This window comes from Idiotropiscis lumnitzeri, chromosome 9 (genome assembly GCF_059441095.1).
Source record: "Idiotropiscis lumnitzeri isolate Australia: NSW breed Sydney's pygmy pipehorse chromosome 9, RoL_Ilum_1.0, whole genome shotgun sequence".
NCBI classification, from domain to species: domain Eukaryota; kingdom Metazoa; phylum Chordata; class Actinopteri; order Syngnathiformes; family Syngnathidae; genus Idiotropiscis; species Idiotropiscis lumnitzeri.
In genome coordinates this window covers 1811569-1933464 of record NC_142399.1, presented here as the reverse complement: position 1 = coordinate 1933464, position 121896 = coordinate 1811569, and the positions used below count along the sequence as shown (strand labels likewise).

The following is a 121896-nucleotide window of genomic DNA, read 5'->3' as shown; positions in this document are numbered from 1 at the left end:
GTACGATGGGCCCACTCTGGCAGCTTAATCTTATCCGTGACAGGTCAGTGTCTCGGAGAAAGCCGGCAATCAATGCTCTTTCACCACCAGACTAAATATCATAAGCGCCGACATCACTCATCTTCACATCTTGGCAAATCCCGATTGATTGCAGCACTTTCACACCACTGCGCGGACGAGGGAGTGCTGCGAGTTGAGCGCTTTGAAATCCGATGCTACACTTTTGCAAAAAGAAAAACCCAGTGGGAAGATCTGTCAGCAGAAGCCCTCACTTAATGAGCTGCCTCAAAACAGGTGACTGGGGCAAATGTGAGACGGCTTATCACGTTGTTAAAATGAACTTTCCACTCCGGGAAGAACGGTGTTGCGAGGGACTCGGATTGTTATTCCTCCGGGCAGGACAGCACAGGATGCTGATGCCGGCACATGAAGGACATCGCGGAACAGTCAAAACAAAACAGAGCCCGGGAAGCAAAAAATGTGGCGGCCCGGCATTGATTGAGAAACAGCATGCATGTCAGCTTAACAGCTCAACTTCACAGGAGGTCCATCAAAAAAAAAAAAGGGAACTCTTTCCTAAAACGTGGCAGGACTCAGCGATCGTCGTGTATGGACGATGCGCCTCAGGACAACGAATTGTGCTGAGTGAGTCCGACTCCAGATGGGTGAGTCCTTTTCTAAACGTAATAAAATGTTGGAGAGCCTCATTTGGAATTCTTGGTGTTGCGGAGATTTCAAAGTATCTGCAATGCAATTACATTGTGCAGAGTCCGGCAAATGGTGAGCTCGATGAACGACACAGACGCGGCGGAAGCTCACACGGAAGGAAAAATAACGAGTTTGAAGTCTTCCTCAGCGCATGCCAACGCGTCGCAACTCGGACGCAGCAGAAACCTGCGCGCGAAATCAAAAGTCCTTCCAGACTGAGTTACTGCCGCCGCCGAATAAAAGTTGACCCAAGATGATGCCAATTCATCGCATTGACGATCATTAAACGGAGACTGCGATCCTGAATGAACTCCGAATAATCGTTTGTCTCACACCTCTTACATTATCATTTTCCAGTCCTTTTGGGAAAAAAATACTCACCCGTCTCATCAAACATTTTGATTTGAATTTAAGAGCAATCGGACAAACAAAAGTAATGTGACATCCAACATTTGACATGGTCACGCTGTCCGCACCCCTCCAGGGACCCCTCCGGCGATCAGGAAGCAGACTTGCATCGCAATTACAATCGTTCCCGCATGCAACATGATTTCAAACTTTGTCGCCCCAACACAGTCGCAGCAGAATTGAAACGACTTGCTTGCGTGAGATCAACGTTAGCGTCTGAAGAGCAACAAAGCTCAGATTTTACCCAACCGGTGTGGATATTCGGTGTGCGCAGACATCCCTCACCGTTTTGTCCTCGTCCGGTGCATTTAGCTACGCAGAGATGCCAAGTCGGCCTCACCGTCCGTCTCGGACGTTCACGCAAGCATCCAAACATTGAAAAGCACGCTCACACCCGTCGCCCAACTCGCAAGCCGCCGTCGCCAGTCCGACTGGCTCGAAAATTGATGGCTTGATGTTGAAGAGCAAAGAAAGTTTCCGACTTTAAGAGTTGAAAATGGTTGAAGCCGCGTGAACAGGAAACAGATTTGAGAGATGCAAGATTGAAAACAGACAACCAAAACAAAAAAATAATCAGATGCAGTGTGCAGGGAAGTTGAACGGCATCCTCAACTAAATTATTTCTGACACCTGCTGATTTTCCAAAGTCGCCGCTACAACCAAAACGGGTCACGGGTAACATCGGATAAAAATGTCAACATTCTGAAATCGATGCGTCAACTTTTAATGTCTATTGCCTCAAATTATTCAACGATGATTTGCGTCCGGTGGTGAACGTGTTAACGCTCCAAACAATGTCCAAGGACTCTTGAATTCCTCATCTGATAAGCTATCAAGAGTTATTGCGGCGTGCAAGACGAGGCAGCAGGCACACTCAATGTTAAAACGGTTCAAAAGTCCTCCAAAAAAAAAAAATGGAAATAAAAATAAAAAAACACCCCCTGGATTGAAAATACAGTAATAAGTATATTGTTGTCGTGTCGTGATTATTCACACGCTTCGTAAAAAGTCATCGTCTGTGTGTGGTTAGCATGTGGTGCATCCATGTCACTATCTCTGCGTCAACCCCAGAAAAAAAAGAAATAAAATAAAAATCTCTGCGCCAACCGAAAAAAATAAACAAATAAAAATATCTGCGTCAACAAAAAAAAATAAAAAATGTAATAAAAATATCTGTGCCAACCCAAAAAATAAAATAAAATAAAAATCTCTGCGCCAACCCCCCCAAAAAAAAGAAAAAAAACCCCACCTTGGCTCGATTTCAGTTTCCTTGGCTTGATCGACACTTCCTAGCTCAATGAAAGGAATCTCCTTGAGTTGAGTCAAGCTCCAGTTCCAGCTTGGAAGTCAAATGACGATTTTTTTTTTGTATGAATGTTACGGCCAAAACAAAGCCCGTTAATTTTGACTCCTTCCCTGCTCCTTTTTAGACTTACAGAATGCGAGTGTTTTGTTTTTTGGGGGAATATTTCTACTGTGGACTTTTGTTCTGTTTTGTGTGTATTTTTTATTTATTTTTTTTGATAATTTCAACAACTACAATCACAAGCGAGTCAAAGGATTTCACAAGCCCAGCTTGCAAACATGAACGACAACCTTAGCTCATTTTTAATTCCAAGATTACAACTTGGACCCTGCACACAAAACAAAGGCGCATAAATTGGTGTGAGATTTTGTCCGCTGTCACTTTTATGCGTCATGCTAGCACGAGAGCAACATTAAATGTTCTAAGAATACTTGTCGCTCCTTTACGCAACAGAAGGACGGCCACTTCACTCGACCGCCTCAACTAGTGTTGTTTTTTGTTTTTTGTTTTTACATACACTGCCACAGCTCAAGTGAGAGTTTTCAAGTCCCTGAATGGGTTCATTCGGATTGTGATTTGAAGCCGAGGTCCAATTCACTGAGCAATAAAAGACGAAAACGTAAAGAACACGCACAGCGGCCCCGTTGCCAGTTACTGCAAATGCCTTCGCGATGCTCGTTTTGCTCGCAAACTCGCCGCCGTCTAAAAACTCGCCTTTCAGCGGAAATCGGAAGAAAACAGGACGTGACAGCAAATCGCTTCTTCCGCCGCTTTCAATAATGGCTCAATTGTAGCACTTTTGTTTGTGTTGCTTTACGTTTGCTTGTTTTTCGCCAAGGTTACGTTGGATCGCGACAGGTACATTGTTGGTGTTGCTCCTCTACCTTTGTTGCACCAAGAAAAAGTGGTCAGATCTTGTCAGGTCAGCAAGTTGTCGCCAGGTCAATAGTCCGCACTCAGCGATGAGAGAAAAACCTGTAAAAAAATGAAATGAAATAAATAAATAAATATAAATAAGAGAAGCTCCTACAGCATCCAGCAAGAAAATGGTGAGGGTGAGACGCGATCACGCCTACTGGCTATTATTTGAGACAAAAACAATTTGCCGTCATGTCTGTGACGTGACAGGAGATCACAGGGTTTCTTGACAGGACTCCAGTGGTCACCGTTATAATGGCGGAAAGAGCAAAACATGTTGACGCAGAGAATTGTTGTCATTTTGCAAGAAAGAAAAGTTGTGTTTTTCTTTCCCAGAATAAAACGATCGGACAAAAAAAGTCTGAATGCTGTTTTGCGTGCAAACGGCGAGTGCACCACCTCTGGGAGTGGTTCGGTGCCTTGCTCAAGGGCACCACAACAGTCGTCACCAAGCGGACTAGAATTGCTTAAACAACAATTTTTAAAACTCTCATCACTTTTATCCCCTCGTTTTAAATTAGAATTTCTTTTTCAAGATTACATTTTTATCATTGTCATGATAAGAAATCCTCATCTTTTAATGTTCTACGTTTATTCCTATCACGTGATACGTGTCATTTGTCGATTATTTTTTCTTTTTTTCAATGCGCACAATTGTCAAAGTAGTTAAAGGTGACAGAGGCCCGCTTGAATTTATGTTACGTCTCACTCCATTTTCGCCCCCAGGTCAGCTTGCCATCCTCGTAAGAGGTTTACAAGTGGAAGACGCAACGAAAGCACCCTGCGGGGGTGTCATCTTTTCACCCCTGCCGACGAGGTCGTGCAAAAAAGTCATCTTGAACTTAACATTCTCAATGGGAGATCAAAAAAAAAAAAAAAAGCGGTTCAATCACAAAAATCAATGAGCGTTTGTGTTTTTAATACTTTTTTTTTTATAATTCAGAGACTTGAGTTTGTCTGATGACAATGTGTAGTTGTTGTTATTACCTTTTGAAATGATTTCTATTTGTTAGAGCAGGCCTACCTAAAAAAATCTTTCAACTCCATTTGCCTGCCTTTTCCTCAAACGTAATGAAGAGACGATGAAAGTGAAAGCGCTATCATGATCTCCACCCACTCAGCATCACGTCAAGTACTTCACATTTGAGGCAACTCCTCCAAGCAGGCAGGCAAGTCAACATTTACGTGAGTGCATGGAGGCAAGACCACTGCGGACACTTGAAGGAGGAAACAACTGCTTTTTTTTTTTTTTTTTTTTTGCTACAGCTTGGAAAATTACATTAAAAAAAAAATGCTTTTTAAATTTTTTTTAGATTTGTAAACATCTGTTTTAATCTTTGATTTTACAAATGACCCCCCAGGTGCTCTGGGTTGCGTTTGCGTTGTCCGGCATCCTCTGTGTGACCTCCTATGAGGCGTTCAAGTGTCCGCAAATCTGCCACTGCACGGCCTCCAGCTTTCAATGCAGCAATGCCACTCAGATGGCTTCGGAGAATGACGCCACATCCATGTGAGTATCTCTATTTGTGTCTACGTTCTCCGCTTCTTAATCTTGTATTAATGTCACGTTTGGCACAATGTGCAAAACAAGGACGTAACTGCGGAGTTAACGCTCTCCTTTCTTACATATTTAACAGAGTTCTCAAACATCTGGATCTTGAAGAACTTCCGACACATGCATTCAAAGAACTGATCAACATAAAAGCAATGTAAGTTCTTGCATACAAAATATTCAAGTCGATATCTTCTTACGGTGAATTAATTTGTGCTAAAGTCAATGATTGTAGCAAGAATAAAAGTTGGTCCCGACACCTCAGATCATGTGAAAAATGAACAACAGACTAGGCACAAGTGGCAGGAATACGTTGGCTTTTTTTCCCTAAAAATATTAACATGAAATTGTGATTGCCATTGCACAAAACATTTACTCTTTTGCTTTGATCATTTTTGCGCGTGAATGCAGTTGTGGTATTTTTTGGCTTCTTCTACATTTTAATGTTTTTGTTTTATTATGCTAAAAAAAAAAAAAAGAAGAAAAAAAGTATTAGGGCTGAGCGATTAATCAAAATTCAATTATGAATGCATTCTAAGATTACAAAATTGGCTAATCATAAAACAATTATTTTATAAATATTATATATTTCAAACATACTCATTTTACAATTTATATGTGCCAGTAATTGTTTCAATGTATGACTAGAATTGTGTTACAGATTTAGTGTCGCTTTTCAAACTGTTATTAATAAACGAAACGAAATTAACAACATTAGAAATCCCCAAAACGCCCATTATTGCAAAATATCAATATTTATTGTAATTGTAATTATGTCATTATATATCATAGCCATATTTAATTTTCTTATAATTCACAAAATGTCAAATGTTTTGACTGGAAGAAAATTCTATTCTATTCAGTCAACGTGAAACGCGAAGGATTCATTTTGAACACCCGTTTAAGTTGTTTGCCTGATGAAGGGTGACGGATGCATACGTCAAAAATGACCTCGCCATGTTCACAAAACTCAAATGAGAATATACAACATGGTGCAAAATCGCAGTTGGTAACTGCATGCGGCTGTGAAATCACATCCTAGAGAAAAAAAAAGGTTCATTAATCATTTTTGAGTATTTTTTTGTACAAAATCAGGAAGTGAGCTGCCGAGAAGGGGAGGCGATCAAGCGTGACAATTTCGTCTCTTTAAAGCCACTTTCACATCAATGATGACGACATTTTATTTGAAAGTTTTTTTATGCTGCAAATAAAGATTGCTAAATATTTCTGCGATCCCCCAAGAAGAAACAAGAAGGGTTCTACTGCGGCCGCAAAGTTTTCTTTGACAGCAGCAACATTTCAAATGGCATTCGGTGCAATCTCGGAAGGAAGGACAGTTTGGAAATAAATTTCACGGTCACTTGACGGTGGAAGCACAGCAACCCAAGAAACCAAATCAAAAGAGAGAAAAGAGGACAGTCACGCTTCTATCACCAAACAAAAAACTCAGGGACACTTCCAGAAGTTTGTTTGCCTTTCGGTGTCTTTGTTTAGACGACACTCTTAAACATTCTTGGCCTAGATCGGACGTCTTGCAAACGACTTCCCGGGCGATGATTAACGTGAACGGCAACACTTTCACAATGATCAGATTTGTTCTTATTACATGTATGCACTCATTCAATCTTTTTCCGCTTATCCGCCGGGGGCACGAGAGCATCCCAAGAACAAACACAACGTTCTATCGCTGGTGAGCTTGTTTTACAACAAGTGGTCCTTGAGGGCGACATTTTGGTGACCTTTGGCCTAGATGTTTCCAAACGCTACGTTAAAATGAGCGTAAGACAAAATGAAACGTGTTTGTGGAACAGAACAAAACTTTGTGGCATGAAATTTATTATTCCAAGATTTCTTTGTGGCAAATCTTTTTCCAGATACGTTTTGTAAACTTTGTGGACTCAAGACACTTAAACATGAGATGCTTCATTTGTTTCTTCTCTTACAATCTTTGACTCGACTTGGGGTGAACGTGTGTGTGTGTGTGTGTGTGTGTGTGTGTGTGCGCGCCACAGTCTGATTTACTACAGCACCGCGACCCGGATACAAACGCACGCCTTCCTGTCCATCCATGGCTTGAGAGAAATGTATGTAGAAACAAAATGTTTATGTTGATGAAAGTTGTTTATTTCAGCTACACAGAATGAGTTCATCAATCACACTTTTCTCCAAAAGTTCTGGAATAGCGAGGCCCATTTCAGTCCTTTTGCAAAAGACAGAAAATATTTGGGGTTTGATATCAAATAATACGAGACAAATGATCAACATTTCAGCTTTGATTATCCAGATATTTATCGATGAATTTGGTACGAAACTTAGACGATAGCAACTGGCCCAAATCTGTCGCGACACGTTTTTCCCTTCAGTAAAATGTTTTTATTTTATTCCAAATAACAAATACTGACGTGTGCCCAATCTAAATGTAAATTATCTGAAAAAAAAAAAGCAAAAATGTGGATTTTTTTTTTTTTTTTTTTATTCAAGTCAAAACGTCCCAGAAAAAGGAAATTGGCCTCACCGTTGCAATTATTTTGGAGGGGAGAGAACATAACGGCTCACGCTTCAGCTGAAGTACCATGCAAAAGTCCTCTTCAAAGAATGTTAGTGGTTTGTTTCTTTTATTCATTTTTCAAAGTAGTCATTTGACATCCGTCAAAAGTTTGGACACACATTCGAGTGCTACTGAATGAGAAAGTGCGGCCAAACTGAAAATGAACAATTTGCAAGATTGTGCAAGAAGCGCCTTTCATGACTGTGACGCGTCGCTGCGTCAATTTGTTGCTGGCTTGTGAACCACAACAGCTTTAACCAGAATGTTTTGTCTTCCTGCAGCACTCTTAAAAACATGAAAAATCTGAGGACAATTGAAAGGGGGGCCTTCACTGACCTGCCTAATCTGAATTATTTGTAAGTCGTTTCCTCTTTTGGATAATTGCATTTTATTTTCTTCATCGTCCAGCGACAGGATTTTGTTTTTCAGTATTGATGTGAGCCTCTCGACTGTGAAGTGGAAATTTCAATTTCAGGACCTCCGAGATCCTCCGTACGAACATCAAAACATTAAGTTCAGCGTAGTCATCGACATTTAAAGATATTTAGTTGAAGTAGAAACATGGAAATTAGAATAAAGCATTAAAGTGGTTTCTTGCCAGAGAAAATGTGTGACGATGACGGCGATGGCAAGAGCGACAAAAATAAACGAAAATGTTCACGTACTGCGCTGCACCAGCAACGAACGTCATCGAAAGGGTAACGCAAAAAAGTCACAACATTTTTCGCAGGTGCATCTTTGGCACCGGCGTGATGCACTTCCCAGACTTATCCACAATATCCTCCTTGGCCTTTCCATTCAGCCTGTAAGTAATCCAAAATGAAAATTAAGAATGAGAGTTTTTTTTTTTTTTCTTGTATCGCACCGAATGTCTCAATGCCACTAACATCCGCGCAACTCCGACTCAGTTCTCAAACTGCGTTAACGTATCGGACTAATTAGGAAAAAAAACTTGCGGTTTGATCTCATTTTTCAGAAAAATGCAAGCAAACATGGCCATCGAAAATATTCCCGCCAATTCCTTCAATGGCATGACCAAGACGGCCAGTGATATGTGAGTTCAACTTTGTCTTAGCATTTTATCAAAAGAGAATCCGATTATTATTTTATTTTTTTTGTGATGTTTATTTGGCTTCTCAAATGCGCTTCTGCAACCGAACGTTGACCACTGGATTTGTTGACCTTGACAGAAGCCTGATCGGAAGCGGTTTCAAGGAAATCAACCCGCATGCGTTCAATGGAACCTTCATCAGAACTCTGTAAGTCTTTCGTCGGGGATTTTTTCATTTTTTTATTAGAAATTTGCATTTAAAACTAATTATAAATGAGAGCAGTATGTTTCTGATTTTAATCGCGCTCTCTTTCTAATCCTGAAATAGAGCAAACAAATGTGATGCAAGACTAAACAAAGACTGCATGTTTTTTTTTTCCCGCCCTTGCACACACTGATAGATGTTGATGTCTCGATGGCGTTAAGGCTGCAGCCAACAAGGAATTCTTGTTGCACACACAAAGAAATGAAGCGGAAAAGTCGAATCGCCAAAAACTTGGACAATTCGCACTTCAGCCTAAATGTGCTGCAAAATATGCCTCGGAACCCAAAATAAATGAAGAAATGTTTTTGAACATGTTAATTATAATATATCCTACTATGAAAAAAATTTTTAAAAAGCTTCATTTATCTGATTTATTTTTATTTTTTTGGGGGGCAAAATGGCCGCCCCTGAGGTTGATAAAAACGGGTGCACTTTTCGGCTTAATTCATGTTGCACGAACGCAATATTGATCAGAACATTGTGTTTAGACTCGTGGGGCTGCATAGAACACATTTTGGAAAGACATTTTTTTACTTGACTTCCCCTAAAGAAGAGAATTACTTTAACAATAAAAAATATATATATAATAATAAAAAAACAAAAATGAAAACGGAGCTCAGAGTGTTTTCTTGTACTGCCTGCCAACAAGTGTTGCAGACTGGATGTTAATCAACTTTGGACATTGCACTGTAAATCAAAACTATTCGATTAACTTTCAAATGCCAACCTTAAATGTTGCTGGTTTTCTTCATTTGCAGCGATTTAAGACACAACAGACATCTGTGCAACATTCCAGAAGACGCCTTCGAGGGAGCCTTGGGGCCGCTTTATCTGTGAGTTTTAACAACACATTCATTTCAGAAGATTTTTAACAAAACCAACAAAGTCATTTTTTCAGCGGCGGAATCACCAATTTTCATCTTTTGAATTTAGCATTGAACACCGACTTTTCAAATCTGATCAAGATGGCAATCATAAAGCCCCAGAGAGCATATGAGTCAGTCTCAGGGGCCAAATGCGTTCGCTCATCCAAAGCCATGATTAAGCGATAACATATTCCTCTAATAGGGACCGGGAGTGTATTGCAAGCCAAGTGACTTGAGTTTGTGCCGGCTGAGGTGTAATCAAGGCGATAGTTGGCGTAACTTGTTCTTCATGCGTACGCGTCTGTGTGTGATTCAGGGATGTGTCCTCCACAGCTCTAACCTCCCTCCCCCGAAAAGGCTTGGAGCAGGTAAAGCGCCTGAAAGCCAAATCTGCTTTTGCTCTGAAGCGCCTTCCTCCATTAGACAGTCTGGTTGAGCTGGGAGTCGCCGAGCTGACGTACGCCAGCCAGTGCTGTGCTTTCCACTTGTGGTACAGCAAACACAGGTAAATAATGGCCTCTGACGGATGCAAGATGAAATCAAAAGTTGGATATGAAGAAAAAGGAACACCGGCTTTTATATTTACAGACAAGAGGCCCTCAAGAAACCGTCACCGTTTTGTGAATCCATCCGCGCGTAAGTTATGAAATGCTGAGTTGCCTTCACTTACTCCACTAATAATATGAAAAGAAATAATAATAGAATCATTTGTTTGGGAAATATTTTGTCTTAAAAACATTCGACAAATTCATACCATTGGAAAGGCTTTCCCAATTAAATGTCGCCCCGTTTCTAAAGAATGTGAATTTGTGGACGTCAAATGTGACAAATCATCAGAACTCGTGCAAAACTGATTTTTATAATACTTCTACTTTTTGACACTAGTTTCTGTACCACCACTTAAGGAACGAGTAAACGTCCAAATGTCACCTGATAGGAACGAGACAAATGTGGCAAATTTCACAATTTAGAATTTTATTCTCATCAGTCAATTGCTTGGGTTGTGTTGGGGAACATTTCTGTTGGCACCTCCTCCTCATCTCATAAGACGTCTCGTCAGACGGCGCTACAGGAAGTTTTTCTCCTCAATGTTCGTTCTGCCGGTAATGGTCACTCTAGCGCAAACGGCACAAGCAAGCTGACCCCGACGCTGTTCAGTTGGGTCAAAGGTCAAGACGGTTGCCAGGTCACTCCATTCTTTCGGCCACCAAATTCCGCCGGTTGCATTTGACTCGTTCCGAGACGTGGGGGTAGCGCATCCGCCTCGCGGTTCGGAGATGCTCAATCATCCAGGTCAAGGTGATCAACACTCTTTTGTTGAAGTTTCTCCAAAAGGCTTCTTCCGTTCTGAACTTTTGGTGTTTGACTTCTTTAGGAAAAATGTGCTCGTTGCACGCTGATGTCCATGAGGCAAGTCATTCAACTTTTTGTCGTTTCTTTTTGGGTTCTCCAGAACTTTTGGGCGAGGCACTGACCTCTACAACAACCATCCACAACTGGAACATTTTTGTCCGAGCCACGCCGGCATCCAGTGCACGCCTGAGCAAGATCCTTTTAACCCCTGCGAGGACCTCCTCGGTCCCATCCTGGGCAACGTCACCTGGATCATCGCCTTTTTCACCATCGTTGCCAACCTCACCGTGCTGCTCATCCTACTTTTTACCAGTCGCAAGTTAACCATCTCCCGCTTTCTCATCTGTAACCTGGCCCTGGCAGACCTGTGCATGGGCTTTTACTTGATGCTCATCGCCCGCACGGACTGCCAGTCTCGCCACGAGTACTACAACCACGCCACGGAATGGCAGACGGGCCCGGGATGCGACATGTCGGGCTTCCTGACCATGTTCTCCAGCGAGCTCTCGGTTTATACGCTCACGGTGATCAGCTTTGAGCGCTGGTACACCATCATCAACGCCATGGACCTAAACAAGAGGTTGGCCATGCGCCACGTGGTGGCCATCATGGTGGCGGGTTGGGTCTTCTCCCTGCTCGTGGCTCTGCTGCCCCTAGTGGGCGTGAGTAGCTACAGCAAAGTGAGCGTCTGTCTCCCGATGGATATCGAGACGCTGGCTTCGCAGGCGTACGTGATGATCGTGCTGTCGCTGAACGTTGTGGCATTTGTGGGGGTGTGTTTCTGCTACGTGTGCATCTACCAGAGCGTCCGCAAGCCGGCGCCCGCCAATCACTACAATGACGCAAAGCTCGCCAAGCGCATGGCCGTGCTCATTTTCACCGACTTCCTTTGCATGGCGCCCATCTCCTTCTTCGCAATCTCCGCCACCTTGCACATGCCCCTCATCACCATGTCTCACTCCAAAATCCTCCTCATCATTTTTTATCCCATCAACTCTCTCTGCAACCCTTTCCTGTACACCATCTTCACTCGGGGCTTCAGGAAAGAAGTGCGTCTGCTGCTCCGACGATGGGGGAGTACTCTTGTCGCATTTAAAGCCAAAGGTCCACAGCTCCCAACTTATTTGCATCCGAATAATGCCCAGCAAGAAACTACGCTTTAGCTTCTCCGCTAATCACTCCAATGAGGTTGTCGCCAAGAGAAAGGCAAGATCAGTCGTGAACTAGAAGGGCCTTTCTTCAAACGCTTGGCTCAGGATGGAGAAAGGTCCTGCATGTGCTATTTTTTTTTTTTTTTTTACAAATACATTGAAAATGTCCTGCAATTGGCTGTGCTAGTCGAGCGTACTGTTCCCCAAGTCAACTGAGAGACTCCAGTTCACCCACGAGCCTCAAGAGGATAAGCCCGCCGTGTAATTCGATTTGGCCCGCGAGGCGATACCAAATGATTACTATGCCATTTTACATTATATATGATAATAGTCATTTTAAAAACTAAACATTGTATTGCAGTAATAAAACCACTTGTAAAAAATTTCAATTAAAAAAAAAAATATCAGCATTTATATTGTTTTTAGAAAATTGCAGCTTTGTTCAAGTTTGACTTTTCGGCTCACTGTGCATTTGAGTTTGACACCCCTGCTGGTTGAGTGGACATGTTTCCGTGTGTATAGTATTTGTGGATGTGTACCATACTGTAGTAATACATGTACAACGTAGCGTTAACTAAAGAGGAAAACTCTGAAAACCAAACGCAATCCTGATGCTGGTTGACGTCCGAGTTGTTCTAATTGTGCATTTGTGTGAGCAGCTGCAACTTAAGAACGCATCTCATGTGTGGTGACCTCAACATGAACAACCTTCCTGGTTCGATGGTTATCGTCACGAGATGTCCTAATAGTTGACTAAAGTTTAACTGAAATATTGAGGGGCATCGCAAACTGAGCCCCAAAACCGTTTTGTGTGTGTTCGACTCAATCGGGGGAATTTGAGGAGAATGCAAATTTCACGATTATTTTTCTGGTAACATTTTTTGTTTGGTTTCACTTTCAGCTTAATGTGATATTTTTAGAGAACCGTCCAAGCTTCTCATAACTATTCACAGTTTATTCTACATGCCTTCAAGGAGTCGTGAATGGTTTGAATGTATTCAATTTAAGAAAACAATGAAAAAAAAAAAAAAGTTTCTCTTGCATGTTTTTTTTCTTCATGTCGCCACTGTATTTTTCTGGTATATAATTCTACTGCAATTAAGTGTTCAAATGCAGTCCCAGCTAGAGAGCCATCATGACATAACCATGACAACCGAGTCCCATTTTCAAGGTTTATTCTTCTTGTTCATTATAATCACTGTAAATGCATTTGAGGAGAAACAAAAAAAATAAAAATAAATAAACATTGAAACAAGAAATGCACATCAGTAACACACCACAGGCTAAACACAAAGTAGGTTTTGTTTGAACACTTTTTCTTCAGACAAAATACCAAACGTAAATTCACACATTGTGAAATAAAATTGCGTTGACAAGCAAACTAAAGTCACTTTCTGTGTTGATCCTTCTTTATGATGCGATGACGCTAAAATAGAAATGTCTATTTTTGCATCGTGTCCTCTGTCGTAATTGTTTTTTGGTCACCATAAGAAGCAGACCCTACCATTGATTGGTGACCAATTCGGTACGCGTCACGTCTCGGCAAAAGTCAATTGGGACAAGACGCCACAAACCGGTACAGAAGACGGGAGGATTATGAAGTAGCAGCGCATTACCATTCGGCTTCGCCCACAGCTTGAGAAAAGACGTAATCGCGGCCAGCATAACACATGACTCCATCTTTCAAATGGAACTTCCAGCGGTTCTTACTCCGGTGAATCTGCAAGCGGGTGAACAACACCAAAACATTGCAATGTTAAGAATCAAAGCTGAGAATTGTCATTGGCTGAAAGACACACGTCGGACGTACTTTGTCATATTGACAAACGATGACGTTTTCCGAGTCAAAGAGATCTGGGATGTCTTGTTCAAACACATCGTCACCAGAATTCAATGGATCCTGTTCGACACAAAGACAGACTTTCACTCCAACAATTTCATGAACCATCTTCTTAAATGTTGACTTTTTACATGAATTCACTGGCCACAAGATTAGGAACACAAGCAAACTAAAATCCACAAAAAAAAAAACTGACATAAATTGGCTTGTACTGTGGTCTGTTTTGATGAAGATCTGAGAAATAGAACAGCCAGTTTGAAATCTGGATAGTTACATTGCACGGTACATTTTTCTTTTTACGCTGCACATTTACCATGATGCTCAATAAAATAAATGTGGGCAATATACAGTATTTGTTTCATTCGACGTGCTAGTTGGCAGGCCGCTTTTCAAGCTACAGTGCATCGGTAGCATCCGACGGCAGGCTGGAAGATGATGCGTATAAAACGGAACCCGTACCTCATCTTCGACTTGTTCAGGCTCCTCAACTCCTTCACCGCCACTACTGGAGGAGCTGCCGTTCCCATCGAGGCTCCCTCCTCCTTCTTGCAGAGCCTTGAGGGCCTCGGCATTGATCATCCCCAGGAAATCGTCCCCCTCCAGTGGCACGGCTTCCTCTTCCAAATCAGAATTGTCGGCCATCCCATCCAGCTGGACGATGTCCGATAGTTCATTGTAGTTGTAGTCCAGATCCAGCTTGAATGCAAAAGTAAGGATGGTCAAAAAGAAGAGAAGCTTTAAATGTACAAAATAGACGTAGAACATGAACAACAAAGTTGGAAATCTAGAAGCCGTGAAAAAGTTAATTGCCAGGTGAAAAGTCTTAATTCGCATCTTTTGATCTTTTTTTTAAATTGTGCCAGAAGATAAATTATCCAATTTCTCTTTACTGGTTTAAAAATGAAACTCATTCACTACCAGGCAAGTATATAAAAAAAAAAAAAAGGATTTCTGATGTCTTTAGCCGTCAAAGCCACTAAATGAGTTAATGCATCTTTTTTTTTTTATCCATCCAGCAACATTTTGTGACAGGCAGAACAATGAAATGCTCTTCCACTAGGTGGCAACCTGTGTTTCAATTATTCCGATACTTTCTGTGACATTTTATTTGGCGCCATCGCGTGACTTGGCTCTATAAAAGGTGGGAAATATTGTCATATAACGCAAAGTGTGCATTGCAAACTAATGAACACAGTAGATGATTCTGCTACAAAAAAATTAAAATAGTGCGCCTGCTTGATGTGCAATGAAATGTGTTAAAGACTTTTCTTCTCCAACTTTGTTCTGGATTAAAATTACCCCAAGAATGGAGTCAGGCTGGTCGTAAGATTTGGTGCGAGCCAAGTTTCTCGCCCTGGCTGCTTTTTCTCGCTCCTCTTCAATGACCACTTTGAGGATGTCGTCAATGTCGCTGCTCTTAAACTGAGCGGCGTCCGTCAAAACTTCTTCACTGCCGATCTGGAAGTCAAACAAGTGACTGACGTCGGAGCCTTTTCCGCTAAGGTCCACAGGACGGGCCTTCAACTCTCCCTCTTGACCGGTCGGCGCACATTCCGGCTCTGGAGACGAAGATAGCTCAATTTGTGGATACTCGGGCAGTGGCTTTTGCTGGGGAAGGTTGCTCTCCTGACCGGAGGGAGGGGAGGACTCAAGCGGTGGCGACGAGCTGACCGGGGGCGGCGACGGTTGGCGAGGAATCGTTTCACTGGGTTGTAATGAAGCCGGCGGAGGAACAGGAGGTTCTATTCGCTCAGTGACAGTCGGCGGAGGTTGCGATAAGGTTTGATGACCTGCTGGGGCCTGAGTGACTACAACTGGAACGTTAACTTTGTAAAGTTGACCTTGGAATAAAAAAAAAAAAAAGGAGAGAAAAGTCAGACCAAACGGCATTTGTTTGGATTTCTTCTTTGTTTTAATTCAATGAATCACTGAAGTTATATCGAATCAATTATTCACTAAAATAAGAATTATAAATCGCTGGAGTTGGGTGGCACCCTCATACCTCCAAATTAATACATTTTCAGAAAATGTCATGCGTGTTCAACCATTAACATTGCATCATCAAAGACGGCAAGCCTTTTTCCAACACTTCAGAATAAATTGGCCAAAATATAGATTTGTGAAAAAACAATGAAATTCCCAAAATCGCAACCGCGGCATCATAACGGTTCTATTTGAGTGTGACTTGTAAGGGATACTCGCCATCGTGTGACCTTTAGGAGTGTTTCCATTTAAAGGTCGAGATATGACAAGTCATCTCCTACCAGAAGCTGTTTGTAGAGTGACTCCAGCCGGTATCTGCACCGGGTAAGATAGGCCAGCGGGAAGTGAGAAGGTAGCAAGCGTCTCCGAGTTGTTCTGCAATTGAACATTTTGTCGAGGTGGCTGGAAAGAGACACAGACGGAGATTATAGCACATTGGCTGCCCGGGGGTCGCCGCCCCACTATTTGAGAAGCATATAGTTTTGCGTTCAAAACATACTTGCCTGCACCGGAAAATTGCGAACATTCTGACTCGCGGGCATCATAACTGACGCTGTAAGACACAAGAAAACCGCTGACACAACGCAATCCACGTCACCATGGAAACGATTTTGACTTCATCTTTGTGCTACTTGCGAGTGGCGCATCATTGCGGCTGTAGTTTGGCGGAAGCTGCAGCACAAAGTTTGAAGCGTCGACGCTGTTCTTCCTGAAATCCTCCATCGCTTTCGACTCCATCATTTTTGTCTCCCAAAGCTGGGTAGCGCAAGAAGCAGAAAGTCAAGCATTTGTCAACGACGGCGTAAATCCAACCGGGCATTGACTTGCGTGTCGTAAATCATCCAAGACGCCGTCGTCAAGGCCCTCATCCAAGAAGAGCTCCCTCAAACTCTCGACCACATCGTCCATTATTGACAAATAGAGCTTGACCTGCAATCAATTACCAGAAAACATCATCAAGATGAGCCACATCACAAGCGACAATCAAGAGAATGCGCAATTCATCATTTTAAATCATTCGGGCTGTGTCATGACGCATATGAACTCTTTAGGCCTTAAAGCGCTTGTTGGGGAAAACACTTTTTCCCTCAATGCAATGAATCTATATTCTCGAAAGCCATTCATCATAGGCTAGATTTGTGCAGAAGGCCAAACATGACAAACTGCCCAAGAAAAAAAAAAGAAGGCTTTAAAGCACAATTTAGGTAGCAAATTTGCTTGAAAATTAAGTTTTGACAACCGCTCCTTTTCATACTTCACAGTAAAAAAAACAAAAACCAAAAACCAGCAGCTCTTACCACCACAGAGCCCGAGTTGGTCATCATGACGGAAGGCTGAAGAAGAAAAGCAGCTGCAACACACTTTCATCAGAATTAAAATGCTGCACAGTCACTTGCAGGTGTTTGTAATCAACCCCCAATGAGGAGCTCTGATTGGACTTGAGTTGGGATGGAGATTCTTTACTTTTGGATTTCCTTGTTTGCTTTTACTTCAAATACCGCCTTAGAAGTCATTTCTGCCCATAAAATCCCTCAGAATCCATGAGAGTTAGTAGCTGATAAATTCAGGCAATAATAAAAATAAACAAGACAGATGGACAGAGTACATTTGATTGAATCAAAATTGAACGACTGTTACTTGTATTGTCAAAAATGGCTTCCTTTTGGGATGTGAAAAGCGATGAAATGACTTTTTCAGCAACGTGTTACAGCAGACTTTGTTCAGTTCAAAGCTTTTTTTTTTTTTTTTGCGTTCCACCTTTTGTTTTGTGTCAACTGGAACTTTGTGAGGGCTTATCTTATCTCGAGGAGCCATTCAAGGCTTCGCCAGTACGTCACTGACGGCGCTGTGGTGCCGCCTGTCACAAACACCAAAGCAGGAAACACTTTGACCTTAAGATACGATTCTCGTGCGCGAGATGGATCACTTGCAGAATGCACAACCAAGTTCTTTGTGCACCAAAGGTTGGGCAAAAGTGACACAGAAGTGTTCAGTTTTGCTGAAGAAGTCCAAAGAGCAGAAGGCCACATTTTGTTCACATGAAATAATCGGAACATGCATCATTAATCACAAACAAAAAGAACAGCTATGAGGTTTATTTTTTTATTTGACTTTGGTAGGACATGATTTGGGTAGCACAAAGGTGTTATCAGTCAGAATTGAAGGCCTTTGAGTTCACGGCGACCGGGCCGAACAGTCAAATAATAAGCATAAGTTTGGATTCAATGAAATGAAAACATTCCACCAGAAATGAACCTTGATAAACATTTAAAGGCCAACGGAAGGTAAGCAGCACAAGGGATGAGATGGTGTTGGATGGGGTTTTTTTTTAATGTCTTGGCAGCAAGTTAAATAGTTTATGCACAATTTAAGACCGTGAGTGTAAGTCTACGTTTTTGCAGCAGCAGTACAACACAAAGACATTACGATGCATCAAAAAAAAAAAAAACAGTTTGCCAATTGCTTGCGTCAACACACTTGTGACACTTTCACTGTGTTTGTTCGTTTGGCAGCATTTAAGACCAATATAAAAAAAAAATATCCAACAAGTTATTTGTCATTGGCACTAAAACGCATTTGAGTTCAATCAAACTACAGACAAAAAGAAACAGCTGTTTGCGTTATTGTGATTATGTCACTCTTGAACATTTTCATTCTTCTGGATGATGATGTCAATTATTTGCCGTATTCTCGTGCAAGTTCATTGACCGACTTGTGATCCGAACAACGTGGAATGACTGAGATGCAAGGAACACGATTATTAACATCTAACCATCTTGAATTCAAGTGTGCAAAACGAGGCGGAATTGCAAACCCGACGGAAATCTACTTATCCCAAACGGCAAACGCTGCTCATTCATCGTAATCTCAGCCTGTTCATTTTTTTTTTTTAGGCTGCAAATGAATCTGGAGGGAAGTGCAGAAGAGACAAATGCAAGCCTTCGGACAGTTCTCAAACATTTGTTAGTTGACGTTTAACAATCGCATGTAAAGTGCAAGTGTTAGGATACGAATGCATACAGTCTTAAAAGACGTCATCTTCATGAGCGATACTGGCAAGACCAAGAAATGGCAAGTTTAGATGAGTATGACAAAATAAGTCCCTTGTCACCCGTTTCAGTTCATATTTATTTTTATTTTTTTTAAGGAGTTTCTCTGAGCGTCACTGTGTCATACAGCCCGATTCCTTCTTTGTCTCAATTTCAATCCATTTCTTCTCCACTTCCACCTGCAAAAAAAAAAAAGAACACAAATTGGTTTGATGCTATTGAAGCCTCTGAGCAAATGTTTCTAACGGGTCAATTTATAGTTTTGCAACTTTTGTCTTGCCTGACAATGATAGCGTGTCCAGCTGGTCACGTGTTTCTGTGGCTGGATGTCATTGACCGTGCCCAGCGACTTGACGGTCGTCTGCGACACGACGGCGCCCGTAATCTCACATTCCATCGTGATAAAAGGATACCAGTCCCGCGGGATTTCCTGATCAGACCCCAACTCCAGTTTGCAGGAGAATGAATGAGGGTGGTCGATGGCTGCGAGGGAATAAACTAAAGATTAGTCATTGGCATTATTTATAATTTGCTAATTATATTCTTTGAGGACATCCGGAAAAATTGTAGCCAACCACTCACATCCTTTGGAACAAACCTCCAGTGTAATAGTTTCAATAATTATTTCCATTGCATTTATATGAGCCAAGCAGATTAATGTTTACCATCAACATTTTAATTGGAGTGCGTTGAGATTAATTCTATCACTTGATGGCAGCTTCGCACGCATGTGCGTTACCTGCGTTCTTTGCCGGGAGCCTGTCAATCTTCCAGACGACCGCAGAATAGACGTTCTCGTACTTGACGCTGCCGACCGACACCTGCATGACGGGCTGAGACTGTGCGGTGCTGAAAGAGCCCAAACAGGCATTTCTGTTCATACGGGCCTTCAGCGACCTCTGGCGCAGCAGCGCCGCCGTTTGCGTCACTTTGACCCAGTCGCCCGGCACCGGCACGCGCACTTCCACATTCTCACACAGCGGATACGTGTCCGATACGCCCATGGTGGAGAGGAATGTTCCAGACATATTAAGAAAGGCCTGCAGCTCCACGTAGGCACCTTGAACCGTGACCACAGATTTGATGGAGAAAGGAATTTCCGTGCACCCCAAAAACATCGTCTTGTACCGCATGAGCTCCACCCTACAAGCATCAGGCGGGCAGAACTTTATCAGTCGGGACTTCTGAAACTCGGTCTCATTGACACACTTGTGGAAGTGGCAGTCGGTGATCTCCGTCCACAGCTCACCGCCGTCTTCGGAGCCGTAGCTCGCATTTGAACGCAACAGGCCGAGGTCATTCAGGGCAAGAAAGCAATCGCCGACTCCGTTGAGGAAAGCGAGGCAGTGAATCTGGGTGAAGGCAGTCCGCTCCACGACTGCTCCAAACTTGTCTTGTTGTACCCAAATGTGGTCAGTGATCTGCAGTGACAGCTCCTGCTCTTCATAATTGCGCCTGGGCTGGTGGAGCAAAGGCAGCTTAAAGATTTCCTCCTCCATGGAGACCACTAGGTCCTCCATGTCTTTGTGGACAGTGGAGCCGAACTTGAGAAGTTGCTCGACTTCTGCTTCATGATTCACCTCCAGCTTGGGGTGGAAGCGTTTCTTTTCAGTGTAGGCGAAATGTTCGACTTTCACAGTCAGGACTTTGCGGGGCTCGCTGCAACTTTCCAGCTTGAGTTCCGAAAGCCGACACTGAGGCAGTAGCTGGAACTCTTTGAACGGCTTCTCGAGTCCTTTCTCGTAGTACATCTGCAGCACGCCTCCCGGTAACAATCGGAGGTAGATCGGTCCCCATTGTCTGGAGGACATGCGATTCTTTTTCTCTGGAATCCTGAGCATCACAGGCCAACCATCTCTCCCGTGGCTACGAAACAACCCCCGGGGGGCAAACTGAGAGGGACCCTCACTTATCACCTCACCTTTCAAACAGAGTGGCCGCTCATCTCGCTTGTGTCCTTCTGTCTCTCCGTCGTTGTCCGGGTCTGCTCGGAGGCCTTCGATTTGGTTGCAAACGAAAGACAAAGTGTTCTGGAGGTGATCACGTGGAGGCTCACTGCCATCTTTGGTCCGTATGAAGAAACGTGGTAGACTGTTGTCCGGTTCCGAGTCTGAGGACGAGCTGCCCGCATCGATGTTGTGTCCAGAGGTGTCCCAGAACGGGTTCAAGTGTCCGGCGTTCCCCCGGAAAGCCGGGAAGGGGTTTGGTCCATCTGAGCTAAGACGCAGAGTTTCTGGTGCAGGAGAAGGAAAAGAAACGGGAGACGTGCTGGTGAAGTTCTGGAAGAAGTTGCTTTCCTCCCTGGAGTTGGAGCGAAATGGAGACGTGACGCTCGAAACGCCACTCACGGAGGTGCGAAGGGGCGTGTTCCTCGAAACACATGAACCTCCGCTGACACTCGATTGGCTTTGAGGAGATTCCAGGGAGCTGTTGAAGCTCCACGAAGTGTCTCGGATAGGAGGAAGCACTAATTTGAGACCATTGGGGCGTGGTAGTGCCGCTTTGATACACCCTGGAGACTGGCGGGGCTTCTGTGGGGAGGAAAGCGTTGCGTTGTCATCTTCAAATGTAACCCAGTTCGAGTGATTGGTGGAACACATGGCTGACGGCACGTCAAAAAAAAAAAAAAAAATGTTGCTTTGCTTTGACAACAGTCCGGCGCAGAGAATTTCTTATCTGCAAGAAAGGAAATGACACCAAAGAATTAGAAAATCACAAGAGAAGGATGGAGCAGATTTACAAGCGAGCACAAGTCAACGGCATGGATTGAGATTAAATACGGGACACAAACGCAAAAGTATTTGCACATGTGGTTCTCTCGGTATCGTACTGCGATATTTGGCAGTGAGGTGGCAAGTGATGCATGTCCATTCTCAGGTTGCTTTAGTGCACTGTAACCGTAACGGTTAAAAAAAAAAACAAGTCAAAGTAAAAACTTTGCGTAAGGATGAGTCCGCTCTTGTCATTTGACTTGAATGGGCAAAATTACGGATGGGCGTTCCACTTTAATTGTCAGCTCGGTACAATCAATACACAATTTAGTTGTGGATGGATGGAAGGAAGGACAAAATGCAAATGAATTTAGCTTATATCTTATATTAAATTCAGGCTTTTCCATAAATGTATGCCCTCATCTACATCTCAATGTTTTTCAAGGCAGAACTTCTGCTCACTAAGCAGAACAGAAATGAGAAGCTGCTAAATTTAAAGAGAAAAAAAAAATCATAAATTCCATACATTCCTTTGGGACAAACAGCCATGCACACAGGAAATGGCAATGTGTGCTCTCAGTTGTCTGAACAGTACAACAAATATTGCCTAAAAGCAAGATCTGTTTGGAAAACCCACACCCACAATGTGAGGAACCCATTGTAAATACAGCTACATATTAAATCCAAACTATTTCTGAGTCATATCACAAAAACAAGCTGGAACACAACGCAGACCGCCGGCCAGACAGACCTGACTGAGTCAAATGGGTTGTAAAAAGGCGCCAATCTGTTTTTTAAATAAGCCCACCCCGTTTTTGACATTACAGTCAAAGGTGGGTTCTAAAAAGTAACTAAGAGCATCATGAGCTGATGACGGATGAGCAATTCCAACATGCTCAATCATGCGGCGGGTTAAAGCAAGCCTTTGAAAATACGGTAGGTTCAAATAAGTCGGACATTAATTCTATTCTATGATAGAAACAACAAGAAAAAAATTCTTCTGAAACAACAACCCAATTGGACTTGCATTTGATGGATGTGGACGCGACCACGGTCACTATTATCACGTGCAAAGCTGAGAATGCGATGACCCATTTCCAGAGGCAAAGTGTCGACTCATCAGTCAGCGAGCAGAAGAGAAACTGCTGCTCAGCACACACTGGAAACACAACATGCAACAAGCATCACCAGTTTGCCGTATTTAACGTTCATTCCGTGCACCGCAGCTCTTTCCCACACTCTAATAACCCAAACAGTGGGGAAGAAAATACCTCAAGAATGAGAGTCATTTAGAGCAGTCGTCTTTTTACTTAAACATGACAAGTTTTACCGTTTCACAATAGGAGGAAAAACTGCACTCTAGTCAGATCCAAAAACAAGAGCCGAATATAAGCAATTTGGCCTTCACAACGGCACACACTACAGCATAGCCTATATTTAGGGGTGCTGAAGTACCCCATAATAAATCAAAGCACTCCCAACATTTGAGAGACCTTGACATTTCATTTCCTGTAAATCCAAGCTAGACAAGGTTTACGATCATGTAGTACCTGGTACAAAAAGAATATGTTCACAACAAAAACACAGTAGCCCCTCTTTTGCCTAGAAAGTGTTTTGATCCACCCCATCCCTCCCACATCTTCTCCACTGAGCCGTAGGCAAGTACACAGACTCTTCCAATCACATGAAGGAGTTTGAGTAGGTAGGATTACGTGGCTTAAAAAAGGATATGTGACAAATTTCAAAACATCTACCACTAATAATCAAAACATTATTGTCATTACCTAGTCTCATTTTTGCTGAATGAACCGCAATTGTTTGCTAGGAGTGAGCTGCAATGTTTTCGAGCTATCATCATTGTCCTTTTTTGAATTCCAATTTTTGAAGCACATGTTTGGCATACTAATTTATTAATATTGCAGCTGTCAAAATGGAAGCATTAATTCGAGATTAATTTTAAAAATTGTTTAACACAGTTAAATATTTTAACTCAGTAAATTCAGTTGTGTTTACTTCAAAAATAATTTGCATACTTTGCAAATTCAGCCCCTGCGCTACACTAATGACGTTTTTGGGTTACCACAGTCAGAAGTATGAGATATAGAGCATATGCCAACCACGATATCAAACGTTACATGTTGTGTAGTTTACAACATCATTTTTGTGATTTGGTTGGACTTGAAATTTGGCATCGTAAGGTGAAGAATGTCCCCAGTTATTAGACTGTGCAGGTGTACCTATTGTTGTGACCGCATAGTGTGTTGACGTTGTGAATAAAGTTGGGCAAACGGGATGAAACCTGGCGATGGACAGACGTGAAAATACAGGACAATCTGCACACTTCCCCTCTTCGGAACAAATCCAAGCGGAGCTCCACGACACCGACGCCCGGGTGACGCGAACACGCAGGCCGTTGTCCGGGTTCGCTGCTGAACGCCATTGTTTTGATTCTTCGTGAACTTTACAGTGTGTTCACTCACACACTTTACACACGTTTTCGTAGCAGACAACATTTGACTCCAACCACTGCGTAGCCACGACTGACAACAATCCTTGCAGAAACATTAGCCCAACTTTTACCAAAAACTGAATTTTCTGTGAATTGGGACGTCGCACAAACTAGCATAACTCCACTGAAAAACAGACACGAACGGGGTTGAAGGCAAGACAAACTTACTAATTCACACAGGCAGTTGATTCGTTGGGGTCATCACTTTGAGTTTGATGGACGCCGATGACGGCAGGTCGGTTGATTCTCTTCAAAATGGCAGAGTGAATCTCGGGAGTGTAAACTCTGCCTGACTGTCCTTCGGACAGGACAGGACAGGACACTGCATGAAGGAACAGAGCCGCGGTGCGTTCATGAATGTGGGAAAGGACACACTTCAACTTCTCGGCGTAGTTCGGCCGTCACGACTGAAACGGAACTGAACTGAACTGAACGGAAAATGATTGTAGAATTGGCACAACGTCATATTATTACATAAACGCAACACATTGATGAATAATAGCGCCTTTTCAAATAGTTAAGTAAAATAGTTTGTGTAACTGTGACCAAAAATGCTTCCAAAATCTCAATATTTTTAAATGCACTACAAACAACAGATTGACGAAGCGTATTTTTATTTTTTTTCAAAAAAAAGTTGACGCCATTAAATAATAATCTTGAAACATTTCCCATGTCAAATTAAATGGTACTGCCCAATTTCCCAGTGGTAAACTGGATGGGTTGCGGTCTTTAAAAAACACCTAAAAATGCAGAAAACAATGTGAAGGATCATACAAAGCCAGCGCAAAACTTTTTATTCTGATTTGCACACAAATTGTGAGCTTTTGAGAAGGTTACACTGTGAGGATACTAGTACAGTACTTTCCATCGTGTGGACACAGTTGGCAAATCCTGTGACCCGAGTGAAGGCGAGCAAGCAACCACAGAGAGGCTACCGTGCCTTACTTGATCATGTCACAACAAGCCAGAACTGAAATTGCAGCTTCACACTCCACGCTGCGTGAACCAGCTTGTCTAAGAAACAGTTCAAATGTCCGGGCAACGACGACACATCCCATTAAACAAACTTTGAGACACACCCAAAAAAAGTACAGACTTCACATTTTGCACATCCAGGAATGGATACATTTCATATTGTTTATGTGCAACGATTTAAACATACAATTAATATTTCAATGCATATAATAAATTTATGCATAAAATAATTCCAACCTACAATACATTTTGAGGCTGCAACATCCCAACAGGTGGTCATATCCACATTGACTTTGACGCTTTAGAAAAAAAAAAGTAACTACTGTCGCAAAGTCCGTTTATACCCTCATAACTGGTCCATTGTAGACTTTTCCTTCCATGTAAACAGGTAATCAGTCAGAGGTTGCTTGGCAGACTTATTTGAGGACTCTCCGGAAAAAGGGATGGATTCAAGTGTTAAATTGTTGATCGGTGGAAGCCCTTCTTTGTGTATACAAGTGTTAGAAGGAGAAAACATTAAAGGCGTCAAACTGTGGCGTGGAAAAACCGCCGCACTCACATTTTATGTTCAATAAGCAGCAAAAACTGTCATATTCCCTCACATACACACAAAAACAGAACGGCTGCTTTATCAACAGAGTTTGGTCTTCAAGTCAGCCAACTTATCCATTTCCTTGTTTTCCATTTGGAAGGAAAGCAGTTCATCTTCTATTCTGCTCCGGTCCAAAGGTCAAACAGCTTCCGGCACAATTGATGTGATAACTGTGTTTGGAGGAAAGAAAAGACCTCTTCAGTCAGTCTTGAGTCTTTGTATTGCCACAATGGAAAATGTGGACGTTTCTGAGGCGTTGCTTGTGATCCGGTTTTGGGGGGTGTCAGTGGTGGTTGGGGGTGCCACAGTGTCTCCAAGGTGCCCTCATGATCCCAAATGGAGCCATTATTTTTTGGGAAGGGAATTGCTAGCGACCTTTGTTCTTCTTGGCGTTTGCCTGTGGACAATAAATATATATATTTGCATGTATTTAAAAAAAAAAAACAATTCACTTTAGGTTACTTTCCCACACATCATAAATTCCAGGCTTGTTTATATCACATTTTTACAAAAGCGATGGACATAACAATTGATAGTTTGTACTTATGTATGTGGAATTGATTGTTGAGGAGGTATAGAGTTCAAGTTGCTGCAACCAGCGGAGGCGCTGTTGAGTCTAAATTTGTGGTCAAAAAAGCACATATTAGTCCGGACTGGCTAAATCGTCAATTAAGTTAAATGTATCGCTCCGAATTAGCCACGTTTTAGTGGCTTCCGCAGTTCAAAGTGCGTCCTTGCTGACGTGCGGTGCGGTGCATGCATCAACATGTCTGCAAACAAAGAGGAGCTCGTTTTCAAATGCAGCGGCCAGGTTACTTTTCGGAGCGCTCTGGTAACGATTTTTCAAAAAGCAACGCTAAGAAACAGACATGAATAACATTTTCTTCACATTGATTTCCATATGAAGTGGTGATGATGCAGAACTCTGCCAAAGACACAAGCAGAGATTTTGAAATCTTGGAAATATTTGACCCGCAATATGTGCTTTCACGGAATAAATAATTTGCCTGGGTTGTCTTGCATCCACTGTACAATTCTTGAGACTGACAATACTGCATAGACGATAGTTCAAGTCATGACTATCAAATAGTTCCTTAACACTTTAAGGAAGTAAAAGGAAAACAAAAGTCCCGATTTGTGTCCGATTTATGTCGCCAAACTAAAGGCTCTCGGTTACTTTGCATTCCTTTGAGAATCTCGAAACATGTTGGGTCTGGTTTCTGTCCTTCAAGAGAATACCAACCACCTTCAGATCACACACACATGTTCTGTCCTGCCGTTTGGCAAACGGCTCTTAAGCAGGCCCACGCACACGCACACACACCCCCACACACGCACACACCTCAACTGCAGACCTTGTCAAACCAGACCTAATGCCTTTTTCAGATGTTGCCAGCAGGTGCGTTTCCCATCAGACCGTGCAGTCAGCACACTGCTACCACTGACCTCCTTGTCCATCTTGTAACTGGCGCAATCTTTACGACGTCACGCCTCAAAGGCTCAAAACATAACTTAACGTCGCCATAGACACTTGTTTTCTCACTCGCTCACCGGAACTTACAATTAAAAAAAAAAAAAAGAGGCAGATTTACAGGTTGCAAAAGTGCTAGGATGACACATTGAATCAATAATTGAACATATTTCAGATGTGTTTTAATTGGAGAGATGTCTGATAAAGTAAAGATAATTGTAAAATAAATGTTTTTTGATTTCTTGTGAAGTTGCCAATGGAGAAGGGCGGGAGACAAAAATTGACCTCAGTCGCCACATTGGATGGGGGCTGCGCTGACTGGCACCAATTTTCTAAGAGTTTCAATTGTTTAGGAAAACTAAATAAAAGAATGGACCTCCTTGTACCTTGCTGCCCAGTTTGAGTGTATCGATCTCCTCTCTCTGCTTGCTCAGCGTCTCGTTCATACTACACAAATGGTCACTCATCATGCTCAGCTGGTCTTCATAGCTCCTCTTGGTCGTGCTCAATTCATCCTGTGTGGCGCACGACACAATTTGACAAAATGAGGAAACTAAAGAGTGTCGTTTGGTGCTTTTGTTGGAAGAGCAACATACCTGCAGGTGAGTGATGTTCTGACTGGCCCGTTTCATCTCCTCGAGAACCGCCTCACGTGATTTCTCTGCAATGGCTAACCTCTTGGCCAAAGCACGACACTGGAAAGATAAAGTGATTATTACAGCGTTTTAAATGCAAATTTATAAATCATGCCTTCATTTGAAGGCACCGTGAAAATGTAAAAGCATGGTTTGAAGAAGGGGCAGGTTTTCATCTCGCACACGCAATAGGGATTGCAGGGAGGATGCAAATTGCAGATGTGAGATGTAATTACAATTCTATCTAATTTTCGGAGGATAATAACAAATGTTTCCATCCCCCAGTTTTAGATCACGTATACATGAGAAGACACACATTTATAATAATAAATTGTACAAATTTGAGCCTCTTTTAGGCACATTATGTCACACTGCGTCTGAAACAAATGTTGGGAAAAAATTGTTTTAAAAATTTCGAGGCATTAGACAAAGCTGTACACGCCAGGAAGAGATGGGGTGTTTTTTTTGAAAGACAAGATGAGGGGCACAACGTGTCTACTGGTCGTCCTCTGCTCTCTGTCCTTCAAATATTTGGAAGGAACGCGTACGTTATAAGAAGAGTTGTTATGGCTGATGTTTTATGTTTGCTCTGTAAGAATCACAGCTAAGATGACTTCCAATGCTAAATGGCTCAGAGTTTTTTTCCGATAGACTTCCAAGTGAAGGCTTCACCTCGGAGTGGAAGTGCACTGCTTTGCTGTCCGACACTTGGAGCTGAGTGGTGAGTTCTCCCACTCTGGTCATGTAGTGCGTCTTTATCAGCTGCTCCCTGGACTCCTCGTCTCCCACCTGCAAAACACACGCAACAGCCTCCATGGAGAAGACGGCGCTTTGAACTTTCTCCTTATAAATGCATGACCACTCACGTGCTCGGCTAAAGGTACGGTACACAACATGCCAACCTGGAGAGGGAGACATAAACACAGCTGTAGTAATCTGCAACAATGAAAACGATACACAATTTGTCCGATCAGTGACGCCTGACTAGTTCTGGAGTGTAAGGGCACAGTGGACCTCTACAAAAGATATTTTTCTACAGTGCTCCCTCAACGTTGAGTTATATCCATCAAAAAGAGCGTGGGAACAATAAGAACAATAATTGTTACAGAAATTCCGGCCATGAATAAAACTTTCCTCTGCGAGATCAAATTAAAAAGTGAGTGTACCAGACTGGTGCACAGAGTTTCTGTGGGAGCAGTTTTTAGAGGCGTCTCCACTTCCTCATGGTTCTGTGTCACCGAGCTGACCGCAGACGTCTGCGACTTCTGACCTTCCCCGAGAGCCATGGCGAGCTGCGCTTCCAGGTCGGAAATACGCTGGTTCTCCTTTTCCAGCCGTACTTTACCAAGTTGAGCTTCCAGGAGCCAGTGTTCTTTTTCCTGTTCCAGACGCGCAATCTTCTCCTGACTCTGTTGCACCTGCAGGAGGTCAGCAGAGCAAAAATAACAACGGCCAAGCACAACACTTAAGAAAGTGTGACAAGACCCCTGCGGCCGCCCGCGGAACCAATTTATTAGTGACCATTAGAGGAAGCAGCATCATACCTGTTGAGTGAGACCTTCTCTACTCTCAGTGGAGCTAGTGAGTATCCGACGATTGGACAGCGCCTCCGTGTATGGAACGGACTGTGGCTTGGGCTAAACTCAAAACAGTTTCAACAAATAAATGATGACAAAATAATAGCTTACAGTACAGCTGCCTAAAAGTCTTACTATACAAAACTACAAACTACTAAAATACATTGTTGAATATTCATATTTGTAAAAATAGTTCCGGACTGGATTACCATAAAAGTACGTTGAAAGTTCTTTAACTTAAAAAGAAGCTGGGAACGCTTACCTTTTTGAGCGCATGAATGTAAGCAGCGGCTTTCTTTTTGTTGGAAAGCATAATCTCGGCTTGTAAAGGGTTAAGAGCTGCTGTGTTTCCTCTGGGACCGTAGCCCGATGACGTGAAGAAATCCAAGTTGTTGCTGAAGAATGTGGCAAGCTGCAAGAAACCACCGATATTAAGCCTTGTAAAATTCAACCCTTAACAGCCACTTGAGATAGAAGGCAACACAGATGGGTAAAATAAACGTCTTTGCGGTTTGGATTTCTCCTGCAGATGCTCAATCTCAAAAGGCTGCCTTCACACGTTCTGTGCCAGCATGTGTGCAAGCCACCGCACAGGGCCTCCCATCACACACGTCTTTATTCAAAAAGAGAAATTGTTTATCAGTGACTCTAGCTAGGGAGCAGCTGCAAAAACTGTGATTTTGACAGTAGCTTGGAAAATGTAACTGCAGGCCTTTTGTGGCAATTTAGCATCATGATACCAACTGCTGACAAATCTCCATTGTGCATCAGAAGGCATGATGTGTTGCATGCTTCAGAGACGAATCCTGAACCCGGCTGCTGATTGCCCCCTAATGGACGTACCTTGCCTGTGCTGTTGGTCAGCGAGCCGAGGGAGCCCAGCAGACACTCTGTGGTGGTGAAGAGTTTCTGTGTGGCGGTGGGGAGCTCCTGCTCTAAACTGGCTTTCTGGTTGTAGTGCTTGGACATTTCTATACATGCAGAAGAGGACGAAGAGCAAGAGAGGTATCGGTATTGTGAGCATTTCCGATCGGGTTTTGAAATGAATGCAGTGCAAGAATGGACACGAATAAGGAAGTGTTGATAAAAATTGTTAAGCCATTTAGAGTCATTGCCTGAATCCAACCACATAAGGACAGTTTTCAGATGGCACCGCAGCGAGCAGATTTCTTGAACAACCATGTTAATTTAAAAAGGGCTGTGATTATGTACAGTGGACATGAAAAATAAAACATGCCTCTACAATGCCAGTTGTCACACTAACTATATCTCGCCACTAGATGGCAGTGTCTCTCAAATTGTGGCAATGGACATACAGCATGGGATCAGAGCTGATTTGCATAGCCTTGTTTGCACATTTCTCATATTGCAAATAGTTAAATCTTCAATACTTGTATTCTAGGCTTTCGTACAAATAATTTGTAACAAAATATTTGTTATCCTTAAAATGTGTGAAAGGAAAGCTATAATTCAGTCGTTATTAGTTGGCAGGCTTTTGTTTTGTCTTAATGTTAGCAAAATGTTTAGTCGGTGGCGACTTTGACAACCAGATTACTGCTACTTTTGCACTTTTTTTATATAAAGAAACCCTCCATCCTCAAAACGGTGGTGGGCGTGCTAGAGCCGATCCCAGCTGTCCATGGGCAAGAGGCAGGATACACCCGGAACTGGTTATATAAAGAAACATGGGCAGATAATTTACAATGAAGACAAAGAGCCTGGCTCTGCCAGATGTCATGATGAGGGCAGTAAGGGAAGTGAAATTAAATAACAACCACCACCATCCGGAGCACTGCCAACTGCCAATATAGATTACAGAACACTGGCAAGACATTGCTCAAAAATAAATCCAAATCCAATCTCCTCTGTTTTACATGCCATCTCCTGCCACCAGAATTTCCATTCCAAGTAGAAATGAAACAATCGTGTGTCCAAAATGAGGCAGCTTGACTCCACAAAATGGCCATCTTCCCCATTCAATTATTTTCTTTTGTGATTTTACCGGCATATTTCAAGACGACAAAATCAGGGTTCGTGAGGCTCAAAGAGTGAGTGGTTAAGGCAATTATTTGACTCAAACTGTTTTTATTAGATCGTCGTGAAGGTGAAACGACGGCTTACCTTTAACAACATCATGAAGATTATGCAAGCAAGCCGCCAATTGGGTGAAGACGGCAGACGAGCTACTTTGCGGCATCCCATCCTGACGAACACCTAGGACAGAAAGTGCATATTTACCTGTATTAATAAAAAAGCATAGGACAAAATCATAAAACAGGTTTGAATAATTCAGGTTGACCTACTGGGAAATGTCAACAGGTTAATGTAGTTCTGCAGTTTGTCAAACACTAAAGTCACTCTCTTCACATCATTCTGCAGTTCTCGGTTCTTTGTTGTCAGGGCAGCAGTGCAAATTGGTGTCTGGCACTCCTCCTCTAGGCTGGGAGGAGAAGACAGTTAAAAAAAAAAAAAAACATCCTCCTCCACTCTCTGCCTTTATCACACACATGCAAGAACACTGCTGACCTTTTTAGTTGATAAGGGAGAAGCTTTTGTAAGAAATGGGTGTATGTGGAAAAAATGTCACTGAAGTTTTTCAGTTTGTCCACCGTCTCCTGCATTTTCAACAACAAGATAAAATTCATTTGGGTTGGATACAAAGAGAGAGGACGCATCATGTGTTTGTCAAAGAACCTCTCACCAACACTGTGACCGTGTCCTCCGTGATGCTTTGGTGCAACTGCATAAAACTGTCCTCCAGGGGGCGGACATAAACCGCATTCTCATGCAGATACTGAGAGAACTGGCAGGAAACAAAAGTTTGTAACCATCAATAAATGGACAAGAGATGCAATGTATGTTATGCATGCTTGATATTCTACAAACCTTCTGATTCAAGGGAGAAATGGACTCAATAGAAGAGTCGAGTGGGTAGATGTGGACTCGCTGCTCAGTGTAAGAATGGAAATTCAGCAGAGCAGCCACCAGGTCCTGAATGAAGCTCAAGGCTTGACCTGCCACATCACGGGCTTTAAGCTGAATTTATAAAAAATAAAATTAAAATTAATGCAGTTTGCAAATGTTTAAAACAACATTGTTGATGTTTGGAATGCAAATCAAAATAGAATAAATAATACATTACATACGAGTCCGTAACACTTGAACACCTACCTGGTGTCTTCGATTGTGTGCCGGCACATTTAGACTGTTGTAGTCACTAAATTCTGGACGATAGAAAGGACAAGGAAGATACTTCAATGAGAAAAATATTCCTCATCAGATGTCCTAAATTCGGAGGGGATTAGGATCAACTACAGGAGGTACTCGGCTTACGACGTCACCGACATATGACGATTCAAGCTTATGTGTCCAAAATATTTTTTACTTGTAGACCAGCGTTTATTGTAATTATGACTTGAGCATGCTCCGACTTACTTATTGAGAAGCCCTTTTACATGCAAAGTACTTCATGGCAGATACTCTTTCTGTTACATTAATGTGGTATACTTTCATTTTTGAGTGGAAAAACACTCACTGGTGTCATTAAAGGGCACTTTCTCCTGAATGACGCTGCTGCTTTGTTTCAGTTGTCTGTTCAGTTCTGATTGGCATCGTCTTAACTGCTGCTGACTGCACACACAAAAAAAGTTCAACAGAACAATTTGTCACTCAGCCAGGACTAAGCCATAAATCCTTGGGGGGGGAAAAAAAAACATACCACTCCTCTGTTCTCAATCGGCAATCTTTTCCCTCCCTTTCCAGAGTCTGTGTTTTAACCTAAAAAAGAAGGCACACACAAAAATACGTTCAAATCATTTTAAAATCACATGAGGATTTATCTTGCTCATCCTCACCTCCAATCGCGCCTTGTCACTCTGCAGCCTCTCGATGGTTTCTGTGTACTTGGTAGTGAGTCCATCCACGACAGTCTGGTGATGTTGAGAGTCTCGTTCCAACTCCTCTAGGCGAGCCCTCATCTCAGCCTCCTGCTTCTTGTGCTGCTCATCTGCCTCGTAAAACTAAAGAACATACAGGAGGAACAAAATAGGCGCAGGCTTCTTAACTTCTAAGACCTTCGACAAAAAAAAAATAAAAAAATCCAATATCAATTATGCTTTACTTGAATGTGCAGCCTCTCGTTTTCTTCAATCTTTTTTTGCAGGTCCTCATCAAAGACACTTTGTGTCTGCACACCATGGTGTGAAGGAGAATCTCCTTTATTCTGAAGGTGGAACAACAAGCGCATCGACTCATGACCATCCAAGCACAATTTGTTGAGTCTTTTCTGAGATAACAAACTTTCAAACTCAAGCCACAGCACATGATAACGGCACGTCTGGCGAACAGTTCTGAGATTGAGGGACCAAATATTGGCTCAGACCATCCTGTGCGTTGTATGAAAGTATTTTTTTTTTTATTTTCAATATTTGATAACAAGCAACAGGATTGTGGCTAAGGTTATTAGAGAACCTGAACAATATATAAAGTCAATTTGCATCTCCATGATCACCTTCCCCCTTTTGCCCTTAGCTTCACTAGCAGCCAGCTCCTCTTGTAGAAGCTCCACCCTCTTCGCCAGCTGCTGGTTCCGAAAGCTGAGGCTGTCCATCTCCTGCTCCTGCTTCCTCAGACTCTGATCCCTCTGTTTCAGTTGCTCCTGAGGATAAAGAACCAAGCAAAAAAACAAATTGTATTAGTGCTGCAAACATTGTCATGCACAGCAGGGCTCCCTGAGTTGTCGTCTATACTTTGAGGGAAGCCGAGTTGGACTGCTCATCGACAACTGCCTTCTTCAGCACCTGGTTCTGGGCACGCAGCTGTGAAAATATACACAAGATAAAATGAACTTTGTTACTTTTTTAGTGCACATCATTTCAACAGAGGGCATACTTGTGTAAAACCCTGAAGTATCCTCGCAGAACCACGTGCACGTGTGCGAGGAAAACGACATAGTCAGCACTTCCTGAGTGAGCTATAGCGGTTCACTAAGAGGGAAATCAGTCAAACAGGAAACAGCACACACTGACCAATTGCCATGCCTTCAGCTGACATGGAAACAAAGGGCACGTAGAGAAAAAAAAGTCATAAGTGCCCTTTAGAACTAATTCACCCTTGTAAAATTTTTAAAGAGAATAATCACATAACATTGGTCAAGACTTTGGTCAAGAATTTAAATAAATTATGCCGTTTAAATAAGAGTTTTAACACTTTTTTGTAATGTGATGTAAAAACAAACTCAGCAGGTGCTTCCGACCAATCATTTAAAGTTTTTCATTTCAGTTTTAGAGGACTGCATTATGAGCGGTGAGACAAGAGAAATGTCTTTTCAAAGACAATCTTATGTGCTGTAGTAAAATTAAGTAACCAAAATATCAATTCTATATAATCAGTTATCACACGTGAAAATCTTAGCACGAATAACCAAAACATTTAAATCACATTGCTCCACTTGTTGAGAAGAGATAGTGGGTTCGTCATAAAACCTGCACGTGGTGCACTTGATTCCGACTGGACTATAATCAGATTCATTTGCATGTTGAAGTTTATTGCTCAATACGCTTTATGATGTGGACGAAATGTCATGTCTTCACAGTGGGGATGTCTTATTGATATGTTCAATTTAATCATTTCGCACTGACTTGACATGTGAAAAGCTAACATTCGTAGGTAATTGCTGTGTGTTTAACTAAAACATATCAATGTCCGTTTAGTGACAGTCTACGTATATGTGGTAACGGAAGGTAATTGACATGAAAGGTTACTTTACCTTTGAGTACTCCTGTGCCAAACGGCTGTATTTGGTCTGCAGATCCGTGACATTCGCCATAGTTACTCGAAACTTTGTCGCGTCCTGAGACCGCGAGCGATGTCACCGTCTTCTGTGTACGAAGTGATTTCCCAATGAACTTGAGCAAAACTCTCCACTCAGTTTGACAGACGCTACGAGTGATAAAATACCCCGGCTAGCTTAAGTTAGCAAGCCCAAAAATGTCACGTTCTTGCGAGCTGCTTGGTGCACTACAGACATTCATGGGCAGTGCGCACATCGCTACAGAGTGTGAGGCACAGTTTTAGGACAACGTAAACGTTGGTGGTCATCAGATTTACGCAATGACGCAAAAGCGGATGTTAGTCGGACTTGAAAGCAAAGTGTTGAAGTTAGCATTATCAGCGACGACAGCGCACGGAAGGCTAACTTGTTAGCAAAGTAGCAAAACACAACCCGGTGGTGCCAAAGAGCACACCAATAAAGCCGTTGCGGAGATATCCAACACAATACTCTCCACGAATACTGTCAAATACGAAGAATACCTGTTGTTACATTGGCAAACAAAACCTTGACAAGCCAGTCAGCCTCTACATTTTATTGTTATTATTCCTCGGCGATCATACCAGGCACACGCTCAGAGGTCAGAGTTCAAGAAAAAAATGGAACTGATGAGCAGCGCTTTTTAGTGTGCCCTCTAGCGGTTGGATGTATATGGCGAGAAAGCAAAGACCAAAAACAAAAAGTCATAAATCGCAAAAAAAGGAAAGGAAGTGCAAAAGTGCAAATAGACCAATTTAAGTGTGTCTACTACATTTTTATTGCTAAATAGTTTTGTTTTCATTATTTTGGAAGGACGTCTTTACAAATTTTCCTAAATTTTGTGAAATTGGCAGTGGTTCCTTATTGTAGAGTCATATATAAGAGTCTGAGGAAGAGCAAAATACAATGTTTCAAAACAGCACTAAAGTATTGGTAGCAGACCATACAAACCTTGCTCCTGGCTTGGTTTGTTCAGTGACGATTGTAATTTGTGCCAGTTAAATACTCCCAGGGAGAATTTTATGATACAAACACAAAGTCCTACATTGCCTCAGGGAACATAAAGCAATGTAACATGATTTGACTACGTACATTGATCAACTATTCAAATGAAGAATTCTAGTATGGAAGGTGTTGTTGAAGATTGAAAGATGATTACATGACCTCATTTTGACTAGAAAATGGCATGTTGCTAATGCAGCCAACGCTCCTCAAATCCTTGACGATTCATTTCCTCTAATCCTTAATACAGTAATCCCTTCATGAAGTGCACATGAACACTTCTATAATTTAAATCTCGTTGGCTACTTCATAGGTATTTACATAAAGAAGTGAATATTCTTCACCAACATAAGAAGCATCCTTTGCCGCTTTTGCACGTGGAAAACTCACTCCGCAGCCAGTGGCTCCAGCATTGTCTGGTTGCCTAGCAACTGTCGGCGTGGCGTGGTTGCTAAGGCCATGTGGGAGGGGGGGAGGCGATGCTGCTCTGATTTCCAGCTGAATTGAGGCAGTCAGTAGGGAGAAGCCCCCACCTCCCGACTTCCAGTCCACACACAGGACTCTATTGAACAATAGTGCAGTGCCAACGGGCCCGAGGCTCTTGTTCAGGGTCACCACGGTGCTCATCCACCAGTCCTCTATGACAAATTCACTTAGAGCAATCAGTGTGTTCAGGACATATGATGATGTAGCCATCTCTGGCACGGTCCACGTTAATGTGAGGTGCAATTCTGGCAGCCTGCCATGTAGGAAGAGTGAAAAAGACAAGTAGGATGAAGGAGGCAGTGTGTGGCGGAGGAGTCACACACGTGGTGCTGATCACAGATTGTGCAGTCAAAACACGACTAAAACAGCCAGACTTGGTGGGAAATATTTGCCAGCTGTGATATGCTAATGTGAAAACTGAGAAGGCTGCCACATGAATGGGTAGTTGGAGTTGAATAATGGGCTATGATTAGCTTATACGAGTGCTTTTGCATTCACAGCAGGTGGCAACATTGATCAGCAATGTAGACTATTAAAACACTGGTGCTGCACCAGAATTAAAAAAAAATGCTCACTCTGCTAAGAAGAACAGGTTTTTATTAATAGTTTTGTAATACCATATATAATGCAATTGCATATCTTTGGCGAAAATAAATCTTATAAACATTTTATCAACAGATGTTAGCATACAAAAACCAAAAATGTGTGTCGGTCCGAAAGCAATGGCAGACACAAACTGATACTGGGCTGGCATTTTTTTTGCGTTGTTTCTTTTCTTTTTTTTTAAACCAATGCAACTTAATCATACTCATACATGAGCTGCAACATAACCCGGCGAACCACATGACCGATATTCAATAAAAGCTGACAAGCAACAGAGCAACCAGTGTTATGCGTGGCATTAATCATGTGGCAGCCTTACATGTTGTGTTGTTTCACCGACAACAGCAGAACCTTCCTTTGACAAGTGCTACACAAAGAATGAGTGAGAATCGGGGTGGGGAACCTTTTGGTGTTCAGGAGCCAATTCGGTGTCCTCTGAGGGCCACATCAAATGCATGAATAAAATTTAGCTTAAAATTGAACAAATGTTTATCAACATATATCACAAAATATATTATCTATAATGAGAACGTGTGGGTTCCTCTGAGGCCATAATTGCTCGACGGACCGGATCCCCACTCCTGCTCAAAATGGACTGAGGCTCTCCAACAACACAAGCAGCTTGGTGGACTGCATGGGTCAGTCTGCTCCAATTTCCAGTGACAATCACAATAATTCACAATTCTTGGAAGCATGACTGATGAGTGGCAGTAGTTTTCTTTAGTTAGCTGAAGTTTAAAAAAAAAAAAAAATGTACACATGGAGACAAAATGTAAAAATGATGAGCGCAAGAGGGAAACGAGACATTTTGCACCATCGAAGTTGTACATCAATTTTGGCAGCAAAAGAAAAGTCCTTTATGAAAGTTGATCAACATTTGCTATCCAGGCTAACACAAAAGCAAAAAGAAAATCTGGCAGTCATAGGTACATTTCCAAAAGAAACAAAAATAAAACACCCGCTCTATGGACAATTGGCAAAAATACTTAATCAATAGAACACAATAAAAGAGGGGAAATAGGCTGTATTGCTGCAAAATCAAAGCAGAACAAGACAAAATACTTCTCATTTGAAAAAAAAAAAGAAATTAATGTGCCTCGTCATTCCTTTCAGATGACCAGTGTTTGATGGCGTTTCCACCTGATAAATTAATGTTATAAATAAGGTAACGATTCATGAACAACTCATTTGTTCTTCTTTCACAGCAAAATAAGACCAGTGTATGCAAGAATTACTGTACGTCTGCAGCTTATTCGGCTGAGAACGGATCCAACCAAAAAGTGGCCAAAATAAACCAAAGGATTGGTTGCGTCATTGCGCCGTGCAGAGTCCGCTCACATTTCCTGTTAACGGGCTTCAGAAAACTGGGACATCGAGTCATGACTACAACTACATTGTGGCAACAGGGAAACATTGCGACGATGGCCCCTTGCAGTTTTACATCAGTGGCACAGTAAAATGTTTGGCACGCTCTACCGTACTCGCAGCCGCTAATAACACATTGTGGCACTTTCTTTTTTAAATTATGTGGGATGAGATTGTGCACATCTACGTTTACCTCATATTGTGAAATTTCTTTGATTTTAAAACCCAAATGTGAATCGCGGCTTACAACCTCCCACAGTTAAGTGAATGTAATCGGCTGACAGTAAACACCACATTTTACAGCTCGAGGGGGTTTTCTACTTCATTATTTTGTTTTAAGGAGGAAGAGCAGCGAGAGGAACACAAGAGGCCGACCGGAAGTGAGGGCCAATCACGAGAGCAGCGCACATCTTCATGAGGATTTCCAGTACTCTTATGAATGTCATGCTTTAAACAAGCTCGACAGCAACTCTCTCCCAAATCAGAAAGGCCTTTGACGATGAACAAAATGCAAAAATGCTGCAAGAACCAGTGGTTGTTTACCATCCCGTCCACAACGGTCAATAACACAATGAGTTGAGCAGCACGGCTACTTTTTTTTCCCACATAAGAATATCTGATCCTCTTGTCTCACTTTCGGTTTGGAATGAAGCAAACGCACACTAAAAAATAAAAACAAAAAAAAACAAGTATAAGCTATAGAGTAAATCCTATGCATACACATTGAACATTTAATGTATGTCTGTGCCGCATATGTCAAACACACGGGTGGAGGAAAGTGAGTGACAGCCCAAAACAGCAAAGCGGAGTGGCAAGGTTTGCACGTAAAATTTGGCAGTGGCAGAGTAAATACTAATCCCACATTTTACTAATCCTCGTGTTTATGGCATAGCAAGACAATAACGCAATCTCCCTCATTTGCTTGAATGCATCTTAACGAGCATCTCTGGGATGGAAAAGTCACAATATCGAATGACGTGAAAAAAGTTAAGGTTGTGGATTCATTATTGCATCTCTCACACAAGAGGTGTAAAGCACACGTTTTAAAAACGCGCCATATTTTTCTTTTTTTTTTGTAGCACAAAAGAGGGAAACTTGTAACACCAGGAGGTTAGATTTTGTCTGTTACAAACATGCACTCGTTCGCTTCATACACAGATTCACTTGGAAGAGGATACAAGTTTGAGGAGGAAGCATGCAACGCTTTGAGTTAGAAAAACCTTTCCCATTTTTCACAGGAAAAAAGAAAACATTTTGAGTCACCATCGTCTATTTCGACAGAAGCAGGTAGGTCATTTTGGATCCAGTTCTCCATAGCCCAGACACCCCCCATATGCTGTGACCGCCCCCGAGTTGCAAAAGTCTCTTTATGGCTTTGTTCTCCTGTGTGAACAACACTATTGCCATTTGATTCATTGGACAGAGATACTCCCCCCCCAAAAAAAACAAAACAAAAGAAAGGCTCAAAATGGCCTACATATGAGATGAGATAAGGAGGAGGAGGCACACCGGGACACACGACTGGGGAGGGGGGCGTCAGAGGTGAGGGTTCACAGGGTCCGGAGTCTTTTTATTTCCTGTTAAGTTTTGTGCTCTTGACATTGCGTTTGGAGCCCTCCGTGCAGCTGCGTATACCGGCAAGGTGCAGCAAGGAACCGGCGGCCTCTTTTAGCTCCTCATCCAGCTCGGGCTTGACCTCACGTCGCGGCCTTTTGCCAGCGGGCCACTTGATGGCGGGCGGGCGGCGCTGCGTTGGGTTGGCTCCTCTCTCATCCCAGAGATCGGAGTCCTCGTCGCTGTGGAAGCCCTCGCTGCCGGCGCGCCGCGACTGCCTGCGCTCGCAGCCTCCTTCGTCCAAGGAGGACAGGGAGGACGAGGAAGACCGGGAGCAGCAGCGCTGCAGGGCGACACTGCTGTAGTTGTGGTCCTGCTTTGGATCGCTGCTCACCAGGACTGAGTCGGGTCTGGAGAGGTCCAGTGGGCTGTCCGAATTGCCTGCCGAGAGCAGATGTAGCAAAAAAAGTGCGAGTGAAAAACAAGGTCGTATGAGCCGGAGCTGACGGAAATGAAATACATTCTATACTTTGTACATCCTAATTAGGAATGTGCATTTAAGTTGAGTTCCTTGATCCATTTTGGAAAAAGATGCCGATCCATTCACTATTATTAAAAAATGAAGGATTATTGTCAGAGTGGAGGTCTTCATGGTTGTCGCGCAACTTCCCATTGCTGACGTCATGTCCGCCTTCTTTTGACCGCAAATTAATTGAGACCAAATCCAAAACGTCTACGTGGTTGGGAAGTAGTCACTCCATTTCGCCGTGCTTTCTTCAAGACTTCATTCATCAGCAAACTATAAAAGTCTCATTAATCAATTAATCAAACTATAATGCACAATTGCCATATGCCAAATTCTAATAGTATTAATTTGTATTGATAACAACGAAGACATTGTTTCCAAAAATCTTCTATTAGCCTTGTACCAAATGTCCTGTGGTTGAATAAATCAAACACATTTAAGATTTTATTGTGAACACGGATGAGGAAAGTATCCAAATGAATGAGCAGAAAAACAAAACACACTTAAGCAATGGGGTGGATGGTATGTGAGGAGGGTGAACATATGGTTGCTCGTTGGATTCTCTTACATGGGTCAACGTGGTGCCCTGGGGCAGAGTTTAAGAGCATCATGGCAGTGGCAGCATCAATATCAGACTCTGGAAGAGGAGAGAACATGCATGATGGTCAGTGCTAAGGTGTGAGAGCATGGCAGCAGGGCACGTCCGTCCCTTTAACATTGCTCAAGCACCAAGTCCACCAAGCAGTCAACTTTGATATGGGTCGCATTAGTGCCGCAAAAGTTCTTGATGGATAAGTAACTGACCCGTACGGCACCACTATTTAGCACCTTTCGATTAGGTCTTTCTAGCAACAAAACTGGGCTTGCTCGTTTATTTTCTTGGCTCACTACACCGTGAGGTATAAATTTAATTTTCTTGACTAATGAAGCTCGCCACCCCTTGGTGGAACTGCAAGCCTTCAACGGTTCCTACTGTTGCAAGATAAGTCAAAGTGTACCACTTGACTGCTAAGGGACCCAAAAATGTCTATGGACAAAAAAGAAAAAAAAGATGAATCAAAAACAAAGCAGAGGATAAATTCATGCCACCGATAGGCAGAATGCATCCGATCTTCTCAGACCTGACAAAGTGTCTAAAAGCTTCATGGCTCACTTCTGGTGCTCTAAATTATTAATGATTACAGCAAGATTGAGTGCTCCACACTCAGCACCAGCGGAACCTCTGCCTGTTGTCAAGGTTACAAATCTAAGAGGCAGAGAGAGTGGGGAGCTATAGCTGAGGCATCGAATGGACCACATGAGGCATCAATGACTTGAAAGTAATAAATCAAACTAAGAATTGCGGCGGGGGGGGGGATGCTGGATGTTTTGGGACTGAAATGCACAAAAAGCGCAATTGCAAGCAATTGCGATACATTCACAAGCACACGACAACGGAAGCGCCAAGCTGTAAAGCATGTGAGCATACAAAGACCAAAAGCTCAGCCTCACCTTTAAATGAGCAACCTTGCAGAAAGAGATGGCGAGGGGGTGAGGAGGCACTGCAGGAGAGATTAAAGAAAAAGAGAAAAAAAATATCACGTATCAGACTTGAATTTCAAAAGTGTGCTTAAAGAACTGCATAGTACGGGAACCCATCAAAATGAGACCGTAAAAAGCATCTTCAATTTCAGAGAACTAAGGGCTTTTAACTCGGAATGATGGTCCGACTTGATGGCCTGAGAACAATTTCCTGCATCGTCACATCCTGTCACAATTTAGTGTGAGGAATGAAGAAGGGTCACCTGGGCGGGGAGGCGGGTGGTGTACAGAAGGCATGTGCGGCAGGAAAGTGCTGCTTCTTAAGGGCTTGGATCAGGTTGGGGCGGTATTCTGGGTCGACGCACCACAGAGAACCTTTTCCATTGGCCTGCAAAGATAGAAAAACATGATGAGACGGTCAAGAAATCAAAATGTTTTTGCCGTGTTTTGTTTTACTCTGCTGTCTGCAGCCAAACGAGAGCCTGTTCTGAATTGCCTTACCGGGCTAAATAAAGGTCAAACAATCTTGATAAGAACCAAACGGATTCCTAAGAAAACTACCGGCGATGCCATGGTGAACAAAACACATGACAGATTTTTTTTTTTTTTCCACTTTTCAGCTATTATCATTTCAAGTAACAACAGCACACCCAACTCAACACTGATTTCCTTGCTACACATGGTTTGTTTATCTGGCTTCTAGCGGTCCATGTCAGAAGATGAGTCACGTTGGATAGAAAGAATTATTTGAAGGCACCCTATAGAAACTGAAGCATTATTATTCAATCTGCATTTACTGCACAACCTCATTTAAAAAAACACACACACACACACAAACTGAGATTGCCTCATTTTCACAGTATTTCTCCCGGTGAAGACCATCAATAGAACAAAGTTCCTCCACACGCCGCCTGCACTGCTCCAACGTAAGCGATGAATCTGTCTGCGCGCGAGTGTGTTAACTGTCACATTATCTGACGGCGGTGTATTGTTGCCCAGTCTGAGGGAGCAAGCGAGGGAGGGCGGAGAATAACCTTGACTCACATTACCAGCCCGTCCCTGATGCAGGAAGAAGGAAATGTCTCCATGGCAACGGAAACCACCAGCCAGTGTCATGTGAAACTGGCGCTGGTCTGTCAGCAGACGAAGTGCTCACACTGTGCACCTGCATGCTGAGTGACTTGCGCTACTCCAAGAGTGCTAACCTGCCCCCTATCTCCTCCGGTGGTGGAAAACTATCACGTTGTGGCCAGGCACAGTCCTGGCACCACGGGCCCTGCCGGTTCTACCGATCACAAGCCCAAATTCATAATGAAGCTCAATATGGCAAACATTGTGTCCCTATCGAGAGCGGCAGAAAAGAGTTTCTGTCACAAATTGGGCCAACACGGGGTTTGAGCAAATATTCTATTTGTGAGCGTGAGGGTTGCGTTCCAGCGAATGTTTCCACGACTATGCTCAACTGTAATGTTAACATGATTACTCAGAACAACAACAGTCTTTTTAGCTAAATGTGTTAGTATGGAAACCAGTTTAGATTTTACGCTGTAGACAAATGAAGAAATACTTTCAGAACTCACGCATCAACATAAAACTGCTAAGACAAATTAAACAGTCTGAATTATTGAGTCACAGTTTGAAAATCCTAATTTAACACAATCGACCTCAAGCGGACTTTCTTATCCAGCGCAGGAGACCAGAGCGCTATTTTATGATATCACCCATCATTTTTTATTGCTCTTACACTACCAATCACTGAAATGTTTAAGCATGCTAAGACCCGATAACTAGTTTCTTTGGACACTGATTTTGTTTCCTGGAGAGCGAAGCTCCAACACTCACTCCAATTTGTAGTCTAGGTCCTACTCGGTCCTGTGATTTAAAATAACAACCACGTAGATAGAGCAGTATTCTAATTTAAATTTTTATAGTTCAAGAGGATCATTATGCAAATTGTTTATGGAAATAAATCACTTTACTTTTGCGCTTTTGACAACATATCGACTAAATAATCAGACTGTGTTGAGAAACAACGTTTAAATAAAATTAGATAATTAAGAAATGGAAAATCTTGATTTACACTCTTTGAGAGAGCTCCTTGATTAACGATGATGACAACGATTAGAGGATGTTTCCAACATTCATCAAGTCAATTTCTGTTCTAGAGTTGCATACCTCGCACATACAAAATAGCGTGCTGTTTGCATTTCCTTTGGAGCTAACTCGGATGAAATTCCAGTTTTTTCGCAGCCGAGGCGCTTATGTGGCAGACCTGCGCATTGTCACGTGAGCCACACTATTTAGAGAATTGCTCAATGAATTATTTTGGCAACTACAAAATGTAAATACAAACACGATGTGACAAAAGCAAAGTATAATGAGGAGATACAAAGTGGATTGTACTTTTGATCTGTAAGTGTGTCGAATGCAGAAGCAGTTTACTGACATACCTTTCCTAAACTCCGTTCGACCTTGCGGAAGCATTTATTCAGGGAGAGATTGTGACGCACTGAGTTCTTCCATCCGGTGGGAGCGTTGGAGAAGTACGGGAAGTGCTCGAGAATCCAGCCGTAGATTTCTTTGACGGGTAAAGATTTGCTAGGAGACTGCTCAATGGCCATGTAGATGAGGAGCGAAAATGAAAACGGAGGCTTCGACTTCAAAGAGTCCCGCTCTCTCCCCCGACTGTGACTTGACGTTGCGGACGAGGATGAAGTTCCCTGGTTGGATCCGTAGTCTCCTTCGATGTCAAAGAGGGGGCTGCCGCTGGGTTGAGCTTCAGGACCTCCCAACGTGAAGTTCTGAAGTAGGTTCTCGTGGAGCCAGTTGAGGTTGGTGAGTTCTTCATCTTCGGCGCCTCCAGTCCGATCCACGCTGGTCGCCAGGGGACTGGACGCGCACTCCGCCTCGGGCAGCGTTCCGACTCCGCAAACACCTCGAAGCCATGTCCGCTCCTCTTGCATACCCGGAATTTCCGTTTTCTTGTCTGGTGACATCCCAATAATTGGACCCATTAAATCAAAGAGGTCTGTGGAAAAAGAAGAGACTGAAAGTCAGGAAAATCGTTTATACAGTTGGTCATTATGGCAGCATTGTTTGCAACAACTCGGAATACTGATACAAATTTTTCTGGGGCTTTCCTTTGTGCAGATCATACTGTGGTCTTTCTTCCGCGTCTCAACTGTACTGCCCCTCTCCTCCATGCCTGGCAAGGACGGAGAGCCCTCTCAGCTCTCCACCCCTTGACTTTAGCCAAGGACCTTCAATGAGATCCTCTCAAGCAACTGAGCGGACTTAAGGCTCCACTCGTTGACGCCCACCTCATTTCAGGCAAGACCCGGCTGCTCGTTATGTGTAAATGAGCATGAAAGCCGCCGATGACTGCTGGAATCAAATGACTGCCTCCACCTTACAGTGGAAGGCTCTTTCCAGGCTGATCCACATTATGCAAGAATCAAGTCCCAATTTGTCACTTTCCGGATTATGAACGTGTGCGGTCCTTCAAGTCCACTGTTCTCTTACAACTACAGAAAAAGGGAAAAAAGAAAAAAGCCTAATTGAATTAATACAGGTTTTACCAAAGTACCTTCCATTTTTTTTCGACTGCGCTCAAAAACACAATATCAACAAAATGCCTTGGCAAATCTGAACATACCCGTAGACATATTTTCCGTTAAAGGGCTTGACCCGTGCGCTGCACGTGTAGCGGTCAAAACAGCTCAAAGGGATGCAATAACGCAGCAAAAAATGTGTTTCGCTCGCTTTTTTATTTTTAAATTGCCCATTCATACAGGGAAGCCTTTCTTTCTTTTTGCGCTCTACATTAATATTAACATCTACTGTATGCTTGCTTGCATTCCCCCAACCAATACAAATAAGCGCATTGTACACTGTTGAGACCGAGTGTACAAAGAGATTACTCTTTGGCTCAGCTCACAACAAGCTTTAAGTCTTGGGTGTCACCATGACAACCACGCCGTCCTTTCAATTAAGAGCAGAAATCTCACAAACGAGAGTAGGAAAATGAGTAATCCATGTTGGCCGTCTCCGACATCATACGTGCGCGACGGTACAGGAAATGCAGCGGCACCTGAGTGTGGACACCAGATGCCTCAGAGTTGATGCACCGAATGTGGACCAACGTAGCTGTGGAAGGGGACATATAATCTGTCGGATACGCGTATCTTTTCATTTATGTGACAAGACAGGAATTGGGTCAGACTAAAGAGTGCTTGCCCAGAGAACGAGACGGAAAAGGGAGCGTACGCACGCACATGCAGGAACATACACACTGACACACAAATCAGTTTGCCAAAGTCAGCCTGTGTCAACGCGAGGGGAAGGAGAGGGACATTAGCACATTTACTAAATTACTATTTAACCCTCATTCGGGGGGCGGGGGGACAGGAACAATCCCAATTTATTTTATCTTGAGTCATGGGTCATTCGGGCTTTCAGAGGGCTTGCAGTGGATTTGCGAGCTCCGCCGAGGAGGTTATTGTTTCACCAACGCAGGATTGATCGATTGAAATTGCTGTTTACGGGTTGTGATGCATCAACCTGTATTATTTATAAAGATGGGGAGGTACACTTCCAACAATGCTCAAAGTTTTGATGAGAATATATCACTTGATGACCTCATCATTTGTTTATTTTTTGGGGGAGGGGGGAGACGGATGAAATACAAAGAATAATGAATGAAAAAATGTATATTTTACAGAAGAACTTTGGTTTATGAATTGAATTTGTTCAGCGACTGTGTTAGCAACCAGAAATGTTTACAAATCAAGGTAATGTTTCCCATTGAAATGAAGGTAAATGCAATTAATCTGTTCCAGTTTTGTCCTCTAATTATGGATGTGTGGTTAGAATAAATACCGGAGAATACAAAAAGAAGAAAAAGTGACATTTTTTTAAAAATAAAATAACACAAATCGCCCTGCAATGTCTTAGCCTTTATGCATTACTATACCGCACTTTTTACGTTCACCATGGTTACCGTAAGCCCAACCTTAGCTAGCCGAAAAATTTGTGTTGCACTTGATCCACTCAAAGGCGCATCGCATAAGTGCACACAAAGTACACCACAACACGGAAGCCTCGCAGTGAGGCAGTCGCAAACCAGAACTTCAAAGTTAAAGTAAATAGGGATATGGACAATCACGTGGTTAGATTCTCATCGATGAAATCTCATCTAATCAGGATGAAATTTATCACTAGGATCTCGTTAGTATATACTTTGTTCCCTTATATTGGGATGGAATTTTGGATCTAGATGAAACTTAACCTCCTCTTAGCTAGTAAGATTCCATGATACCTGGTCCTCAAATAACGGTTTCGCAGGTGAAATATTCCAATCTTGGCAGAGGTCTGCACACTTTGAGCACTTGTGTTAACTATGCATAATCCTGCACACAAAATTTGAATTCCTTTACTGTCAGCGCATCCCGTAACGCCGATACCTTTTGCATCTTTTTCTTTTTCTCCAGCACAGAGTGAATTACAACTCAATACAATATAGAATCCAACAAGGCATGTCAGAAGGCCGTGAGAACTGTCCATGTGGGCTTTAAGAAAATCTCTCCAGTCTGGAGACCAAAACAAGAGGAGCAAAGTTATCTTGACATGACAAGTTTGTGCTTTGAATGAGCACTGGTATCAGGCAAAATGGCCAAAAGGAAAATAACATTCACTCTTCCAAACAACATTTCGGAGGGAAAGTTTCTAGGCTGCTTATGCATCTCGTTATGAACTAAACTAATGAGGCTGCGGCCTGAGGATATGTGTAGAGATCCCAGAATAGACTCTAAAATTAAAGGAACTGGACCTACAAAGTTGATCATTCTGTCGGCTGAACAACGGTGATGCCCTGATTGAGACGGCTCCTTCCAGTCTAATCATGTCATGATTGTGCTACCCAAAACATTCCACTGACAGTCATTAAGGTGACAGTCAACCACATAGCACAGGTGTGGCGCAAAAATTGCGACTGCATTCTGTCAATGTTTGTTTCAAGGATGCCCAAAGTCATTTCGTCTTCATCTTATTAAAAATACACCACAGGCAACGAGGCTCGTACACACGTTCCAGTTTTGTTGCTCGGAAGTCATGGCGTGGCTAAAAAGTCAGAACACTGATTAAACCTGAAGCACAAGAGTACTCCAACATTTTTCATCTTAGTCGTGACCTCCCAGCTGACTGAGAAATACTGGCCGCTCCGAGAGGACTGCCATTCGAATGTGAAGAGAAGCAAGGTAAATGGATTGGACGGGGCAGCAAAACAAAGGAAATATTTGACCACCGTTGCATCAGGTCAATTCCACCTGCATTTGTCATAATTGCACCTCATTTCACTCTTATCAACACACTTCAGAGGGCGGTAAGAATCCAATGATTATGCGTATAAGAGTAGCGCCAATGAGATGGACCTGCCTGTTGACTGCAACCCATCGTTGAAAATACACCAAAGCTGGAATGGTGCTGACCTGATGGCTCATCTGCAAGTTAAAATAGCCCCTGCGCGCCATGAGCCGCATCATATTCATGTGCAAACAGGCAGGGACAAACAGCAGGTGCCAAGGCAATACCCCCCCCCCTTTCCGAACTGCTCTTTTATCCTGTTAAGCACTTAGCCTATTCAAAAATGACACAAAGACACACAGCTCGCTTTAAGTGGCAGATCAAGCCATCCATGTGTCACATAGGTACATCAGAATGTAAACGGTAGACCGCGGCCGCGTCAACGACAATCTCAGGCAGCGGATCTGACTTTCAGGAATCAGTTGCCACGGCAGCCTGTGTGGCGAGGGAAGCGGTTGCGCTCATGTCGGTGCATGAACAGAGAGCTGATGTGGGGAGATCAATACAGGCGGAAACTGCTGAGGCCAGCAATCTCGTGCTGCTCTCCACAAAACCTGTCTGACAAAGAGAGGCGGGAAAGGCAGCAGCCAACCTGGATGACACCGGGCTATGACTAAGTTGCAAAGACTGCATAGTGAACTTAAAGTTGCTCACCATATACAACATCGGATTGTAATGAGATGCATAATTTTACAACAGAGGCTTGAGTTTATACAGAGTTGAGTCGCACCCTGCTCACAGCCACCAACTAAACCAGTCGGCACAAACCAGTTACACTTCTTGGTACACAAAGGTGTGCCGCAAAAGCCCAATGGCTGTTATTTGAAACCCTCTGTGATGTTTTTGACTAACCTGCGACTCAAAAGCTGAATTACACGAAGGCAAATAGGTGACTTACATACACGAGTAATGCATCTCTATGTGCAGTAAAACAATCAAAGGGAGTCCTCATCTAACAATACGATTTTATTTTAAGAAAATACGACGTGGATTCTAACAATCTAAGGAGTGCTTGTGGTGAGAGTGAGTTAAAAAAAAAAATAAACACACGCTCATATTGTACAAAGAAGCAGTTGTTTTGTCTTTTTCTTTTTTTCCTCCCGTCATGTTGCTAATCTCTCAGTATTCACCTCACAGTTACTGATGACCAGGAGGGAAGGAAACACCTCCTGCCTGTGGAGGAAGTCCATTTTCAGCGAGCACTCACACTTGGGCCAGCTCGACACCAAAAGAGAGAACTAGCTCAACGAGAGGCCAAACGTTTACACAATGCTAGCAAACATTCAAGCCCGTAAATGACACACAGGCAAATAAACGTAACACAGGAAAGATGTAGTTGGGCACAGGCATTGACTTTATAGTTTCAAACTGCACTTTGACTCTAATCAGAGCTTACGTTTTCCAAAGTACAGAGCTGCCTCCCAGCAAACACTGAAACCTTATCTGGGGGGGGGGGGTCATGCACCCGTCTCGTCTAGAAAGCCTCCTCCCACCACAACCTCATACACTTCCAAATAGCACAAACAGCAAGCATGCGATTTTCTTTTGGGCCGTTCTCAGCTTGGGGTTGCATATCCTTCTAAAAATTCAAGGCTTTAACACAAGTGTTTGCTATCTATGTTTACAACATGTTTGCATGTTTTGCTTTCAAGAATGAGACTGAAGGTTACTCAAAGCACCGGTAAATCATTGCAATAAAAGAAAACTTGAAGACAATCGGCATTGCCTTGCTTGTATAATGAAAATAAAAACTGTTGATGCAGCAGTCAAGCACAACATCTTGTTTTGGACGCCATTGACTTGTGGTAAGACAAATTGCAACGAAATCAGAACAATGCTTTGGAAATATTGACAGATTTTGTTTGAAACCATTGACGAATCTACCCATCTTATTCCATTGCTTTGCATTTTCCTAACACCGAGTTCATATTCAAAAGTGCTCGAAGAAGCACACAACCGTACTTGCACAAAAGCTCACAAGTTGTGCTTGTGTCTAGTCGTAGCGCTGTCAATTAAATAAACCCTGTTAATTATATCAAGGGTGATGAGACAAAGAGCCTTTGTGTTTCCCCTCTTCCCTACTATTCAATCAAGGAAACGGTCACATCGCTGTCGTCGGTGAGGCGTGTCCTAATCAGCAGCGTCTTGCTTCCACCAGTCAGGAAGAAGCGAGAGTGGAGGAGGAGGTTCGACTCACAATCAAGTTACATGAGCATAACCAATGCACGCAATCTGTTAAACGGTGGCTTGGAAAGATTTGGCAACACACTTTTCTGGATGCTGCCTCTCGTCTTCTAACACCAAAGTCAGCTGGTGTGATGTTGAATGATCGCAGAAAGACGTGACCGGTCAATTTAACATTACAGCACGACCATTCAAATCTTGAACTTTAATCCTTTCGTCAATTAGGACACATCATAATTAACTAGAATATTGCTGCTTCAAAGGAATCTTGAATGTCATTATTTTTATTTTTCATTGTGAAATAATTTGGGTAATCAATGACGTAATTGACTTGATTTTTTAATTTTGAATTGAGCAGTTAATTGCAGGTTAAACCCAGAGACGTGAAAAAATGAATGTGAGACAATATAACAGGGGAGTTGTAGGGCTGCAACTATTGAATGTTCCACTGAAAATTCTATTGAAAATCAAATATTTGCATAAAATTGGGGTTGACACTATTGAATATTTTTAGACAACGCAAAGAAAAAGCTAAACATGGCCTGAGTTAATCAAATGATGCTCGCTGAACTGAGCTCTCGTGAGGAACGCTGGCATCCTGCATGATGGCAGTTTCATCTCTGAAGATTAAGAAGGCGACTTTAGAGGGATATTTTCCCAATAATTTGATTTCAATTCACAGTCGACCAACCGGCAGTCTGTCGCACACACAAATACTTTGAAGTTGAGCTCGATTCCTCTCATGACTGTTTTCGGCCGATGCCGACAATGATAAAAATTTACTGCCAAAAAAACTTTGTGTGTTGTGTCAACAGCAAAGACGATAGCCAAGAAGAGAACTGAAACTTGAAACTTAAAATAAAATAAAAAAGGGACACAGAAAACGAGCATACCTTTAAATTATTTCACTTACGCTTTTTAAACCAAGAATGGCTTCATCTATTTATTCAATTTCAAGCAGTCAAATTGTTGCAAATTACGGTGCATTCACAAAAACAAATTTTAAGAACTAGAATAGTTATTTCCCTCTTGAGGCAATTTATTAAAGGTCTCAACTATAAACTCCATTTGTGTACTCCACAATATAGACATGGGTAAGCCACCAGAATTTGAAGTACCTGTTTTTGTAACAAATCCAAAACTCTAGTCAGCCCCACGCCTACAAAGCACATGGTGGATTTTAGACGCAACCTTCCTTACTTGGGGTCAGAGTACACAATACTGTGATAAGACTGATTACATGGCCACGCCACCATTTTGAACTGCAGTTCCTGTGTCACGTTAGCCGCAATGGGAACAACAAATCCAGTTTTGGGTTAGTGTTTATTTCCCCAATTGCTATTTTGGAAATACTGAAATTCAGCTCACTCATAAATAACATGTGCATTTTGAAAATAAGAGTTGGTCACATTTCTTCACTGTTAGCACTCATCCCGAAGGCGCATTTGCATCACTGATAGATAGAAATGGAATTGGACCGAAACCAATAAGTATTCAAAGTCGTAAAAATTAAGTGTGGTTTTCATAAAGGTTCCAGAGGAGATATGTTTGTTACCGCTGAATTGAGTAGTGTTCTGTTAGAGTAAAAAAAAAAAAAAATCCCAACAACGAGTGCTCTGTTACAGCACAGTCGAAACACAAATACAAGTAGAAAATGTGACTCTCCATAATCCAATCCAATTCAGCTCGAAATCAGTACACTCTGGACTTTGCCCTAATCGAATGAACTGCGTTCAGAAAGTGGACCCATACCCCAATTTGGGACAATAAGACACACCAGCAAAATGATGCAGTTGGGTATTTCAGAATCTCAACAACTTCTTGCTTGAATGACTGGTCACAACCATGATCGCCAACTTGCCTTTTTCCAGTTTGTGACATTTTATTTCTGAGATACTTCATAACCTTACTAACAACATCGCCCTGATGTGTACACAGACTAAAATGTACTGCCAGACAGCATCATTCAATAAATTGGAGCACTCAGGGCAGCTACAATAAAAATACCGGTTGTGCACTGACACTTGATCTGCGTAAGAAAATCATAAAATCATTTCACGTGATTTCATTGAAAGTAAACTGCCAAGAAAGCACATAACTGAATGCTCAATAGCAGCACAAACAGACCATTATTATTATTATTATGTATACCTTTGACCTAGGTCATGAAGAGGCCAATCATCAATCGATAATAATGACACACACGCAGTCAGCGTATTAATTACAAAAGGAGATTATTTTTTAACTGCTACTAATATCCCAGAGTGTAAACTGTACTATGACAATAAGACAACTTCAAAACCCCCACTCTTTTATGTCAGTCATCACTTTGAAGAAACCAAAGTCTTTCCATAGCCCAGGGTAACCCCTTATTTGTATTCATTTGAGGAGATGCTTCAGTTTTGTCATTGCAGTGCTAGCACATGAAATGAGTGGTTTTTTCATTAACTCATTAAAATGTGTGATATAAAAAGTAAAAAAAAACTAACTAACTTTTTTTTCTGTTTCTAAGAAAGTACCGTACATTGTAAAATGCATTAATTCGTCCATCTTGTTTTTAATTTTTAAAAAGCTGATTGCAATTACGGTACCTGATCGAATCTCTTTTTACATTTACCTTATCCATCGGCAAAGCACAAGCTCAACAAATAAACACAATTACGTTCAATATACATGTTTCTAGCTAACCAAATGTGAGCAGGCTTACATTTCAATACATTTTAACAGTTGACAAGTATCATGAGCAAATGTTTGGAAAACATCAATGGGCTATTAACATCTAACACAGCCTATTTTTTTTGGGGCAAACTTTTAGTTTCCTTTCAATGTTAAGTATTTCTAACTCTCAGAAACCATTCCAACTACAGCAGCCTCGACTTAAAGAATGAATAAAATGGTGCTCATGTTACAAGTAACAGGGCTTCACCAATATTACAGCCATTGAGCATCAGCAAAAAAAACATTGCGGAGTCCTATTTATAGTAACGAATGTCAGTAAAGTTAGCAGGCTCTCGGCTATTCTGGGGGGCAAGAGTACTAACCCTGCAAAGGCCTCTGTACATAAAGACGTGGAATACATGCAAGGACTACAAACAACAATGAAGACAACAGATGGTTGTGACCATAGAAACACTGGCTATAAAGTAATGGCAGATTGATAACATCTGCTTTTTTCATTTACCTCTCTCTCTTTGTTTTACATTCTATTTATCACAAGGTCTTTAACAAATGCCAAACTAGGCTTAAGTAAATCAATCCGAAAACCACATCACAACATTTTTTTTCTTCCAAACATGGAAAAACTAATACACCACAGGAAGGAAATTAATGAGGGTTCCAGCTAGTATGGTGAATAAAATACATAATATTAATGCAAAGTGATTATGTTGTAACGGTATTTGTTTAATGGCATTCTCAATAACAGCAGTCTCTTCGGAGCGGCATAAAAACATAATTTCTGCATTTAGACACTGGTTATAGAAAACTCAGTAAATGGGACAACCTTGTGACAACACATTACATCATGTGCTCAATGTAACCTCACATTCTTTGGTCCTCTCGAAATTTACCGCTGCATCTATTTTTCTTGTACAGATTTGACACACACAAAAATATAGACCAATGTAGCACTTCTGTCCATTTGAATCGCTGCGAATTTAAAGTTGGTTGCGAAAATGAACAGCTAGCAAAGAAAACAAAATACGCTTGGTGGCCAATATGATAAAAGGGGGATGAATCACCGCGACAGTCACACACAACGTGGAACATGAAGTTACGCGCAGTGACGTGTACTATTGCACAATACTTCCCGACAAACCGGACTCGTTACCGAGTAACTTACCACCGCTCAACAACCATTCGGTCAGATTTACGAGCACTCAATGCGTTACGTCCCATGCGTTAGCTCACCCAGTTCAGCAGCCACGAAGCGAAGTAGCCTTAGCAGCCGCTCGGTAGGTCAGTGAGGGTAAATCTAGCGTTAGCATTGTACAACTTTAAGCACTCTATCGATTTTATGTCGATAAACGAGACACCGCCAAGAATAAACTATGTTATGTGCTTGGTCATGTGATTATTCGAGTTTGGAAAACAGAGGGGGAAGTAACGTTAGCTAGCTGCCACATGCTGTCGCTTATTGTGCCATGCTGGCCGCTGTGAGCAAAGTCACTTGACCACGTTTACTTTTAGCTCGTTCCGAAACACACGCCTCGCAAACATGATCCAAAACGCACACGGACTTAAAACAACAGGGGGGAAGGGGGAGGATGGTGGCATACTCACAATCATGTACGTCGTGTCTCGGTGCGGTGTGTTTAAAGACGCGACAGTGCGCAGTTTATTCGGATGTCTGCCTCGCACAATGTCAGAGATCAGATCAGCAGCTGCTTCCTCCATGCACGCAGCGCGCGGATCGCACAGCGCACAGCAACGCTACCAAACCCCTAGCCGTCGTCATGGCAACACCGCCACTCCAGCCAATCACAGCCCCTCCCCTCCTATCTCCCCTGGCAACTGCCGCAGCGAAGGGGCTCCACGAGAGCGCACGCTATCCTATTTTGCATCGCCAAATGGGCTTTCACTTTTTTTTGTAATCTCCCTCTAGCGTAGCAAAATAGATTTAAACATAGAGATCTATTTATTCTTTTAATAATGCACGAAATATGGTGACGTAGACGCCGGAAGGACTGTTAGAGGGCGTTTCAACTGAATGTTGTTTCGGCTAAACACAAACACCTCGGGGCGGGGAGAGGATGTGTCACCACACCCACCACCGAGGACCCTCAACAGGGCCCCACCTAAAGTAAACCGTGGTACTCAGAAGCTAACCAGACCAGCAAACACACTCACTGATCACATGCTGTGTGCTACAAAAAATCTTTTACAGTCAACCTCCTATTTATTGTATGATTTTAAGTGTGCATGGTAAATGAGTTGTAATTTATACTTGATGGACATTGGGTTGTATAATCTAATGAGTCTCAGTTGGTGGGGTAGATTTGTACCCCAAAAGTTGGTTGTGTTCTTGTGGATACACAATACCATGCATGTACATTCCTTGATGGTGTATTTTGTTATCTAACAATTATTTGGACAGGTATGCGTCTCACGTCATAATAATACTTTGCAGTTTATGGCCCTCCCCAACTCGTGCTCAGCACTAGAGGTGAAGTATTTCATTTATAGATTTATTTTGTGCATCAATGTTTAATTTGACTTTTTTCAGTTTTATACAATATGTAAACATGGCCCTCCTCAGTTTCTTAAAGGTGCTTGGAAATGTGACATGACTTAGACTTTACTCTTCTCACACAAATCTTATTGTGTTCTACAGAGGGACAATCCTAATTTGCCCAAGTGTGGCCCTATCATAAAGCCCCAAATTCACACAATTTAAACATTCCCCTTGATGCCTGTCTGAATGACTTGATGTTCCTCACTCAAGTCCATATTTATGTCCCCTACCAAAAGTCAGTTCTTGAGCCCCCAAATAACCACATTTGACGCACCTCTCAGACAGTTAACCAGATATGCCAATTATATTTTTCTTATTGCTCACGACATGCATCTACTGCAAGTATAAAAGTATAAATATGCAAACACCTTTACACCACAATATTGAAATGTTAGACTAAACAAGAGGCAGAAAAGAGCAGTTTTTTTTTAATCTCTACTTGGCTATCTGTGGAGTGCAGCTTTACTGGCTGAAAGCGACATCACACCAAACTGTAACTTTCACATACTGGTGATACAGTACTCAACCTATTTCATAAGCGCACATAAGTACCTCTCTGTGGTCTGATCTAATAGGTTCCCTGTGTGCCTTTATTGTGCATGAGCCCACATACCTGTCACGCAGTCACGGAGTACGCACTGTCTGTCGTTGATGCACACATTTGCTTTGGCCTGGTTTTAACTTGACAAACGGGTTTTGTGGTGCTTGTTGTATGCCACGGCAAATACTTGGCTTGTAATCTTTATCTTTCATCAGACCTGTCATTCAAATAATTTTTGATGGCTTGTGTGTGCGAAACAGGTACAAAATACGAAGAAATAATGTGAGAAAGGAAGAGATGGTTGCGGTGAGCATTTTCATTGTCATGTTATATTCATTCATGTTTTTAAGGCCTATGCTGACATCATTTTCTTGCGCAACAAAGCTATTCTTAGGGACAGCAAGCTGCGTAGACCGTGTCCCATTTTCCCTCCCGGCGTCACTGTCAGGGATGAAGTTGCAAAGCTAGCGAGGGAGAGAGAGGAGAAGCATTAATCACCAGGGAAACTGTTGATAGAGGATGCCTTGAAAAGACAGGACCATTAGCCAATGTGCCTAAAATGGTGCTAATCTGATTATTAAACGGTGAGGCTAAAACAACATGCCCCACTGACTACCATCAGAAATGTTGAACATGGTGGAGCATATATCCACGCTTGTATAACACACACACGGCACTCAGGGTGCTATTGGGGAAAAAAAAACACTTTTATGTGAAACATCTTAAAGTTATGTGTTAACCTGACAACAGTGGAACACAAGTAAGAGTAAACATGTCGTTGGGATAAAAAGGAGTAAGGCGAAGTAGGGCAGGATTACAGACTTTGAGTGTGAGGCAGTAAAAGTGAGGGGATGAACAATGAGGAATCTATGCCATCCTGTGGAGTAGTGACTGAGCATGAATGAGGGCGCGGTGTGCACTTTGCAAGCCGGCCTATGGTGGCAGAGTGGTCAGGAGCCCCGCTGCTTTAATGGTCCATAAATCTGTGTGGGCTGGCTGCTCTGATGCTGCCCCAGTGAGACCCTCTCAGGCGGAAAATGAATCAGACCATTTTTACGGAGCGCCAAGTGTTGAGCCTCTTGCCCTCCCTTACTGCCAGCGAGGCGATAAGAGGCGCTGCACACACGCGCTACTCAATTTCAGCCAGTCTGGAGCTCATAAAACTGTCTTGCAGTGACAAACCTTGTTTGTATACTACACTATATTCCCTCTGTCCTCTTCCCTTTGTTGCACGCTCTCTATTTTCTTCCCCCCCCTCTCCTTTTAGCAAGCTTTGGACTGGGGAACACAGGTGTTGACACTTTGCTGACCAGCCAGCCCAATTTAATTTATTATAGACCCCTTGCCCGACATCAAGGTGCAACGGAGGGCAGCTGGCAAATACAGGTTATTACAAAAAACAATAATTCAAGGCATAGCACTCGCAGCATTTAAACATGTTGAGTATGAGTGGGAGAACAGGATACTCAAGAACACCTGGCTTTTTTTTACCAAAGGGGGCGTCCTTACAGTGCACACCCACAAAATATGATGGCTCGGTTTAGCATTGGCGCCAATTCCCTTTGATTCTTTGATGCTTTTACGTAGGTATTGAGCCTAGATGGATTTTTGTTTTGCAATAATAGAATGTATAACTATAGTGTTTCAGTGGAGCGCAGATAACCGCAACAGTCCAAAATAGTTGGTTCTGGTTGATAGCGGAGCTATTATTGAAGGTGGACAGTGATGACGCCACAGTGACTGAATTATAGTGAGCTTTTTCTTCTACTTCAATGTTGTACATTATGGATTCTTCCATGAGCCATGCAGTAGAAATATATTGTTCCAACTTCCTACAATGTCAAAATAAAAGGTGTTCATCCATCCATTTTCTTCTGCTTACGTGAGGTTGTGTTGCAGAGGGCAGCAGCATAAGCAGGTAAGCCCGGACTTTCCTCTCCCCAGCCACTTCGTCCAGCTATTTTGGGGGGATCCCGTGGCATTCCCCGTCATGCCTGGTGGGTCTCTCCTGCATGTCCAGGGTGCCCCCCGTGTCCCCATGCCATGACACGCCCGAAACACTTCACCAGGGGAGGTGTTGTGTTAGGAGGCATCCTAACCAGATACCCGAGCCCCCTCTTCTTGATGTGGTGGCAGAACGGCTTGACTCCAAGCCCCTTCCAGGTGACCGGTCTTCTTACCCAATCTTTAAGAGAGAATTCGGACACCCTATGGAGGTAACTATTTCGGCGCTTACATCCGGAATCGTTTTCTTTCAGTCAGGGCCCACAGCTTGTGACCAAGGAAGGTAAATCGACCAGTAAATTGAGAGCTTCACCTTTCAGCTCAGCTCCTTCTTCATCTCAACAGACGATTACAGAGTCTGCATCACTGCAGATGCTGCGCCGATCCGCCTGTCGATCTCCCGCTCCAGTCTCCCCTCATTTGGGAGCAGGATAGCCCAAGAAACTTGAACTGCTCCACTTGTGGCAGGAGATCTTCCTCGACCCGGAGAGTGCACGCCACCCTTTTCCAACAGAGTAGCAGGCCTTAGATTTGGAACTGAACGGCCCATATCAAGGGGTCGGGTACCCCATACGACCTGAGCACCCTCCTGAGAGCCCCCCTAGGCACACCTCGTACAAGTCCACAAAGCACACGTAGACTGGCTGGGCGAACTCCCATTCACCCTCAAGGACCCTCCTGAGGGTGAAGAGCTGGTTTACTGTTTCACAACCAGAACAAAAACCTCACTGCTCCTCTTGAATCTGAGATACAATTTCTTGATAAAACCTCCGCTCCAGAATTCCTTATCTAAATTGTTTTAAACCAATAAAGCTAGTTCTGACCAACAATTTTTAAAAAGAAGGCCGGAGGGTCGAGGCCGGAAGGCTACACAGATCGCGGCCAGAGGGCGGGGGACTGACCGACAAAAAAAGGGTCAAGTGCCCAGCTCTGGTAATGACGTTGCCAGATAAGTATTGTGTCTGTACACGTAATAGTACTTGCATTCAACTCAGGATGAGACGCCCCCCCGCCTCCCAATAATTGTAAAGCTGCCAGATCCTGCTTGCTGTAGTCCAGATGTTGTTAAAATAGCGTCAAAGCTCTTTTTATTTCCGAAAAAAATCGATACTCATTCTATACTTGCAGGCTAAGCTTGATCTTTGCTGTGAATGTAGTGTAAATGTTACCCTACCCGCCCACTAACTGTGAGCAGAGAGAGCCGGGCGTGGTCTACTTGTTTCAAATGCAACACTTGCTTTGTTCTTCAGGTTTCTTTCCCCGGAGGTTCTCCCGGCTTTTGCCTGCAGTCGTCCTCGGTTGAAGAGGATGTTTGCCTACAGAAGCCTTTGTTTGACAATCCTTTCTGTTAACTCACTTTTATGAATTGTGTCAGCACTTGCTGATTGTCTGTTATCTGTCAGCAGATAAGTGCCTCCTTTCAGGCGCCGGCAATAAAATGCTCAATGTGGAGAGCGGAGGAATGGTCTTTTCAATAGTCAAACAAATATCCTGTAATTCTGTATCGATTCTATTTATTCAGGTTGCAGCGGGAACATGCTGTATGATCAGGCCCGAGTGTCAGTTTGTTCCTTTGGAGGATAAAGCACGTCATCATTGGGGAGAGTAAATTAAATTTAACAAGGGCTTAATTAAAAACAAACTGAACAGTTAAATGACCTTTAACTAGATTTTGATTATATGCGCCATTTTACTGTTTACCTGATAATTGGTTAACTGGAAAGCTCTTCAAATAGAGACATCAATCATGCAACAATCTTATAAAAGAAGCCGACAACAGGACCAATAACGCATTTTTTTCTGAAAGGCGAAAGATGGTGTGTCTAGACTGATGTGCATAACAGTTCATAAAATTATTCAGCACATTTTATGAGACTATTTTTCTTGAGTATTCTTCTCGCTAACCGTAGAGGACATTAAACGAGCCAAATATGTAACGTGGCCATTATTATTAGAGAAAAACAAAAAGGTTGAAATTCGAGTCCGACACTAACTACATTTTTCGATTAACGTTTACATTATTGATTATAGGCTCGGGTTACAATCAATACACTCGATGTGATTGTATTCTTTCCAAAGACAGTGATTTCTACAACTTGATTACAACAAGCAAAGGCTTCTTTATTGATTCAATCACTTTGTTCCCACAAAAGAAACACACTAAACTGTCATCTTTATATTGCATCACCTTGAGTGTGTCTTTATTGACCATTGCTATCTCGTTGCACTTTTAAGCACACGAGGCTTTCGAATAGCCAAGTTGGACAATACACCACATGCAAGGGTAATTGAATCAACCCATTGATCCCTGGCCACGCTATTGCTAAACCAAATTTGATTATTCACCCTTAATGACTGCTCCTTACAAGCAAATGAACACTTGTAGTCAATTAACAGCGGCGAAACAGCAATACGAAGGAAAGACAACCCACATTTCACGTAGATTACCCTCAGTTTAAAATGCTCCATCAGCGATGCGAAGTTGTGATGTCTACGAGACATCTGGCTGATAGTTTCACTGTTACGACAACGCAACACCAAAAGCTTTGTTCTTTGACACCCGCATAGATTTGCAGAGCTTCTGGTCCGCCCCGCCATTCCTCGGTCACAAACACACTGTATCTTCTCGGACAATTGTGGTCTTATGCGAAGCGGCGTGAGCTGGCACTACCAGTGTTATGCATTGCTAATGCTCCTACATCATTGTCAGTATTCATGCATGTAGGGTAAAAGTTACAACTGCGAGTGGAAATAAATTGTCCAGGGGAAAAAAATCCATCCATCCATTCCTAACTTTTACGTGGAGCCTCAATTGATAAAAACCAAGTGAAGTTTAAACACGCACAGTGTTACAGGCGCAGCTGTGAAGGCCACAGATGCAACCACAATCATTTGTCACTAACATACTGTTAACCCTTTATAGGACACGTTTTGAAATACTTTCAGGTTCAACTCGAGACATTTATTGCATGGTAGACAAAAAAATAATGTTAGCTGATTTTTCCATAAAGGCTGACTTTGATTGAGAGATGATATTAGTAAGTATTCTAAACCAGAGTTGTGCGATATCACAATACATACCGTAATGCAATATATATTTCTTGAAAGCTGGTTTTAGAACTAAATATTTTGAATAGTATTTATGAGCCACTAGAGATTTGATATATATATCATTTTGATTATTCTTGAAATAATTGTCAGAGCTGTCACCGTTTCCTGGTGTGACCTGTCTAAAAACAGCTGATCGGTTCCCTGACCCGACCGAGTCCGCTCTCCACCCCTGTCGCTGCCGTTGAATGATGATGTTCCAGGTGCGTGTTATGGGAGCATGTAGACGGTCTTATCTCCACACCTTCTTATCTCTATGGCCTGCATCCATCTTCGGAATTTATTGATTTTTGATGAGACATCACATTAGGAAGTGGTGACAGCTCTTCCGAAGGCTGAAGTCACAGCCGATACTGTCAGCAAAGTAAGAGACTTTAGTTAAAAAAAAAAATGCTTGTCCGAACAAAAGGAATCTAAAACCTTTTACTTCCAAAAGAAAAAGCAGAAGTCACGGTTGTCCATTTTGCCTCAAGTTTAAGTCACCAAAAATGCTTCGTTGCTCTATCGTTATTAATATAGTGCCTTGCCTGAAAAATGTCTCCAAATACCACTTTACCAGTTTTGTCTCTGCTCAGTACATAAAAAGCAAGAGTGACCCAATGCTTGAGGGCAAAGTGTCAATCGTGACTGAGACTATCGAGAGCCTGACTGCATGGCTGCGAGAGGGCACGCGGCTGTGGACTGGAGAAAGTGGCGCAGTGCCTCCGTGCCTGGCTGAGCACGGGGTAATGAAGCATGGCAGAAAAGAGAGGAAAGGAGTGTGTCTGCAGGGTAGGCATGGCTCTCGTGTTCCTATGCAACCAAGGCGGAGGGCTAGGTAATGCAGGACCACCTCTACGCCGTCTCCGTGCTCTCCACTTTCCCATTCTGCGCGAGTCCCCAAATATAAATGTGATCCTGTCATGCAACCTATCACATCTAATTAGTTTTCATGGGAAATGACATATTATTATTTGACGTTGCTGTGTCGTTTCTAACCATATTAAATTAACAGCTCAATAATCACCCCTACTGAAGTATTAATGGGCAACGTTTATCTTTAGGAGACTCTGCTCTTCCTTTTTTTTTTTCCGTGAGACATTTGGCCGCAATCAAAGGTCCACTGAGGACAGACGTGCGACTGAGTCTGACATGCTGACTTGACTGACAGACTCAACATGGGAGGATGTAATTCCTCACCTCACCTCAGTGTATGTCCCATATTTTGGCGAGCTGTTCATTTGCATACGGATGAATACATTTACCAAGCTTTGCAGCCTTTTAAAACAAGGTCAGTGACTCAAGTGCAGGATTAAAAATAACCGCACTGGCTGGCGAAAAAACAACAACTCTCCCGACATCAGCGTCAGTGTGTGGGTAAGTCTATCATGTTAAGTTCGGGCTTCCTACAGAGTGTATTAAACTAGCTCAAAAGACAACCTATTGTGATGCCATACGTTTTCTGTGGGCAACAAGTGTGGATCTATTCTTAGATGCTGGCCTGGGCTTCAGCACACGCTACGCCCATTCCTTCTCAGTTGGACAGGATGAGGTGAGATTCACTCCTGCCAGGTCCCACTGAGCTGTTGTCGCTCGCGTCCAGCTGTAGAGACGGTGGGGCCCAACGGCCATCTGTCCCCAGCCAGCAAACTCAGGACTCCTGGTAAAAAGGGGATGGGCACGGGATGAGTTTAGATGGCGGGGGGGGAATCAGCTTTGTGCTACCATAAAGCTGTCTCTCCTCTCTCCTAGCAACGGCCTCCCATTTCCTCAGTTTTAGGCGGTATGGTCCTCTTGGTCGGTGTGCATGGCCCCCTCACTCACTCTCTCCTTGTCCTATTTATGCTAATGAGCCATCTGCCCTCTCTGTAACAGCCGCCCAAATAGAGGAGGGGATGGAGGGAGGGGTCTCTGACGGACAAGCGTCTGAGACAAAGGCGCTTATCCTGTTGTGTCTGCCTCTGCACCCGTGGATGCCTTCAGATATTGACCGGGTTAAATGATGATCCATCAGAAATATGTGTCGTGGACAAATCATAATGGAGGAGTATTTGAATTGAAGGACTGAATCAAATGATTGCAGCGATCACGCCACCACATCAGTAAACATGCAGTTGCGCATCACAAAGCATATTTGTAATGTCAGCCCAACAATGACCCCTTCCCGATTGTGTGTACACACAGTTTAGACTACTGAGCCGAATAATGCACAACCCACTCATTATCCTCTGCTGCTGTATGGATGCGTCCCCGTGACTTGGTGACATGATAGCGCTGGTCACATCAGCCAATACAGAGCGTTCAATAGACCTCTGTTGCCACTGGATACTAGATTGGTTACCAAGCCAACACATGTGCTGCACTGTCATAACTCAAATGGATTAGTCAAGAAGACGACATGTGCTTCTGCAAGAAGACGGGGTGATCCAGTGTGCTGTTTACACGGCAAAATGAAGATTATGCGCCTGGTCCTCTTGGTCATCGTAACCAGTCCTAGCATTTTATTTTCCGGGGATGGTTTGTGTCGCAAACAAAACCACATTGTCATTCATGCTTCATTAGTTCTCAGCTGACTTCTATCTATTACACAAGAAATACAGTCAGTGGAGGGCGATTTGGAAGAGAGAGGTTTTGTACAGTACAAGCATTAAAGATAATATCCTCAGCTAACTCTGGTTTTGTGCCTCTGCAAGGTCAATCACGATTAACCTTCCCACAAAGACAAACATGTCATTGACCCAAAACTAGTTCTGTTGGTGGAGGCAATTAGCAAACAAATGCAGAAAGGTAGGAAATCCCTAAGGTGACAATGAAGAAAAGAAAAGAATGAAGAATTAATTTTAGACCAGTCTAGAATATTTTTTTAGTGGTCACACAGTGAAACAGTGTAATGTGGCAAATTAAAATCATTTTTTCATCGAGAATCTTCCCTCATTGTGTGCAATATATTATATAACATTACCAAATCCGCATCTGGATTAAGAGTTTTAACCGACCACCAACATGAAATTCTAAGGGAAGGCAAAAAGTGAATGATGTGAAGCATCTTCCAGACAATAGACTCTGTCTCTATTGGACGACAAATACATTGTTGGTATGGACCACAGATACCATGTGACACTCATTTCACTCTCAACATCTGGTGAGAAGACAGAGGAGACATCTAGTGGGCAACCAGTGCACCTTAAATGACTTTGTGTGTTTGTTAGGATTAAAACCGTTTCCATGCTTATATTGTAACAATTCAAGAACAGGCACCAGAGTGCCTTAAAGATTTTTTTTTAATAAAAATAAATTACATTACAATGCACAAGTCGATGTGGTCAAGTTCATTTCAACGGATTAATTAATTCATGGTTTTTCAGAGGAGGCGCTAGAGAAGGTGATCAACTACTGTGCCATCGAATAGAACTGGATCTAGTTTCTAACGATATCTGGCATTAAAATAAAAAAATCTAATAATGTCCCATGAGCAAGCATAATGGAGACTCTTGTTGAATGGACATAATTAAGTTTCCCTCCCGAAAATACACAAAAGTGAAAACTTGAAAATAACACAATTTAGATAACAAGTAATCAAATTGAAATTGAATAACAAAGTTGTATAACAAAGTGAATAAGAAACGTACACTGTCTAGCGAAAGTAGTTCCTCTCTCTTGGTTACAGTTTATGCCAGGCTCAAGAGCACCACCATTAGGACAACTCACCTTCTGGTTCAATACACACAGACACACATTTTTCACCACCAATTCACCAGTCGGCACTTTTCACAAAACAGCAGTTTTCAACTTGACATGATGATCAAATCGATTAGAAAAACGTCACATACCATACTGTACTGATCTGCATGTCTATACGGACATACTATATAGACAGGAATTCATACTTAGTATTGCCTATAGGTAATTTAGAGTCTTTAATTAAATTAACGTGTTTTGGGGATGAAAAAACTGGAGTACCCGGAGAACATGTTAACTCCACACAAGAAGGCTTGAGCTGGATTTCAAATCCAGAACCTCAGAGAATGAGGCAGACCTGACACCCACTTCACCGTGCGGCCCAGAAATGAAACAAAAGCAAAACTAACTGCTCGCAAATGTATAATCATGAAGCTTTGTGTCTAAAATTAATACAAACAACCATGCGCGCTCACCCTTATACGTAGAGACAATTCAGAGTGTCCAATCAACCTGTCATGCATGTTTTTGGAATGTGGGAGGAAACCGGAGTACCCGGAGAAAAGGGAGAACATGCAAACGCCACACAGGAAGGCCGGAGCCAGAATCCAACACCGCACATCTGCACTGTGAGTCCATCGCGCTAACCAGTCGTCCACCGTGCCGCCCCACATATAATATATTATTGTGAATAACATTTTTTTAGCTCACTTTCCCTTTAATGATTATTAAATATTCAAGAAAAACAAGAGTGTAATAATTTCATCGTATGTATTTATGAAATTTGTATTGACCTGGTTGGGATAGAGTTAGTGAACAAGGGGTGGCCCCACACAGTAGTAGCTCCGGGCCACAATTTAGAAGCCTGTGTCTATTAGTTTTGTGACATTATTCTTATTACACTTTAAAAATGTGGTGAATAGTGTAGCGGTACACTCACCTAACTTGTGTGTACGACTGGCTGGCGACCAGGTCAGGGTGTAGTCGGCCTTTTGCCCGAAAACAACTAGGATTGTCTCCAGTGACCCTGTGCAGGATAAGTGGTGTTAAAGATGACAGACTCTACAAATCTAGAGGTGCAAAACCACCCAGAACATTTGGTACACTTTAATAATCTCACAAGCGGCATACAAAATATATGCTTTTAGAATGATAATTATCCGACTCTGATGCACAGTACAGTCCTACAATAGGCTACATTAGTTTATATCTTTGTAAAGGCTTTTGTATTGATTTATCTTTAAATTGTGAAGGTTAACTTTACAATCACAATATCTCCAAACGGGAGCCTCACTTGAGCTTTGGCTTCAACTTGGATGTAGTTGGTGCAATCGTAATTGATTGTTTGGGCTGGATGTAAGAGGACCATGTGACGGGGAGAGGTCGTCCCATGTGATGCGACTGATTCCTGGCGGACGGTGCTCGTCTGTTATGGCTCCTCCTGCCACAGTGTTTAGGCCGATACGTAACGCCAGCGCAGGGGACCGGGAATAACCCGACCACCGTGCGATTTTCCGGAGCCCGCCGCGGAAGATGACAGATCTCGCAATGCTCCTGGAAGAGGCCTAGACGATGCGCTCGACGTCGCCTCTTCTGCTGTGAAGGCTTCGACATTTCTTCCGATTATCAACACCCCAAATGAACTCCGTCAGAGCAAGTAACGTTAGCAGAAGACCAAGGCGAGTGTCGAGGCCGCGCCCGGTGCAGCCGGAGAGGAACCACCAGGAAAGAGGTAACCTCGATATTAGTCTGGGAAGCGTGAACGGTTGCTCTGTAACTCGGTGATACTTATTTGTTGGGATATTTATTTAATTGAAGGGGTATGATCGTCAGTATTGTTTCGGATCTGCACAATGCGGCATGTTGTTGAAACCATTGGTGCCATATAGAGGGCGACTACGTCGGCTTGAGTTGTCAGGAAACGCCGAGGCTTTTGTGTTCCGACCTAGCATTCAGGCCGCGCTTTGTTTTGCTGTATTTTATTTTTTTGCTGTGCGTGGGCATTCATTTGACTATACTTGTACTTGTATCGCCGATGTTGTAAACTGTGCTTTCCCACTAACCGACGTTTGTTGTGACGGTAAAATGACGAGCTTGATCCGGGGGTTGCTTGTTTCACGACTGGCAAACGTAGGAAATGGGACACAAAGTGGTTGTCGTAGCATACTCAATGAACCCAGCCGTCCCAGATGCTATTATTAGCATGTTTGGCTAACTAGTTGAACCCAGGTGTTTCGTATCAGACCCTTTCTTGTCAATGAAGGAATACAACATTGGGATATGTTTTAGCGACTGTGGTTTGATTTAAATTTACATTAACGTACATTTTACTGGAATGTACTGAAGTACGTGCAGCGATTGCTAAACGTAAACATTAGCTGGTTATGCTCTCAAGTGTTGTTCGAGCTGAAATACGTTTGATAGAGAGAGAACAAGTGGCCACTTTCGATAGTGATATAATAATTAGGTGCCAGTGGATATCAGCTAACATAATCTCTCATGTCGGCTGGTGCCATTATGTGATCTCTTAAAATATATAGAAGGATATTTATTGCCCATTAAACATAGCCACAAGGTTTTTGCAGGTTGGCCTTTGCAATACCTATCTGCTTTAACTGACCCTGATTGTTGCTGTATTTTGGTGGTTACTGGCTCACTAGCCTGGGAGTGTCATCTTTGCAACCAGAGCAACAAGCAGACAAGGCTTTGCATCTCCCTTCAGGGGTAGCTAACAGCCCATCATTGCTTACCATATAGAACTGGGTGAATACTCTTTTAAGGCTTGATTGAATCCCCTTCTTGATGGGATCTGTATTTGTTTCTGGAGCCTACAAAGCAGGTAATTACATCTTTTTGTACCTGTGTTCTAATGTGTTTTTGTGCTGTTGCTGCCAAATGTTAGAGCATTTATTTGGCTGAGTCTTTGAGACAGCATTGACCTAATGTTTTACATCACATGTAATATGTTTATAAATGTTGTGCCACTTGTACTTTCTAAATGTCGTTATATGAGAAGCCAAATCCAACACCAATTATCCATGAGCAATTATTAGCTTCACACTGTCAAACAACATAAAAAGCCCCACATGAGAGCATGTTTGTTTAGTTTTCCATGTGCCGGTGCAACGTTAAGGAAAGAGGGAGGGGACGCTAGATTGCACACTGGCTTGCCTCTAGTTGGCTGTTGGCTGCAAAGTACAATCTGCAGGCAATCTTTTTTTTTTGTGATTAGCAATGAAAGGCACTGATTTACATACACCATGTACTTTTCCACAGAAATTGGCCGATTGCTGTCCCATTGATCAGAGCGCCGCCAGTCAATATATGATATGCCTGCATTGTTCAATAGTTTGATTAAGATCTATCTCCACCATTCCCAGATGAGGACGTTCCTGCAGATATGGTTGCAGAAGAATCTGGTCCAGGAGCTCAGAACAGTCCATACCAACTTAGAAGAAAGTCTCTGCCCAAGAGAACAGTGTGTCCGACAAAGACAAACATGGAGGTACAAGCAACAAAATGTCTGTTCATGCCTCATAAACACAGGTTCGTCTGCTAATGTTTCCTTTGATTTGTTCTTCTCATAGGGTGCTTCCACTTCAACCACAGAAAACTTTGGTCACCGACCAAAGCGACCTCGGGTTTCAGGAAAATGTCAAGATATACCATGTAACTATGTACACTACTTGACTGTACTGTTGTTTATGTTGTACATTTGAATCTAAAAATACACTTCAAGCAATCATTCCCAAATAAGGAAACAGTCATCAAAATATTTCCCATTGTAGTACGGATTATTCAATAACACAGCTGTGTAACGTTCTTTTAGTTTTCGTTGAAAAGTGATATATGAAAATTTAGGGATATGATCTATGGAGTCATTTTGTTTTCTAGCAAAATGACATTTTCTTCAAACATTTTCTATCTACTTTACTCGCGCTCAACATTGGTTCAAATTTCCAAGCGTGATGAACTGAACATTCTAAAAACACCTGTAATTCAAATGCCATTAAACAAGGTTGAATTAATTTAGCTTTCAAGTGGGATTGACCTGTTTTAAATCAAAGACCATTGTTCTATTTACTGAAATGTGACAACCTGGCACACAATGTGTCTTCCTGTCATCAAGTACGTATGCCGACTGTTCAGCCTTCACTTCAAACAGCTTTTTACTACTACTTTTGTTTTGTTTTCCCCCTTTCAGCAACTCCAGCTGAGCAGTATTTGCAGGAGAAGCTTCCGGACGAGGTGGTCCTGAAGATCTTCTCGTACCTTTTGGAGCAGGATTTGTGCCGCTCGGCATGCGTGTGCAAACGCTTCAGTGAACTGGCAAACGACCCCATCCTTTGGTGAGTCTCTGGTGGCGTCTTACATCATTTAAAGATTTTATTTTAACATTGCATGACTTAAGGAAATCTGCTTACAAGGATGTCTTTATATTTTATTAAAATTCCCACAATTGTTTCTGTCATGAATTTTTTTGTTTGTCGCACTAGTGCTGTCACAATACCAAAATTATAAGATGTACATAACCCACAGTTCAGCTCCTATTTTCAAAGGTTTTTTTCTTTCCAATATTTTTTAATCTATTAAAAAATATATATACATTTTTGAGGGGTGAGCTTATATTTTTTTCCCCCCAATGCCATTGAATGGGCAACAGTCATTCACAGTTTTTCACTAATTGCGGCACTAACTCTTGCTGTTGGCAAAGTGCGCTCAGCACGTTCAGTGAGGGCCAAATACATGATTTTTGGCGGCGAGGTTTTGCTGTACTATTTTAGCAACTGTTTACTGTGCAACCCTATGCCACGCCGATAACAAATATGCATCTTGTTTCAGGAAAAGACTGTACATGGAGGTTTTTGAGTACACACGGCCCATGATGCACCCAGAGGCGGGGAAGTTCTACCAAATAAACCCAGAAGAATATGAGCAGCCAAATCCCTGGAAGGAAAGTTTCCAGCAGCTGGTATGCCATTAGTTCATGAGCTTTCCGATCTTGTTCTCGTCTTTTCTATTTGTAATTTCAATATTGTAGAACAATTTCATTTTGCAGATGTCAACCGTTTCTTTTTTTTTTTTATTAGCATCTATGGCCACATTAAGTCAAACCACACAATGTGAACATTTCCAATTCTAGTTTTGACTGAAACTGTGAAGGAGTTTTACCCCATTCATGTACTTAAAGTGAGAAAGCCTTTCACTGTGAACTAGTTCACTGCTCCTGGCACATTACAGAACATATTGTTAAAGAAATCACAGATGTCCTTTTTTGCATCATCATATATCTTGAAACAGTTTGTCTTGTGGGCTGTGTTTGGAAGGCTAATGTCATGTGAAAGGACAACACCACAGGCCATAACTGACCTTCCATTTGCAGGGTGTGAGAAGCACACACTTTAATTTGTCTTCCTTTGGGCTGCATTAACCTTCAAGGCTCTTTTGAACAAAAACATTTCTGAAATATTTTCACGATCGCTTCAGCCCCGTTCATCTTAAACTTGCAGCCATACCTCGGCATTGTTTTTGTCAGAGTTTGTGATGCCGCAAATGGCTAATTGTGCGATCATTTGTTTGCAGTATAAAGGCGCTCACGTTAAGCCGGGTTTTGCCGAACACTTCTACAGCAATCCGGCGAGGTACAAAGGGAGAGATAACATGTTTGTAAGTGACTTCACGGAAACATTTCTATTTCCTTTTCCGTATCTCGAAATGTATCTGACTCCATTTGTTTTTCCCAAACCCAAGTATTATGACACCATAGAGGATGCTCTCGGAGGCGGCCAGGAGCCCCACTTTGACGGCCTCATATTTGTTCACACTGGTATTTACACAGATGAATGGATCTACATTGAGTCACCTATCACAATGATTGGTGCTGGTACGTGCGTCTTGCTTTTCACGTTTTGTTTCTTTATTGTGAGTCTGCACTCTAGTTTGACCCTGCCCTCTTTGTAGCTCCTGGAAAAGTGGCAGAGAAAGTCATCATTGAGAATACCAGAGACTCCACCTTTGTGTTCATGGAAGGTTCAGAAGACGCCTACGTCGGATACATGACCATAAGGGTGAGTTTACATGTTATGTTGCCTCATCTCCAAAGCAAGATGATAATCTGGACTCTTGTGTCCACTGCAGTTTAATCCAGACGATAAATCCGCCCAGCACCATAACGCACACCATTGCTTGGAGATTACGGTCAACTGCAGCCCAATTATTGACCACTGCATAATACGCAGCACTTGCACAGGTAATTAAGCCTTCTGCTACTTTGCTCCACTTCAAATACTTTGCGGTCAAGTCATGTTTATTCTGTTTTTTGCAGTGGGGTCGGCGGTGTGTGTTAGCGGCCAGGGTGCTTGTCCCACCATCAAGCACTGCAACATCAGTGACTGTGAAAATGTTGGACTTTACATCACCGACCATGCACAGGTAATATGCCCCTTCAGTCACACGAGTCTGAGAATGGACTTCTCAGAAAACAATGTTTTTTTTTTTCTAGGGGATATATGAGGACAACGAGATCTCAAACAATGCCCTGGCTGGTATCTGGGTGAAAAACCACGGCAACCCAATCATCAGAAGGAATCACATTCACCATGGCAGAGATGTCGGTGTTTTTACATTCGACCACGGCATGGTAAATGGCACATTTTCCAATAAGTGGTGCTGTCACGCCATTACAGCACTGTGGTTGGTTGTCAAATTCAAATTTTTGCTCTGTCGCCAGGGTTACTTTGAGAGCTGCAACATCCATAGGAACCGCATCGCCGGGTTTGAGGTGAAGGCGTATGCCAACCCGACAGTGGTGCGCTGCGAGATCCATCATGGCCAGACGGGGGGCATCTACGTTCATGAAAAGGGCCGCGGACAGTTCATTGAAAATAAGATCTATGCAAATAACTTTGCCGGCGTGTGGATCACCTCTAACAGCGACCCTACAATACGGTCAGTATGGCCCACCTCCCTGTCAAAAACTTTGCATACATTATCTGTCTACTCGTGTATGACGTGATGAAATGTGCTGTGTTTTAATCCAGGGGAAATGCTATATTTAATGGCAACCAAGGTGGAGTGTATATTTTTGGGGATGGCCGAGGTCTCATTGAAGGAAACGACATCTACGGAAATGCCTTGGCTGGGATACAGATCAGGACAAATAGTTGCCCTATTGTCAGACACAACAAAATCCACGACGGTCAGCATGGCGGCATTTATGTGGTAAGATTTAGATGAAATGCTTTAAGTTTGAACATTTGAATGTATGCGCATGTTTTTATTGAGGCACATGCATTGTTTTTTTTCCGTCGCACAGCATGAGAAAGGACAAGGTGTCATCGAGGAGAATGAAGTGTACAGCAACACGCTGGCTGGAGTGTGGGTCACAACAGGCAGCACGCCGGTACTGCGGAGGAACAGGATACACAGCGGCAAGCAGGTATGATTACGATGGTTACTGTTCAGTCTAAAAGTCTTTGATTGGAAAATAATAATAGCTATGGATGTCTCAAATTCACCAAATGTTTTTAATCGGTCTAAAATTGTCTTGCATTCATATAGCATATCTCAAATAAGTCTCATCGTTTTCCAATTAAGCAAGCTCAATAAGCAAACGATCCAACAAAGCCATCAATCAGATTGTTAGTGAGTGCCTTTCTCCACCTCACAAGAAAAATAACGTTCATTGTCCTCTCTCGGGATCACATTTCTTTTTTTTTTTTTTATTCTTTTCACATTTTGGATTAAAAGCATAAATATGCGCTTCGACTCCACTATTTGCACCACTGATCATCCCACTTTAGAATAGAGATGGTGTCTTAAACATAATTCTTTTGAATCTGAATCGACATGAAATGGTTTTATCCGAATACTGATATTCAGCACCGTCTTTCATTGTGACAGGTCGGGGTCTACTTTTATGACAACGGTCATGGCGTTTTGGAAGACAATGACATTTACAATCACATGTATTCTGGAGTTCAAATAAGGTAGGTTGTATGAGGAAAATTGCTTCACGTTACTTTCACCCACCGACACCTGAAACCTGCAAGTGATCTTGTGTCCCAATTGTGGCCTCCCTCCCATCTCTAGAACTGGCAGCAATCCCAAAATCCGGCGGAATAAAATATGGGGCGGTCAGAATGGTGGCATTTTGGTTTACAACTCAGGTGAGAAGTGGACTTCATCTTTTTAGTTATTTGTGTTTTAAATGGTATGACGACCCACGTTTCCTTGAAAATGAAACGCTTTGTTTCGCAGGCCTGGGCTTTATCGAGGACAATGAGATCTTTGACAATGCCATGGCCGGAGTGTGGATTAAGACAGACAGCAACCCCACGCTGCGAAGGAATAAGATCCATGATGGGCGTGATGGTGGAATCTGCATATTTAATGGTGGAAGAGGTAACTGTGTTGATATTAATCACTGTTAGTTGGACTGTTGAATACATTAAATATTTTTTTTCCCAACCTATCCTCACTATTTATTGAAATGCTCATTGGAATTGGTGTCATAGAAGTACTGTTGAAGTGATACGTTCTTACATTGAAGTGAAACATTCCAAAGGAGGCATATCAAAAGTAAGAGAAGTAGAAAGTATACAAGGAGACGAACAACACACTGGTGAAATTTGAATGAAGTCATCACGTTCGCTGCTTTCATTTATTTCACAGAAAACAATTGGGAGACTGAAGTTATGAGAGTAATGTTTTGTTGCAGATAACTTGCGCATTTTAGCTTGCTGCCGATCGTTCTACTTACTTTTGGCGGGCTGTGGTTTGGTAAATTTTTTTTTTCTGTACCATAGTTATTGGAATTTATTCTCTACTTGGTACGATTGTGGAATAACAATCGCTTTCGTTGGCATTTTTAAAAGAATTCAAATAGACATTTGTGTCTTTCTTCCTTGAGGTTTGCTTGAGGAAAATGACATCTTCAGAAATGCCCAAGCAGGCGTCCTCATCAGCACCAACAGTCACCCCGTCTTGAGGAAAAATCGAATATTTGACGGCTTTGCCGCGGGTCAGTTCATCTGAGGTCCAACATTGAGAGTAATTACGGTGTGTTAAATAAGGCATCGTATATATCTGAGTCCCGTTTGTTTTGACCAGGTATCGAGATCACCAATCATGCCACAGCGACTTTAGAGGGCAATCAGATCTTCAATAATCGCTTCGGAGGACTTTTTCTTGCATCTGGTGTCAACGTTACGATGAAAGGTATGAGCTTGGACTGACACACTTTCAGACCAACTGTTACCAAATGACAATTGTAATCTTTCTTACCCTGCAGATAACAAAATAATGAACAATCAAGATGCCATTGAAAAAGCTGTGAGCAGAGGTCAGTGCCTGTACAAGATTTCAAGTTACACCAGCTATCCAATGCACGATTTTTACAGGTAATTTCATGTTAGAGAACCAGATAACAATGTCACCCGCTGTTTTTCTGTTTTGTTGACTTTTCACGGCTCCCATTTGGCTCGCCACAGGTGCCACACCTGTAACACAACAGACCGCAACGCCATCTGTGTGAACTGCATCAAGAAGTGCCACCAGGGACACGATGTGGAGTTCATCAGACACGATCGGTAAGTGTGCCAACACATTTTTCACCCTGAATTAGAGATGCACCTTGTAAAATCTATTAAATCAGCCAAATCATAAAGTGGCACATTGGTTTGGCTCAGTGATAGAGTGGTCATTTCCCAACCTAGAGGTTGTGGGTTCGATCCCCGGCCATGTGACCAGGTCTCAGTATCCTTAAGCAAGATACTGAACTCCCAGTTGCTCCTGATGGTACGTCATCAGTCGGTAGATGAGGCAATAGTGCAAAGCGCTTTGAGTACTGAAGGTAGAAAAGCGTTTAAGACAAGTGACAGCCTATTTACCAATAAATTCAGTTACAAGTTTGGCCTCAAGTCAAGGTGCCACTATATTTTTTAATGTGGTCATCCAACACAAGTGTTTTATTTTCTATAGTTGAATAGCTAAACAATGCTTCTCTCTATTCCTTGCTTCCATCTCATCACTCGTAGGTTCTTCTGCGACTGTGGTGCAGGGACACTGTCAAACCCTTGCACATTAGCCGGAGAGCCGACACACGACACAGACACCCTCTACGACTCCGCGCCTCCCATAGAGTCCAATACGCTGCAGCACAACTGAGCCCAAGACCACGAGTCCAGTCGCGCTTCAGCAGTAATGGATGCTCGGGACCGCAGTGGAGGAAGAGGAAACCCAAATTCAAATACAGACTCTCAGAGAGCATTTACAATGGGGAAAAAAAGACTTGGACATAAAGTATGCCTAGCTTTTCTGTTTCTTTATTTTATAGTAAAATAAAAAAAAAAGTGACATCAATTGAAAAAGATGCAGAGGGGGTTTGTGGGCATGTCAGGTTGCCCAAATGAGTGAGTATGACAACTAGGGGAGTGGATCATAACATTGGAGGGGAAAAAAAATGCAGAAACCTGGCGAAGAGACACTGCGTTTTGGTGGAGTGAAAGGCCACAATGCTTCCAACGCTGGGTGACCGAACTGCTCATACGATGCATATGAGAATATATGAACTAGCACTTCCACCCCCTCAACATCCAACTCAACTGTTTGATTTTAAGGCTTTTTGTGTAGTTTTGTATTTTCATGCAAAAATCTTACTGTACTTGAATGTCTTTATTTTATTAAATGTGTTTGTTTTGTTATTATACCCCAGAATTGCTGTAATTATACTCATGTCGCAGTATCTAACTTCTTTCTGTGAAAGAGATCTGAGAAATGAGAGGGAAACACTAAGCAGTTTCTCCTGCAACGCTGGCACATTTGCAACACGGACTGAAATGTACTTTCACCAGATTTCTATTTCTTAATCGATGTATGCAAAATGCATCAAAAAAGACAAGTCGCATCTCTCCTTTTGACCCACTCATAGCTGTTTGACAGCTATTACCGTGACTATAGTGACACATGACCAAAAAAGCCCAACAATTCCACTTAATTAGGCCTCGGGTCTTGTGAAATCCTTTTCAGTTTTTTTCCACATTTGTCAGTGTTGCAGGAAAAACCCCAATAGGCTTTTTACTCCATTGAAGCTGAGACCAGTATCTTCATACAGCACTCTATAATTTCATTATCCCTCCCCCAATTCATGTGTACTGGTGATTGTGGGTTCTAATTCAGACTGAAATGTATGCATGTATCATAACATCTAGACTTAATATATTGTGAAGTATTCAATAACCGTTATGTAGTCACTAGCTTGAATTAAAAGGGTTTAATTTCCTAGGTGAACATTGTCTTTTTTTGTTTTTTTTAATAAACTTTATTAGATCACGGCAATAGTGTTTTACTCCAGCAGAACAAAAACACGGTGCACTACAACTAGGCACTTTACTTTGAGCGTTGGGTCAAGTGGTTTGGTTGACAAGTCTGCGTATTATGTCTGGCAATACGTGCTGTACAATGTCAGAAAAGTGACATAACTGCTTATGCAAATGTGGTCAAAGCAAAGAGGGAGGGCGGGGTTGTTGCACCCAACAGAACTGGCCCCAAAACAGGTTTCCAAATTACATGGTTTGGATCATCTGAACAAGTGCAGCAAAGCGGGTCTTGTCCTGCGCGGTGTCCTCAGCAAACTGGCAAAGCTTCCTGTTAAGATTAGTGAAGACGTCACAGTGAGATGGGGAAGAACAGCAACAACTATATTTTTCCTTTAATCACCCCAAGAACATACTTGAAGAGTCTAAGGCCGATGGTACTCTTTTCAAACTCTCTGGCCTTTCTGTGACCGGATTGGATGACCGATTCTGGTAGGCTGGCGAGTCGAGCAGCGTTGAAGCCGTAGCTCTTGGGACACGCCCCAGAAATGAACTTGTAGAGGAATGTGATGGTTTCTTGGCTTGGATCCTCGCACTCGTTTTCCACCATGCACGCCTGAATGAGATGCATTGCAGAGCATGTATGGGTTGCCCTCAATGACCATAGACGCGCATATGACGCAAATTTGCATTATGCCACATGCTTCGTGCTCCATTTGGGCAGCAAGCAGGAAACAAGAGCCGTCACTCTACAACGATGTAGTATTTCATTCATGAAAAGGATCAATCTTTTACTTCTGTCCTCGGTTTAACGCTTCAGGTTTGTGGTATTTCAAGGTAACAAATGCTTTAGATTCATGGCTGAGAAGTGTTTTTCATACAAATATTTACCATATATGTGACTTTATTAAAGTTTTAGCATAGTTTAATAATAGATTGATCATTAATGCAAATTCAACAGAAGACAAGCTGTACATTAAAACTGAATCTTGCAAATGACATGCTCACCATGTGGCCGAGGCGCACGGCCGGATTGTTGGCGTAGTCCTCCACCAGGGAGTGGTAGTGCGTGGAGAAGAGTGTGCGACAGCAGATCTTTTCGGCAAGTTCCTTCACAACGGCGCAAGCGATGGCTGTGCCGTCATATGTGGCCGTGCCCCTTCCTGCCCACAAGGCACGACTGAATGCTGACACAAAATGCATGCAAACACGAAAGCTTCACGGCGAGTGAATGTGTACCTAACTCGTCCAGAAGCACAAGTGAGTGTTTGGTGGCATGGTGCAGAATACACGCCGTCTCGCTCAACTCAACGAAGAAGGTGCTCTCTCCTGCGGAGGACAAGACGATAAATAGTAACGCAGACAGCGGAAGCGCAGAAATGTCGCTTGTTTTTTGCTACTTTACCAGCCATGATACGATCTGAAGCGCCGAGCCGAGTGAAGACTCGATCGACCGGCGTGAAGCGCAGACGCTCGGCCGGTACGAAGCAACCCAGCTGAGCGAGCACAATCACAAGTCCACACTGCAGCAAAGCACACATACAACATTCACACAATTTTCAAATTGCAAAGGTCGCACGTGCAGCCACGAGCGACCCACCTGTCGCATGAGAGTGGACTTGCCGCCCATGTTGGGCCCAGTGACGAGGACGCAGGAGGCGTGGCTTTTTTGCTCGCCACCGTCCTCGCTGCCACCGGGGCAGCCGATGAAGATGTCGTTCGGGATGAAGTCGTCGCCAAAAAATGTCTTGGTAACGCACGGGTGGCGAGAACCGGCGAGATCGAGGAAGGGTGCTACTTGCTCATCTCCGTCTGGTAGAACAACTTGTGGCCTCGTCATTGGTCCATCTCCGCCCTGGCTATAGCGCGATAAGGCCAACAGGACATCTGAAAACAGAGAAAAAATAAATAAATTTTAAAAAAAGTTCACAAACCTCATGCACAAATGTAATTCGTTTGCAGAGGATTAATCTGTACAAATCTGAGAACTGAGAAGTTATTTTTATCTTGTCCTGAGAGGTTTAGTTAAGGAAAATTTGCTCTAAAATCCGATTTATTCATGTATCAGGTTGCTCAGAGACTGAGGTTAGCCAAACGGGAGATGCAGTGTGTTGTGTTGGAACGATTGTATGGAAATCAAGTCAAAGTTTATACCAAGCACAGCCACGCACTCCACCGCCGTCTTCCAGTTGCCGTAATTCTTGTCAAAGTTGTAGAAGAGCCTCCTCATGCAGTCTTTCAGGGCAGCATCTCGCTTCTCCTCAAATCCTTGCAACTCGTAAAACAGCTGCTCGGACTCCGCCGTCACGTAACGTTTGCAGCCTTTCTTTGTCGACTTGACCTCGTACTCCTCCGGAATATTTCTCGGCGAGACGCTGTCGGGCACCTCCATTTGAAAGCGATTTCGCCCGGTGCCCCAGTACGCCACGTTCTTGCAACCGATTCTCTTTTTCTGTCGGTCCAGGTAATCCCGCAGCTTCCGATTGCAACTCTGGATGCCCACCAGAGCTTGGTCGTACTCTGGATCGAAGCCCTCCTTGGGGGTAATGACGCCGGTGTTACGAGCTTTCTGGTGGTCAAAAGCCGTCTCCCAGCGCTTGAGTTCGGCGGAGAGGTCAGGGAAGAGCCCGCCACTGTCACTTTGAAGACTGACCACTTGGCAGAGTAATTTGGACTGAAAGTGGCCAGTAACTGATGCAAAGACGTTGACGATCTCCTGCATGGTTTGGAAACCTTCCAGCGCTGAAAGAAAGTCTGCTATTTTTCTCTTGCTGTAGGTGACCTCCTCATAGAGAACCGCCCTGCTGTCCGGGTGGTCGTGACCCTTCAGTGGTGTGCCGATGCTGTGAATTTTACTCAGCAGACGCTCCAAATCTGGGAGCTTCTTCAGCAGGCCCGAAACTTCCGACACTTGCTCTTGAGCAGCCATGAGGTCCTCCAGCGCATCCAGCCGATCCCTGATGGATGTCGGGTTACACAGCGGAGCGCAGAGCCACTGCTTGAGCAAGCGCTTCCCAAAGGGGCTGGAGCAGGTATCGAGACGCTCCAGCAGGGTTCCTTCTGTCCCTCCAGAGCCATTCTGAAATATCTCAAGGTTTGCCAGAGTCACGCCATCCAAGACCATGCGCTGGCGAGTCCGAGCAAAGAAACTTTTCCCTCCGGCACCTTTCTCCATTTCAACATCGACGGGGATGTATTCTTCAAAGTTGGCCATGGAGAGCAGCTCCTGGTCTACAAGACACTTCTTCAAGTAGAAGATGCACCCACCCAATGAGGAGAGTGCCAGCTCGCAGCCCTCCTTGGGGGTGAGACCGAGCGAATCACTCTCCGAGGTCATTTTTTTAAGAACAGCAGGTAGAAAACTTCGCCCCGTCTCCTGGTCCTTGGCCGCGCTCTCACGAAAGTAGTCTTCCTCTGAAAGTTTTTTTAGCGTCGTCTGAGCATCCCAGAACTGAGTGCTTGCATTCAGTCCCTCCTGCAGCGCCGAGGACAGAGAAGCCTTGAGTATTTTGCGCGTATCGACAGATGGGTTGCCCTTTTCGAAAAGCACTTCAGCAGGCGCAAAGTGCGCTATCAGGGTGCGTAGACGTGAACAGTGCCGGTCGTCTGGAAACTGACCAACACGGAAGACGCCAACTGAGGTATCTACAAAGCACACGCCGTAGGTGCGGCAACAGCCACCCTTTCCTTCATCTTCGGCTTTCTCCTTTAGGCCGAGCAGAAACTTGCTCTGACTCTCGGCAGGCGTACCGTCCAACACGCTGTAGGTTTGCGTGCCTCGCGTTATGATCCTGCACACTTCTCTTTTCACAACGCGGTCAAACTTGGTGGGCTTGACCAAAGTCTTACATCGCGCTTCCATCATGTCTGGGGTTTCCGTCTGCTCCACACGCGCCACCTTGTAGCCCTTCTGCACCAGCACGTCTGAGAAGCGCGCAAACCCAATTTCGGGAAAGCCGGAGTGCGCCCAGGTGCCTTTCATAAAGGTCAATCCAAGCTCATTGACTCCGATCACAGCATCCATGTGGTAGAGCTCGTAGAACTTCCCAACCTTATAGAAAATAACAGTGTCGAACATCTGGGATTTGATGAGCCACCACTGACGCATACCGGGAGTGTTTCTGTTGGTGAAGTCTTCCGGCACGTACAGGGTGGTGGGATCATGTCCTTCATCCGTCACTTTCCGCCTTTGACCGTCTTTCCGCCGACGATCCTGCAACCACTCCAGCTTCTCGTGGTCCCAAACTGTGGCTCCTCCACCTGTGGCTGACCCGTTGGCCTGGCTTTCAAGGCCGTCAGGGGCTGAAAAGGCCGATAAACGAGACTTTGTGTCGACAGATATAGATGCCGCAGGTCGTTTCGGAGCACTGGTGGGGGTAGCGGTTATCTTTGGCTTTGCCGCCACGGGCTTCTCCGTGGGCCGTTTACGCTTTAAAGGCTTAACTGGGCTTTCTGCTTCAGACTCTTGTGTGCTCTCTGCTTCTTCGACCTCGCTGCTCACCGTGGCCTCTTCCTCTTCATCCTCACTGCTGCTCGCGGCTTGCTCTGGTTTAAATTCATCATCAGATCCCTCACTATCTGATGCCACAACTATGCGGCGGCGCTTGGCTTTATTTCCCTTCGACCTGGTTGGACGCGGATCGACCTTTATTTCCTCATTTTTCTCTTGATCTTCATCGCTGACCTCATCATCGGTCACTGTTGGTTTATCAAGCTGAGAACATGAATTTAAAAAAAAGTACACGTTATTAAATTGAAAGGCATGGGATGATTGTTACTGATTACTGTTGACAAATTTAATTCAATTGTGTCACCTCCATTTCTTCTTCCTCCTCCTCTTCTTCCTCATCCGAAGGATCTGTGCAGACAGGCATCTTTAATCGTTTTTCTGGGCTATCGAACAAGACTTTGTCCGCAAGCTCCATTGCACGCCGGATTTCAGGCTTCCCACTGAAAAACAACCCTCCAATTTTTGCATCACTACTGTCTGAGCCTGAAATACAAATGATAAGACGTCGCACATCACTGACAGTTGTCTAGTTTAGGTGAAAGACCAAAATTTGAAAAAAAAAAAAAAAAAGGCAACCTTGGTACTCTCTGACGTTTTTGGTGCTGACCCATCCCCGTGTGGGCGGATCGTCAAAAAAATGCACATGTAAGCGTTGGGCCCGACCGCGGCCTCGCAGCTGCTGTCCGGTCAGAGGTTGAGGAACCGCCATGCATGGCCACCAAGGGTGCCCCTCCAGCTTTGTCCACACAAGGGAACCAGCACTAAATGAGCATGTGGAGCTCCTGAAAACAAAAATGAAATTTAACAATAATCACAAATCAGAGATTTGCGTGCCTCAGTGATTCGCTGTGGCTCACTGTAAACATTTAGGGGCTCTGTTCCTGAACAATAAATCAATTACCATGACCTGGGGGCATGCTTATAAAACAGAAAGCAGGTCGTCAACCTGTAATTGGAAATCTCTCGTACAAGGGAACATGCCAACAATTATTTGTATTATTCTAAACTACACGTTTGTAACAAACAACTAGCCATTTAGCATCTAAACTTTGCTTCTGTTTCATAAATTTGCATTGATCATATTTAGTTTCTAATATTCATATACTCACGCGTCTTTAGCGGTTGGCGCCTTGTCGCCGAACAGTTTGTTGAATCCTCCTTTCGCATTCTTAACGACACCTTTTGATTTGATGTTAGTGGCCTTGCTCGGGGGTAGTTTAGCTTCTTCTTTCGGAGACGAGTTGGATTTGTCGACGGAGGACGGCAAGTCGGCCTCTGCCGGGTGAGCACTGGGCTTCGGCTTGGACACAGGCGGCGGAGACTTGGAGAAGAAATTGAGAAGTGAGCTTTGCTTCGCCATGAAATAACCTTGTCGGTGACAACCCTAAGCTGTTGCTAACTTGAGCTCCTGCTAACTTCAGCTCCTTACACCATAAACACGCAGCAAGAGCCGCCTGTGTTCGCGGGAAATACGCGCGTCAGGAAGAAGGCGCGGCTACAAACCTTGTCATCCAATGACAAACAAGTATTGGAGAGCCAGAGGGTCACGTGGTCCAAACTCTACTGTGACCTGCCAATGACGTGAACTGATACTCGGAACCGGGACGAGCGCCTGGCCAAAATAAACCCAAAACAAAAAAACAAATAAACAAAAGAACTCGGCATTTATATTTAAAATACCTACAAGGGAGCATAAATAATGAATAAAATTCTACAACATCCATAAAGAAAATAATATGACAATTTAAATTTTGGAACATTATTCATTTTCAATGACAACAAATTATTCACATTAGTCCAAATGCAGTGGGAATTTTTCTATAATTTGTAAATGCTTTATATATGTTAACTAATATTTGCTAAATTAAACCCCTGCCAAACTGTCCCCTCTACCATAATCATGAAATATTTTGGCTTTAAAGGCTTTTCCAATTAATTTTCCATCACATTTCAAAAGAAAGTCAACAAAAAAGTCAGCCAAACCTTCCACCCCAAAATGTCAAAACCCAGATATTAATTACCCTGCTCATAAATAACAATATTTTGTTTGTCATTTAAGCGAAGTTGGCAAGTCGGGCCGGTTTGTTTGCCTATGAGCAAGGCACTGTCACCATCCCCACAACTCAAGAGGTGCAGCACTGCACTCCTTCACGCACATCTATTCTTGCATGCCTACCGTGTGAATTAATTAGTGTGTGCGCACAACAAATAATGTATACAACAGAGTGCTAAATGGATGATTTTTTGAGGGATTATTTTATATTCAGGAAGAAAATCGACTTAAAAAAATAAAGACCTTCTTACAGCACGGTCACGTGTCTTAACTGTGCTAATAATCGACTTCCAGAAGAGGGCAGCATAATAATAATAGCCTCCACTAAAGGATGAACTGCACTTTAAAAAATACAAGTTCTTACAAGAGCATGTCTGCCTCTTTTTCCTTTGGATAATTAGTGTAACAACAATTTTATGATTTAAAACCAGTCAACCCATTAATAACATGGGCAGTGCTAATTAGAGCACTGAAGCGTAAGTGTCCAGATTGGTTTCAGGACCAGTCTGTTATCCTCATAAGTAATGATACAGAGATACACCTTGTGCTACAACCTAGGCACAGGTTGCTTGGGCTCTTAGGTCAGACACTCTCACCTGTCTGACACAGCCGGGGGTGAGCAGGCCCCGAACTGTCTGGAGATTCTAGAACCTGATGCAGATACTGCCTGTGAACCCACATCAATGAGCTTGTAGCGGCTTTACAACCTCTTCCTCTGACACTCAGCCACCAGCTCAGCATACTTTGCCTTCTTTTCCAAAACTACCGGCACTTTTAATCTGAGTTTCCCAGGGGACAGTTGGATCCCATTCATCTCATATTCAATTGTTTGCTTGCAAAAGTAGTGACGTCATTTTGAAAAGGCAAATTACCCAATGTCCACCCACATCTAATTAAGAAAGGATTATGGAACCTTGTTTTTTTGAAGTCGCATTTGGTAACATTTCTCTTTGAGAGGACACAAAGTCTTCCTATCTCATTGCTTTCAAGGGAGGCGTAAACATTAATTGAATGCCATATGTCACAAAAAACAAAGACTCCTAATTAATTTCATGCGCTATGCAGACTAAAGAACACAGATAATACAGCCGTTCACGTACAGTAAATAAAAAAACAACAATATTAAGTCGATCTCAAACGCAAGTCACTGCTAACACAAAACGAAATGTTGGCTGAGTTGTTTATGCGGCGGGACTCATAGCTTTTTCCTGCGTCTGTGGTTTGTTTTGTTGGACAGCGTTTCAGATTCCTGAAAAAGTATATCCTGTAAAATAATAGTATCGTCTCTAATCTTAATCGAATACGATGAGGGATTAGTTGAAGCACAGAGCACAGACTTTAATGACTGCAATATTTCTCTAAAAAGTATGAGTAATCCTGTGGTCCTTCTGTATTCATTTAGTCTCCCTAAATTTGCTCGGGCAAACCTGCAACTGAATAAATTAATCAACGAAGGGCAAATTGTTAGTAATCACTGTTAATTCATGTGCTATTTCTGCTTGCCGTCTTCATTGCAGTCTCTCACAAAAACAACCATAAGGCCCAATGCACTCAAGCTGCATTAAGAATTTAGACGCAGAGCACACATATGTTTTCCTGAGCTCCGCCACCGTGTCAAATGATTTCATTGAAGTGGGTAAGCAGGACAAGGAAAAGCCTCGGCTAATCTTAAATGTGTTCAATCAAGTTGCGCTGAGAAATATTTGTCTGCAAAAATTCTCATTAATGTACATTTTTACGGAAGGTAATTTAAATTCCTTGCCCCTCTCATTGACATAATGCAGAGTAGTGTAAACACTGGCTCGCTTACCTGTCTTATTAATGAGAACAACATCGGATCGATGAGCGCCACATTTGCATTATCTGGCAAAATTCAGAGTAGCGGAGCTTCAAAAAAAATGACAAATAAATAATACACATAAACAGACTTTCTTATTGAAGATGCCGCAATGATCTTGAGGGCAGGAGGAGGGGGAAGTTCCTCTCGTGCTGTTTCCTTGAAAGGGTGTGTCTCTCCATCTCGGCGGAGCAAAAGCGATAAAGATGATGAGCGAGCACACGACTGCATGTAATGAATGTCATATTTGGGCCAAACATTCAACCCAAATTCTGAACCCATCGAGAACCGGATTCGGATGTGAGCACAGGCCCTACTTATGGTTGTTGTTGTTGATTCGGTGATAAATCGGATATCAAGACTCAAAAGAACCAGTTGCTCTTCTGTTTGTGTACGGCAAAATGTGTGATGAATGTCTTCTCATTCCAGTTGTCGTTTGTCTCACAAGCACAACAAGTCAAAAAGATGAAAGCGATTGTTATCCTCAAAGTACGGCCACGGAGGCATGTTGCAAGATTCTCGTTATTTTTGATGGCACAAAACACATTCTATCTTTTTCAGTTGCTGACTGATTTCTCAAATGTAAGGATATGCCCCAAAATGCATCGTCAATCAACTTTTATTTGCGTGCGAAGAAATACGTTCCAGCTCGAGCAGACGCCATTTCTTGTCTTCGGTCGTTGGTTTCGCCAAGCGCCAGTGTCAACCAATCAGCTCTCTCCAACCCTTTGTGTCTTGTCCAGGTGTTCCTCGTTATCTCGTTAATTTGTTTGCATTCACATCCCTGTTTGCTTTGAGATCTTGTCGGTTCATCGTCGCTCATCTTCATGTGTCCTTGCGCCTGTCAAGTGTCTGTCGTCCGGTCCTCAGCGTCTTTCAGTCTTCAAGTCACAGGTATTTAGTTCATTTCAGTTCCTTTTGGTTTGTTAATCCCTGTTATTTTGTGCTGTGGTCTTTTTTTTTTTTATCAGAGTAGCTTGTTTGCATTTTTACTTTACATTTAATAGTCCTTAGACCCACTCCCTGCCTTACTTCTTTGCATTTGGGTCCTCCTCCTCCAACGTTCACACATTAGAATAGAATAGAAATAGAATAGAAATCCCTTTATTGTCATTGTACTCAAGTGTGCAACGAGATTAGAGGGCTCCCCTCTCCAGTGCAATACAACAATAATACAGACAAATATATAAATTAGATAAATAAAGAAGACAGTGCAATGGAATTCAGTACTGAATAGGGCATATAGAAACACATCACAATGCTGTTTTGCGAGGTTAGGGTGGTCTCGTGTGTGTGTGAGAGTTCAGTATGGAGATGGCTCTCGGAAAGAAACTGTTTCTCAGTCTATTGGTCCTTGATTTGATGCATCTGTAGCGCCTGCCAGAGGGCAACAGGTCGAACAGGTGTGAGTTTGGGTGGGTATTGTCATTGACGATGTTGAGAGCCCTTCTGAGGCACCGGGCGGTGTAGATGTCCGACAGTGGGTGGAGAGGGCAGCCAATAATCCTTTGCGCTGTTTTGACTGTCCTCTGGAGCCTCACTCTGTCCGCCTCAGTGCAGCCGCTGTACCAGGTGGAGACACAGTACGTCAGCAGGCTCTTAGATCCATATGGAAATGTATTTTGCTGCAGTGTGTTAGGCAAAAATGTCCCCCCCCCCCCCCACATACAAAGCAGGAAAATGTGACTATATTGCGCCAATGTATTGAAGGGACGCTTTTAATGCACACATTTTAAGGTTTAAATGTTTGTTTGGCACTCACATGAAATGGTTTCCAGTCCTCCAATTCATGTGAGTGAAGGCGGGTTCCAACGCTGAAAGCTTTTCCTCTCCAGCCTGATCAGTATTCATTTGACTTTATCTGATGCAAACCGCTCCGAGCTTTTATTGCATCTGAAGCAGGCTGTCATTGAAGAATTTATGCGATAATAAACACCTCTGTCTGCCGATCAGAGGACGCGATCGTGATGGACTGTACTTCATTTGCTGAATTGGTGACTTCCTCCTTATCTATTAACCCTTCTTGAAAGAGCAGATGTCGTCAAGTAATTGGCTCATTACTCTCTGGCTGCTCAGTCCGTTTACATGTAAATGTCCCGTTTCCGCATGACTCCACGTTTAGCGTATGCCCTTTCACCGTCAACGCTACAGTGGACCTGCCCAAATTGAACGCAATCTGAATGTTTTTCATGGACATCAATTGTGCTCGAAATAGTCCGTTCCACCAGCAAACTGTTACAAGCCTAAAACTTTTATTAACTGTACAAGCAATTAAATGCTCCAAGTTACATTTTAAAATGAGTAATTTTCAGCCAAGTGCAAATGTACAAACCTCAATACCAGACAATTGCGTTGGTGGAATTCTTTTCTATTCATGTTTGATATACAACTTAAGTTGTTCCACTCTCAGGAGTTTCAATTGCCGTTTTTTGTGATTCATAATGTGCCGCACGCATTTAATTGGAAACATGTGTGGACTGCTGGCAGGCCAGTCTAATACTCACCATCTTTTACTACAAAGCCACACAAAATATGGCTTGGCATCGTCTTCCTGAAATAAGCAGGGTCGTCTCTGAAAAAGACGTTGCTTAGATGGTAGCATATGTCGTTCCGAAACTTGAATGTACCTTTAAGCGTTAACGGTGCCTTCACAGATGTGCAAGCTAGCCATGCCATCAGCGCCAACACCCCCCCCCCCCCAGATCATCAGTGATGCTGGCTTTTGACTTTTGATCTGATAATAAATGAATGGTCTATTTCATCTTTGACTTGGAGAACACAACACAGCCAGAGGCGGCGTTTCCACGTCACTTTTACGTAAATTCCATACCTTTTGTGAGTTCAACTTCAGAAGTTTTGCTGTACCTTTAAAACATGATGAATGGTTGAAAACTGAAACATTTTGAGTAGGCCTAAAAGATTGGAGAAGAGTGTGTTGGTTTGACTCAACAAATCATTGCCCCGGGTGTTGGAGTTGTTTTGATTTTAAAAAGGCAATCAATGCTTGATTAAAACTGCAGGCTTAAAGAAAAAACGAAACGTGTTATATTTTACCCCGCTGTTTTAAGGGTGAGTCATGTCATGTGACTTCTGAAGGAGGACATTTGAAAAGTCGACTTGGTCTGCCATTTTACTTTTTCTACAACTCACACGCCAAATTAATGTGGAAAAAGGGGCTACATTGCTCTGACATTATGCCATGTCAACTTCGTCCCACCATTTAAAAAAAAAAAAAAAAAAAAAAAACCCAAAACGAAACAAAACGGGCAGTGCAACTATTTTTTATTTTTTTTTCCAGAGACCCCAAATCCAATTTAAGTGGTGTAATGCTTGGATTGATCTGTTCAGCTTGACAAGCTTTTATTAAGCGGAGATGATTCTGACCAGCTTGGCGTCCTAATCACTTGCGACAATCTTAAAATGAAGACGTATTGCGAAACAACGCGAGTCGTGCAGCAAAATAAGCAGTGGCAACGCAGCGAGAAGAAAAATGGCCTCGTAATATTGTTCTGATGTGAGCTGGAGCCCAAAAGAAACACTTTGGTTTGCTTCGGGATAAGATCATCACAGAGACTCATTTACTGTGGGCCCACAGACAGAAAACAAAGAAGACATTTTAAGTAGATATTTTTTTCCCTTAGCTCGTCCCTTTAATCAAGAACAATTTTTGGTAGTGAAGGAAAAAAAAATAATAATCAGGTCCCGGAAAATGATATTACTGGAAAACGTCAGAGGGCGTCTTTGAAAATATCCACTTAGGCGGCGGCCACAGTGACCTTGTGGGACACTTCATCTGCCGACTCCTTTTAACAAGCCCAACATTATGATAATGTATGCTCGTTCACATTATTTGCTGAGATTAGACTGATTTTCTTAATGAATGCAACTCCTGAGACCTTCTTTATGACTAAAATTCTAACGGGCCCATTACTGAAGAGTCGACCCAAAGCTGTTTCTCCTGCCTTGCGGCATACTTTTTTTTTTTTTTTTCTAAATTCAAATGAAAAAATAAGACACGTAGCGAGTAATTGTTGTAAAGCTCTGCAGCGATTTTCAGCACATTGCACCACAGTGTGATGAAGTTCGACCATATGTTATATGCTGGCCAAATATTGAGTCCAATGGACTTTAATGGGCCTCTTTTAGCTGGAAAGGATGCAAGGAAGTGTCAAAACACTTTTGCTTTAGATATTAATGAAAAGTATTTACCACTTTCATGTTTTAAATTCTTAAATTTTTCATATCACTGATCTTACGGAGCAATTTTCAGGAAAAAGGCAATCTTTAGCGCTATTGTAAACAATCTTGGTAACTTCTAATATTATATAAAGCAGTGGTCCCCACCTACCAGGATGGTCCGCAGGACATTTGGTCGCACAGAGAGATTGAAACAAAAACATTTGAGCATCTGAGCCTCCTTAAACATCTCGACTGGATTCAAATTCCGATAGTAACTAAGTAGGCTTGCAATCGTGTCAAAAAAAAAAACTAACCAAAGACTTTTGAGAGCTTCTTCAGAAAAGGGAAAAAGATCAAACGATAAGGAAAAAGAACAAAACTAAGGTGCCGACAACTTCATATGTGGCAACCCACTTGCATATGAGGCACCAACGCCTTCAAAACTGTATCATCTTAACTTTGTTGCAAGCTGTCTCTGAAGAATTATAATTAATAGATATATTTACTCATGGAATGTTCTAAAAAAAAAAATGGCCGAATATAAATGTTGCTGAGCAGGCATTATCTATAACGTTTCCAATGAATAAAACTCAACGACCAAGATCTCCTTAACTTGATGAAAAGGGATGGCAGGAAGATTTTATTTATGGAGAAACATTTTGCCGTTTATAAGACATTTTTTGAGTAATTAGTCAGTAAACGTGGCTGGCATTTTAACATCATTGAAATATATGACGCATATCAAGTTGCCAGAAAAGCAAACCGTGTTGATGGTAAAGCTTCATTGTTTCGTTTCATTAAAGCCGAAATATGATGGATGCTCGCTGTGTGCCACACGAGACATTCGCTTCATATAAATTGATGATTCAAGTAGCTGCTCATTGGCCATACATTTTTACTCGAGTTTTTTTTTTTTTTTTTTACATTTTTGTCATGATCTTACTTTTAATGACATAAATATAAAAAAAATACATTCATTGGTCTAAATGTGCATTTAGCAAGCATAATTCATTTGCATACATGAACTGGATGTTGTGACACATTACAAGTGAAATGAGGTGCGGTGTAAATTTTATGAGAACTGAGCCAAAAAGGAGGAAGAATCACACAAATTTAACTGGCAGATTCTCAACTGGATGTTTTCATTGGCTCGGTCGAATCAGTCGAAACGGACAAGTGCTTGGTTAGCCTTTTTTGTCTGTGGAAATGGAGTTGTAGGTCAAAAGCGATAATGTTGAGATCACGTTCTTACGTCAGAAGCAACCGAGCAAGCAAGTCATACATCATTCTGTTACGAAGATGTTTCCCTGCCGGCTGCTTTCAAAGTGCCTCAATGAATCCTGAAACGAGAAGATGCGAGAGTTTTTGTGCAAGGCCATGCATCAGACGATGATCATCAACAAATGACATTTTTTATTGAATTCATCAAAATGTGGCGCACGTTCCACAAGAGTAATTGACCGCAGATTCCACTCCTTTCTGATTGGGGATTGGTTTTATTTCTAATGTGCCTTTTTTGTCCTATATTTTGAGCAAAAGAGAAACGAGGGGGTGATCTTAATTTGTCGTAAGAGCTCAAAGAATCAAAGAGTGCAGCAATGCCGACGTGCGGCGTTCATTTTTTTTTTTTTATCATGCACAGTGGAACTTTAAATTTTATTTTAAATATTCAGAATTGAGACTATGTTAATGTAATCAGGTCATGAAATGTTCTTTTCACCTGACAGTAGATCAACTCAATGCTTTATTGTTCACGGTGAGGCAGATGAGCCAAGTAAGGTGGTAATAACGGTGTTATGTCGTGATCCATGTGACCTGAGATTTTATGTACGGAGACGAGCCTGTGGCTATTGATTTGCAGTGGGGAATGAATCTGGATCTGACAAATCTTTTACTGCACTATCGCCCCTGCTGCCAGCCTCCCCCCCCCTCCTTTCACTGTAAACCTCCTCTGTGTCTACGAGCGGACATGAAACATCATCGCGTCGCTTTAAATCTCAGATGCCTTGGAAATGACACTCGTCGGCGACAAGGCCATTGATCGTGACGTCTGACAATGTGGCACGATATCGTCGCCGAACATCCTGAGCCATTCATCCTTGCCAGCGCATTTACACGGAAATCAGCAGGAAAAGAAAGCTCTGCAGGCTTTTGGGTCATCTTTGTTTTAGAGAGAGAGAGTGTGAGATATGAATCTGCAGTGATGCCTCCCTTGACGAAAGAGGCAAATACCCAGAAAAAGAGAAATCAATGCGACTGAGAGAATCCTTCAGGGTTTTGTTTCCCTCTTTCGACTGGCCCAGCTCCTTTCATTCGGCACATAATGTGCCTGCAGACGAAACCCACTTACCGTCCTTATCATCACCTTCAGACAAACAAAAACTTATATCTCATTTATTCTTTTTTTTTTTTTTTTTACATTTCCTCGGTACAAAGAATGATGAGTACATTGCAAGTCTTTTACGTTTGTTTTCCTTTCCGCACACAGCTGTGAGAGGAGAGAGGGAAGATTGGGCAGAACCTCTCTAACCATTCAAGTCAATCTTTGGCCGCAGAAGCGTGTTTAGAGCTGATAAGAAGGCCGGCGACTCTCTTTCGTTCTTCGACCGCGTTTTTTTTTTCTTTCCCCCTCCACAGTGAGCAAGAGAGAAAAGCAAGATGTCTGTCTCTTTTTTGCCTGTTGGTGGAACAGACTCGAAGCCCCTCCCACTGCAGCCCCAACAAATCTGCTACATCATGCTTATAAATTCCTTTCCTCCACTCTCATGTGGAGATAAAATGCAAATTCAAGAGAAGGTATAGACATGGTGCAAAAACGAATGCATGAGATGTGGAATGCATAGATTGGTATGTGCCGTATCATCCAGTTATTATCTTAAATATTAATATCACTGATTATGATCGTTCATACGTATATACAAACAAACAATTGGCATTGCTCCGTATGCTTCTCGAGTACATGTCAGTCTCATAAACGGAGCATGCGGATTCCATTTTGGGTGTTTGGTGGTTGTCACTTGTCTGGAATAATTTACCCTGCTGCTTGATGTCTCTTTAGGCCGTCGACATTTAATAGAGAGCTTGAAATTCAACCACGTGAATCCAGACAGTCCCGTGCATTGAGGGTTGTCATGTCGGGTTTCTTCCACAGTGTCTTGGTCATCCTCTACCTGGAGTTACTGGTCTCCGCCAGTCTGTTGTTCATGATGCCAAGGGCGCCCACTCCACCGGAGAAACCGTTGTGGCGTGAGCTGCCGCAAACCGTCCTGGGATACCCATTGGCCGATTCAGAAAGTTGTTTCTGCATGATGGCCAGCGACACCTTGTTGGACGCGGCCAAGTCTTTCATAGAGATCATCTCCCCAGACATTCGGCGGCCCTCGGTGTCGCTGTCACACGGTCCATCCACGTATGGCGGATGGCGACCTTTGGAACCGGGCCGGATGGCGTTTCGTCTGCCCAGGAAGGTGCTGGCCTTATTGCAACGCTGGCAAAACAAGCAGCTCATCTTCTCCAGCATCCAGTTGAGTACCTGCTTGATCACAATGGAGATGACGTTGAAGAGCGAGTAGATGCAGCACACTCCCGCTAGCATGAAGAGGAAGTTGGCCACCCGGTAGACGCCTTGGTATTCGTACGCCGCGGTTTGACTGCTAACAAAGTCCCCAAAGCCGATGGTGCTGAAGGTCACGAAGCAGAAGTACAGCGAATCTAAGTAGGTCCAGCCCTCCACGGGCGTGTACATGGCCGAAGCGCAGCAGGAGATGGTGATCGCCGACAGGCCGAGAATCAGCATCACGTGATAAACGGACGGTTTCCACCCGGGGAGACAGAAAGCCGAGAAGTCCCGGTGAACCCCCGGTGGGAGGATGCCGCTGTTTCTGATCCGCCGCTCCCTCACAGCCTTCATGACAACGGCGAGCAGGGTGATGATACGCTCCAGGAAGAGATTAAAGAAAAGGATGGTGGCAGCGCAGCCCAGGAGCCCGTAGAAGATCAAAAACACTTTGCCTGCAACTGTCACAGGCGTTGTCATCCCAAAACCTGCAGAGACGGAGGAGAAATTAAGAGTTTAATGCTTTCTGCGCTTGGGCTCCTGGGAGGTGTTTAGTTGAGTTCTACCACTGGTCGGACTGCACATTGTTGGGTACGATTTTAATGAGGTACCGATGTAATGAGGGGAAGTTGGTGTGACGGAGTACGCTGTCCCTAAGATTGTTGTGCCTGACCTCGCTAGCATACCAAAAGTGTTTGACCTTTTTAGTATTGTGGTCAATGAACATTTTTTTTTTTTTTTTTTCAAAAAGGTAAATTCGTGTCCAGGATTATTTTCATGGTTCATTTGGCACTCAGATGCTATTTCGATTGATTGTACCAATTTATTCTCAGACTCCCACGAGTTAAAATTTCTATTCATTATTATACTTTTTATTCGTCCTGTCGATTTAGTCCCACCCGGTCTTTTCAGCCCTTCTTCATGATCTGACAAACGACTCTGAAGGTAATGCTGAGGCTGCTGAATGAAGGCTTTTTCTATTGGTGGGAAGTCAAAATGAGGAGACAATAATGTCTGTAAAACATCTTAGCTAAGCTTATTTCGCCCCAGTTTTAAAGTATGGCTTCCCGCTATCATCTGATTTCCTAGTCAATTACATTAAGTGTTCAAGCGGAGGCAGCGAGGCGTGCTTGTCATTCTCAAGTGTCGCAGGTTCAGCTCTCAGGTAACCTCTATGTGACAGATGTTTGAGTGCCCAAAATCTCAGTCAATTGATCATTTGTCGACATGTTATATATTCTCTGTTCTTGTTTGTGGTGTACTTGAGATGATGTAGTTGTGACTTTGTTTGAGGAAACATGCAACTGTAGAGGATCAAGACTGCATTGAGGCTTATCCATTGAGCAACACACGACACATTTGTCCACAAATAGACTCATGTTCTGAAATCAACATTTCCGTTCCGGATCAAGGTCAAATGAGTTTTACATAATAATGATCCTTCATTTTTTTTTTTTTCCTTTTAGTGTTGAGCACCTTTTATAACCCCCGTTGGCAAGTCACAAATGGCATCAATATCGAGACAGCGCTTCCTTTATGGTACCCAAAATGGCTTTATTGACCTTATCTTGCTCACTGACAAGCACTCTCGTGAGGGCTTTTGACTTGCCGGGCCATTTAGTGTCGATCAGGACTGATTGACACGGATGGCTTCAAAGATACAACGGAGAATAAAAGCCCACGCAGAACGCAAGGGTTAAGTGTAGGCTTGGCACAAAAGCAACAGCTGCGCACCACCAGTCTGCATTACGTTCGCACGAACCTCCGCTAACAGACAACGAGGGAAGGTGATGGCTAGCGACGCCCAAATTGACCTCCGAAACGAAAAGCTTTGAGTTGCATATTGAATTAATTAGTAGGCCGGTTCTCTCGCAGCCCGAGTGAAATCTTAACGTCGTCTTCTTAGCGGGCCCGTCTTGCGCTCGCAAGCAAATGACCTAAGAGAGGCACAGGCACCAGGCATCGATTGAGCGTAGCATTTCCGAGTTAATACGCGAGAGCAGAGTGTCAAGACGGATTAGTCGCAACAGAACAAAAGCAGAACGCAAAGGACAGGCGTGCCGCAACGACACCTGCAAGCTTCACGATGACTTTATTCACAAAGATCCCAGATTAGATGTGGAAGTCAACAGCACAGACTAATGATGCTGCCGACCTCGGCGATGACGTACTCTCGGCACCGGCCACGAGGAACCATTCAACTCGGCAGAACCCGATACGATAAACGCGTGTGTGCTAATTCCACCGGAGCCCAGAGAAGTGCGCATATTTATTCATCCCCACTAACTATGCTCATCTCCACATGAAAATGATGTCAATAGCTAATGATTCTTGCAAATGGAATTATACTCCAGAGATTCTAGCAGGAACAGAGATTGGAGCGTTTCTATCAATAATTTACCGCTTGTAAGACTTAAGAGCAAAAGATGCTGAATTGGTTAAGAGGTTTGGGCGGTAAAAATGTGGTGCGGCGAAAGAAAGCACATTTCTCGACTGTAGTGATTTGGTCATCATTTGAGGGACGACGGCGTTTACGGCGGTTCTCCCACCCTATGCTCAAATGTCAAAGTACAGTCATTAGTCAAAAGAATACGACAAAACAGTGACAGAGGCATTGATGCACTCCATTTAGCAATCATGTTGAGCAATGTCAAACCAGGAGATAATTGAGAATGTGACTACTTTCTCATTTGGATGTTTTGAGCGTGGAAACTTCCGCGTCTTAGTTCCCTTTTTCTTCCATTTCTGTTTATTTTCTCGACCAGCAGGGAGCTCTTTAGTGTAAAAACGCTGCCGCAGAACCTGCTGTGTCTTAATGCACCAAATAAAGAAACAAAGTGCAAAACAACTGGTGGTGGTGGACTAGAAGGTAAAATGCAGACTTTTCCCCTCATGTATAATCCCACAAAATGCTGTTCATTGCTTTCATCAAGAAGTGAGCCAAAATGGAAAAAAAATGATATAATACAGTATTTATTGGAATGTTTCTTGGAAACAGTTATTTTTCAGTTGGCTTCTGAATATTTTTTAAAATTCTTTTTAGCAAGGGAAATTGAAAACATTTCGTTAGGGTCTATAAAAAAATAGCATTTTCGTTGCAAAACAAACCTACACCGTAGAGTTATACTCGTTGCGCACAATGGACAAGGAGAGCGCCACTGCCAACTACTGGAGTGCATGTGTTATTACACTTTATTGTTGTACGAGGGAAAAAAATAATAATTTAAATAATAATTATTTCAAAGACACCGTCTAATCAAAGAAAATAACAAGTGCATTTAAGACTCTTAAATGAAAATATGCGCGTGTCCGACTGCAAATGGTGACATGGATGTGTCCTTTCATGCCACCGAAGAGCCATTCAGCCATCAGATTCATAGCTTGCGTCTGATGGCGCCATTGGCCTTGTCCTTGGCTTTTCCATGACACTGTCGGTGCCCTCCGTGTTTGAATATGAGCTGAGCGTCATAAAGCCGTCTGCTATTATCCCCATAAAGTAAACACACCTGTCCTGATGGATCCTTTGAAACACGGGCGCTCTGAGATCATATTCAGCACAAAAGTCGCTGACACAGCATCACAGTGATGCCACATAGAATGTGAGGAGTTGCGGGAATCTTTTATGAAATGATGAAAAATCAGACTATTAAATCTTGCTCGTGTAAGAAAGAGACGATGACTGCAAACGGACTTTAAGACCCCTTTAAAAGTCATTTTGGATTGTAACAGTGAAAAAGAGCGAGCTGGCTCAGTTAGCTGATAAGGCAATGCTCAATCACCAGTAAATTGATTTTTCATGCCATCATCACTCACTTTGTTTTATTTCCAGCCCACGAGACGGAAACTATCCAATAACAGATTTACTGGCCGCAGTATTTGATTTCACCTTCACAATCTGAGCAGAACAATTCAAAAGATCTGTCAAATATTTAATCTAGGCTTTCATTGGCCGTTTCAGGTTTGTTAGCTTTTTTTTTTTAAAGGATAAGTTGTCTTTGCAATAATATGCGCTTCACGCTCCCATTTGTGTCAACACAATATTTTGAGGAATTTTGCTTTTGTGGAGTATGAATTAAACAGACAAATCCACCTGTTTTTAATTTGAATTTTCAAAGCCTCATGTAAGTTAGTACAATATAATAAACATGTTCTAAAGCTTCTAGAAAGAACTGCCGCAGCACACGATCCAACGACTTTCCTCTGACAATGCTCTTATTCCATAATTCATTATTCCATAAAAGCAATTATTGTTATAATAAGCAGCAATGCAAGACGAAAGCTTCTTGGAGGCGCCGTATTGACATGTCGCCTGACATATAGCTAATTTCTCACGGGAGCAGGGAGACTTCTTAATTCCCCCCAAAAAAAAAAAATGCTCTCACTGTGATTCAATTTACGGTCAAATGCAGTGCGTTAAAGATTTTAATTAATTAGAGTTGTTGTGTTGGAAGACTACTTTCAACTCCCGCTACTGCCGCTGAGCTACACAGTATCAAATTTCACAGAGGTTGTTTAATGCAATCTAAGATTTGAGAGATGAATGAATGCACTGATCAGTTTTGTTGTCTTTTCATGCAAACAATTCCACGCAAAAGCAGCACCTGCTCAAATATAATAGTTTAACATTTTCATGTATCCAATTAAAATGTTTAAACAACGGACACAACTGCTCCTCTGTAAAAGCAAAAATGAATCACTATTTCTCCTCTGGTACGACATCATAAGGCGGAATATTGATGGAAAGTCCCTCCCCTCTATTATATTTTAGTGCCGTTTTATACGCAACAATCGCTGAGCTCTTCATTGAGTCTATATTAGAGTCTGGCAGCTTTTTCAAAGGCCAATATCGACCAGAAGCTGCAGAGCATGAGCATCCTCATCATGAACGTAGTCGCAGAGCAATTTGGGGTAGAAGTGGCAAAAAAAAAGTTGACAGAAGCAATCCAACAAAGCAACCCCTTGAGAAGCCAGGTGGGAGGAGAACTCAATTGAGGCATAAGGTCAAAGCAGCTCAAGGAAAGCAGAAAACGGCACTTTTTTTCTGCGTGTCACTCGATGTTGCTGGCATGGATAGTCGAACACAAATACATTTGTCATACGCGGCACACTAATCGCTGTTTGGCAATCACTGCTCTCCGAGTCGGGCGCTATTGCTGACAAGGTTGTGAAATATTTGGCAAATTCCATCTGTTGGGTCATCCAAAACTGCAAGTCGTGATTCCCTGGTCACTCTTAAGAGGTCTTCTCGTCTCCTTAGACTCGTTCACTTGCAGCTTCAGGCAACAGAGCCTCGATATGGTCTTAATATCAAAGTCCGCCAAACAGGTGTTTCTGTTGGAACGGATCGTCCGCTGGGAACATCGGACCAGCATGAGAGGTCCGACGATGTTTCAAGAGTTCATCGACAGAAATGGCTGCAAAGTCTGTTGTGAGGCAATTGGAGCGAGGTGTTGAAAGGAACTGCAGAGAAGAATGAGAGCCTCCAAGAAAATCCCGGAGGTAGCAAAAAAAGGCTCATGGTGGTTGGAAATTCCTACACAGGGGGGGAATCCGTGAAGCAATGTGACCTTTACACTCGATCGGAACTGCCGTAATCACGCTCGGTCAGCCGGGCAAGGTTAGATGATTTAAAAAAAAAAAAAAGGCAAGTAGATGCTTTTGAACACTTTAAGATAAGATAATATTCCCTTTATTAGTCCCACAATGGGGAAATTCGAGATTCGAACCCAGGCCTCCTGGGGAGACTGGGACCGAAACGCGGCGCCTTAGACCACTCGGCCATCCTGGCAGCGAATTACAGTTTTTGCACGGATTGCTCCATTCATTTGTTTTGCGCGGGGGAACTAACTTGTCTTTGCAATGATTTGGTTTATTTCCGATCATTTCCAAAGATATTTTCTGTTAAACAACATTGTCACTCCTGTTTTCATCAGCTGGTAGCTTTGAGAATTCTTCACGAAGCCGCTCCGTCGTTCTCGTTTTAGGGCAAATGGATTGACTGCCCAAAAAAAAAAGGTGCTGTCTGGCAACAGCTGCTGGCTTATTACCACTGTCACCTTAACGGGCGATCCGAGGAGGCGGTTGTACGCTGGCCGTTACCGTTTTTAGGCACATTTTTAAAATGTAAGTAAAAGTTAATCTCAACCTTCTAAATGTTCCTCAAGTGTACTGAGAATTTTTTTTTTTTTTTGCTTAGCATGCAAACGATCTTATGTGCAATTCAGCTTTATCCTGTTCGTGATTCCCAGAATAGATAGAAAAAACATCTTAACTCGCCGTCCGGATTAGAATGGATGAGCAAAAGGGTCAGTTGCCCGCAGGGTGCAAAGGACTCTCCGAGAAAATTGTCTCTTCGCTCTGCTGACGCCGAAAGCAGAATCAGTGAAACGCTAATCATTTGGAAGAGGAAGAAGTTGAGAAAAATCTGCTGTGTCCTCTAAACTGTTCACGGGATCGCTTCAGTGCCGTGATTTGAGTCTATGAGCTCCAGAATGTGGGCGGGTGGACGCCCTCGCCAGTCAGCATAGATTTATGTCCCGCAGTGATGCTGCAGAGGATTGCACATCCAAATACATAGAAAGCTTGACTGTCCAACAAACGCGCGCGTCATGAAAGCCTTTAAGGGGGCGTCTGGGATTTTCTTTTCTTTTTCCAATTTCAGCAGATTTCTTCCCTTGTGCACCAATTGCTTTCTTTGCAGCTGTGACTCGTGGGCCGTTCGATGCCACGATAGCCCATCGGGTACACAGGCCATCGTGCTTGAAGACTCTTGCATAATTCTCTAGCGACCTTGTCTGAGTCAAGTCGATGCACAGATCAGAGGAAAGTTTCAATCGCAAATCCTTCCGTGGGACAATTTGAAAATAATTCACGCTCTGTAGAGTTCAAATCGTGTTGCCCCCCCCCGTGACCCTTGTGTGAGGAGAAGCGGTTCAGATAATGGATGGCAGGATGTTCTTGGTGGAGCTCTGCATTGCACGTCTCTTCTAACTTTTTCGTGTATTAAACCATGAATTACTCATGACTAAAGTTGTTCAAACTTTGAACATTTTCACTTGGCTTACTCGTAAGATTGATTTTTTTTTATTTTTTTTATAGCCTGCTCTGACCTTTTTATTGACTTTGCACTTCACGTCCACGACTTCATGTGAGCTGTTTAAAAGTTCAGTTTGGAAAAATCTGCTTTCAAGTTTGTGATGCTCTGATCAATTCTCCTTTAACATGGCTGTTCTTCTTCATACTGAAATCATTTTTTGCTGAGCTCAGGACGACTCGCGATCGAAAGAGACCCCCGGTGTTGTTGCAGGTCCTCTGTTGTCCATTTTTAACAGTGACATTTGGTCTGAGTCTGTCATGTGACCGAGCAGCACGGCACATCTAAAGAAACAGGAGGGCAGCGTGACGCCGGAGCTCTTATATTTCACGCAGCAGTCCAGCGCCAGAAACAAACCGAGATAGTATTTGTAGATCAAAACAGCGCAGCTAAACGTTCAAAGTTCAAAATGTAAACTAAAGTCATGAAATAAATGCGGCGGTTGTTGAATTTGACGGGTGAGATTGGATGAGGAGAGAAAGATTGGAGGGGATACTGATATCGGCGACATTATTTGTCCGGCGTCATCTTGCAAGATTTGGACTTCCAATGTCAGCGGCGCTAAAACGCTGCATACACATCCTCTTTTACACGTGATTCCATAAAATGCAATTGCAGCAGCATGCACATTACGGTGAGAGTCATTAGCCCGATGCGACCACCTTAATGACTTTATTCTAGCATCCACCTGGATTCGGCTGACTGACGTGGCGTGCACCTGGATGCTCGAGAGGCTCCGGTATGATGATTCTGCTTCACATCCCCAAACAAGGGCTTGTTTTACACGCGCTTACTTCCTCCATTCCACCTGCACCGTCAAAGGGGACCCAATAAAAATGCTTTGGAGGTATTGCTTTAACATAAAACGATGACTGCGGTTGCTTTGTTGTTGTGTAGGACTGAGAGAATGTATCTGAACTGTTGTTTTGTTTTTGTCCCATTTTATTTTTATTTTTTTGGGGGGAGGTGGGGATTCGGAAGTTACTTCCTGGTTCAGGGAGCGATAGAGCACTGATCCAGATCATCACCAAACTCAATTGAAATATAATTAGTTGGTCTTCCATGCACCATTCCTCTACAAAGTTTATTGGACATTAGTTTTGTATTCATTTGTCCGTTTGGGTTTCACAAGTCATGGCTGCTGCAAATTTATTTATTTTTTTTCTTTCTCAGCACTGTAGCTGCAATTAACTAATTCACTACCAGCCGATTTAAAAAAAAAAAAAAAAAATAAAAATAAAATAAAATAAAAAAAAAAAAAATAGATTGGATCTTTGACATCTTTATTCGTCAATGGTAATAAATGAGTTACTACCTCACTGCCCATGTCAATCAAATTTAAATTTTTTGATACGCTTGCATATAATTGAGCATCTGGCCAGTGAGTCCTTGTATGCTTTTGAACTGTGCTTCCGTTCCTTGTCTGCACTTGTGACTTCTCTGTGTGGGTGGCAAGAAGTGTGACGCAGCGTTAGCCTGCCAGGGGCAAAAAGAGGAAGGGCAATAATTGAATATCTGCCGCTGAATATGATATGGAAAACTACCCTCATTGGTTTGACCCTCTTCATCACGGCAGCACACCTGATTCCGACCATGAGTACTTCGGAACAACAAAGAACATCTCGAGGATGCCACTAAAGCCTGAAAATGAGGCCAAATTAGATCTTGAGCCCCATAAACAGATTTGGAGAGCTGTTCTAATTGGCAGCTATCAGCTATCAATCAGTCTCAAAGGTTATAAATAGCCGATGACGTATGAATAGAAATGTCTGTTCACCGAACACACTCAAGTGGCCGCTTTTAATGAACAGACAATTTTCTTGGAGCACATCCAAGGCAGGGCAACACAAATGTGCCGCTTTGGCTTCTAGAAGAATATGAGGAATTCACTTCATCATTTCTTTTCCCTCATATTACGGATACTTGATATTTTTCAAAATGACCAATAGTCAAAAGTTGTGCTTCCATTCTGACCAACAAGCAATCCCGTTCTATCGTGCTTCCCGCGTACGACTGAGCATCATCTGTAATTTACTGTGGACGGTGAATTAATTATAGAGCTGGTCTCGTTGGAATATCACTTTTGTTTTTGTCAAGAGACAAGCGGGTGAACTTGAACGTTATTGCTTGTCTCGAGCTGCTGCTTATTAGCTTAAGTTTTCTGTCAAAGCTGAATTTCACTGTGCCGCAATCGTCCTTATTTTTTTTGGGGGGGGGGGGTGAGCATTAGTTATTGTTTGGGAAACTGGTGGACTCCTTTGCTGATGTTTTTTTTTTTTTTTTTTTTAGAGAAAATATGTCATTTGTTTGCCACAAGGACCAAATAGCAAACCTCGAGTTGAACTCATCCTAAGGGGAACATCTGCTTCACTGCCAACACATTTAATAGTCGACTGTGCAGAATATTGACTCCTCTGGGTACCATGAATGAGTTCTTATTTCTTTAAAGCGTCTAGTGGTTTGAATCAGTCGCTGGGAATCAATCATGAATCAAAATCATTGGAGTGTGTTGTATACGTCACTATTGAGATTGAGTCACAGCCATCAAAAAAAGTGTCAATGCATACAAGCCAAGGTTTTAGATTTTTCATTATGGTTTGTTTTGACTTTAGATTTTTTAATTGACTTGGTTTCAATTAGTTTTTAAAGCATTTTTTTTGTTTTAGTTTCATGAAAATGTTTTTGTTTCATATTAGTTTCAGTATTAGTTTTTAGTTTTTTGAATCATATGGAACGTTTGTCGAGTCTCTTTACCCTCCCCCCTCAGGATGAATGTACAAAATGACCAAAAATGAGCCCTGAATATGACAAAAATGAAGGCCATATTTGGGAATGATAGATTTTAGTTAGATTTTTACATTTTTATTTCATGAACAAAAATATTTTTTCAATTTTAGTTTTAGCTATGTTGCTAGTTTTCATTAGCTATAACAATCTTGATGCAGGCCCAACGATGTCCGTCCATCCATCCATCAAGCCATTCATTGTTCCATACCACGCTTAAATGTCAAAGTAGCTGCTGCAGCCGAAGGCGTGTTGGACCAGTTGCGAGTCAATCACAGAATTCCTGTGAACAGCCCACTGCCACTCCAAAAGGTTTTGTGATACTCATTTTGTTGAAAAATAGTCCCAACAATGTTTTTGCCCTTATTGTGACAGCTTTAGCCGAAAAAGCCTTTCTTCTGTGATTGCGCTCTGTGGTATTCCCCCAACTTGGCAAACACAAAAAGTGCAGCTCGAGTGTAGGCTGACCAAATGTCGGCAACTTTCATCCGTACTTCGGTGCCATCCCAAAGAGAGAATCACTCCGGAACCGAATCCTCTACGACACCAGAGTGCAAGCTTGGCGTGCTTGGGGGGGGATTGTCTCGAGCTGCAGGGGGATGCCACTGTGATCACACCTTGTGTTGGGAGGCCCCGTATCCCTTTCATATCACGCCGCGCACTAACCAAAGGGGTGGGGGTGTGGGCGGGGGCGGTATGCAGATCAAAGCAAGATGGAAATCCAAACAGAAACCCATGCAAGCGCATGAAACACTTTGGAGCCTACCTCCGAATCACCCCTTCCCAACCCCCCCACACCCACCAGACAGAGACGGCTGACTCAGTTTATGGGTTGTGTTTATCCGGGGGGGGGGGAGAATTGTGCGACAAATGAAGCGCAAAGGATTTTAAGCAGACACACACACACAAACACAAACACAGCTTCCTTCTCAGCAAGTGAGCTGTGTGCTTGCGCTGCCCTGGAGCTTTCTGTTTGTGTGTTTTGTGGACGAACAGCGGAAGGATCACAAGTAGAAGAAAGATAAAAGTGAATATGTGGCATAAGTTACCTTGTTGTATGTGTGCATTATTCTCGTTTCAAGGTGATCATTGGAAGTGAACTCTCCGGTTGAGGAGACGGTGGGACACAGAGTGTCTCGCTCACGTCCTCCATCATTTAACTTTATGCTCCGGGTGGGAGAGCGTTCGCCATCATACATGCAGGCCATCGCCACAGCATTGGCCCGCGGGACATCCTGGGAGGGACACTTGCTCTTTTCTGACCTATTACATGAGTAAATGTTACAGGGGGCTGCTTTGGGAGGGGGGATGCAGAAAGGGGCACTCGATGACATTCCAGTTGGTTTGAATGGAAATGCGTCTGCACCCGTGGGTGCTGTCCTATAGCTCGAAATGAGTGGACTGTTCCAAATGGCAGCCAGTGTCAGATGTCGCTCCCTTGCCAAAATCCCCTCACGGCCAAAATGTAACACATGACTTGGGGAGAAAAAAAAAAACCCAGCAATGCTTGCATCTGTTCTATTCTGCATGTAAGCCAGTGGAAAAGAGCCTACGGGGCAGAAGCGCACACCTGTCAATATTGACATTCGGATTCTTATTGCATCGGTGCATTGAATAGGGTCATTTGTGCCTCGAGGGATTTTGTTTGCCTAACACAAGTTCATTTGGGACAGGTTAGTGAATTCGTACTTTATCATTTGTGTGTTTCAGTGGGAAGGAAAATCACCAGTGGGACACGTTCAACTTCATCATGATAGATAGATAGATATAGATTTGAACGATGACGTACAGTTTGCTACTACAAGAATAAATGTGTTGGTCTAACAATTTAGTATGTGTATGAGCGTGTGTGTGTGCGAGCATGTGTGCATACGTGTACATATATGCATTATAAAGTTTCACACGGGTTAGTTTGGAAGTAAAAATCTGCGAACTGTATGAATAATCCATTTTACTTAATTGATCGGAAAAGTACAACGAATCCTTTTTTTTTCATTTATTTAGTCCAGTAATGTATGTTGACGGGCAGATGGATTACCTGCTCACCCACATGAATGGTACAAGGCACATGATTAAACAACTTTTCACTTTTTGTAACTTTTCTGTTTGCTGGCGTCCCATGAGATTTTTTAAAATGTCAGATATGTGCCTATAGGCTTAATTAAATTTGGAAAACGGGCTTAAAGTGCCTGCTAGTAATCACAGGTTGTTTTTTTTTCTATTGAAGTGTGTTTGTCAGGAAGTTTGAAAAGTAATATATTGAGGGGACCATTCAGGATTCACAGGTCAAGAAAATGACTTGATGCTGCATAGATTAGATCATAAAACACCCACCTATGGTTGACACCACAGTTCCAACAAAGTAAAAAGCCCCTGTAAAATCCCATCGTGGTCTCAGAGCATCAGCTCGGATCCCAGCGGCGATGGCTGCCTCGTACTGCCGCAGGAAAGAGTTAAGCTCCCCCAGGCTGATGTTGAAGGTCTCACTGAAGTTGCGGAGCGTCCCGTTCCAGCGGCCGTGAGCCCGCAGCTCGGAGGGCCTCTCGATGGCCGAGAAGACCGCAGCGCCGCACAGCAAGTAGAGGATGATAAGGAGGGCGAGCAGCACGAAGCGGCCGTTGTCCTCGTTCAAGTGCAGGGAGCGGCAGCCTTGCAGACGCTGGCCAGGCATCCTCCAAATTTCAGCACCACTCGCGTGTCGGACAGCGACAAGCTCCACCTCGGAGGAGGCATCAAAAGCCGCGGGTGGGCGCTCACTGCACCGCCGTCACTGCATTTGCCCGGGATGCCTCTCCTTTAAGTAGCGCGCCACCCCGTCCCACGGTGGAGTGGGCATCGCAGAGACTCCACTTGGGGAAATCCACCACTTTGCACGGACCCACCGAGGAGCAAGAGTTAAGGAGAAAAAACACCGGCGCATTGTGTCATGCTTGATCTCCGCACGCGGACGTTGCCCAAGTCCAACCGGGGTTCACCTCCGCAAAAAGAAAGAGAAAAACAAAATGACCGTTGTGAAATACGATAAACTAAAGCTGAATATAGAAGAGCTGCGCCCAAAAAAATGTTTCAAACGCAGTCTCAGGCGTGTGGAGACGCCGGAGCTGCAGACGGCACACTGGCGCGCAAATGGCGAGCTTGACTTCGCGTTCCTATCTCTCCACTAGAAGAGCGATAGTCCGCAATCGCCGATTGACTCGACTGCTTTGTTGCATGGAGGTGTGAGCACATGCCGCCACACGGCAGGGGCCAAATGGAAAAGTGAGTCATTTCCCCAATAAACAGTGTGAAAGTTTTGCATGAAAAGCAACGCTTTGTAAGTTAATTTGATAGCCTTTATTATTGATAGCAGAAATTTAAAGTATTCAAGCTAGCACTCGCTGTTCAAAATTATAGAACAGGGCAAATTCATACATTGGAATATATACACCTCTTTTTATGGAAAAAAAATGCTGTGGTTTTCAAAAAGTCATATTGTTTTCTTTCATTTTTATAAAAATATTTGCGTCGCAATAAATACAATTTTTTCCAAACCCAAAGCCAAGAACAGCTAATGTTTAAGACTGTCATGAACTGCTTTATTTGTTTAGGATTTTGACTTTGGTTTCATGTTTTGCCTCCTGTGTCTTCTGCCTCATCATGTCTATTGAGTTCGCCTGTGTTCGTTTACCTTAGCCCCAGTGTTAAACAATCAGCTTCCTCACTTGAAAAGCGGGTAGCTTCAAACAAAAGGTGCCTTTTCTTTCTGAGTTTTTTGTACTGTAAATTCAATTAAATAAAAGCGGGAATTCCGAACTTTTATCTTTTGACCTGAAAAGCAAATTTCTTCAGCATACAAATCACACAAAGTAAATTACCTTTCTGTTCCAATACTTTTGGAAACAACATAACATCTCCTGTAGTTTGTTTTTTTAGCTCACTGAGCATTTACAGGGCCGCAATTAGTGTCCACTAAAAGAACAATGTCTATTTGAACCGAGTGCTGACAAAATTGATGATGACCCTAAACTGCTGATCCATGAAGATGGCCAGGAAAATATTGACTTCAAAAGTGTCAGTGAAAGCAGCGGCTGCATATGGACCAAGAAACTGTCACTTTGTCACACAAAGGAAGATGGAAGAAGACTGGGAAGAATTTAGAAAAGTGTAGAAAATTAGAGCCTGGGTGTGCAGCGCAAACTCAAACTTTGATGTTACAGGAGTCTCTTTTCCAAGGAGAGGACATGAGCGCTTAGCCGGGTTGCATCATCGGAGGATGGATTGATCGCGTTTTCTAATGTAATAAATTGGCTTAGAAAAATCAAAACAAGAATGTAAAGCACGAGTGACGCACTTGTCTTGGCTGTGCGCTGCCACTTTCTCGATCAATTCAAATCGTTGACTTAAAGTACTGATGCTGGTGGAGGGAGCCACTTGGAACGATGTTCCATATTACACTGAAAATATTTTGCTGTGATGAAAAAAAAACAACAAGAAAGTTGTTTTCACTTTTTTTATAAGGAGAGTTTTTGAGTATTTTTTTATTGCATAGTATTTAGTTAAAAAAAGAAAAAAAAAAGCCACCCAACCTGCACCAGGTATGGAAATGACCACTCGTCCCCTAATCCATGCCACTCCTATGTTTGTTATGCCACTGGTGTCTCCAAAAAAACAAAAAAAACAACTGTTTTTCTAAATGAATATTTTTTGTGTAGCAAAAAGATGACTGCATGACCATTTTTGGTGTGTATTAAATGTTGACAACACAACACAAATGATGATGAAATTACCCGTCATGTCAAACATGAATCTATAAATAGCCCAACCCTCACCCTCCGCCCTCTAAGATTTCTTTTGAGGGTTGTGTGGAGGGCAAACATGCACGGAGAAGAAGGTCACTCCAGGATTTAATGACTACACTGAACACCCCTTCTAATATTCAGGTGATGAAGTGAGAGACAATTCAGTTCCTTTTGGAAGTTCAGTTGCACAAAGCCTCACCCAAAGTTGGCTCCAGCTCACGCGCGGTCCTGTAGTGAGGATAAGAGGTGTAAAAAAATGGAAATGAAAAACAAACTTTCATGTGAAGTGTTATATTTTTTGGAGTAACTTCACAATTGGTCTTTTTTTTTTTTTTAACTAATCTTAAAGGGGAGGTCAACCCCAAAAAATGCCGCCTGACAAGAAGTTCAGTGGCAGTTTGCGAAGCATTAAGGCAGCTCCAACGTATGGCATGCTACAATTTCCGCTATCCATGGCAAGCTACTCAAAGACTTGACGCGTTATGATGCTCAACAACCTCAAGTCGCTACTTGTAAAGCTTTATCACTCTCCAAAGCATCTTCGAAAGCACAGGTGTCAAACTCCAGTCCTGGCCGGACCGCTTTCCTGCATTCTTTAAGACTCTCTCGGCTGCAACAGACGTGATTCAAATGATCAGCAAGCTCCCAAGAAGCCCGATAAATATCTTGCTCATTGGAATCACGTGTGTTCTTACATATGTAAGCCTTTTAAACTTAAATATCAAACTTCTGATAAATAAAAACAATGTTGAGGTATGATCATGACGTTGTTACAATCAAATCAATGAATGTATTTCTGTTTATTTTCAGAATATGAATCATGCACCGTGACGACGCCGTCAAAGAAAACTGATGTTGAACTTGAATTTGCCAAGATAAGCAATTAGCTCAGCTGACGTAAAGAGCGCCAGCAACGTTTTGCACACCGCAACTGTCCGATGACAGGAGATCCAGAGGACATTTGGGCGAGACAGAGGAGAGCCTATCCTTCAAAATGCGGCAGCGAGAGCAGCTCCTCCGCTGAATAATGATGAGGAAACAAGGTAGGGAGGACACACATGTATGGACGCGGGAAAATGGAGCAACGGAGTAAGTGGGTGAGGGATTTCCTTTCACCCCGCTGAGCAAGCGCAGTCTCACCATCGTTAATAACATGAGGCGGAACCGATCCTTTGTCATGCCCGGAATACTCGGGAGACGGGAATGTTCAGCGGTGGAATGGGATCTGATGAGGCCCATGAAGTTCTCCGAAGGAAGGTTAGGACGAAGCGCTTGCCTCGTCACAATCGAATAAATGAGGTTTTATTGATTCTGATCTGGCTCGACAAAGCCAATTAAGCTAGCACGGTCCTCTGAGTCTTAGGAAGAACCCCGACATAAAGTCATTTGTCGCAGAGGTTTGAAGTCAAATGTCGGAGATATAAAGCCACGTTACTCCATGTCCTCATTTAAAGGCCCAAGTTGGATTGGAAAAAAAATCGTAATTGAGCCGCGTTGCGAACATTAGCCTTAGACCGAAGCAAACAACAGTTTCATTGTCCGAATTTCCCAATTCCTGACCGTTTTTTTTTTAATTCGATGTGGCTCATCTCTGATGAAGGATGCTTGATCAGAATCGTAAAGCTTTGCTAAATGCAAAGCAACGATATGAATCCAATTTTTCCCGATCATCTGTCTCACTTTAAATGCGGAAGTGGTGGCACTCTTAAATGTTACAAATTATTTATTATCGTGAGCCGTGAGCGCCCAAATGCAACGTATGATACATTCTTTTCACTAACCTTTAAACGTAGAGCTTTTAATGGCAGAGGGGAAAAGGCCAACAATCTTACAACCGCTCCTGTTTTGCGGAGTAGTAGCACTTTTGTTCTTCAAGCGCCAACGGTGATTCATCAGCGTGAAGGAGTGAAGAATGTGTGACTGCATCACTCACGCTTTGTCATCTCTTCCTGGAGCTTCTCAACTATCACAGAAAATGAAATGAACCTTCCCAATTCTGCCAAGTCAGCAAAATTTTGCATTTCTATTGACTTAGTCATGACTTGACACCTTAACGCACTGTGCGTGTTTCACAGTTTTGTGTTAAGCGAGCCGTGATGACACACGGAGTGACCACAGTCCAGAAAACACGGAGGTGGACATTGCAAGGTTTGCTGCAGTGTTACATCGTTCGTCCACCCACCTTTTCGACAGTTCCCGAGGGTTGCTAGAGGAGAGCAATTACAAAACTAAACATTTCTTGACTTCCCGACAAGCGAGGAGAGATGATAAATGTCTGATGGGAATTTCAGCATCACTTTTATAAGCCATAATGATATGCAAGATAAGTTGCTGACTTTTTTTTTTCTTTTCATTATGTGTCTGTTTTTTTAGGAGTGACTCAAATCAAAATGACTTTGACCAGGCAGAGCACCTGGGCTACTCTGCATATTTGAATAAATGCACAGAAAAGAGGTAGAGTAAGGTTAAAACGTATCTGGAGATTCTTTTCATTTGCGTAAAAAAGCTGATGGGCCAAGTTTCCCGATTCCCAGGCTGCACCGGTGATTTTCCTGAAGCAGCAAATGTCTCAGTCAAGTAATTTTAAGTGGCACTTTGCGCAGACACAACAATGCCGCACCCCACTGGCTCTTTATATGCCTACAAAATTAATACTAAGCATCTGTATTAGCAGCCGTTCTTGGATGAGGCAGCGGTGGACTGCTTGGAACACGAGCTTGTTGGGTGCGAGCACACGAGCGGGATCCATCGCAAGAGGCATGTCAAAAATATGGCCTGGTAATAATCTCAAATTTATGACTGAAGCTGCAAGGAGGTTGTAAATTAACAATAATGTGGCCTGTATTACAGCATACTGAGAGTTGTTTCTGATATTTGGGTTCACTTATTTCACTTTGACAATATTCAATTCTTAGTTTTTTTACATGTGGACAATTCCATGTAAAGTTCTTTGGGAATCGAGGTATACTTTTAATACTGCTCTTGAATTGTATCGATTGATATTATGCAATTGTATCGAGTTTTGTCGCTTGTTACAAGAGGGAATTGCCCACAGGAAAACAAAAATCAATTGGAACCTATAGATTCTTCAAGTTGTGAGAAGAGTTCCTCTAAGCTTCGACTGACTTAGCCCACTGAGACTTTCAGTTGTACAGTGAAGGAAAACTAAGTTGGTGCAACGCATTCATCATGTTGACAGACTCCAAAAGTTTTCTTCCCCTTTCCTTCCCTAGGTTCTGTTTCCACACAGGTTTGCTCATTTAGATTCCACATGTGATAGAATCAGCAACACTCGGTTTGAAATACGTACTGTCGTTCATCGTACCGGAAGGCAGAATATATCCTAGCAAGTCTCAAACTTGGGTTATTGTTAGTGCTTCTCAAATAGTGGGGCGGGCCCCTCTGGGGGGCGTGGTATGATGCTGAGGGGGACACGCATAAACCTGGGGAGCATGCTTTTTTTCCGCCGTACTCCGATAAAGTGTAATTGCACCTCCACTCCAGTAGTTGGCAGTGGCGCTCTCCTTGCCTATTGTGCACAGCGAGTATTAACTCTACGGCGTAGCTTTGTCTTGCGGCGAAAATGATATTTATAGTTGCCGCGGAGAGTGGGTGGTGGCGTGGGCGAATTGTTTTCTTCTTGCTAGGGGGCAGCGTAACAGAAAATAATGGAGAAGCATTTGGATTATACTATGTTTTATTTTCAAATACCACTTTTTAGATCTGCTGTTTTCTCACGTCTAATAGAAGATAAAGTTGGAGGTGGTGATTATAGTATACATGTAATTTGCATAGCATAGCATAATGGAATAGAATACTTGAGATCAGTCACTGTGGCAGAAACACTTGTCGTTTGCAGCATATCAGTTAAACAGTTGCAAAAATTGTGTACGTTAAGGAAATATATTTACAACAAGGGGCATGGAGTTAATGCAATTTTTTCTGACAAGTCCAGTCCTAGCAGCTCAGAATGACAAACTGGATGTTGAGCAGATGCGAAGGGTCCTGACGGAGTTGAACAGTATGTCATGTGGTGGCATGAACGCCGCGTCTTCATCAGCCTGTTGTGAAAGCTTGTTGCCTAAGGGAGGAAACGAGCTTTTGACAAAACCCACACTGGGGTCCACTCTTTAAGCAATGACTTGGCATTTTACACGGCAACATGAAGCATGAAAACTCCAATCAAAAGAGAACAATTCAGAATGCAGCTTTTGCAAAGATATTTCTGAGGGCATTGCGCTCATTCTTGTGGCTGGAGTTGCGCAATGTGCAACTATGACAGTGTCCATCCAGCTTTTGTTCGCATTTGGAGCTTTTGTTTCTTTTTTTTTTCGATGCCAATACATTGTGAATGACTACCCGTTGTAATGTCCAATAAATTGTGTATAGTCATAATTTGTGCAATATTAAGTAGCAGTGATAAAACTGTAAAAGCATTGCAGTGGTAACAAAGTACTCATTAAACATGAAGCAGAATAAATCCCGGTTATCAGCGGGATTGCTTTTATCCTCTCATACAAAGCACGGCTTTATTACCTGTGGCATGACGATGACGGCGCAGATAACAACACGGGTCTGTTATGACGGGGCCACACGCGCAGATGTTCTTGCTTTGTCCGAGCCAATTCGAGACGTGAGGTGGTGAGCGTGATGTCAGGCCAGCCAGTATCTTTACTGGCAGACGCTTTGTCATATCCCCGAACATTGGAGTGTATCCGTTTGGACATGTGTTCATGTCCTTGTACAAGCTAATTGGCGCGCTCATCCTGTAGAAAAATCCAAGCCTGAGGCCAGCAGTCGTTTTCCTCACTTACATCTTCTGTCCATGTTGTAAATATTTGACAAGCCCATCTTTCACTTGTAGCATATTTAAGACAACCATTGGCATCGGACAATTTTGCATTTTATGGACCATCAAGTATCACGACTCTGAGAGCATATCAGCACACGCTTGTCTGCAGACTTGTCAGTGATTATTTCCAGACAAATATGACCTCATTTTTCTGGGGATTCCACACAGAATTCTGTTTCATTGTTTTGACAACCACAAGCGGGTGCGCAGCTCCCCACAGAAAACAAAGACCAAAAATAAATGCCGTGGCTCTCACGAGTTGATATTTCATTTTATAATCTTAAATATATATTTTTGCTAGGCTCGGTGATCTTATCAAATGATTAAAAATGATAGAAGCAAAATTGGGAAAAGATCCATAGTGCTTTGAAAGTGTTGCCTGAATTTCATTTTAAAAACGTGTTTGTGTTTTTTCTCAGTTGCAGTGGAGCCACTAAAGTCAAGTACCGATGAAGTCATGCACTAAATTAAATTCAACCTAAATTTCTGAAAAATAAATACCAAGAAATATTAAGTCATACGAAACTTCAAAATTCATCCAAAATAAAGTGAGTGATTTTCAAGAATGAGACCAGTTTTAATCATTTCAACATTTTGGGGAGGTTGCGATGTTCAGAATGAAAAAATCCCATTCAAAATTCATCTTAACTGGGAGTCAGCACCAAATAAAGTTTGGAAATTTCTTGAGACTTGTTTGCTTTCTGTCAGATGCCCGAAGGTTGTTTGTGCTGACGCTGACTTCTACTTCAAACAGTTGCTAATTCATTTCACCTCACGTCAGGCCCCAGCGTATTTTCCCCATGTGCGTTTGGGAGATGTTGTTCTGGTCGAATGAAGCCAAGGTTCTTCTTTTGGACAAACAGTCAGGAATGGTGGTTGCAGCATCATGCTTTGTGGCTGTTTTTCTTTGGCTGGAAGTGGAATCTTCCAAAAAAGGTCAAGGGAATTATGAACAGTTTGAAATTGCAGTCAGTGTTAGCGCAAATCTGCAGGCTTTAGTTTTGTTAGACAAAAAAAAAAGGAGAGTGTAGGAAAATGCTTGTAGAAAAGCTCACATTCATTTGGGGTTTCTTTAAATGGTGGCAGGTGTGTGCTGTCCTCCCAGCGAGAATCATTTTCAATGTGTTTGGTTAATTCTGAGCACGCGGTCTCATCACAGCGATAAGAGGGTGAGCACACTCTCGGAACCACATTATCTCAGCTCTTTTCATTTCCCCTCTTGAGAATATGTCTTTCTTTTTCAATCGCGCTGATTCTTATCCAGTTAAGGTGTATACTGGGTCACATGATAGACGATAGCAAACATTTCCAAATGACTTACTTTAGTGGGAAGGATTAAGGATTGACTTGTAAAGTGTTTTTTTTCATTTTTCTTTTGTGTGGTGCACTACAAAGGGGTACTAAAAATGTGAGATTGACCATAGAAACGTGGAACTTATTGCCACCTTCCTGTGTGGAGTTTGCATGATCTCCCCGTTCCTGCGTGGCTTTTCTCCGGGTACTCCGGTTTCCTCCCACATTCCAAAAACGTGCATGGCAGGTTGATTGGACACTCTAAATTGCCACTTGGTGCGAGTGTGAGCATGGACGGTCGTTCGTCTATGCGAGCCCTGCGATTGGCTGGCAACCCGTTCAGGGTGTACCCCGCCTACTTCCCGAAGTCAGCTGGGATAGGCTCTAGCTTGCCCTTGACCCACCTGAGGACAAGAGTGACGGCCAACGCGCAGTCAGAGAGGCATTTGTGGCAATTGCATTGCATCATACCGAGAGACGCGTCTACTATTTAGTCCTCCATCCGAATGTTTTAAGCAGTATGTGGCGGTTAAGTGTATATGTATTATGCTAATGAGTTTGGCGGCTGAGTGAGCGGGGATGAATATGCAGCTTGTATGCACCATGGTGTTCATGCCATCTGGAAATGCCACCGGCTCTGTCCGCCGAGGAGGATGGCAATCCAACTGCTAGAAATGAGTGTATTGCAGTGACGAGTGCAGCCTTGTGAGAAATTGATCCGTGCTTCATAAAACATCTTCATTTACCCATTTCTTCCCAAGAAGCTGAATGTTGTCGCTTTGCAATGCATATGCACTCCATCACTCAGAAGCTTCTCCCAAACAATTACGAGAAAAACTGCCTCCTCATATTTTTTCATCTCTCTCTATAGTCTTTTTTTTTTTTTTTTTTTGCTCAGCTCCAATGCAATGCACCAAGACAGCAAATTGCAGCAGCTAAGTCAGCACCGCCTATGGGTAAGAGTCATCCTTTCTTGCTTCCCGCTGGAATTATAAAGAACGTTATTCTCCTGATTGATGACACAAAAAGTAGAATCTTAAAAGGTAATTATTTCCTGAGGGGGCTCAAACTGAATATTGCGGGAAATTCACTCTTCTATTCCTGGTAAAAGTCTGTGATTTATCAGTTCACTATCATAAGCTCCTGATTAGTTTTCATGAGCACTTGAGACTGGCAAGTTATAAAAGATCACCAAGCATGTGAGGTATTAGCTCATGGTGAATGTTGTTCCTTCCCATACTTACTTTCCCTCCAGAGGGGAATTTGCCTGTGAACATTCATTTGAGTTGTCATACAAAGGTGTGAAAGGGACATTAAAGTGTCCCGGTGGGTTATGAAGCGTGACAGAAAGCCAGCATGCGCAACAGGACGGCACCCTGAAGCTCAAACAATAGAATTCATTATGGGCCATAAGATATATCGTTGTGTTACCGTAAAACGTCACAACGAAAAATACTTTAAAGCATGTATTCGTAGAAATGTAATAACTGAGTCTCAGAGTGCGTCATCGTTGCCCCCCTCATACTTTTAACATTGCGTCTGTTACAGGAAAGATATTTTCATCTCAGTAAATGTTCACGTTTAAATGCGCTTCTGGTTATGCTTCTCTTTTTCCTCCTCTTTTCTTCTCTTCTTTATCAGAATCGGCACAGGTTTACATGGTCTTCCCAAACAGATGCAATTGACCGGTCGTGCTGTAGTTTCAGGCCTCGTCTAATATTCTTTTGCTTTTTCTACTGTGACGAGCGCAAAATGTGCAATCTGCTTCTATTCAAAACTTCGTGGCTTCATGGCGTTGGAAAGGGGAGCCTTGTTGTTGGGAACATCTGTGATGTCCCAAAATGACAAATTAAAAATGGTTGCAGACGCAGTGGAATTGGAAAGTTGCAGGATGACAATGTTTTTGTGTTTATTTTACTTACCCTGACTGGCAATAGAACCTCCCGCACAAATTAATAGGAGCCATTAAAATGGTTTCATTCAATTTGTGCTTTTACAACGATAGTCATGCCAAGTTTCTTTATTGTGATGATGCTTTGCAGTGGCATAATACTGCATTGATCCTCAGGCAGCTCATTGAAGTGGCAGCTCAGCTCTAACATAATTCAATATAACGGTATCAATCACAACTGAGCTTTATTACATTTGTAAGGGTACAATATTTAATTTGGCCATTGTATTGGATCATTTTGAATTACCCAAGTGCTCGTAATGTTGGTGACAGTCATGGCCTATTTGTTTTAATTCATATTTTTATCCCCGGTGAACATACACTGCAGTACTCCGAATGTGTGGTTACAAACACAAAAATAATGTGCTCCTTATAAATAAAGCTAGAAATAGTTTTTTTTGGGCCAAATGATCCACCCGGCTGACATGCTTGGCATCAGCCTGCTAACATTTGGCCTCTATCAGTGATTTCCATTTGGCAAAGGCCACCTGAACATTTATCCAAATTAACATAATTAGTGTGGGCCCCCCAATTTTTCCACTTCCTTGACAATGAGGAATTAAGATGCCTTGTTTTTACGCACGTTGGAGATTAATGCCCTGTAATTGGATGGACAATTTTCTGTTTTTAGTGATGCAACTGGGCATGCATTTTTTTTTAAACTTCAGAAGGAGTCAAAGAAATCACATCAAAGCCCATACAAGCACGGGAAGAACACGCAAATTCCACACAGCAAGACCAGAGCCGAGATTCGAACCCCATCCTTTGAAAAGTGAGTCAGACGTCAAATGCGGTCATAATTCAAACCAATGAATCTCAAGGTGCGTCTTCAAATGTACTCAATACCGTTGAAGCCCAAAGCAATGTGGCGCAAAAGAACACTCGATCACTCTGTTTGCATTATGCATGTTAAATGCCATTTCACTCAACGCAATGCGCACCATAAATTTCCCTTCTATGAAGGAAAAAAAGTCCCTATAATATTATGAAAGATAACATAATACCGCCACCTACTGGACATTTTCCTTGATCCATGCACCGACAAGTTGATTTTAAAATTTTACACTGGTCACAAATAATATACTGGTAATTATGCATGTTAGGTTCACACAACAAACAAGAAAATCAGTCATAGTCAGCACATATCTGGCATCTCTAGTCTTCTCTCCGTCAACTTGGTGGCTTTCGGTCTTTTGTAACTGCTGAGAATAATTTTCTCTTTTCCTATACTCTCTTAGTAAAATAGGATATCATCGACATTTGTGTCCAATTATTAAAATTATATTTTTTTTATCAGAGCAAAACCAAATATTATTATGTTATGTTTGTCAAGGCAAAATTGTTGCCTGAATTGTGCAGGTGCGCCAGATGTTTTTTTCATGCTTGAGAAAAACATGAGAGAAATGAACAGTTGATGAAAGCCTCAAAGCTGGCCTGAATCGCAGCGACAGAAGGCAGTGGCACTACCAATGATGACGCCATATGAGATGCTAAAGAGTTGGTCAGTGTATCAGCCCTTAATTAGTCAAATAATTTCCAAAACAGTTGGTGTGTAAACTTGAGCAGCAGATGCTTGTAATTTTGTTCCAACCACAAAGAAAAGCACCAAATAACATTTAGAAATCAACAAGTTGTTTGTGCTTTAATTGCTTGATTGTGTTTTGAGTCCCCAGCTGTTTGGAAACAATGAACGTATATAGATCTTGGCTTAGGCCTTTGTGTTTGGAATTTGCATGTTCTCTCAGTGCTCCCACGTCCAAAGACGTGCCTGATTGAAAATTTGAAATTGTCCAAAAGTGTGAATGTGAGTGTGAATGTTTGCTTGTCTATATGTGACCTGCTACACAAAGTCTGCTGCGATAGGCAACAGCACTACGACCCTAAGTGGTATAGAAAATGGAGGCAAGGATATCTATAAGAACTGTATTTTTTTTTCATTATATCATGCAAACAAAAAACACAACACCTGTAGGGAAGCTTGCCATTAGACAGCAGTTAAAAACAAAATTCGTAAATCAGACATGAAGCAGATGCATTTTATATACTTCAGCATGGAACATTAACTGCAGCAGGGTGCAGGAGAGCCATTAACCACCCATCGTTCAAACCCACTGTTTCAAAACCCCTTACGTCAAAGTCTGATGTATAGAAAATATATGAAAAATGCTTAATGTGATGCCTGAGGGCACGGAAATGAATTATGATGTAACGTTTTCCCCACTGCAAAACAGTCACACTATGTTTGCAGACTGCCAAAGTCTAAATGGAAATTAATTTCTCCACCATTATTAACACTCAAGGACATTATAACGCGGATGAACAAGAAAAGCACAAACGTTGTTCTAAGCTATATAAATAAAGTTGTATTGTATTGTAAATCTAAATCTCCGCCTAGGGTGTTTTCTTTTCTTTCCTTCTTGACTTTTCCTTTTTTTATGTGTGTGGGGGTGTGGCTGTCACGACGGTTCAGACTTGTCCTTTAAATCTGACGTCTCAGTTTTCGTCCACGTTGGCCGCGCATGCGCAGAAGATCTGGTCACCTGCACGAACAAGGAAGTCCAAGAAGCAGCACTGGATGTGCTATCAAAACAATTCTCCGACCGATAGTCGTCATCTGCTCGTCAACTTTTTAGCACCGTCGACGGGACAAGATGTTCAAAAAACTCAAGCAGAAGATAAACGAGGAGCAATCGCCGCAGAGGAACACGCAGACTCCTCAACAGGCCCAGGTTAGTTGCTGTGCCCCTGGGAGCTAAGTAGCTAGGCTAACATCTGTTTACTGTGTGGACTTGTGGCCTCTGTGAGCTATCGAAGAGCGAAGTGTTCGTGGAATAGGGATTATTGTTTTGGTTATCTCTCTTACTGATCTTATTAAGGTGTAAACGCTTCCCCAGCTGTATTTTTAGATATCACAGTGCTCGCAAACGTTAGCTGCATGCTAACAACTGTCAAGCTCACTTATAAGTAAGTTAATTTGTAGCTTGGCACGCACCAATAATCGCTTTTCAGTCCTGATGTTTTGAGTATCGCACTGTGACTTTCACAAGGGGACCAGGACTCAAGTATGTTTATGGGCGTGACTGCTGTCAGTGGGCTGCAAGTGGATTTCCGATGGCTGCTTCATTTGGTCCATTCAAATACCGTCGCTGCACGACAGCTGTCTGCTTATACCTGTGTAATAAGACGAGCGCAAACACTACAGTGCATAATATTGACAGAATCAACAAGGGTGTAGGCCAGGGTTTTTTTTTTTATAGTTTTCGAATTTTAATTATAGTTCATTTATATTTCGTTTTGAGTTTGGGTCTTGGAATGTAGTTAATTTTAATTAGCTTATTACTTTTTGTTTGGTCAAAAACCACCCTTTTATTTTTAGTATTAGTTTTTGTATTTTTAAATGAAATTGGTATTTTACTTGTAGGCATGATTTTAAAAAATAACCATGGTAACTATTGTGCAGTAAACATTCAATAATAATACTAAACATTTTGATAATGCAGAGTAGAGTTTAATAGTCCACAGACTTTGAATTAGAATAAGTACAGTGCATAATAGTGCTTTTAAAGCTAGGATGCCTTGCTTGCCAAGTTGCCAACTTCTAAAGTGGATTTGCGTTTTGAATTCTAGTTGAGAAGTATTAAAGATAAAGATAAAGATGTCCTTTATTAGTCCCACAATGGGGAAATTTGAGAAAAACCTTTTACTCATTGGGCTGTTCGGAGTGCTTTTTAGCACACCCTGCTGGACAAAGCCAGTTGTACAGTGTGCTATTTTTTTTATTTTTTTCATAAATGAAAGAAACATTGTTTTAATAGAAATGTTATATATCTAACGTACTAAGGAAGTATTATTGGCTACTTCGAGTATTCGTACTGGTATCAGTCTGAAAAAAATGGTATCTAACATCATCGTAAAAATGCGACTGAAATAGCATGAATGGATCAATATTCGTGGGCATAATTTTTTTTTCTTAAGTATATGTCTTATGGAGGAATTCCGAGGTGTTTGAACTGCTCATTCCATGTTAGGTTTTTTTTCCAACAGTTAAAATGTCTTGCTAAAATGTCAACCTCCTCACACAACAAATAAAATACTGTCAGTATGATTAAGTGCAAAGCTAAAGAGACGGAACTTTCTTTGTTGCTTTTTTTTTGTTTGTTTATTTTTGACCAGATTGTGTCTGGAGACCGCCGGAGCAGCCAAACCCACCCATTGCACTATGATGGTGTTCCCTCTGCCAGTGACAGAGAGGTGAGCATGATGATGAGATCTGATGATAAAGCGACAGCTATTTATAATATCTTCTCCCCTATTTTGTATGCAACAATATTTTTTGTGAGTGTCCAGTCTGTTATGCTTCGAACTCCCTTAATAACAACGCATCAGTGACTAAATGGAACCCAGCTTCTCTGCAGTGCTTAAACCTTTTAAAGATGTATTCATTGAAACATTATACTACTTATCCTCAATCACTGAATCACGTTTAATTAAAATATCTCCACTGTATGTTCCACACAGTTTGCTCAATTAATGTCTGTCATTATTGTCTGTATCACAGCTCCGTTCATTACTTTAACCCAGACGACAAGCATCATAATGACTTCCCGCTGCTGCCGTGCAGAAATGATTGTAATGAAAAGCCAGACGCGAAATAAAAACTCTAATGATGTTTGACTTTGCAAAATGAGGCTGATCATAACAAATTATAATATAACAAAGCGTGCAAATATCAGCGAATGAGCAAGTTGTTTTTCCATAATTGTGACAGAACTACCTAGAAGGTCAGTGAATTGGGAGCATTGCAAAGGCTGTTTGAACGTTGCAGAACCGACCACCTTTTAGTGTAGAGGTTTTTATTAACAATTAATGCCACCTCAAGTGATCCCTTTCCCTGGTGAGTTGTTGTGTTTTCTTTTCTCCCTTGCAGTCTCAGTTTGAGGAGATGGACAAGACTGAGGTAGATGATGCTGCGATGTTGCAGCATCCTGCTAAAAGGACATTAGATGTTAAGAAGTGCACCTGCATTAGTGATATTTCCACCAGAAGTTATCTCCCAAACATTAGATTAGTATTCGTACCCCTAAAAGTTGCAGTCCTTCTCCAAATCAATTGCAATTAAGGTTTCCAGCCCTCCATTTCGTGGCCGCTTAGGATTGGCAGCGTCATTTTCACCTCGCAAATCTCCACCACTTTGACATCTTTGAGTGTGTGTTTTCAACTTTATCACTGAAGGAAGATTGTTTTTTTTCTTCTTCCAAGAATAATTGCACTTTTGCAGTGATCAATATTGTTTTATCCTGCCATGTCCCTCGAAACTTTTCCTCTCTGGACAATCTCAATCAGGAATTTAAGCAGCCAACGATTATCCGCCTTGAAGACCACACACTTGGATGTGAAACTGTTATTCGTGACATTAACATTTACTATTTCATGTTCCCGCTTCTCTTATTTTTCATTCTCTTTCTTTCTTTCTTTCTTGCTTATACAGTGGAGCCTCTAAGGTTGATCATTTTCCTTATCATCCTTTATGAGCTCCAATTTGTTTGCCTTTCAAAATGGTTTGTCCCAGAGGAAATTAGACAAGCAGAAAAAAAATGTTCTGGTGTCAAACTGTCAGCTTCATTATAAGGATGAAATTAACTGTACAGCACGGGCAAAATTTAAGTTACAAAATGTAAGCAAAAAAAAAAATTGCACTGTTAATAAGACTTAAAAAGAATAAAATGATGAATGATTTTGCAATGCGCACAAAATGCTGACATCTCACTTTTTGGCTGTCTATGATATTTATATTCTATTTTGATGTGCGTTTTTTTTCCCCCTGGAAGTTATTTTATATGGATTTATGGAATTATTATTTTTTTAATGAATCCTTTTTACTATATAATTGGTAAAATGACATAATTGAATAAAAAATACACACCAATTTAACAGTAATGTATTTTTTTTGTTAAACTATTGGTTAATTAATTATATTAACAGAATTTATAATTAGAATTTCCAAATTAGCCCTGTGTCGCTTGTGTCCGTTTAAAAAGAAAAAAAATGTAGGGCTGCTCGATTATGGGTAAAACAAAATCAAATGATTATTTTGCTAATAACTACTCGTGATTATTTAAACGGTCATTTTATTTAACAAGGTTATATATCCATATTAAAATATATATTTTTACGATTACGCCAATTTTGTAATGACTGAGTGTAATAATAATCGTGGCTGAATTTCGATTAATTGCACAGCCCTAACTCGAGGGGCATTCGACTGTAGAGGTT

General features: G+C 42.6%; 9 protein-coding genes across 20 annotated transcripts in view; 3 read left to right on the top strand and 6 right to left on the bottom strand.

The window, feature by feature from the left end:
* Nucleotides 1-481: 481 nt before the first annotated feature.
* Nucleotides 482-13516, top strand: lhcgr (luteinizing hormone/choriogonadotropin receptor). Of its 4 annotated transcripts, XM_088305603.1 has the most exons (12): nucleotides 482-665; nucleotides 4067-4850; nucleotides 4978-5049; nucleotides 6905-6976; nucleotides 7722-7796; nucleotides 8171-8245; nucleotides 8417-8494; nucleotides 8631-8699; nucleotides 9515-9589; nucleotides 9939-10127; nucleotides 10211-10258; nucleotides 11076-13516. In XM_088305603.1, the coding sequence occupies exons 2-12, from the start codon at nucleotides 4690-4692 to the stop codon at nucleotides 12136-12138; spliced, it is 1977 nt and encodes a 658-aa protein (XP_088161729.1). In that variant the 5' UTR covers nucleotides 482-665; nucleotides 4067-4689; the 3' UTR covers nucleotides 12139-13516. The 4 variants fall into 4 exon arrangements, with proteins under 4 accessions (XP_088161729.1, XP_088161731.1, XP_088161730.1 ...); XM_088305605.1 differs by lacking the exon at nucleotides 7722-7796; XM_088305604.1 differs by lacking the exon at nucleotides 482-665 and having other exon boundaries at nucleotides 3881-4850.
* gtf2a1l (general transcription factor IIA, 1-like) lies at nucleotides 13285-17388 on the bottom strand. 2 transcript variants are annotated; one of them, XM_088305608.1, is made up of 10 exons: nucleotides 17248-17388; nucleotides 16778-16879; nucleotides 16582-16705; nucleotides 16453-16502; nucleotides 16231-16351; nucleotides 15598-15807; nucleotides 15266-15525; nucleotides 14426-14662; nucleotides 13937-14026; nucleotides 13285-13846 (listed from the first exon to the last, which is right to left on the bottom strand). In XM_088305608.1, exons 1-10 carry the CDS (start codon nucleotides 17272-17274, stop codon nucleotides 13739-13741), a joined length of 1329 nt encoding a protein of 442 aa, XP_088161734.1. In that variant the 5' UTR covers nucleotides 17275-17388; the 3' UTR covers nucleotides 13285-13738. The 2 variants fall into 2 exon arrangements, with proteins under 2 accessions (XP_088161734.1, XP_088161733.1); XM_088305607.1 differs by having other exon boundaries at nucleotides 15266-15807.
* Nucleotides 17389-18038: 650 nt separating this feature from the next.
* Nucleotides 18039-24617, bottom strand: ston1 (stonin 1). The gene is made up of 4 exons (XM_088305601.1): nucleotides 24388-24617; nucleotides 19739-21675; nucleotides 19280-19482; nucleotides 18039-19178 (listed from the first exon to the last, which is right to left on the bottom strand). Exons 2-4 carry the CDS (start codon nucleotides 21597-21599, stop codon nucleotides 19113-19115), a joined length of 2130 nt encoding a protein of 709 aa, XP_088161727.1. The 5' UTR covers nucleotides 21600-21675; nucleotides 24388-24617; the 3' UTR covers nucleotides 18039-19112.
* Nucleotides 24618-24998: 381 nt separating this feature from the next.
* ppp1r21 (protein phosphatase 1, regulatory subunit 21) lies at nucleotides 24999-35897 on the bottom strand. 2 transcript variants are annotated; one of them, XM_088305305.1, is made up of 23 exons: nucleotides 35782-35897; nucleotides 35237-35348; nucleotides 34218-34286; nucleotides 33980-34126; nucleotides 33590-33691; nucleotides 33324-33488; nucleotides 33188-33246; nucleotides 33005-33099; nucleotides 32641-32693; nucleotides 32356-32505; nucleotides 32171-32272; nucleotides 31996-32084; nucleotides 31773-31909; nucleotides 31591-31683; nucleotides 30313-30440; nucleotides 29732-29881; nucleotides 29437-29529; nucleotides 29059-29310; nucleotides 28759-28794; nucleotides 28565-28681; nucleotides 27854-27952; nucleotides 27644-27772; nucleotides 24999-26183 (listed from the first exon to the last, which is right to left on the bottom strand). In XM_088305305.1, exons 2-23 carry the CDS (start codon nucleotides 35294-35296, stop codon nucleotides 26154-26156), a joined length of 2355 nt encoding a protein of 784 aa, XP_088161431.1. In that variant the 5' UTR covers nucleotides 35297-35348; nucleotides 35782-35897; the 3' UTR covers nucleotides 24999-26153. The 2 variants fall into 2 exon arrangements, with proteins under 2 accessions (XP_088161431.1, XP_088161430.1); XM_088305304.1 differs by having other exon boundaries at nucleotides 35237-35893.
* Nucleotides 35898-37346: 1449 nt separating this feature from the next.
* Nucleotides 37347-67632, bottom strand: foxn2a (forkhead box N2a). 4 transcript variants are annotated; one of them, XM_088303987.1, is made up of 7 exons: nucleotides 67486-67632; nucleotides 66363-66449; nucleotides 44786-45363; nucleotides 42599-42723; nucleotides 42306-42355; nucleotides 41383-41451; nucleotides 37347-40729 (listed from the first exon to the last, which is right to left on the bottom strand). In XM_088303987.1, exons 3-7 carry the CDS (start codon nucleotides 45347-45349, stop codon nucleotides 40305-40307), a joined length of 1233 nt encoding a protein of 410 aa, XP_088160113.1. In that variant the 5' UTR covers nucleotides 45350-45363; nucleotides 66363-66449; nucleotides 67486-67632; the 3' UTR covers nucleotides 37347-40304. The 4 variants fall into 4 exon arrangements, with proteins under 4 accessions (XP_088160113.1, XP_088160112.1, XP_088160111.1 ...); XM_088303986.1 differs by having other exon boundaries at nucleotides 66717-67574; XM_088303985.1 differs by lacking the exons at nucleotides 66363-66449; nucleotides 67486-67632 and adding an exon at nucleotides 55161-55332.
* Nucleotides 66768-76755, top strand: fbxo11a (F-box protein 11a). 2 transcript variants are annotated; one of them, XR_015844994.1, is made up of 22 exons: nucleotides 66768-67154; nucleotides 68803-68927; nucleotides 69010-69091; nucleotides 69627-69771; nucleotides 70265-70394; nucleotides 71006-71089; nucleotides 71174-71306; nucleotides 71384-71490; nucleotides 71561-71672; nucleotides 71748-71854; nucleotides 71925-72062; nucleotides 72153-72370; nucleotides 72463-72643; nucleotides 72738-72860; nucleotides 73325-73410; nucleotides 73514-73590; nucleotides 73682-73825; nucleotides 74334-74444; nucleotides 74534-74641; nucleotides 74715-74765; nucleotides 74914-75012; nucleotides 75460-76755. XR_015844994.1 is itself a non-coding variant. In XM_088303984.1 (22 exons), the coding sequence occupies exons 1-22, from the start codon at nucleotides 67061-67063 to the stop codon at nucleotides 75587-75589; spliced, it is 2643 nt and encodes an 880-aa protein (XP_088160110.1). In that variant the 5' UTR covers nucleotides 66769-67060; the 3' UTR covers nucleotides 75590-76755. The 2 variants fall into 2 exon arrangements, 1 of the variants encoding a protein (XP_088160110.1); XM_088303984.1 differs by having other exon boundaries at nucleotides 66769-67154; nucleotides 74715-74823.
* msh6 (mutS homolog 6 (E. coli)) lies at nucleotides 75728-82727 on the bottom strand. The gene is made up of 10 exons (XM_088303983.1): nucleotides 82357-82727; nucleotides 81824-82029; nucleotides 81552-81730; nucleotides 78892-81451; nucleotides 78338-78624; nucleotides 78143-78260; nucleotides 77977-78066; nucleotides 77746-77900; nucleotides 77154-77353; nucleotides 75728-77068 (listed from the first exon to the last, which is right to left on the bottom strand). Exons 1-10 carry the CDS (start codon nucleotides 82605-82607, stop codon nucleotides 76987-76989), a joined length of 4128 nt encoding a protein of 1375 aa, XP_088160109.1. The 5' UTR covers nucleotides 82608-82727; the 3' UTR covers nucleotides 75728-76986.
* A 9545-nt stretch (nucleotides 82728-92272) lies between these two features.
* On the bottom strand, nucleotides 92273-105914 carry kcnk12 (potassium channel, subfamily K, member 12). Its single transcript, XM_088304875.1, has 2 exons — nucleotides 105084-105914; nucleotides 92273-93360 (listed from the first exon to the last, which is right to left on the bottom strand). Exons 1-2 carry the CDS (start codon nucleotides 105418-105420, stop codon nucleotides 92483-92485), a joined length of 1215 nt encoding a protein of 404 aa, XP_088161001.1. The 5' UTR covers nucleotides 105421-105914; the 3' UTR covers nucleotides 92273-92482.
* A 12226-nt stretch (nucleotides 105915-118140) lies between these two features.
* Nucleotides 118141-121896, top strand: part of golga4 (golgin A4) — a 20807-nt gene continuing 17051 nt past the window's right edge. For 2 of the 3 annotated variants that reach the window (XM_088304565.1, XM_088304564.1), the window contains exons 1-2: nucleotides 118141-118352; nucleotides 119797-119874. In XM_088304565.1, the coding sequence (XP_088160691.1) occupies nucleotides 118275-118352; nucleotides 119797-119874 (156 nt within the window). In that variant the 5' untranslated portion in view covers nucleotides 118141-118274. Of the gene's footprint in view, nucleotides 118353-119796; nucleotides 119875-120550; nucleotides 120581-121896 lie in introns of all 3 variants that reach the window. The other variant, XM_088304563.1, reaches the window with a different exon arrangement.

Bases quoted from the DNA above. Each gene is read 5' to 3' on its own strand.
- msh6 (XM_088303983.1), bottom strand. From the start codon at position 82,607: ATGGCGAAGCAAAGCTCACTTCTCAATTTCTTCTCCAAGTCTCCGCCG. The intron at 81,452-81,551 runs GTGACACAATTG...TCATGTTCTCAG, and splicing joins AGGAGGAAGAAGAAATGGAG to CTTGATAAACCAACAGTGAC. The intron at 78,261-78,337 runs GTGGGTCGCTCG...GCTTTGCTGCAG, and splicing joins AGTCCACTCTCATGCGACAG to TGTGGACTTGTGATTGTGCT.
- ston1 (XM_088305601.1), bottom strand. From the start codon at position 21,599: ATGTGTTCCACCAATCACTCGAACTGGGTTACATTTGAAGATGACAAC. The intron at 19,483-19,738 runs GTAACGCACATG...ATTCCCTCGCAG, and splicing joins GCTCCCGGCAAAGAACGCAG to CCATCGACCACCCTCATTCA. The intron at 19,179-19,279 runs GCAAGACAAAAG...TTTTTTTTGCAG, and splicing joins GGACACGCTATCATTGTCAG to GTGGAAGTGGAGAAGAAATG.
- ppp1r21 (XM_088305305.1), bottom strand. From the start codon at position 35,296: ATGGCGAATGTCACGGATCTGCAGACCAAATACAGCCGTTTGGCACAG. The intron at 34,287-35,236 runs GTAAAGTAACCT...ATATTTTCACAG, and splicing joins TGGCACAGGAGTACTCAAAG to CTGCGTGCCCAGAACCAGGT. The intron at 33,692-33,979 runs GTGATCATGGAG...TTCCACCTTCAG, and splicing joins CTAAGGGCAAAAGGGGGAAG to AATAAAGGAGATTCTCCTTC.
- kcnk12 (XM_088304875.1), bottom strand. From the start codon at position 105,420: ATGCCTGGCCAGCGTCTGCAAGGCTGCCGCTCCCTGCACTTGAACGAG. The intron at 93,361-105,083 runs GTGGGTGTTTTA...CCGTCTCTGCAG, and splicing joins AACTGTGGTGTCAACCATAG to GTTTTGGGATGACAACGCCT.
- gtf2a1l (XM_088305607.1), bottom strand. From the start codon at position 17,274: ATGATGACCAACTCGGGCTCTGTGGTG. The intron at 16,503-16,581 runs GTAGCACAAAGA...TGTGTCTTACAG, and splicing joins CAATGATGCGCCACTCGCAA to CGTCAGTTATGATGCCCGCG. The intron at 15,808-16,230 runs GTAGGAGATGAC...TTTTATTCCAAG, and splicing joins CACTCTACAAACAGCTTCTG to GTCAACTTTACAAAGTTAAC.
- fbxo11a (XM_088303984.1), top strand. From the start codon at position 67,061: ATGAACTCCGTCAGAGCAAGTAACGTTAGCAGAAGACCAAGGCGAGTG. The intron at 68,928-69,009 runs GTACAAGCAACA...TTCTTCTCATAG, and splicing joins CGACAAAGACAAACATGGAG to GGTGCTTCCACTTCAACCAC. The intron at 72,644-72,737 runs GTAAGATTTAGA...TCCGTCGCACAG, and splicing joins AGCATGGCGGCATTTATGTG to CATGAGAAAGGACAAGGTGT.
- lhcgr (XM_088305603.1), top strand. From the start codon at position 4,690: ATGACCCCCCAGGTGCTCTGGGTTGCGTTTGCGTTGTCCGGCATCCTC. The intron at 8,700-9,514 runs GTAAGTCTTTCG...CTTCATTTGCAG, and splicing joins GGAACCTTCATCAGAACTCT to CGATTTAAGACACAACAGAC. The intron at 9,590-9,938 runs GTGAGTTTTAAC...TGTGTGATTCAG, and splicing joins GCCTTGGGGCCGCTTTATCT to GGATGTGTCCTCCACAGCTC.
- foxn2a (XM_088303987.1), bottom strand. From the start codon at position 45,349: ATGGGTCCAATTATTGGGATGTCACCAGACAAGAAAACGGAAATTCCG. The intron at 42,724-44,785 runs GTATGTCAGTAA...CTATCTTTGCAG, and splicing joins TCGAACGGAGTTTAGGAAAG to GCCAATGGAAAAGGTTCTCT. The intron at 41,452-42,305 runs GTGAGGCTGAGC...CTCCTCTTCCAG, and splicing joins GCAAGGTTGCTCATTTAAAG to AGTCTGATATTGATGCTGCC.